This window comes from Meles meles, chromosome 17 (assembly GCF_922984935.1).
Source record: "Meles meles chromosome 17, mMelMel3.1 paternal haplotype, whole genome shotgun sequence".
Taxonomy (NCBI): domain Eukaryota; kingdom Metazoa; phylum Chordata; class Mammalia; order Carnivora; family Mustelidae; genus Meles; species Meles meles.
In genome coordinates this window covers 2,005,593-2,138,485 of record NC_060082.1, presented here as the reverse complement: position 1 = coordinate 2,138,485, position 132,893 = coordinate 2,005,593, and the positions used below count along the sequence as shown (strand labels likewise).

Sequence of the window (132,893 nt, the reverse complement as noted above, 5' to 3'; positions counted from 1 at the left end):
TTTTGTCTAGGAGCTCAGGTCTGGAGGAGGGCCAGGGGGTCCCGCTTGCCCCCTTCATCCCCACCCATGGCTGGCCTGAAGGTCTCTGCTCCAGTTCAGGGGGGACGGAGGTCACTGGGCAGGTGAAGTGGGGTGATGGTGCTTAGGCCTGGCCCCGGCCAGGAAGACCTGCCTGCGAGCCTGTCTTCCTGCTCTCCTGGCTTCCCCACCCTTCCTCGTGACTGGGGACCGAAGAGGAGAGGCCCAGTTTGGGGAAGAACATGGGGCAGGCGCAGGGGCTCCGAATCCACAGGGGCTGAACAAGAAGACCTAACCGCCTGAGGCCAAGGTGATCCTAGAGTAGGGAACACATTGGGCGGGGGGAGCAGGGTCCCCGTCTATCCCTTGTGGGGAGAAGGGCACGACAGCCCCCCAGGAGGTCCAGCAAGGAAGGGTCTGACACAGGGAACTTTGTTGGAGCCTCAGATCTGGCTTTTTCTTGGGTTTCCTTTTCCAGTGAAAATAAATGCAGGATTAGGAAGAGTTGTCCCAGAGCTGTGTTTCTGGGTCCCACGCGTGCCCAGGGTCACCTGGCCCGCAGGGGAGACTGAGCCCAGGGGGACATCAGGGTCCAGTGGAGCCTCTGGCTTCCCTGGGCTGGGGCCACTCTGTAGAGGGACACAGCGACCCCAGCTGGTCACTGCCGTGGGGGACAGGGATGGGGCAAAGGACGGTCCAGCTGGCCCCCAGACCGGGGGGGTGGGGAAGGTGGGGGGGGCGAGCGGCAGGAAGGAAAGTGGGCCCTGCTTCCAGGACGAAAGTAGTGAGGCCCAGCCAGGGCGGGTCTGCCCTACACTTGGCCCTGGGTGAGGACACAGTGACTCTGATGGGTCCACCCCCGCAGAGGGTCCCAAGCAGGGTGGACGGAGGGCCCCACGTGAAGTGAATCGGGCCAGGAGGCCTGCCGGAGCAGGCAACGGGGAGAGGCTGCCGCCCGGAGCGCGGGGGTCCAGGCCTGCCGCTCAGTGAGGCGCAGCCTGCCGGAGCTGAGCAGCGGGTGGGGAGGGGGGAAGCAGGGGCCCAAGCGACCCTGAAGGCCCGCCTCCCCCCTCTCCCTTCAGGGGTGAATGTGATGCTGAGGAAGATCGCGGTGGCCGCGGCGTCCAAGCCGGCCGTGGAGATCAAACAGGAGGGAGATACTTTCTACATCAAAACCTCCACCACGGTGCGCACCACGGAGATCAACTTCAAGATCGGAGAAGAGTTTGAGGAGCAGACCGTGGACGGGAGGCCCTGTAAGGTGGGTCCCCGGGGCGCTCGGCCCGGCCATTTTCCAGTCTTGTCCAGGATTCTCGGCTCCGCTCACCGTGGTGAAGGCCCCTCTCTCACGCTGCCGTGGGCCCCGCTCACGTGGCCTGTCTCTTGCAGAGCCTGGTGAAGTGGGAGAGCGAGAACAAAATGGTCTGCGAGCAGAGGCTTCTGAAGGGAGAGGGCCCCAAGACCTCCTGGACCAGGGAGCTGACCAATGACGGGGAGCTGGTCCTGGTGAGTCCTGTCCCCTGCCGGCCCAGAGCCACGTTCGGGGGTTTTCTGGAACAGTCCAGGGCACAGGGGGTTCAAGACCAACTGCACTGGTCTCCCGAGGGAGCCGTCCCCGTCCCACACAGTGCCACTCTGTGACCAGGACATGGGTCTTCCACGTGGAGCAAAGGACACGCACTGGGAGGTCCAGCAGTCCTCTGGGCGACAACCCCCTTGGCCTGGGGAGGAGGGTGGAGGACAGACCCCTGAGGCTCTATGGTCATCCTCCCTCCTGTGACATCAGGGCATGTGGGGACCAGCTCCGGCCTGTTGGTCCTGAATCTAGAAGGAGGTTTGGTCTCCGAAGCCACAGGACCACAGGCCTTGAGGCCTGTGAGTTAACAGTGACTTGTGACTTGTGTCCTTCTAGACCATGACGGCAGATGATGTCGTGTGCACCAGGGTGTACGTCCGAGAGTGAGCGGCCGTGGGTCCGAGAGCTGCCGGAGCCCCCAGCCCATGCGCCTGCCCCTCCCCCTTCCTTCTAGACTAGCTCTCCCTCACCCCCCCACCCCCTCACCCTCTCACTCCCCCTCACCCCCTCACCCCCGCTCACTTTTGGGGATGCTGCAATGCCTCCAGCCAGGCTCTGCCTTGGGGGAACCCCCTCCATCTCCCCTCCCCCAACAAAGAGGGATGGATAGCAAGAGCCCAGATCCCCCCTTCCAGAATCACTCCCCTCCCCAGCCGACAGCCCCGAACCAGCCCAGAGCACAGCCTCTGTTTCTGTGAGGGGACCTGAGGGCCCCAGTGGGAAAGACGGCCCTCTGGCTTCCGCTCTTTGTCCCTGTAGCCTACACAGTGTAGAATATTTATTGGTTAATTTTATTAAAATGTTTTCAAAAATACAAGTCGTCTCTGGCTCCTTGGGAAGAGGATGGAGAGGACGCCTGAGTTCCACTTTGCCTCTGAAGTGCCGTGTGGGAAGCCAGGGTGTCCGCAGCAGGGGGCATGGGCTCCAGGGAGGGGGGGGCCTTCCCCTCACCCCGCTGCCCCCCCCACCCCCCCGCAGCCTCCTGCACGGTGGCGCTGGCTTCCAAGGCTCGTCCTGGACCTCTGAGTGGGCACGCCGGGCCCTGAAGAGGTACTCCCACCTTCTCCCACACTTTTCCTCCCATTGTTCCTTCTCTCCTCCAACTCCAGTCCGTGGGCTACTCTGGGCCTGGCCTTGGCCTCCCACACGGTTCCAGATGAGCTCACCAACACCCACGGACCGGGTGTCCTGATGAGACTCTGGGCCTGTCCGCCCCGCCCAGAGCCCCCTGGTCCTGCGAGGCGACTCTCTCGGCCTTGAGCCCCACACGCCCCTGTGCCAGCTCTCCACCACCCCGCGCCTCCACGCTCGGGTCAAGGCTCTACTGTGTCTTCGCAAGCTCCATGGCCATCTCTCCTGTGCCTGCCCCCCTTCCGCAAGCCGAGGCCCCCGACCGGGACTTCTCCCCGCCCCCACCCCGGTCTCCTACTGCAGCACTTTCTAACGGGCCTGCCTGGCCCACTCCCCGTCTTCACGGCTTCGTGGGGCCAAGCGAGCACAAGGGTCGGGAGAGGTCCTGTCCCGGTTCTATCCCTGGCTCGCTCTGTGACGCCGGACAAGCTACTGAGGTTGCCAAGCCTCCATTCTGTAGTCTCATGGCTTGTGTGCCGGGGAGTGTCGGTGGGGGCTGGCGGGACCCAGCCAGGGTGGACGGTGGCTTCCCCTGCCCCCTGTCCCGCTCATGTCCACTTCCCTTGTGCGCTGGCCACCTTTGGCCCTGCCTAACAGAATTCTCCCCCACATCAGTGACTTCAGTGCTCCAAGCCCACAGCGGACGCCTATCCCACGGCAGCACACAGAGCACCCCCCTTAGCCAAGGCATGGAAGCAGCGAAATCAGGCCCATGAGGTCCACAGCACTGAGCAATAGCGAAGGTCCTACCTCTGTGAGCCTCCTTCCAAAATGCTGCCAGGGGCAGGAGGGGGGTCCTCAGACCAGAAACTGTATTATGTCAGAGCCCTGTTCAAAAACAGTAGAACATTGGGGCGCCTGGGTGGCTCCGTGGGTTAAGCCTCTGCCTTCGGCTCAGGTCATGATCCCAGGGTCCTGGGATCGAGCCCCACATCGGGCTCTCTGCCCAGCAGAGAGCCTGCTTCCTTTCCTCTCTCTCTGTCTGCCTCTCTGCCTACTTGTGATCTCTCTGTCAAATAAATAAAATCTTTAAAACAAAAACAAAACAGTAGAACAGGGGCGCCTGGGTGGCTCCGTGGGTGAAGCCTCTGCCTTCAGCTCAGGTCATGATCTCAGGGTCCTGGGATCGAGCCCCGCATCGGGCTCTCTGCTCAGTGGGGAGTCTGCTTCCTGCCGCCCTGCCCCGTCTCTGCCTGCCTCTCGGCCAACTGGTGATCTCTCTGTCAAATAAACAAAATCTTAAAAGAAAAAAAGAAAATTGTAAGAAAAAAAATAGAACAGAACAAGCTCACCTTCGCGGTGGCCCCTCTGTGCAGACCACAGTGTAGACCGGTGTCGGCGGCCGTTCCAGACGCGGCCCCTCGCCCTCCCTGCATGGGCCGCTGCCCTGCACGTGCCCCCCTCACCCAGGGGTGCCCAGTGCTTCTCGCCTAGCCCGAAGCGGCCTCTCCCACCGGCGGCGTGGACAGCCCCCGTGTGGCCGTGAGCCTCCCCTCCCTGCGAGAGCCGGGGGTGCCCGGGGGGCCAGGGCGACCGGCTCCTGCCCCAGGAGAGGCCACGCGCTGCGGCTGAGGACGCAGGGTCAGGGCCAAGGAGTGGGGGGGACGCTGTCCAGAGTCCCGGGGCGAGCCGGTCCCCTCTCTGAGTGTGAGGCGGGGGAGACGGTGGGCCCTCTCTGGCGCGTGGCCGCCTCGGGCCTCCTGACAGTCTCCCGGGAGCGGGCACCGTGCTGGATGGGGGGCGGCAGAAACGCTCCCCAGGGACAAGATCCCTGCCCTCCCGGGGCCTGCGGGAGGCCACAGCTTGTTGGTGGGAAGGGATGGTGACGCCATCAATGCCGCCATCGATTCCTGAGGGCGCCCCGTGCAGTGGCTTGAGGGGAAGGGGGCAGAGGGCGGGAGAAAGCACCGCGGAGGCCTGGGGCAGCGGGGGCGGCGGCCACGTCGGGAGAGCAGGTGTTTGGGAGAACAAAGAACGCAGGGGGCCTGACAGTGGGGTGAAGCCAAGGGGAAGGTATTCTAGGTGGAGGCCCCGAGGACAGTTCGGGGCTGCCCGGGGCCTGGGGACTGAGCGTAAGACAGTGGGTCCCTCAGGGGCTGGGGTTTGCTGGACGGAAACGGCCTGAGGGCCACAGTCCCCATTTGCTTATTGGCTTCCAAGAGCAGGGACAAGCCATGGAAGGACTGAAAGGGGACAGCAGCATCTCACCGGTGTGTCCCCTCTGGCTGCCAGGTGACTACGAGGGACAGAAGCAGGGGGAGGGCAGGGGAGGGAGAGCAAGCAGGTGGCCAGGGAGAGGCTGGGGCGAGGGTGGAGTCAGGACTGGTGGAGACCCGAGAGGCGTGAGGCGGGAAGGAGGGGTGAGGGAAAAGGGGGGTGTCCTGGGTGGGTCTCTGCTTTCGGCTCTGGGGGGGCTGTTTTCAGAAACGGAGAAGCAGATCTGGGCTTTCTGGAGGCCAGTTATGTTTGACTCCAGAGGCGTCCGACTCCTCAGCCTGAGGCCTGGCTCCCCCCCACCACGTCCCTGACCTCCGTCCCTGACCTCCATCCCTGACCTCCGCTCTCCCCGACGCCCCTCCAGGCTGCGGACTCCCCAGCCCACCTTCCCCACCTCAGCTTGACTCCGGCCCACCCTGAAGGATCAACACTCTCCCGGCCCCTTCTCGGCCTCCTTGACTCTTGTTTTTCTGACCCGTTTGTCTCTAGAGTCAAGTTGCTGAGGAGAGACGAGACCCATGTGTCTGTTTCCCAAGAAGTCCCGGAGGGGGGGCAGGGTCTCCCCCATCAGACTGGGGGCTCCCGGAGGGGGGGCAGGGTCTCCCCATCAGACGGGGGCTCCCTGAAGGCCACGGCTGTGTGTCTCTCCTGAGACTGGGGCTCCCTGAGGGCCCGGCCCTTCCTGGCTTGGCTTCTCCTGGGCTTCCCCGCCCTCCAGCCTGCGATGACAGGATGACAGGGAAGTTACCGACCTGGATCAGGGATGGGGAGGGGCCACCTCACCCTTCTGGCCCAGCCAGGCCCCACCCGTGAGAAAGTCCCTCCAGCTTTTCCCCTCCCGACCTGAAGGCCCTCTTCCTCCTCTTCCGTTACCTGGGCCTTCATTACTCAGCTTTTAGGAGAAAAGGCACAGGCGCCCCTATTCCCTGCTTGCACCCCCAGATTCTGTGGGTACAGCCTTCTCTCCCGCAGGCTTCTCGGATTTCTACCGTGGAGGGGGCAGCCGAGGGCCCGGCCACGGAGCCTCCTCTGTCTGGGAACCAGGGAGGGCAGGAGAGTGAGAGTCAGAGCAGGTAGGAGGGCAGGGGCAAGGGAGGGAGCCCGTGGGAAGCTCCCCTGGGGCAGGGTGACTGTCATGCCCAGCGGGGGCCTGACCCGCCTGGCACCGCCGGCGCGGACATCTGGGGAAACTGAGGTCCCCACAGACACTCTGTAAGACGCAGGGGCGTAGGGCTGACACGGACCTAGTCACGTCCAAACCCGGAGATTCGGGGCCCAGCCAGACAGAAGAGGACAAAGCCTGCGGGAGCCAGGGCCCTGGGTGGAACAGAGGCCCCCAGATCCCAAAGGCAGCTCCCACCTGTGTGCGGCAAGAAGAGCCAAGCCTCCGGAACCCCCAGGGTGCTGAGGAGAGGGAGAGGCAGGGAGGAGCCTGGCGGAGGGGACACAGGGGTCAGGGAGGAGGGGGAATCCAGCAGGGGAGGGCACGGAGGGCCCCAGGGGCGGGAGTCGGAGGAGGGGGGCATGCTGGTCGGGCCCTCTGACCCAGGGTCCCGACAAAGGGCCGCCACAGGCACAAGATGGATGGGACTGGGGCGGCCCTTTGTGGCGGGGGATGAAAGGGAGCAGGCCCTGAGGAGAGCCCCCCGGGTCCCCCTCACGCCTGTTGGCTCCCCTGCCCCTCCCCCCGTGACCTCAGGAGCCTTGGATGTTGGGGGGTAGGAGAGGCAGGGAGGAGCGGGTCCAACCAGGCATTTCCCCCGGCTGGAAAGATGGGGGGCAGGCAGGACAGTGGGGCCCTGGGGGCCCTTTGGTGTGTGCAGCTGTGGATCCGTGTAACATGCGGGGGCTGCGCCACGCCGGCGAGGCCCCGCCAGAGCTGGCTGAGACTGTGGGGCCAGCGGGTGCCAGGGGCCGCCCTCCCCCCCCACCCCCCCGTCCCGGGCCCTCCCTGCTCCTGCAGGCCCGCTGCCCTCCTGACCTCTTGGCTTCTTCCTGTCCCTGTCCCCCTTGGCACTACCAGTCGAGAAACCAGTTCTGTGCCTGGGCTGGATAAGGATCTCTGGGCTGGGTGCTTCCCAGGCTGCGGCGGGAACCTGGCAGGCCCACAGCACCCTCCCCCCGGGGTCTCCCTGCTCCTGGCGGCTGCCCGCCCCTGCTCAGCATCTCCGTAGCCGCCTCACCCTTCCCAGCCTCCTTCCCCTCCCAGCAGCCTCGGGCGGGGCAGGGGGCCTGGATTGCCTTCTCCCTTGGGTGTCCCGGAGGCTGGGTCCCCGTCCTCCTGCCCTCCCGCCGACCCTTTTTCCTCAGGCCCCCCGCAGGGCCCTGACAGTCGCTCCCCACAGCAAGGTCCGCCCCCGAGGCCCAGTCATAGGCATGTAAGGGGGCAGAGTGAGACGGGCTGGACCCCACTTAACCCCAGGCCACGGACTCCTCCTGAACCATCACGCAAGTCCCAGGACATTCCGGTCCCCTTCTCATCCCCCCAACTCGGCCAACTGGAAGGGACTTTGAAAGGCCATCTCCATCCTCCCGCCACCTCTCCAAACGTCTGCCTTTCCTCTGCCCCTGCCCAGTGCCCCAGACAGCTTAGACCCCGCCCAGCACCTCTGCCTCCCCCTCCACGGGCTTGGCCAACCTCTCCCGGCTGCCCCCAGGGAGCTGGCGGCTTGCAGGGGGCAGGGAGGAAGGCAATTCGGAGACCTGGGGACCTCCGGAGGAGATGGGACTCCGGCCTGAGCCCCCCAGCCCCAACCCCGGAGAGGAGCAGGTGTGCAGAGCCGGGCTGGGACTCAAGCCAGTGACGCAGGCCCCAGCAGACAGCTGCTCTGTCCTCAGCAACCAGCCCTCCCTTCCGCAGCCCGAGGTGCAATCTTAGAAGCTGGGAATTCTAGAAGCTGAGCACCGAGTCCCAGAAGGAAGCGCCCTCAGCGATCCTGCCTCTCCTTTGTCAGAGGAAACTGAGGACCCGAAAGGGGTGTGGCCTGCTTGGGGGGTTGCTCAGGCCGCAGGGAAATCCCTGGTCCCACAAAATGGGCCGCTTGGGTCCAGTACCAACCAGCTGGGTCCCCGGACGTGTGAGCTGGGCCCCTCCGCACCCTCCTGCTCTCCAGCGAGGGGAGCGGGTTCTCTGGGGTTGAGAGAACGATCCAGGATCCAGTCTCCACAGTCTGTTTTCCGTCTCTCCCCCCGCAGTGCGGCAAGCAGGTGCCCCTCGCTGGGCCCCTGTCCTCTCTTTCTGGGCCCCAGATTATGAGGGCCCGACAGGTGCCGGCCCCTCAGTCTCAGGTGGGGGATTATAAGCTAAGGTTTCAGCAGGAGCCTAAAGGCAAGGGTATCCCGGACTTGGCCCAGAGCGGCCTGGGGAGGGACAGCCATCGTCCCCTGGCCTGGCACGGCACAGGGCTGGCCACCCAGCCCCCATCCATGTCGGCCCTCCCAGGATGTGTCCGAGCATCAGGAGGCCTGGGGGGCCTCCCCCTACCTGGGTGACTCACGGGGAAGGTCGTATCACGGTTCCCAGGGGCCAGGCCAGGCCCCTTGTGGACGGACAGCGTTTATCCCCCTGGCAAACATTTTCAGAGCTCTTCTCTGTGCAGACCCTGCGGTGGGGATAAACCCGGCCACTGAGGAAGTAGTCTCTGACCCCCTGCTAGGTGCCCAGCCTGCCCTTCCACAGGCCCCCTGGGCTCCGGAGCCAGGGGGCGCCTCGGAGCTCGCTGTGCAGGATAGGGTACGAGGAGGACGGCCGCCCCGGCCCTTGTGGCCTCTCCTCCTGGCCCTGCAGAGGCTCAACTTTTCACACAAGCTTTCCTGGGATTGTCCCTTCTGTCATCACAGCTCTGACGCAGGAACCAGCCGGGGACTGTGGAAATGCACGGGCAGGAAGGTGAGGTCATCCCTCCAGCCACCTGTCTCAGGACTAGAGCGCAGGCCACAGCCCAGCACCGGGGGACTCCCTGGGGGACGCCCAGAAGGAGAGAGTCACCCTCCCCAGCCCTCTCTGGCTCCCGCCTGCCCTTTGCCCCCTCTGTCCCCAGGGAAGTCCTTCCTCAGGGCTGACTTAAGTGCCTCGTGCTGCGGTGCTGCCCCGTCAGCTCCTCCGGGACGGACGGGAGGACACGCTCCGGTCACAGGTGGCTTCGGGGACCCGGCAGGCACGTGTGTGGGCGCATGGGTGGGGACGCTGCCCCTGCCCCGGGGTGGGACGCTGCCGCCACTTCCCTCACCTTCCTCCCTTGTTCTCCACCCTCTCTCCTGGCCCGCCCCTCGCCTCAGCCCCCACTGGAGCTCCTGGCTGGGAGCCAGCATTGTTCTGCCCGGCTCCCCGCTCCCCTGCCCTCTGGTGGCTGGGCGCCTCCTGGGCACCCGCCTGCCGGCCCCACTGCGTGCCGGGCTGGGGACGGGGTGGGGTGGGGGGGGGGTGGGGGGGGTGGGGGGGGGTGGGGGGTGGGGGGGTGGGGGGGGGTGGGGGGGGGTGGGGGGGGTGGGGGGGTGGGGGGAGCAGGACGGCAGGTCTCAGGCTCTGCTTCCACGGAGCGGGCCTGGAAGTTTGGGTTACTCGGGCCCCCTGGTTATTTTTAATGCCACCAGCTCGCAAGATAAATATACCTCCCCCTCCCCGCTAGCTGCCCCAATGAGGAGTCCCTGCTTCTCTGCCACTCACCCGGGCTCCTCAGACCGGGCTCTCCTCTAAGGCCTTCCCTTCATATGCCCTCCTAGTAGGTCTCCCGGGGCCCCGGACTCCCAGCAGGGAAACAGTGCGGCCCCAAACCCCACAGATAAGGGGGGAGGTGTCCCGACTCCTCCTAAGGCCATTTGGAGACTGGCTCAAACAGTAACAGAACAGGGGATTTTGAGACTGGCTCAAAATGGCCTTAGGAGGAGTCGGGACACCTCCCCCCTTATCTGTGGGGCTTGGGCTGGGGCAGGCTTCCCAGAGCCCTGGGGAGGAGGTGCTGGACCGGAGCTGCTCTTGCAGGTTGGGCCTCCTCGGGGCCCCTCTCCTGCTTGGCCAGGGGCAGGGGGTGGGATGGGGGCTGCTGGAGGCCCCCCACCCCTCCCTCACCCCACCCCTCCCTCACCCCACTCCGCTCCTGTCTGGTCCCACAGCGCAAGCAAGTTCTGCCCGCAACTAACTTCTAGGCCTCTTGCTTTGGTCCATAGAACATTCTGGGCAGGAACCGCAGCCTCTCCAGGGAGGACAGAAGTTGGAGCCTGGGATCAGGACAGTGGCTGTTCATTCCTAGACTGCTGGAGTCTCCCGCCTGAGGAAGCCCCCAGCGTCCTTAGGACAGACCCCCAGCGAATGAGCCAGCAGGTGGCGGGTCAGACACCAGCAAGAGGGTGCTCTCGCCCTTGGTCATAGCCGCTGCAGTCCCGAAGCAGGTGATGGCCGCCCCGTCCGGGCTGACCTCTGGCCCCACAGCTTCTGCCTCACAGGCCTTTCCTGGACCCACAGAAGAAAAGTCTGGGCCCTTGTACCCAAGAGCTCCCGGATGCCCAGGATGACCCCGTCCTCTGTATTTACTTTGAAATGCTCCATGCACTCTGTCCATCAAGAATTTTGTTACAGGGGCGCCAGGGGCTCAGGGGGTTAAGCCTCTGCCTTCGGCTCAGGTCATGATCCCAGGGTCCTGGGATGGAGCCCCGCATCGGGCTCTCTGCTCAGCGGGGAGCCTGCTTCCTCTCTCTCTGCCTGCCTCTCTGCCTACTTGTGATTTCTGTCAAATAATAAATAAAATCTTAAAAAAAAAAAAGGCTTCTGTTACGCACACGGCCTGCCCCTCCACGCCCTGCATCTCTGTCCTTCTCCCCAGAGGGGCCCACGGTCCTCTCCTTCAGTTCCAGCTTCCGTTTGCTTTCTGGACGCTGCGCGTGCGCCCGTGTCCGCGGGATGCACTGTTCTGCCGGGATGCGGCCGGTAAGGTTCTGCCCCGGCTCTTCCTTCTCCACGGCAGGCTTGTGCGTGGGCTTCAGCCACGCGGCGGTGACCCCCACGGTCGGATCCGATGAGCACAGCACACAGCCCGGAGAAGCCAAGCACCAGCGCCTGAAGGGCGTGGAGCCACGGGACCTGCTTGAGCCCCGCTGGTGGGGACGGGACGCACAGGCCCGCTTCGGAAAGCCATGTTTGGTCCCGTGAAGGCATGCGATCCCCTCCCAGTCGGCCTCGCAGGCCAGGAGGCCTGGGTGAGGATGGTCGGGTGGCGTTGGGCGCCAGGACCCTCGTCCCCACCCCCTCACTCATGGCGGGCTCCTCCGTGAGCTCCTGGGAAGGACTGGGGTGCAGGGCACTTGCCCAGGGCTGGCCAGAGCGAACCGTCTGGGTTCAGGCCGGGGGGTATCACCGTCCCACCTCAGATGAGGAGCTGGGACTCGGAGAGTTTAGGGGTCTCTGGAGGACTCCCACGCGGGTGCACCTCGAGAGCCGTTGGTCTGCACAGCCTCCCCTGCAGCCTCGCCCCACTGCTCCAGGCATGCGGTGAGAGGGGGTGTCTGTGCCCTCCGTCAGGGGGTGCCCCAGCCACACTCAGCCCCGGCTGTGGTCCGTGAGGCAGCAAACACCCGTCAGGGGCTCCGTGTGAGGCCCTGGTGGCCCAGCCCGTGTCCCCGATCCCAGCTCCAGCGCCCCCCAGCAGCTCCCCTGTCCTTCTCCCAAAGCTGGGCGGGCCGGTGCGGGAGGGAGAGGGAGACTCAACTCTAACCAGGGCAGAGGGGCTTGTGTCCCAAGTCGGTCACCTCCTGGTTCCATGCGGCCTACGGTGGCCCCGAGGGAGACGACAGGAGAAGCATGAGGGCGGGCAGAGACTAGACTTCTCTGCACGTCCCCCTCTCTGGCTCGTGTTGTGACCCCATGGGCTTCATCCCCAGAGAGAGGGACGCGTAGTCCTGATTCTGACCGTGTGGTCTTTCTTTTTTTTTTTTTTTTTTAATTTTATTTATTTATTTGGCACAGAGAGAGATAAGCAGGCAGAGAGGCAGGCAGAGAGAGAGGGGAAGCAGGCTCCCCGCTGAGCAGAGAGACTGATGTGGGGCTCGATCCCAGGACGCTGAGATCATGACCTGAGCTGAAGGCAGAGGCTTTAAGCCACCGAGCCACCCAGATGCCCCGGTCTTTTTTTTTTTTTTTTTTAAATTTCATTTAACCAACTTTTTTTTTTTACTTTTTTTTTTTTAAGATTATTTATTTATTTATTTGACAAACAGAGATCACAACTAGGCAGAGAGGCAGGCAGAGAGAGGAGGACGCAGGCTCCCCGCTGAGCAGAGAGCCCGATGCGGGGCTCAATCCCAGGACCCCGAGATCAAGACCTGAGCCGAAGGCAGAGGCTTAACCCACGGAGCCACCCAGGCGCCCCTGACCCTGTGGTCTTGGATGGGTTACTCACCCCCTCTGAGCCGTCTCCTCCGGTAGAAACGAGGCACGATCACAACACTATTACCTGCCTCACTCCCTAAATCTTAGTTTTTAGACACTGAGTTCTGGGGATGGAGGCTTCTTGAGCAACAGCGGCCTCTGGCGCCACACCCCGCTCCAGGCAGCTCCAGGGGGCTCCAGGCGGCAGACGGGGAGCCGGAAGGCTGCCTCTCTGTGGGGTACTCACCGGACCCTGAGCCACAGTGCCCACAGACAGAAGGGCATAGCACGGCTCGTCTCTGTACCTTCTCTCCGGGAGCGGCCCGTCCACGCTCATAGTCCCCCCACCTGTCCCCCCCGTGGGCCCCAGCTTGGTCCTCCAGAGTGACTTTCCTAAGACACAAGTCTGAGCAGGTTACCCCGTGACTGAGGTTAAAACCCTTCCATGGCTCCTCGCTGCCTTGAGGGCAGAGGCCCCACTTTAACCCCACGGCACCCTGCTCTGCCCGTGTGTCTATGGGTCCCACGGTGTGGCCCCCTGTGTCTAATACGCCCAGAAGCTCCGGGATGGGTGCCCTCAGGGGTCCTCCGTGATTCCTTCACAATATTTATTCAGAGCACGTGCTGCCCCCGGCATCCGAGAGGGGGGCTCGGGAGTCCAATAAATACATTCATGAGAAAACCAAGACCCAGAGCGGTACACTGACGCCTCCAAGTGGCCTAGAGGGATAGGGCTCTTTGTGCAGTGCTCTTTCCACCCTACCTGCTGTCTGTGCATCAGCTGCCTGGCCAGAATGGAGGCTGGGAAGGCCCCCTAACCTGCTGCGGAGGAGAGAACCCCACGCCAGGCCCAGCCGGCTGGCTGGAAGGAGGGGGACAGGGAGGCAAAAGGAGGGGCCGGTATCTCCCTCTGCGGTCCCTTTAGGATCTCTGGCAGCCCCCCTCCGAGCTTCTTTGTAGGAAACGGGCCGAGTGCTGCTTAGCGGGTGTTGTAGTCAGCGCCCCTCAGGCGTGGACCTCCCCCCTCCCCGGGAGGGCTTATGGCCCCATGGGGGGTCCTTTCACGGCACCCTCTTGGCACACCACACCTCACCTGTCCCTCCCTGGGGCGCTCTCTGTCCCCGCCATCCCCATCCAGTCTGTTTCCCTAACTCGGCCAGGCCCAGAGGGAGATGAGCACGCTCCCGGCCCAGGAGTGGGACCCCAGTGTGCCCTTCAGGCTTCTCCCCCCCGAAGACTGGTCCCCTCAGGAGCCCGCACCCTCTCGCCTTGGGGGGCATCACACCTCTCTGAGCCGAGGAAGGAGAAGCCGCAGCCTGCCTTCTGGAGCGGCACCCCAGCCCGTGTGGATGGGGTGCAGAGACCTTCCCGGTGGCTCTGGGACGCTCCTCCGGGGGGTGTGGGCCTCAGAGGCTCCCGCTTCTAGCTTTGGAGCTTTGCTGGGACAGGAGCAGACTGAAAAAGCCTCCATCGAACATTATTCCAGGTTCTCTTGCTGCCCGGTCTTCTTCCTCTGGGATCAATTCCAACCTCTCAAAGTCCCTCTGAAAACACAGTGTCCAGAACTATCCTCCACGTACTGAGGGCAACGGGGCTGTCACCTCTGGTCTGGACACCCTGCGTCCATTAACCGCTCACTGGGTTGGGCAGCCATTTCCCAGCATTGGTTCACAACAAGCTGTGGTCCACTAAGACCCTCGGGCTGTCTTCAGCGGAGATGCTCTCCTCTTCGCTGTTCCCTTCTTAATGCCTGCTGACTTTGAAACCAAAAGCAAATTTTTACATTTATCCCTATTAAATGTCATCGGGTTCATTTTTTCTATTTGGTCAAACTCTAACTCTTGGCTTCTGCATGAGCCGTAGATGGGACAAATGCAGTCTACGCTTTCCTCCTGCTCTTCAGCAAATGTCTACGGCCCTCAAGCTCTGGGGACGGCCACTGAACTCTGTATCTGCCCACAGGAGTGTCATGTGGCCCATGTGGCCTGGGCCCAGGGACAAAAGTACAGCCGAAAGCCTCACAAAAGTACCGGGAATCCAGTACAACCCCAGGGCAGGGGAGAGGAGGCCATTTGGCCCTCCAGGCACCCCCTGAGTGCCCGCTGGCCCCCACGGAGGGCCTTCTTCTCCTGAACATGTCATCGCTTCAAGTATCACCCGTTGGCAGTCGGCTGAGCATTTCTGCAGCTCCGCCAGGCGGTGGCTGCTGGAAGCCACCGTCTCCTGCCTTCGGGAACTCGGTGCCACACTCCTCCCCAGCATGTTGAGCATTTCCGCTCCCCGCGATCCCCAAATGCAGCCCCAGCGTCCATGAGAGAGTTGGCTCCAGGGTGACGGCTTTTGCGGGGATGTCTGCGAAGACGTCCCCACACGTGGTCTGCTTTGATCTCCGCAACAAGCTTATGGGAATGGGTATTAACCTCCTTTACCAAGCGGTACCTGGAGGGTCACGTAGAGAAGTGATGCGATCTGCCCAAGGTCCTTTAGCCAGAAAGTGCAGAAGTCAGACGGGGTGCTCTCTCCGGGACATGGGCCTTGGGAGCCCCCAGCCCAGGCCAGACAGCAGACTTTGTGGGCTGATGTGCGGGTGGAGAAGCCTCAGCCTTGGGTCTGCACTGACCCTCAGTCAGTCCCCTATCTGCTCCCACCAGCCCCTCCCGGGCCTCTAGTCCACGATTTGAGTGAATTCCAAAGCCCAGCTGACCCGGGGACAGGGGTTGGGGTATTGGTGAGACGACCTTCCGGTCACCGACCCTGTTCTACCCCCGCCCTCCAACCCAGAAACCCTGCCCATGTTCCGTGCTCCCCCAGCTCTCCGCCAACACTTTGGCTAAGTCCTGTCATAATGTCACCGTCCTGGGCTGGGGCGAGCGCTGACACAGCAGGGGCGCGGGCAACACTTCCTAGCTCAATCTGGATTTACGTGAGCAGAAATTGCCTCTCCGGGTTCCCCTCCGTCCCCTTTGGACGCTGCTGCCCTTTCCTCTGTGTTCTCCACAGCTTACCCGCCCCTCACCACCGGGCTGGAGGACGCCCTCTCTCAGAAGGCCCTCCCCACGCTCCCACCCCAGTGATCTCTCGGCTTCCAGAATGCAGAATCCTCAAAGGTGTGTTTTGTGGATTCGGTCGGAGAGCAGCAGTAAGACGTGGGAACACGACCAGGCCCCTTACAAGGACCAGGAAAGGGACTGGCTGTGACCAGGAGGGCCCCTTCTTTCGGCTCCCTTCCTCCTCGCGGCCCCGCCGCTCACCACCGGGGGGCACCCTCTGCCCACTAAACGCCTTGTGACGCGGAGGGCGGGAGGGGGCCCCCTTCCCTGGGAACTGGGGGAGCCTTGCCCTCCCCGAACAGTGGGTTTGTGAGTCTCAGGTCACCGGGAAGAGCGGCGGGAAGCGCGGAGCGGAGCGGTGGGTGCGCACCGCCCCCCGCATCTCCCCGCGTCCTGGCGTCTGTGCACACGCCGCGCCTCCGGACAGAACGTCCTTGCTCTCGCTCTCCGCGTGGGGTCCCCCCCACGCCCGTCCTCTCTGCGATGCCGCCTTCTCCCGGGCGAGACCAACCGACGTCCGGTGAGAGGCCCATCATTGCTCCCATTTTGTGGATGAAGAAACCGAGTCCGAGGACTTCCTAAGCGGTACCTCTGCTGCGGGTGCTGAGAAACAGGGACCCGCCCCGCGGCCGACCCCCACCCCCCGCCATGCCCGCCCGCCCCCCTAGGCGTCGGTCCCCGGCCCCCTCCACAGGCCCAGCTCTGGGCACGGCCTCCCCCGCAGGCAGCCTCTCCTGGGATCGGGTTCCCCAGGGGCGCCGCGCTCGCTCCAGCTCCCGCACAGCGCGGCGCACGGACGCGGGCGGGACCCGCTTCCCGAACTCCAGGGGTTAAGGCCCGGGTCCCGCCCCTTTTCCCGCCAGGCTGGCGGGAGTATGAATAGCCTCGTTCCCACTCCCGACGCTCAGTCGCTCGGCTGCTCCTCGCCCCGCCCCGTCATTGTCCCCGGAGGTCTCCTTTCCCCTCCCCGTGCGTCCTAAGAGCTCTGAGAGTTGCTGGCTTCTCCCGCTGCCCGGCGTCTCTCCGCCTTCGGTGGGCCAGGCTCGCGGGCAAGATGGAGGGCTGCCTGGGGGAGGAATCTTTTCAGATGTGGGAGCTCAACCGGCGCCTGGAGGCCTACCTGGCGCGGGTGAAGGCCCTAGAGGAGCAGAATGAGCTGCTCGGCGCGGAGCTCGGAGGCCTCCGGGCACAGACCGGGGACGCCTCCTGGCGCGCCCGAGCCGACGACGAGCTGGCGGCCCTGCGGGCCCTCGTCGACCAGCGCTGGCGGGAGAAGCACGCGGCCGAGGTGGCGCGCGACAACCTGGCGGAAGAGGTGGCGGGCGTGGCAGGCCAGTGCCAGCAGCAGCGGCTGGCGCGGGAGCGGGCGGCGGCCGAGGCGGCCCGCATCCGGCGTGCGGCAGAGGCCGAGAAGTGCGCCCAGACTCGGCTGAGCGTCCGGGCGGCGGAGCTGGAGCGCGAGCTGGAGGCGGTGTGCGCGGCGCACGAGGAGGAGCGCGCGGTCCTGAGCGCCCGGCCCCGCGCCCCCAGCCGCCCCGCCGCGCCCCGCGGGCCCCCCGCGCCGGCCCCGGAGCTGGAGGAGCTGGCGCGGCAGCTGGGCGACGCGTGGCGCGGGGCGGTGCGCGGCTACCAGGAGCGCGTGGCGCGCATGGAGACGTCGCTGGGCCAGGCCCGCGAGCGCTTGGGCCGCGCGGTGCAGGGCGCCCGCGAGGGTCGCCTGGAGCTGCAGCGGCTGCAGGCGGAGCGTGGCGGCCTCCGGGAGCGCAGGGCCGCGCTGGAGCAGAGGCTGGAGGGCCGCTGGCAGGAGCGGCTGCGTGCCACCGAGAAGTTCCAGGTGACAGGGGCGGGTTGGGGGGCTGTGCGGTCCCCGTGGGGCTCGGGGAGCAGGAGTGGCGGTGGCTGCCCAGTCAGGAGCCACTTCTTAGAAAGCCCATCCTGGTGCCAGAAGCCCCTGACTTACTCCACTTTGTCTAGAGTAGGGTGGGGGGTTCAGAGCCGCGTCAAAGAGCACACCCCTGGCCTGCCAGGAGGGACAGGGGAGGGACAGGCACGGGAGGGATAGTCACAGCGGGAGGGATAGTCACAGCGGCCTCCTCACTGTCTGGCCATGACACCCCCCCCACCCCCCCACCCCCCGCGCGGCGCTTCTCCTGGGCTCTGGTGTTGCTCAGAAGATGCGGGGTCACCACTCTCAGCCCCCATCGCCGCCAGCGCTGAGTCTGCCCAGTGCCTAACTGCCCCCTCCCCCTGACAAGAGGGGGTCAGTGGCCCCCATGTGCGGCCCCGTCCCACTCCCCTGTAACGTCTGCTCAGCTCCCCCCCCCCCCCCAGCACATTCCAGAGCCCGGAACAGCTGCTCCCCATGACACGGCGCGGATGGGACCAGCAGCTGAGAAAATAGCCTCCCGCCTGGGCCAGACAGAGGTCTGGACACCGCCACCTCCCACCCCTCCTCTCAGAGGAGAAAGATTCCAGAACATGTGGGAAGTGGAGGGGGCGGAAGCCTGGTGTGAGGACTGGGAGACAGTGATTGGGACCGGACTGCGGGCTCCAGGCCTCTTGATTAATCGTTTTTCCTTCTGCATCCACTCTTGTTCCCCTCTCCTCCCTGGAACCCATCCCCTCTCCTCCCTCACCTCCTCCTTCCTGTGGGAGCTGCCGTCCCACTCACTCCCATGGGAGAGGGCCGGGAGGGGTCGCAGACCTCGGAAACCCCAGAGGGGGTGCCCTGGGCAGGACGTAGGGGCGGAGAGGGGGGGATCCGCCAGGGAGCAGAGGCAGCTGCGGCCCGGGGGGCCCGCGGGTGGGTTAGCAGGGGAAGCCTGCGCCTTCACGGGCGGTCCCCCCCTTGTTCTGCAGTCGGCCGTGGAGGCTCTGGAGCGGGAGAAGCTCGGCCTGCAGGGCCAGATCGCCCAGGTGCTGGAAGGGCGGCAGCAGCTGGCACAGCTCAAGATGTCCCTCGGCCTGGAGGTGGCTACCTACAGGTACGGTGTCCGGGCTGGCCGGGCGCACACACCACTTCCGAGGCCGCGTCTCCACCAGGGGCCCAGAGCCGTGGGTGGTGGAACTGGGCTGCCACTGGGTGCTGTGACCGAGTCCTACCCCACTAGGACGTGTCCCACCGGAGCCCGCCTGCTCCGGTGTGTGCTCAGGAACGAAAAAGTCTCCTGGGCCTGGGAGATCCCCCGGGGGTGGGGGGGTGATGCTGCTGAGTGGGATGGCTTCGGCAGAGACCGCTGGACACATAGGCGTTGGGGAGGGTGGGTAGCTGTCCATCCAGACCCCGCCTAGGGGCTGAAAAGCCCAGTCTGTGTGTGTGTGTGTGTCATGCACGTGTGTGTGTGTGTGCTCACGCCAAGGGGATGATGTCCCCGGGCAGCCCCACAAAGGATGAACTGCAGGTTGGGGGTGGGGGCACCCGACCTGGGCCTTGGTCTCCTTGTCTGGAGGTGGGAGAGGGGCTGGGTGACATCCTGAATGTCACGGGCCTGACTCCCCTCAAGCCCCAGCCCCCTGGCCCTGCCCAGCCCTGCTGCTGATCACATTTCCTGTTGGCTCCAGAAAGGCTGAGACCGAGGAAGCACCGCCTCTCTCAAAGCCACAGTCTCTTCTGGGAAATTGGCCTGGGGGGCAGGAGGGGGAGGGACCCCAGGATGGAGCTTGAAGATGGGGTTTTGCCTTCGGGTGGGGCCAGGGCTAGACATGCAAGGACAGTACCCTGAGAATTCACAGGCCAACCAAGACAGGGACCCCGAGACAGCATCAGGAGGGCAGGGAAGGCAGGGCCCCGAGAGGGAAGGTCAGTGCGGGTCCTGGGATGAAGAAGAGGGCACCAAGCTCAGAGAGTCGGAGCCCCGTGGGCAAGGACAGAGGTGAGATCACGGCAGACACTAAGCAGACTCAGAGTCCTTGAAAGGAGCAGGGAATGGATGCTCGGCACCCCCCCCCACCCCTGTCCCCGGACCCTCCTCATTCCCCGTGGGGCACGGAGGCAGGGTCATGGACACAAAGACTGCCACTGCCCCCAAAGGCTTGGGATCCAGAGTACTTAGAGATCCCAGGATGAGGGCTTCGACCCGCAGTCAAACCACCCAGGGGAAGGGTCAGGGCCGGCTTAACCACTGGTTTTTGAGGCATGAAAAGGATTTGGAGAGAGCGGAATTCATTTGCTTTTGTCTGTGACCAGCTTTGGGGGCCCTGGGGGAGAAGGAGGGGGCCTATCCCATGGGAACGGCCTGAGAATTCCCACTTCCCCTGGGAAGCCCCCACTCAGACCCTCCAGACTGCACTGTGGACAAAGGCGGCGATTAGCATGAGAATCGGCGCCGCAGGGAGGATGAGATCACTGGCCTGGGGTTGGGGGTGGGGGGGGGGCTGTGTGGGTGTGTGCACGCTGTGTGGACTGTGTGGGAATCTGCTGTGTGTGAGTCTGGCCGTGTGTCCCAAGCATGTGTGCGATGCTGTGGTTTGTGTCCATGGGACTCCCCAGGCTCAGCCAAGTGTGACCCCACGCGTGGCTTTTGTGCGGCGGTGGAAATGAGGAAGCCGGCCGGTCCAGGGACACAGGCTCAGCCGAGTCCTCCCAGGCCAGCTTGCCAGAGGCCTGCGGACAGACGGCTGACCCAGCATTTCCTCCCTCATCCCCAGGACCCTCCTAGAGGCTGAGAATTCCAGGCTGCAGACCCCTGGTGGTGTTTCCAAGGCTTCTCTCAGCTTCCAGGGTAAGCAGAGGGGCCAGGACCCCCCCCCCCCCACTCTCTCCTTCTTTACTCTTTAAGCCCCAGAGTAATTCCTATCCTGGGAGACCCAGTCTAGGTCTTGAGTCCTTGGCCTCCGGTACCAGTGAGTGGACTCTCAGCCCAGCCAGTGGAAGGTGGGGCAGGGCTCACGGGGCACTCTCGCCAGAAGTGGGAGCTGCTTCGAAACTCCCCGCCAGTCCCTACTGACACCATCTCTTCCCCTCTGCCTTTCCAGACCCTAAGCTGGAGCTGCATTTCCCTGCGACCCCGACCCCAGAGGGCCAGCATCTGGGACCTTTGCTCTCTGCCCTGAGCCCTACTTCCCTCTCCTTGCCCTTGCCCGATACCCTTGAGACACCTGTACCAGGCTTTCTGAAGAGCCGAGAATTCCTCCAGGCCCGTACCCCAACCCTGGCCAGCACCCCCATCCCACCCACACTTCCAGCTCCCTGCGCTGTTACAGATGCAGAAATCGGAGCCCACGATGCCCCCGTCTCCCTACTCCAGCCACAGATTGGGAGGGAGCAGGCCCCAGAGGCTATGCGGGCCCTGGCCATCCCTTCCAGCATTCTGCCAGGACCAGAGGAGCCTGGGGGCAAGCAACAAGAGGCCGGTACTGGCCAGTCTCCTGAGGATCACACCTCCTTGGCCCCACCCCTCAGCCCAGACCCCTGTAGTTTAGAGGCCAAAGGGAGAGAACCCAGTGGGTCTAGAATGGCTAGCAGATTCCAGGACGAGGGTGAAGGGCAAATCTGGGGGCTGGCAGAGAAAGAAACTGCCATAGAGGTCAAAATGGTGAACAGTTTGCTACAGGAAACACGGCAAGAAGATGGGGGTCTGAACATGAAGGAAATCCAGGACTCCCAGGGTCCTTTGGAAGAAGAAACTCTGAAGTCTGTGGAAGAGGAAATTCAAGAGCCACTGATGTCTCTGGAAAAACAGAGCCACGAGACACTGAGATCTCTAGAGGAGAATCCAGAATCTCTGAGGTCTTTAGAAGAAAAGAGGTTAGACACATCAAAAGGTCTAGAAAAGGAGAGTCAAGAGCTATTGATGTCTTTAGAAGAGAAGGATGCAGAAGTAGTGAGACCTCTAGAAAAAGAGACTCAAGGGCTACTTAAACCTGTAGGAAAAGAGGACCCACAGACATTGCAATCTCTAGAAAAGGAGAATCGAGAACTAATGGGGTCTCTTGAAGGTAATGTAGAGACATTTTTATATCCAGAAAAGGAAAATCAAGTGTTAGTAAGATCTCTAGAAGAGAACTTTGAGTCAATGAGAGATTCAGAAAAGGAGAATCAAGAACCACTGAGATCTCTAGAAGATGAGAATCTAGAGAACTTGAGACTACCAGAAAAAGAAAACCAAGAGTCTCTCAACTCTCCAGAAGGTGAGAAGCATAAGACCTTGAGACCTCTAGAAAAAGAGAACCAGGAACCACTGAGGTGTCTAGAAAGAGACGACCAAGGGACATTGAGGCCTCTAGAAAAAGAGAACCAGGAGTCCTTGAGGTCTCCAGAAGAAGAGGACCAGGAATCAGTGAGACCTCTAGAGGAAGAATACCAGGAACCAGTGAGGTCTGTAAGAGATGAGAACCAGGAGACATTGGGATCTCTAGAAAAAGAGAACCAGAGGTCCTTGGGGTCTCTAGAAGAAGAGGACCAGAAGATAGTGATACCTGTAGAGGAAGAGAACCAGGAGCCAGTGAAGTCTCTAGAAGAAGAAGACCAGGAGACACTGAGGCCCCTAGAAAAAGAAAACGAGGAGCCAGTGAAGTCTCTAGAAGATGAGAACCAGGAGACATTGGGATCCCTAGAAAAAGAGATCCAGAGGTCCTTGCGGTCTCCCGAAGAGGACCGAGAGACAGTGAGACCTCTAGAAAACGAACACCACGAGCCAGTGGTGTCTCTAGTAGAAGAAAACCAGGCAACACTGAGACTTTTAGAAAAAGAGAACCACGGACCAGTGAAGTCTCTAGAAGATGAGAACCAGGAGACATTGGAATCCCTAGAAAAAGAGAATCAGAGGTCCTTGGGGTCTCTAGAAGAAGATGACCGGGAGACAGTGAGTCCTCTAGAAAAAGAGAACCAGGATCCAGTGGGGTGTCTAGAAGAAGGCCAGGAACCATTGAGGCTTCTAGAAAAAGAGAACCAGGAGCCAGTGAAGTCCCTAGCAGGTGAAAACCAGGAGCCATTGAGATCTCTAGAAAAGGAGAACCAGGATCCAGTGGGGTGTCTAGTAGAAGAAGACCAGGCAACAGTAAGACCTCTAGAAAAGGTGAAACTGGAGCCACAGATGTCTCTCGGAACAGACCAGGAGATATTGAGATCTCTTGAAAATGAGAATCAACAGTTATTACGGTTCCTGAAAGAAGAGAGCGGCAAGGCAATGGGATCTTCAGAGTCAGAGAATCTAGAACCACCAAAGTCTGCAGGAGGTGATTTGGGAATATTGAAATCTCTAGAAACTCAAGAGCCACTGTGGTCTCCAGAAGAAAGGAATCAGGAGACAACAAAACCTCTGGACAAGGAAATTCAAGAGCCACTGGAGTCTGTGGAAGACGGCCGAGAGACACGGAGGCCTCTCAAAACAGAGGCTCAGGAATCACTGGGCTGTGTGGGTGAGTGGAGCCTAGAGAATCGGGGGCCTCCAGAAGAGCTGGGTCAGGAAAGGCAAAGGTCCATGACCGAGGAAGAGACCCCCGCACAGACGGAGGACCCAGAGTCGCTGAGGTCTCTGAAAGAGGCAGGACAGGAGTCGCCACGCGCCAACCAGCAGGGGTGGGAAGACACGCTGGGGGATGGAGAACGGGATCAGGATTCGCCCCCTGGCAGGGCGTTGGCGGGCCAGGAAGCTGAGGCAAAGGCGGACGTGAGGGAGTCGGGTGGCTTCGCCGGGAAGAAGGAGGCTGAGGGGCGCGGGCAGCTGTGGCTGGCGGCTGCAGGGGAGGCCCGGAGCTCCGGCGAGGGGCACCTGGGGAGCCCGGAGCCCCAAGAGCAGAGAGCGCCAGTTGAGGGAGCCGGCGGGGAGGGAGGCACTGAGGGCTTCCGGGACCCTGAAGGGCGACCAGAGCTAGTCTGGGCTCCAGGCATCCAGCCTGCCCGGGGAGTGTCTGAGGCGAGAGAGCTGGTGTTGGAAGGTGGACATGAGTCCCCGGGGGGCGGCCAGGCCGCCCCAGAGGTCACTTTGGGGTTAGGGACAGCTGCGGGCGAGTCCGCCCCGGGAAGCCAGCCGGGACCAGAGCGGGAGGTGGGGGCGCTGGAGGACCCAGGCTGCCCGGCCAGGGAGGGGGGGACGGCGCCCCCCACGGGCCAGGAAGGTTTGCAGGGAGAGCGGATGCAGGGCTCGGAGGGGTCCACAGAGGACCCAGCGGAGGCAGCTGCTCCGGACCCAGAGCTTTCCACCCCGTCCAGGAGGAGCATGGACCCCCTGGAACCTTCCAGGGGCTGGGAGGAGGCAGAGCTGGGGGCCCCCTGGGGAGCAGAGTCCGGGCTCCCCGCCGAGACCGAGGGCCCCTCTCACAGGGGAAGCAGTGGGGCGGCCCCTCGGCCCGGGCCTCTGGCGTTGGAGGAAGCAGGAGCCGCAGAGCTAGTGCTGGGACCCACTGAGCCCCGGTCGCCCACCCCGACCCCTGGAGATGCCCCTGGGCTCCCGCTCCCGGCTGAGGGGAGCCCGGAGGCTGGCTGGGGGCCGGAGGGCAGAGCGGAGGCTCTGGGAGGGGCGGAGGGGGAGCAGGAGGGCTCGGGGTCTGGGGGCAGCGAGGGCAGCGCTGAGGACCTCCAGGAGGGGGAGGAGAACAGAGAAGACAGCGAGGCTGACGAACTTGGGGAAACCCTTCCGGACTCCACTCCCCTGGGCCTCTATCTGCAGTCCCAGACCTCCCCCAGGTGGGATCCGGTCGGAGAGCCGAGGGCCTCCCCGCAAGGGGAGGCCAGAAAGGAAGGCTGGGGTCCTTCTGTCCTGGCCTCGGAGGGCTGTGGGGCCCAGCGAGGGGGCGAGGAGGAGGACGAGGAGGAGGAGGAGGACGAGGAGGAGGACCAGGAAGACAAGGAGGAGAACAAGGAGGAGGAGGTGGACCGTGGTCAGGACTCTGACTTGTCGGAGGAGTTTGAGGACCTGGAGACCGAGGCTTCTCGCCTTCCTGGGGCCCCCGGGGTCCCCAGGGAGGCTGTGGAACCTCTGGGCAGAGCTCCTGAGCCCGCAGCCTGGGCCGGGGAGGGCGAGTCTGACGGGTTTGCAGATGAGGAGGAGAGTGGGGAGGAGGGAGAGGAAGACAAAGAGGAAGAGGATGGGAGGGAGCCAGGGGCTGGCCGATGGGGCCCAGGGTCCTCTGTCGGCCCCCTCCCGGCCCTGAGTGGCCCTCAAAGAGGGAACTTCCTGGGGTTTGAGACCAGAGATGGCACCGTCCCCTGGGACGATGGCGTGAGGGACGCGGCAGCTGATGTCCGGAGAACCGCCCTGGAGACCGAGTCCCAGGACAGCTCGGAGCCCTCGGGCTCGGACGGGGAGTCTGGCCCTGTTTCCTTGCAGAGGGAGGACCAGGTCCCCGACCCTCTGGGAACACTGGGCGGAGTGGGGCACAGCCTGGGTGTCCATGGCCAGGGCCCCAGCCTGAAGGAGGAGTTAGAGCGCGTGAGTGGGGGGGTGGTGAATGGGCTGCAGCAGTCTGAGGGAGGAGGGCAGGGGGAACTGGGGGGCCCCGAGGGGGACCCAGGCAGCCTCTTGGAGGAGGAGGACAATGAGGGGGGTGCCCTGAAGTCCCCTTGGGCAGGATCTCCTCTTCACCTGGGCGCGGGCCAGTTCCTGAAGTTCAGGCCGAGGGAAGATGTCGACTCCTGGTCCTCAGGGGAGGACTAGAGAGAGCTCCTCGCTCGCTGAGGACTCGGGGTGCGTGTGCGTGTTGGGGGGGTCCCTAAGTCCCCTCCCTGCTCAGAGGCAGCACTCCTTAAGTTATGATCCCTCGACCCGTGGCCTCTGTCCCAGAGGCCTGGCCGGCCAGGGTGAAGCAGGGGTGAGTCCCGAGAACAGAGGCTCCGGAATGCACCCCGGCCCGTGGACCTGCCGCCCCAGGAGGCTCCAGCTGGCTGAACCACCGTAGGACTAGGCCCCTTTCCTCCCACACCCCTTCTCCCCTCCTGTCCTCTGGGAAGGGCTCCCCCCAGGGGAGGGGGCTGTGGTGGTCCTCACCGCAGGGCTCCCCTGCCCTGTCCCTCCTCACTGCACCCTTGCAGGGGGTCTGGCCACCGGAGGAGGGGGTGCTCCCAAGCCCTGACCCCCCCACCCCGTGTTCCTGCCGTGCTGTGTCTGGCTCACCCCTGCCTGAATAAAGCAATCTTTGGTCTCTAACATCTGGACTCTTCCTTCCCTGGGATGGGGGGTCCTCGGGGGGGGGGGGGTGACTAGGACAAGGCTAGTGCGGGGGAGGGGCTGCCTCTGCAGAGAGAAGGGACGGGAAGGCCACCCGGGGCCCAGGGTGGAGGGCGGGTAGCAGTCCAGGTGACCTCTGCGCCGTCAGAAGCCAGGGCCATCATCATCTCTGCCCACAGCGCTGATGACAGGGATTAGGCTGGGGGCCACCCCGCCATGGGCTTCCTCCCCCCACCCCGGCCCCTCAGTGCCGCCAGGATAATGAACCCCTTTGCCTCCAAACCCTAACAGTCGTCTGGCCTGCGATGTCGACTCCGCAGGACTGGGTCAGAGCGGGAGGAGGGAGGCTGTGTGGCCCCTGCTCAGGGTTTGACCTCTCTGGACCTCAGACTCAGCCGCAGTGAGGGGCGCAGGGCTGGGTGACAGGGAAGGGGTGTGGGGAGTGCCTCGGGGGCAGGAAGAATCAGAGGAGGCGAGGTTTGGCCTGGGGAACCCCCCTCCCTGCCACTGCTCCTCCCCTCCCGGGAGGGCTCTGGGTCCCTGTGAGGGCAGCGAGAGGCCAAGGGTTCCCGGGTTAGATGGGGCCCTCCGCCTTGAAGTCAGGATACCCAGAGAGAAACCGCTGGGGCTCTGGCTCACCGCCCCTCTGAGTGTCTGGCTGGGGGCGGGGTTAGGGGCCCGAGAAAGAAACTTTGCGTGCTTGGAGGCTGGCCCACGTCCGGGAGCTCTTCCTCTCCCCAGGCCCAAGGCTGAGGGCGGGGGGCGGGGGGGGGGGGACAATGAGAGGATGGCATCCCAGCCCCGCGGGCTCCCACTCAGGTCCTCTGGCCAAAGAGGAGTGGGCGGATGGACAGGAGAAGCCCTGACGGACTCCTGCTGTCCCCCTCTCCACTCGGGAGTCTCCATCTTGGGCACCCAGGCCCTCATGTCACACACACCCCTGCCCTTGGGTGCAGGAGCCTGTCTGTCCCCACCCTTCCGGCAGCCCAAGGTCCTGAGCGCCTTCCTGTACCCAGTGCTGACAAGGCCGGTCTGACCCTGCCAGCCCGCGGGGCCTGGGGGCCAGCACTCAGCGTCCGGGCAAGTAGGGCCCTCCCGCTGCCCCTCTCCTGGGACAGAGGAGCCCTGTGCATGATCTCCCCAGGCCCTCGAGCACTGCCGCCTGGGCCAGGGGCCAAGGACAAGAGGCCATGCCAAGCCATCCTTCCCTGTCCCCGGGTGTCCCTCCTTCCCCCGATACTGGGATCCCTGATCCCCTAAGGCTCACCCCCACAATCCTGAACAGGGGAAGGATGCGAGTGAGACAGAAGTCAGGCTTCCGGAAAGGGGGTGTGCAGTGGGGGGCGTGTTCTCTTTGGAAATGGCCGTCTGTCGTTGCAATAAGAGAAACGAAGGTTGGACAGTAACGGGGTCACTCCGGGCGGTCGTAAGAGTGTCGCTTTTCCGGATACTGCTGAGCGCTGAGCACCCGCAACGCGCTGTCACTGTGCAGACTCCAAGAATCTGGGCTTCCTCGCTCCCTTCTTCTTTTTTTTCTTTTAGAGACTTTATTTATTTATTTGACAGACAGAGATCACAAGTAGGCAGAGAGGCAGGCAGAGAGAGAGGAGGAAGCAGGCTCCCTGCAGAGCAGAGAGCCTGATGCGGGGCTCGATCCCAGGACCCCGGGATCATGACCTGAGCCGAAAGCAGAGGCTTTAACCCACCAAGCCACCCAGGCGCCCCTGAACAAGGGCTTCTGAGTGGAAGTCACATTTGAAGACCGAGCCGAGGAGGTTATTAAGAGCACAAAACGGGGGACCTTGCCTGATCTGGGATGTTGGGAGGGGAAGGGGGAGGGAAAGGAGCCCAGTCGGGGGGAACAGCATGTGCAAACTCCTGGGACAAAACCAGAGAGCCTGGGGTTGTGCAGCAGAAGGAGGCGTGTATGACCAGAGATGGAGGATGCCGCGGGAGAAGGTTCACAGGGAGACTAAGGAGAGTCTGAGTCTCTGGGCTGAGGCCTTGTCCTGCGGCCAGGAAGTGCGCACGTCTTCTTGGGGGAATGAGGAGCCGATGCTGGGCTTGAAGGATGGTGGCATGACCAGGTTTGCATTTTCAATATGGCCTCTGTCGCCTGGGCCAGGATAGGCTTCGGGGAGGCCACTGCAATGGTCCGGGCGGGGCGCTGGTGGCAGGGGGCATGAAGAGGACAGAAGGAAGAGAAGCAGGATCTCAGCTCTTGGTGGCCTGCCATGGGGGACGAAGGAGTGTGTGGCCGCAGAGGCTCCCAGGTTTTCACCAGGGCAGCAGGAAGGGGGTTCCCATCTTCCGAGCTGGAGAATCTGGAGGGGCTGACTTGGGGTTTGGGACAGAGGGCCAGGGTGGGGACAAGAGCAGGAGGGTGGGCGTCCTGGGTCACCCAGAGAGCCCAGGAGAGAGCCCCAGGGACCTACCCGCAGAGAGGCCCGGGAATGGGAGGACCCGGAGCCTCGCCCCTCAGCGGACCCTGTCCTCTTGGAAAGTTCCAGGAGAGCGCGGACTTTGTCCAGCCCAGGGTCTCTGCGGCCCCCAGGGTGCTCAGCAAACAGGTACAGAATGAATGAAGGGAAGAATGAAGGAAGGAAGGAAGGGACCGTGATGAGGTCAGACAACAGGAAGCATTTCGGAGGGCGGAGTCCCCAGAGAAGGGAGAGAGCAGGCAGCACCCATCCCTCCAGCACCCCCCCCCCCCACCAGGAGGACAAGCGGGAGGTTATTCTGAGGCCTTGGCTGGTAAATATAGCCTCCGAGGGGCGGGGGCGGGGTGGGGGGCCGGAGATGGCTGCTCCGCTTGTTTGGGGCACTTCCTTATAAGGCCGTCCAGCCTGAGGCCCCAGAGGGTGAGGTCAGGGGCTGAGCTGTCCACTCAGCCAGCCCGATGCTGTCCTTGCTGCTGCCACCACAGGCCACCACCGTGCCACCGGCCACCCGCCGGGTCTCCGAGGGAGTCAAAGGCCTGGGCTTTGGGCTCTGGCCAAGGGAGCTCCCAGTGGGGCCTCTTAAAGGGGCCGTCGTCTGCCTTCCTGCCTGCTGTGCGTGCCCAGTGCACACTGGCGAGGGTGTCCGTCCAGGGTCCTCTGGGAAGGTGGGGCTGGGGCCCCGCTGCTCCCCTCAGAGCCCCTCGGCTGGAGGCTCCACATGGCTGGGGGTCCCTGTGGTCTAAGCTTACACCTCCTCGCCTGGCCTCTTCTGATCACTCAGATTTCCTTCATCGCTTCCGAAGGCGCTGGCCCCTCAGCTCCCCACGGCCCTCCCCCAGCCCCTCCCGGGGGACCAGCTGCTGCCACTTGACCCTGTGGTGTCCCAGCTGCCGTGTCTGTAATGCCATCCTCGAAGGGAAGGAGGAATGTGGTTTAATTTCAGCAGGAATGCGCCCTCTGGGCTGCCCACCGCGAGGGGAGGGGACAGAGACCAAGCCTGCCCGAGCCCAGGAAACTCAACTGGACTCTGGGCTTGGGGATAGGCCTCCAGGTCCCCGGAGCCCTGCCCCCACCCTGCAGTGGAGACCCTGCTCCAGGACCGGTCCCACAGAGGGACGGGCTTCCCAGGGAGCCGGGGAAAGGGAGGCTTCTTGGGTAGAGAAAGGACCAGGTGCTTGTTTTCGAGTCCGCAGGCCCCGCTTAGACAGAAGAGAGTCCCAACGGGCTGAGCTGAGTGGGGAAGGGACTGAATGACGGAGGGAGGGGCGGGGTGGGGACAGAAGAGCCTAAGGTGAGCCGCCCACCGCCCTCGCCCGAGTCTGCCACGGGAAGACAGGGAGCGGTTTCCCCTCTCACATCCACTTCTCTGCCTCTGTCCCCACTGGGCCCCTCCCTACCCCGTTCCAACCTAGCACCCCACCCCCGATCCCACTCGTCTCTTCTCCAATTCAGGAGCGCTTGGCTCTGGTCCCTTTATTCCCGGGCCCCCAGGGTGGACGGCCCGCCTGTAACCTGACCACAGGAGGGGACCCAGACCCCAGAGGCCCCCTCCAGTCTTCTCGGGCGGCCACCAGCGTTCCTCCTCCAGCCCGGTCACCCTGCCCTCCGCCGTGACTCAGCTGCAGCTCCAGAAATAAACCCAGGCAGCTGCCAGGGGGCCACCGTCGAGGAACCAGCTCCCGGCAGCTGTGGGCTCAGCTGCTGACGAGCCAGGGCTCCAGGGCCCCAGGGAAGGGTGGCTGGAGGCTTCGGGGCTGGGGGGACACTTCACCAGCTCTGCCCCTCCCAGGCCCTTGGTCAGTCTCGCTCACCACTCACGAGCCCACTCTCCCTCCCCATCTCCTCGGTTTGGCCTCTCCTTGGTCTGCTACCTGCTTTTCTCCCTGTCCCCGGTTCCTTGAGGGCTCCCAAATCCGTGGGTCTCTCCTGGGCTCCTTCCTTTTCTATTCAGCTCACGTGTCACAGAGAACTGCAGCTCACCTTGATGGGGAAACTGAGGCACAGAGAGACATCCCCTGCCAATGCTCCTAAGAGACACCTCTTGGGGTCCCCAGAACACAAGTTAGGGGGCTGTGGGAGGCTCCCCTTCCATGCCCCAGTCCCCAGGGGTCAGCAGCCCTGCCTGGCTAACAAGCTCTGGAGGACTAAGGGGAAACAGCAGGGAGGCCGCAGGCCCCCACTCAGACGATTAATTAGATGGCAAAGTCCTTCCCTGGCGTCCTCACGTGCTTCCTCCTTCTCCCTCTTTTCTCATCTCTCCGCCTTCCCCGCCCTTCCTCAGACTCTGCCCCTGAGACCCTCAGTTCATCCTTCCCGGGAGGAAGCCTCTGCTGTGCAGCCAGCGGGGCGGACGGAGCAGACGGAGCAGACGGAGCAGACGGAGCGGACGGAGCGGACGGAGCGGACGGGACATCTCAGGAAGGCCCGAGCCGTCTGGGGGAGGCAGAAGGGAGCGAGGAGACCTGGGTCCTCACTTGGGCTGGGGATCTGACTGCAGCCCCCAGGGTGAGCCCGCCCGCCCCCAGGGGGCTGACAGGCTGAGCATTTTTGGAAGTCTTCGGGCCGCCTGGACAATGGGGCCTTTCTCTCCCAGCGCAGGAGACCGTCCCACAGACAGGGCTGAGGCCCGGACAAAGGCCCCAGTGAGGTCAGGGCAGTGTGTGGGAGTTGGGGGGGCGCGGGGGAGGGACAGGGAGGCGGGGTGGCGGTTAGAGCTGTCTGGGGGGATGCTGGGGACCATGGGAGTCGGAGGGCATCTGGAGCGCTCCTCCGCCCAGCCCCCAAGGCCAGGCCCCCCTTCTCTCCTCATATTCACTCACTCTGACCTCATCCCAAGAGAGGGAGCCCTGAGGCAGGGAAAGAGGCCTAGAATGTAAGCCTGCCTGGTGGGGGGCTCGGCAGGGGTGACCTGGTCAGACCCAGATGTGCTCCTGCTCCAGGCTCTTCCGGGAGGGACAGGGTGGGGTCCCCCATGAGCATGAGGTGCTGATCCCCCTGCCCCGCCATCTCGCACACATGTGCGCACACACACGTGAGCACACACACACACACCCCTGCACACACATAAGCGCGGGTCAGGGCTGGACTCAGTTCACAGTGCTGAGTCACCCCTGGACCAGCTCCCCCCTCCTCCAGGAAGCCCAACAAAGCCAGGGGAAGGCTTAGGCTTCCGTTTCCGGCGGACTTGCTCCAGGGGCGGCAGGTGCTGGGGCAGGGAGAGGATTCCAGTGGCAGCCCTGTGTGACCCCCTGCAGACCTCCTCACGCACACGGCACGCGGTGGACCCTGCCATAGCCGTGGGGGTCACTCAGGGAGGAAGTGTTGGTGGCCCGCCCGGAAACCGAAGCCCCCTCCAGCTCCCATCCAGGAGCCCTCCGGGGAGGCCACCCTGCTGGCTCAAGTTCTGTGGGGATCTGCTTTGCAGAGAACATCCCTTAGGAGCCCAGGGATGGACACGGCCCGGTGCTCTGCCTTCTCCTCTTCAGGTCCAGCCTTCCAAGGCCCACCTTGGTCCTGACCCACTCACCAGTCCAGCTAAATGCCTGACATCCCTAACGAAGCCCTGAGGAGGCACCCCGGGGTAGTACAGAATAAAGAGGGGGTCTACTCTGGCCCCAGGATCATCTTCCTCCTTGTGGCTCCGCAGAAACAGCCCCAACCAGCAGCCATGGTCGGCTGGGTCGTGGGGGGGGGGGGTGAGCCCTGGTGGGGAGAAGGCTGGGGTAGGTGGGCCCGGGAGGTCATGCTGGACCCAGCCCCAGCCGGTGTGGGGTCTCCGTAAAGGGTGGAGAGGGCCAGGAGCTGGTGGCCCCTGTCCGGTGCCTCGCCGTGTCGTCTTTCGCGATGGCTCTCGGCGTCTGGCTCCTCCGAGTCTCGCCAGGTTTTCCCGGCTTGCAGGAGGAGGAATCAGAATTGCGCAGGGGGCACGACGGAGGGCAGCCCCAGCGCGTGTGCAAGCGTGTGACCGCGTGTGCAAGCGTGTGACCGCGTGTGACCGCGTGCGGGGAGCGCCCGCCGCCGCAGGGGTCCGCCCCGGCCAAGGCGCGGAGGTACGCACGCGCTCACCGCCGTCCTCTCCCCACTGCCGACGGTGACCTCACCACCGCAGCCTCCGCCGACTCAGCCCGCGCCGTCCGCGCGCCCTGGCCGGAAGTCACCCTCCGCCCCGCCGCCCCGTCCCCACCCGCGCGGCTCGCAACGAGGGGTCGCGGCGCCCCCTGGCGGCCTCCCGGGACTCCTGCGGCTCCTCCCGCCCGGCCGCACTCACGCAGGCGCACGCGGCGCTCTCAGCCCGCCGTGCCTGCGTCCGCAGCGCCCTCTGTCGGTCACAGCCGGGAGCCCTGCCAGGTCTTTCGCGGAGCCGAGCGCACAGCAGGGCTGGGGGCGTCTCCCCGGCCCTGGTCTTGCTGCCCCAATCCCTGTTTCCTGCAGTCCGGCCCCCAGACCTGCATTCCCTTCACTCTCACCCTCGTCCCTGAGAGGAACCGCCCCTTTTGGGAACCTCAGAACCGGGCCACCAAGGCACCGGTCTCCCCGCCTTCCTCTGGGCTCTCCATCCCTCTCCCTCCCCAGACTGTGCAGGTCCGCTTGACCGGGCACTCTGGCATTCCAGCTCCTTCCAAACACGCTAATCCCGTCGGCCAGGCCCTGCGAGCTCCTTCGTTCCGTACACGCGTACCGGGCCACTCTGTGCCAGCACTGTTCTCTCCACTGACCTCTTGGGAACCTCTCTGACCTTCAGAAGCTGATCAATAACCCGGGAGGCCCAGCCCAACCCCTCTCATCTCCTTCCCTCTCACACAGAAGCATCGAACTTGCCTGTGCTCCAAGCGGCTTTATTTCCTGCTGGTTACACAGGTCATCTGTCCTGCAAACCCATTCCCTGGGACACATGAGCGTGAGCGGATCAGGTGCCACCCAGGGGAAAGGATGGGACATGATGGCTGGCAAGGAGAGGGCTGTTGAGGCACTTAGGGACTTCCTTGAGGCCCTGGGGGGGGACCTGATGCCCATGGTAGGGGTGAGAGGGAACTGCCCAGGTACTGCCCACAAACCCCTCAACCACCGTCACCCAGACTCCAGCCCCACTCCTCTCCTATTGTCACTTCCCGTGATGGGGAGAGGGTAGGGGGAGAGGGCAGTGCTGGGAGCAGCCGGGTTGAAGGCCTTGCTCTCTAGGGACGCGGAGCAGGACTGGAAGGAGGGGTCAGCAGTGCCTTCCAGCGTCCCAGTAGCCCGCCTTGATGTCCTTCTGGGGCCTTCAGCAGGTGCAGAGCTCGAGCCTGGGAAAGACACCCACACTCACTCTGCATGCTGGGCTCCTGCCTGTGTCTCTTCTGAGAGCCTGCCCTCCGGGGTTATGATCTCATCGAAACACTTGCCCTGGCTCAGCCAGTAAGAGCCCAGAGTGTGGCCAGTGCTCTCAGACCTCAGCACTGAAAGGGACCCCAGAGCACCCGCCTCTTTCCCGCTGCCTCCAAAGGCAGCCACGATGGCTGCGAGGTCACGCAGCCAGCAGCTGGCTGAGCTGGGACTAGAGCCCAGGGCTACTGCTGGCTACTCCCCACCTGCGTCCTCCTGGCACTCACAGGCCTCCTGGGCACACAGGAGATCTGGGGGGGCTCCCAGTGGCCATTCTCCTGGCAGCGGATCAGTGGCAGGTTGCGCTGGGTCAGCCCCTCCCGGCACCGGTAGCGAAGCACCGTGTCTACTTCGTAGCGCAGCCGTGGGCGACCAAACACTTGGGCCAGGGGCAGCTCTGGTGGAGGCCCACAGGACACTGCAGGGGCAGGGGGGACACAGTCAAGAACTGGGAGCCTGGCTCTGTGGGTGACAGTTCCCAGAATCGGGATGAGGAGGGCAGTGGGCCACAATGTGATGCAGAAAAGAGCAGAGGTTCCTAGTGGACCCACCTCGTTTGTTATCTCCCCCTTGCGCATGGCCGGGGACACATTTCTGATTCTTCCGTAGCTCTGACCCCTCCTTCTACACACACCTCGGCAGCGGGCCCCTGGCGCTTCCTCCTCCCCCCTGCCCGGCCTCACCCAGCCCCATCTTGCAGGTGTAGGACAGGTGGTAATTGCAGGGTACATCACTCCATTGTCCCTGATCATGCCACACCATGACCACGCAGTTCTCTCCGGACAGGAAGTAGCTGTCAGGCTGCCCAGGGTTCCAGTTCTCATAGAGCTGGGGGGACGGCATGGGGGGGGTGAGGGGGAGGGAGGGACCTAGAGGGCCTGAGGAGGGTGGGAGGGGCACTAAGAGGCAGGGCGTGGGGGATGGGGAGTGGGGGCCCAGGAGGTGAAGGAACAGCTCGCGGGCTTTGGTGGGGGGAATAATGGGAAGAAAGGAAGGCAAGGAAGGGAGGCCGCCCCAGGGAGAAGAGGGACAGAGAAGGGGCCCGGAGAGGAGGGCGAGGGATGAGGTCACTGGGGGTGGAGGGCAGGAGGGCTTGGAAGAAGCGACCCAGGCCGCTGAGGGACAGCCGGGGCCTCTCACCAGGGGGACGCCGTCTGACCACAGGAAGTCGCCTTCGATGGTGCGGTCGTTGAGCCCGATCCACTGGTACTCGCGGTATCGACCTGGGGAGGAGGGGCGGGCGGGCGCAGGTGTGCGGTGAGCCCGGCTGCCAGCAGGTGGCGCCGCTCCCCGCTCCCCGCGGCCCGGGGCTGGGGAGGCTCGTTCCCGCCGGACCCCGAGGCGCTTCCGCGCTTTCCCAGCGGCCGGTCCGGCCTCTGCCCGCGCACCGAAGAAGCAGGGCCCGGGCGGGCGGCAGCGGTGCGGGGGGGAAAACATCAGCGGGGCCAGAGGGGGGAAGCCGGGGAACGCGTCGGGGGCCGGCGGAGGGGGCAGAGGCGGGGAGGGGGGCGCGGCCGCGGGGGGCGTCGGGCCGCTGCAGGTGCACCGCGGCCGCCGGCCCCGTCGGCCGAAGCCCGCTCCCCCGCGGGGAGCTATTCCCGGACGGGAATGAATGAGGGAAGGAAACCGGGGCGCGGGCCCGGGTTAATGAGGGCGATAGTTGATCCGCACTCACGGACGGCTAGTGAAGGGTTAAGGAGTGAGTGAGGAAGGGCGGGCGCCGGGTCCCCTCCCGCCCCGCCCCAGCCCACTGTTGATGAAGTCCTGCTCCTCGGGCGTGCTGATGCTGGCCAGGTGCGCGCCGAGCCGCCGGCACTGGGTCTCCGCCTCCTCCCAGCTCCTCCGCGTGGAGAAGTGCTTGTAGCAGGCGCCCTGGAAGGCGTCCCAGCCAGGGCTGCAGAAGCGGAGGCCTGGGGCACAGAGGGGCGGCTCGCTGAGGCCGGCGGGGCACGTCCTCTCTAAGGGACTGGGCCTCTCCCGCCGCGGCCGCAGGGGCGGGGCTAAGGGGCCAGCGGTCCCTGCCCGAGGGCCAGCCCCGAAAGGGGGCAAGGAGGAGCCCTGAGGATCCCCGGGGCAGGGGGCCTTGATTGGCTTCGTCCTCTGAGCTCCAGGGACCAACGAGGGTGAGGGCGGGTGTCCTGGCCTGGGTCCCCGCAACCCTCCATCCTAGGGGGCTGTGACCTCCCACCTTCCCAGGAGAGAAGTGACAAGTAGGGACCCCCTGCCAGGCGCACGGGTAGGCAACACACTCCTCGCTCCAGACCACTTGAGAAAGGCATGTGTGCCTTTAAGGGGTTCCACTTAACAGATGAGGAAATCCAGGCTAGGGCTCAGAGAGGTTATGTGATTTGCTTAAAATGGAGATTCATGAATGACAAGCCCCAAACCAGTGCCCTCCGTCCTGGATGCAGAGCAAGCTCACTGCCACGGAGCCAGGCTTCAGATCTACCCCCAACTCCCCCCCCACACCCCACCCTTCAACACACTCACCAACATCACACAGGTCCCCCCCATAGCCAGGCAAACACAGGCAGCGGACCCCCTCCTCCTCCTCCAAGCACGTCCCACCATTGTGGCAGGGGCTGGGGACACAGTCACCTGAAGGGGGAGAGAAGTGAGGTAGGGGGAGCAGGGGGGCACAACGCTGCAGCCCGAACCCCCGGGGAAGGGTTCAGAGTTCACAGCCCCAGCCTCCTTGTCTTGGGAGCTATCACAGCACCTTAAAAGTCATCCCAGACCTAAGTTCTGGGTTTCTCTCCCACACTGACCACCGCCCCCCAGCATCGACTCAGCCCTGTGCTGGCCATTCTCGTGGCCACCAGTGTGGGCTCAGTGTAACAGGCTGGGGAAGGTGGTCAGGAAGGCCCTCAGGACCCAACCCCATGAAAGGGTAAGACACTGGGCCATGGATGAGATCTGGACTCTCCTGTGGCTCCTGGCCCTGCTGAGGGACATTGCGCAGGTCACTTCACCTCTCTGGGCCTGGAGGCTAGTCCCCCACTCGCCTGTCTTGGGGCCAGGTGCCTGCACAGCTCGGTACAGTTTAGGTGGGCTGGGAGACACCAGAGGAGAGGACTGTCACCGCAGCAGCAGAAGCTGGGGTCTGTACTTCACTGCTTCTGGGACCTGATACTGGGGTGGGGGAGGGCTAGCTATTCCTTCGGCAGTTGGGGCGGGGCGCACAGAGGCAGCCCCAGAAGCACCAATGGGAAGCACTATCGTAGTGAAGAACTGACGTATTTCCCCTGGGTCTATGCCCTAATCGTCCTCTCCCCCTACCCCCCCGCCCCCAATCCGAAGCGGCAGGGCCCCCACTGTCCTACAGCAGCTCCTCACATCTCTCAGCACCGTGCAGTCTCTTGCCTCCCCTTCGTATCAATTCCCCAGCCCAGAAAGCCCTCTGATCCCCCTCTCTCCCTTCTTCTGGCACTCTCTCCTCCAGGCTTCTTAGACTGACACAGGACCCTGAAGGCCTGCTGTCTGTGGTCTGGCTGGGTCACCTGCCTTCCCCTCTGGGCTCTCTCCCTCTGGATCCCGGGACAGTTGGTGGCTGCCTTTACACCAGGCCGGGGCGCTGGATGGGCAGATGTCACTCCTCCTGGTCCGGGACGGGGAAGACTGCCCCACAGGCTGACAGGGCAGGGCTGGGCTCACAGCTGGGAGGGGGTCAGCCCTGCCTGGGGCCCTTCAGACTGTGCCTTGTGCCGAGCATCCGAGGGCAAGGCCCCCTGTGCCTCCCTCTGCGGGGGAGGAGGAGGGGAAGCTGGAGCTGAGTCCAAGAATGCTGCTGGGATGACCAAGCTGTTTGGGGTGCAATGAATCAGCTGCTCCAGCACCCCACTCTCTCACCTCCCCTCCAAGCTGCCTGCACTAGCTCCGGGGCAAAGGGGGAGGAGAGGTGTTTCACTTAACCCGCTAAGCACCAGGCCCCACAGAGGGTAGGCGTCCTGAAGCCCCCGTTCCTTCCCTCACACTTTCCTGGGGGACAGAGATTCCAGACCTGGTTCCCCACCCAGGCCATGAGGTCCCTCCCCTGGCTGGGGGAGGCAGAACCTGAGCCAGGACAGACAGAGCGGAGGTGAAGGAGCCCCTCTTGAGATGTTCCACTCTCCTTCCTTCCCATGTTCGGGCCAATGCTACACACACCCAGAAAGTTCTTCCCTCCTGCTGCAGGAGCATGCCAGAGGATATCCCTGGGCCTCCAGGTGGGCTAAGACACTGCAGAGACTCCCACTGCTGCTTCTCTTCTCACCAAACTGCCTCCCAACCCACACGGCACTGAGCTCCAAGCTCCGAGGCCAGCTGGGCAGGGAGCCAATGGTTGAAATGCGCGAGCCCGATGCGCGGGCCGGGTGTGATGCAGGGGCCCTATCCATCCTGGACCACCTAGGGAGGGCAATGCAGGGACTGAGAAGAACCCAGCCTTCGCCAGGGGTCTCCGCTGGTAAGCTCAACCTTCCCTGAGTCCGTGGGACTTCTCTCGGACCCCGGAATCTGACTCCTACTCCTTCCCCTCTGCAGTTCCTCTCTGTCCTGGCATCCTGCATTGTGTCTTCTCCAGCGTCAGGGACTTTGAGAACTTTTGGGTTCAGGGAGAGTGAGAGTCTTCCAAGGGGTGGCGAGGTGCTCATTACGGCAGGGTCCGTGGGGGGGGGGGGCAGTGGGATGGAAGTCAGATCCCATCCCCCTGCTAAGTTGCGGTGGGGGAGGCCGGGGCCAGGGATGGGCTTCTATGCTAAGATGGACTTTCTCCATCACTAGTCTGTATGTCTGGCTCTAGACAGAAGCCTTCAAGATGGCTCAGAAATGAACACACATGTGCACACACACACACACTCACTCTCTCTCTCTCTCTCTCCCTCTCAGGCTGGTGGAAGTTTCTCCCCATCAGGAGTCAGGAACTATGACTCCCAGCAGCCCCAATCAGAGCTGGGCTCTTGGCGTCAGGAAGGAAGGCAGAGGAGGAGCCTGAGAGGCAGGATGGAGGACCAGCGAGTGTGTTAGAAGGGGAGGACGGGAAGGGGCACTGGCTGAGAAGGAAGAGAGGCGCAGAGAGCAGGGAGGGGGCGGGGAGAGACAGGGCAGGAGGGGGAGCATCGGACAGCTGCCCAGACTTGCGACACAAATGCGAGGGATGAAAAGGGCAGACAGCTGGGGGTGGAGACAGAGGGTGCCAGAGTTTTGGTTATAAAGTGGTTTAATAGAGATTTATTTCCAAGGCTTGTTTTCCATGAAACAGTCAAAAAAAATACTTCACAGAAGTAGACGCTTAAGGCTCTGTGGGGATACGGGCTCTCCTAGACCCCAGAGGCTGAGGGCAGGGACGGAATCCCAGGCCTCCCTGTTGTCCAAGGGGTGGCTAAAGGGGGTGGTATGCAGGAGGGGGAGGGGCAGCAGGAGAGGAGCCTGGGCCCCAAGAATACAATAGGCCCCAGGGCATCTACGGTGCTTGAGGATGGGGGTGGTCTGTGAGGCTGGTGAGTCACAGGTGGAGAGACAAGGGCAAGAAAGGGTCGCAAGTGGTCAGTTGGGAGGCTGGAGTCACAGGGTGGGACGGTGGGGTTGGGGGTCATGAGGCGAGAAATCAGAGAGCGGGGTTGGAAGTCACAGATGCGGCACCCAAGACTGGACACCCACAGGTAGGAGACGAAGGCAAAGGACAGGAGACGCTGGGGTAATGGGGGTCAGAGGACCATAGGTCATGTGACCCAGAACTTCAGGGGGAGAAAGGGAAGAAGGAGAAAGAGGGAGTTTGAGCCTTGGGCAAAGTTACCTGATGAGGGGGCCACGGCCACTCCACCTCGGCTGGCGCTGTCAGTGGGCAGCACCGGCTGCGCCCGCACTGAGGTCCCTGCTGGGACAGTTCTTCCAGAATTCTCTTCAGAGGGGGCCTCCGGTTCCCTGGCACCCTCGGGGGCCCGTGTGGCTGGAAGCAGGGCAGGGGTATCCTCAGAGCTCCCTGCCTCCTCACTCTCTCCTCGAGGGACCCCAGACAGCTCAGGACCACCAGCCTCCTCCCCCACCTCTCTCTCCCCGGCCGGAGTGGAAGGCGGCAGGGGCGTCAGTTTCCCGTTCCTGGGAGCGGGGAGAGTCTCAGTGGGTGGTCCAAGGACCCTTGGAGGCCTGGGAGCCTCTGGCTCTCCATCGGGGTGTGGCGACGCAGCAGGCTGTAGGACTGCACTGGCTGGTGGGGGGGAGGCACGGGAGAGCGATTCCTCTACGGCTGGTTCCGTGGGGAGGGGAGTCTCCGGATCTGGGCTGCTGAGCTCACTGTGCCAGGCCCACAGGCCCTCATCTTCCACCTCCTCCTCGTCCTCGTCTTCTTCCTCTTCATCCGTGTATTTCTCTTCTTCCTCCAAAGCCTTGCCTTCCTCTTCAGAGGACCCCAGGGGAGGTACAATGGATGGCGACTCGAATTCTAGACAAAGCACAGGTGGTTCAGCACCAGGGACAGCGCCAGGCCCCACCCCCACAACAGCCGGGGCGGGGAGGGAAGCAGGGGCTGGGGGGCCGGGGTGAGGCCTGGGGCGGCCAGGGGAAAGGCTGTCCCTGGGAGAGGCTGCCTCCGTTCCCCACCAGAAGACCTTCAACCTGAGCAGCAATATCGAGACTACCCGGAGGAGGCTCGGTGAGCTGTCATCAGCCCAGGGAAAAAACACGGTTGTTCTCTCTCTCTCTCCCAGGCTTGAAATCTCTAGTCTATTTTGGGTGGGTGGGGGGAGGAGGGAACAAAGGAAGGAGCACCCTCCTTCCCAGACCCGGAGAGTCGGGAGTGGAATGTGCTGGAAAGGCAAAGGTTGGGAGAGCCCTGGAGACACGCCCTGCGTCACGGAGCGGCTGAGAAAGGACAGACAAGTCGTGCAGCACCCGGGGCTCTCACCCGCACCCCTGACTTCTCTTACTAGGGGATTCGGTTACCAAGGAGGGTCCTCGGGGCCTCTGCTGGGTCTTCTGGAGTGGAGCTCCCGCCCCCTCCATCCTCCACGATGGGGATAGAGTAGATGGCTCCCCGGGACTCGCTCTCCACGGCCTCCTGAGGCAGCTGGAGTTCCTCCAGGGTCTCTGTCACCGTGACAATGGCCTCCAGCCCGTCAGAGGCTGGGTCCAACGCTGGGTCCGACGCCTCAGGCATGGCGGACGGCTGGGCGGAGTCTGTCAGGAGGGAATTGCCAATGGGAAGCTGACCAGGCGGCTTGGTCCTGCAGCCACAGGGGTGGGAGAGACCCACCGTCTCTGGGCTAGACTCAAAGACCATGAGAGTCCCGATTCTCACTCAGCCTTTTTGTGGAGGACCTGGGGGACCCAGGGAGCACTGTGGGAGGGAGTTCACCACCTATTCCTCAAGCATCAATCAAGGGCCCACCATGTGGCAGGCCAAGCATTCTTCTGGGCACTGAGGATACAGTGGAGAAAAGCCAGCAAGCCTCCTGCCTAGCTACACATAATAAACAAATAAGCATGTATCATAAAGTTATCATACAAAGAACAATTAGGGGCGCCCGGGTGGCTCAGTCATTAACCGTCTGCCTTCACTTCAGGTCATGATCCCAGGGTCCTGGGATCAGGCCCCGCATCGGGCTCCCTGCTTAGCGGGAAGCCTGCTTCTCTATCTCCCACTCCCCCTGCTTGTGTTCCCTCTCTTGCTGTGTCTTGGTCAAATAAAGAAATGAAATCTAAAAAAAAAATTTTTTTTAAAAGAACAATTAGGCAGGGTAAGGAGATAGAATGGTGAGAAGTACTACTTTAGACAGAGCTGTCAGGAAAGGCCCAAGAGAGACAGTTTCCTGATTAAGGGGTGGAGGAAGAAGGCTGGACCGGTGGTCTCTGCGCTGTGGGACCCTGCTCGTGGAGCAAGGCACAAGGACCCCCAGGTTTTCTAAATGGAAGGGGACAGAGGGCCGTTACGCGGGAGAGCTGAAGGGTGGAGTCCAGGAAGGACATCCAACAGTCACCACCTGAGGGTCTCAGCATTGGGGCAGGAAGGGAAAGGGAGGTACTGCCACGTCCTTCCGGGAACTGCTGCCTTCAGACCACTGGGGCTTTGCAAAGGATAACCTGGTCTTTGGAGAAGAGAAGGAAGATCAGAAAATCAATGAAGCGGCGGTGGAACTGGGCTAAGAAAAGCCCTGAGGGCTGTCTGCGCTCAGCCAGATGTGACTGCACAGCCTGTCCCGCCCCCATCACCTGCTCCAGGGAGCCTGTCTCCTGCCAGGCAAACGAAGCCGTACCTTTGCCCACCTCTGTCCTCCACCTGTTCCCAGCTGCTCACTGTAATTATGATCGTCACCGTGAACCTTCTTCCAGTCCGCCTTCCCAGACGGACCTGCCTTGCTACGGACTTCATTTCCCCACCGCTCCCTTGCCCCGGGCTCAATATGTCTGTGGATCGAGCCCAGCGGAAGTAATGCTTTTCTCTCAGTCTCCCCTCATACTGGGAGCAAGGCATCTTATCTCCCCTTCAGACTAGAAGCTCCCTGAAGGTCGGGGCTGTGCATTCTCCTTCCACTTCCGCCTCCAGCCCCACCAGCACCGCGGGCTCACGAGTGCGGCGAGGACTGAGAACGCCCCGTGACTATCCGCCACCCTCGGTCGGGGCCCTGTGCCTTTGGGGGTCCCAGGCACTGCCTTCCTGCCAGGCCCCAATGTTAAGATGTGGTCAGAAAGCCATCTCTACGCCCAGCGGTCCTTGAGAACCTGCTCCCTATGGGGAGGACTTGTGTCTGTCCATCAACCCTTAGTGGCTAAAGATCTGAGACCATCAAGCTGAAGGTTCCGGACTCCCCCCCCCCCCCGCCCCCTCGTCATGAGAGCTCTGGAGAGCATGACAGTAACTGGATCAGACCATTCATTGGATTCAGAGATTGTCCCTAATCTCTGCTCTAGGGGCGCCTGGGTGGCTCAGTGGGTTAAAGCCTCTGCCTTTGGCTCGGGTCATGATCCCAGGGTCCTGGGATCAAGCCCCGCATCGGGCTCTCTGCTCAGTGGGGAGCCTGCATCCTCTTCTCTCTCTCTGCCTGCCTCTCTGCCTACTTATGATCTCTGTCTGTCAAATAAATAAAATCTTAAAAAAAAAAATCTCTGCTCTACTAATGAGCTGCCCAGAAATGGAAACCTCTCCAACCTCCCAATACGGAAGAGGCGGCTTTGGCACTGGGGAGGCAAAGCCATGGGTGGCCGAAGGGAAGGCAGGTGAGGGGCACAAGGGGGCAAGCCCTCCCTGAGGCCACACAGCTCAAGCCAGAGGGCATCAGCGGAAAGAGAGCCCGAGGTGCCAAGCCGAGCGTCACCCAGCGCTCCTTCAGGCAAGCGGCAAAGACCCGAGAGACACCAGCCCAAGCAGCAGTGGGACTTCCAGGCTCAGCTCTGGGTCGCCGACAGAGACAGGCTGGCCTCAGCCCCTGCAGGGAGGCCGCTCACCTCGGAAGCAGTAGACGTTGAAGCGGCTGTGCTTGTTGGGAAAGCCGGTCTGGTTGGGGAAGAGGAAGAGCGTCTTGACACCAGGCAGGCCGCCCCCGCAGCGCTGGCTGGGCGTGACGATGGGGTAGCGGACGCTGCCATCGGCCAGCCAGCCTGGGCTGCAGCGGTCCAGGCCGCCGTCCCAGGCGGCGTACAGCTGGCCGGTGGTGGCGATCTGCGCACCCCGCTCCCGGCAGTACGCCCGTGCCTCCTCCAGCGTCAGCTTGCCTGCAGGGGCGCCCAGGAACAGCTCTCCTGGCAGGAAAGAGGAGGCTGTGTCACCGGGAAAGCCGGCAGCCCCGTCCACCCTGGCTGGCTTCTCCAGGCCTCCGTCTCCGCATCGGGGACACGGAGTCAACTCCCCTCTTTCGGGGTCAAAGCCTGAGTGGAACCTTGGGATGAAATCACGCAGAGGGGCTGGCTCCACTTCCTCACTCTGCGAAGAAGGAAAGTGAGGCCCGGGGAGGCTGAGAGGTAGAGAGAGGCACGGCAGGTGTCAGACTCAGTCTCCGACCTGTCTGAGGCTTTGGCCATGAACTTGCTTCCATGACAGTGTTTGGAGGGCAGGACCAGCTTCTTTCTTTGGAAGCCCCCCCGGATGCCCGCTTGAACACGAGGGATGATAGGTCCAGCGGAGGCCCCAGGAGGAGCTCCGGCCAGCCCCGGAGAAGGGGCTCTAACCCGAGAACCCCTCACCCCCAATCACCATTTAGGTCTTCGGCATAGCAGTAGACATCATAGAGGTCGTCCGGGTCCACCACTCCGTAGTTCCGGACCCCGGGGAAGCCATCCATGTCTCCATAACAGGCTTCTCGTGGGGTCTGGATGGGATACCTGAGAGCGAGTACAGACGCCTTCATCAGGGAGTCCTCCAGGGATACCCCTTCTGAACCCCACTCCCTTCAAGGCAGCCAGCTGTCTGCCCGGTTCTGCAGGGACACCCCCTACCCCAGGGCAGGCCGCCCTCATTGCCTGGAGGCAGTGGGAGCCGGATGGCTAGGCTGAGACATCAGGCAGTCCCTGCTGAACCAGGGCCCACCGAGAGCTCAGCTACAACTAGAAGCCCCTGGTCCCCAGCCGCCCACCCACCTCACGGTCTGGTCGGACAGCCAGCCCGCGTCACACTGCTCATAGCCCCCGAGGTAGGCGGCGTAGAGCTGCTCCGGGGTGGCGATGCGGGCTCCGATGCGGGCACAGGCCTCCTGGGCCCCCGTGAAGGAGAAAGCATAGCGGGCAGAGCCTTCCCGGTAGAGAAAGACGACCCCTGGGGGGCAGAGAGGAGCCCTGAGGCAGGATCACCCCCACACCGGCCTCCCCTCGCCCTCCTTGTCACTCCCTATACACGAGGAGTCAAGTCCAAACGGTGCTCACCGGACAGCAGGAGGGGCTTAGGTTAGACTGTGAGCAGGATTCCCTGCACCCCGCAGAGAGAAACGAGGTGACCAAGGCCTGTATCTACTCACTCCTTTTCCAGCTCTGTGGGTGCCTTCCACCTGGGTGGGCTTCCCCCTCCCTGCCCGAACCTCCCTCCTCCGGCCCTCACCTTTGACCTTGACCTCCACGGCGTCGCTGCTGTCGTCTATGCCGTGCTGGACCTCGCAGCGGTAGATGCCCGAGTCGTTGGGCCGCAGCTCGCTCAGCGCCAGGGACACGTCGGTGAGCGACGCCGGGTAGGCCGGCAGCGCCACGCGGAACCGGTAGGCCTCGCTCACCTTGACGCGCAGCCCCCGCGCCACCAGCACCTCGGCCTCGCGGCCGCCGGACAGAAAGGTCCACTTGACCCGCGGGGAGCCCAGCACGGCCCGGCGGCGCAGCGGCGGCCGCAGGTAGTGGACGTGGCACGGGATGGTGAGGGCGCCGCCCAGCACACCCTGCAGTGGCGCGTCGCCCGCGATGCGCACGCGGAAGGCCCGGTCCTCTGCGGGTGGGGGAGTGGGCGGGGCCAGCTGGAACTGGTGGGCGCGAGGGTCCGCACCGTCCCACCCTATCTCCCAGCCCCGGGATCCCTGCCACCCACCCCAAGGGCCGCGCGTGCCGGCCTCTAGGGCCCCAGGACCACCCCGGACACTCTGCAGAGCTGCCCCCAGGTGTCCCAGTCAGTTCTCCCAGAGAGCAGCCCAGTACCGCTCCAGAACCGCTCCAGAGTCCCCGGGGGCCCAGCCCAGGTCTACTCTGCTCCCCAGGTCCTCCAGCCCTGGCCTCAGTCTCCCCTGTTTCCTTCAGACTCACTTTAGGATTTCTCCCCCCTCTACCCCTTTCTGCCTCCCCAGCCCATCTACAGGCCCCAGACCCGAGAGACGGGCGGCCTTGCACCTGCTGCCCCTCCCGGCCCTTGCCCCAAGTTTTCCCTCCTCACCCAGAGCCCACGGTTCTTCCATTGTTTCCAAGTGTCCCAGACCAGGCTTTCCCCTCAGTGCCCCTAATCCTCTCTCCCTGGGTCCTCCAAGACCACCCCCTTCCACAGGGGCGATTCGGGGGACAGAGACAGTGACCCTGAGTGCGGTTGCTTACCTGAGCTGTCCCCCTCCAGGGCATCAGCTAAGGCCACAGGGCCCTGGGCCAGGGCCAGAGCTGCCAGCAGGGGCAGGAACCGCGGGGCCATGCTCAGGCTGGTGGAGGGACTTGAGGAGGAAAGACGAGGTTAGACCTCAAGATGGACTTCCCCGGGCTCCCAACCACATCCAGCTGGACTCACGCATGTCATGGCCCAGAAGCCCGCTGTTCCCGCCTCATGTTAACTCCCTTGTTTCCGATCCTATCTCCCCACTAGGAGGTTCTTCCTTGGAACCAAGACCAGGTTCTAGTCGTGAACTTGCTGCATGACTTGAGGCCGGGTCCTTAACCTCTCTGGGCCTTGGTTGGCCGACTTGTACAGGAATGGCCACCACCTCTGGGGGCATGATGAGGCTATGGACTTTAGAGCCCTGTCTATCCTAAAACCCCTGCACAGACGCACAGCTCCAGGTACACTGTAGGAGCTCAATAAATGCTGGTAGTATGCGTGGTGGGTGCGATTGTACTTAACAACCCCTGTGCTCAGGGCGCCTGCGGGGCTCAGATGGTGAAGCGTCTGGCTTTGGCTCGGTCATGATCCGGGGGTCCTGGGATCGAGCCCTGCGTCGGGCTCCCTGCTCAGCGGGGAGCCTGCTTCTCCCTCTACCTGCTGCTGCCCCTGCCTGTGCTCTCTCAGTCTCTGAAAAATAAATAAATAAAATCTTAAAAACAAAAACAAAACCAACCCCCTGTGCTCCTCCCATGCCAGACTCCCTCTTTGAACCCAGAACCTCCTCCTCCCCCAGTATCCCTCCAGGATTCCCTTCCTGGCCCTTCCACCCTGAGTACTGTAACCACCTAGCCTCCTCCAGGAAGGCCTCCTAGACTGAACCTGGGCAATGTGCAACTTCTCTCTAGCCCTGCCCCTCCTTGGCCTCCCCCTACCCCATGGTTACTTATAAGGAAACTCTTCTCTTTACTGGTAGCATCCTCCGCCCCCTCCTTGGCTGCCTTCTCCCTTCTTCCCAGCCTTCCTTTCTGCCTGGCACGGGCTTTCCCACCGGATCTCCTGGCTCAGAAACCGGCTGGGACAAAGCCCCTGTCTCTGCCAGTCTGGCCTCCATCCAGCCTCTCCCTTCCCCCACCCCAGGCCTAGGCTCGGGGGGGGGCGCCTAAAGGAGGGTGAGACCAAATGGGAGGGGCCATGTCCCTCCTGCCCTTGGCTATCGGACACTCTGAGAATCCACACTAGCCCTCTGAAGATCTCAAGGCACCTGCACACTCATAATGGAGGGATGCAGGGGTGACACGGAGAAAGGGGACCCAGAGAGGGCTAGGGCTGACCCTGGTCCCCAGCAAAGCCAAGTCAGATACCGGGCCAAGGTGTCCGCAGGAGGGAAGGCTGGGGAACTAGTGTCCAGCATCCGTACGGGTCGGGCTCGTCGAAATGCATGCAGACCCGGGTCTGCCATGGAAAAGGTGAGTGTCCCAGCAGGAGGGATGCAAGTCAGACTACAAGCAAGACTTCCTAGTGCTCAGGTTCATTCCCACTCCAGGCCACTGTTCGACCCCCATCTTCTTAGGCCTCTTAGGCTCTGCCTTCCCGCACATCTCCCTGTCTGGAGCCTGAGCGGCTGGGACATTCCTCTCTCCTCCCCAACTCTCCGAGGGATCTCAGATCCTCCTCCAAAAGCCTCCCCACCGACAACACCGCCCTTCCCCCATTAAGGCTGGGCTTCATCTCTTCAGGGTCACACTTGGGGAAGGAGTGACGGAAGCTAAATGTCTAGGGTCTTTCTCTATGGGGCCAGACCAGAGGCTGCTGAGCCCAGCTCTGCGCATGGGGGCACCTGGGAGGACCGCTTTCTGGGGTAGGTGGGGGACCATTCGGCATGGGTGGCCAGTCCGTGCTGGGCGCTGGGCAGACTATTCACCTTGCCTGTGAGCTGGGAGAGAGAGGTCCTGGCCAGGCCCGTTTCTGGAGCCTTCCCTCCCCTCTCTTTGGGCTTGAGCTGGAGCAGCTCACAGACCTGGGTCCCAGCTCTCCGACAGGCGGCCCAGAAACCCATATATTTGGAGCCACTCTGGGACCCACAGCCTGGACCCCCCTTTCACCTCTGTTTTGAAGGTGAAGGAGTAAAGGGAGAGGGTCTGAGGCTGGTGAAGGCCTGGTGCCACAGGAATAAGGGGGTCATCCCACCCAGTGGGAGTCACTGACCAGAGGGGTCAAGAGGGGGCCTGGATTGTCTGGTTCTCATGATCAGAGGCATCTGCACTGCCCCCCACCCCACTGCCAACCCCGCCCAGCTTGGGCCTCAGCTCCCTCCTGGGAAAATTATGGCATCCCCTCAGCGGGCACCAGCCGCAGACCTGGGCTTGGGGCAGGGAGCGGGCCCGGGCCTTCTCCAGCCCCTCTGCTGTCCTCCAGAGCACACGCCCTCTCCATCTCTAACTTGGAGAGCTCGGCATTTAAGGGGGCTTCCTGTCCCTGATGCCACACCGACCCTCTGTCCAGCTCCAGGATTTCTGCCCTTGCCTTGCATTTTGTTCAGGCAGCTTCCCTCTTGTTACGTTGTCATGCCCGTCTGACTGCTGAGTCCAGCTCCCTCCCAGGCTTGAAGACCCAATCCACAGAGGATTAAGATCAAGAGTAGGCCATGTGTGTGTGTGTGTGTGTGTGTGTGTGTCCAACACCCCCATCTCTGCACTGACTGCCCTCCCCAACTCCAGGCTGGCCATCTGAGGTCTGCCCTAGAGGAACCAGGCTCCGGTACGCAGCAAGGGCAGCAGGAGGGAAGTTCTCACTGTCGCCTTAGTGTGAGTAGCAACACGAGCCACGCGACACCAACCACAGCCGCCAATCCCTTAGCCGGGCCTGCAGGACCCACTATAGAAATTGCATAAACAGTCCTAGTGATCAGAAGCACAACTAGTAATACAATCAGCAACATCACAAGCCAGCGACTGCAGTTCCTCGGCTCTGTAAGGCGGATGCTGCCAAGTTAGCATCAGGCGCTGGTGATGCTGTGGGAGGGCGTGGGTCAGAGTGGGTGGGTCGTGGGTTAACAGCCTCCCTTGATCTTACGCATTTTTCTGGAATAGAAGTCGTGCAGGTATTAACGGTGCTAACAAAACTGATGGCAAAATCTCTTGATCCCGTTGGAAGCAGGAGAGCAGGGGACAGGAAAGGACCTGGGGCAGGGGTGTCCCCGCCCACCCGCCACGCTAGGAAGGAGAGCAGCAGTGGTAACCAGAATTGCGGCTCCTGGTTACCGACCCTCTTCCCAGCCAGGCCACTTAAAAACGCTTCCCACGGGCAACCTTAACTTTGAGAAAAATACTATCTGTAGGTTACACCGATGCGGAGCCCGAGGTTCAGAGAGGTCAGCTAATTTGCCCAAGGTCACAGAGCAATTAACTGAGAGTTGGGACTCCCGGCGCCAGTGGGCGCCCGGACCACCGGCCGAGGTCGTCCCGCGGGCCCCCAGAAGGGCTGCTTCCCGCTCCTCCCGCCGCCCGCCTGCCCCGCACAAGGTCGGAGTCGGGGCGGGGGGCTGGCACCCGAGCGCACAGCAGGGAGGCCGCGGGGGCCGGGGGCGTTCCCATCAGCCCGCCGACTGGGGCACGCAGGTCCGGCCGCACACGGCGGAGGGGTGCGGACCGCAGGGCCGGAGGCTGCGGCGGCGCTCGGGGGCTGGCAGGGTCGGGGGCTGGGTGCGCCGCGGGAGGCCAGGGCTGCGCGGTCGGGGGGCGCGGACCGCGGGCGGCCGGCGGGTGCCCCCAGCTCTCGGGCGGCCCGGCTGCGCTCTCGCTCACCTACCTGCAGGCTGCGGGGGCCCGGGGCGAGGGGGCGGCACCGCCGGGTTTGCCGCCTCCTCCGGGCTCTCCTCCGGGCTCTCCTCCGGGTCCACGCTCGGTCCTGCGGCTGCAGGCGACTGCGGCGGGAACTGCGCGGGCGCACGAGAGGCCGGGCCCGCAGGATGTTCGGAAGAGGGCGCCGGGCCGCCGGGCGCCGCACAAAACCCCCTTTCTTCCCCCCGCCCCCGCCCCGCCCCTCCCCGGGGCCGCCCCCGCCCCCTGGCCGGGGACGCGGGGGGCTCGGGAAGGTCACGCGACCCGCTGCCTCCTCTGCGTCCGCTCCCGGCGGCGGCCGCGAGAGCAAGGACGTGCGAAGTAGGACATCGTTCTGGGGAGGAGAAGCCGGGCACGGGGAGCAGGGAGGGAGGGCGGGCAGCAGGGGCGGGGAGAGAGCGCTCGCGGAGCTGGAGGGGAGGCTGCAGCAGGAGGGATGGAAGTTAGACAGCCGGAGGGACTTCCCGCGGCGCAAGGGGAGAGGCGGAGGGCCTCAGACTTGGGCAGTAAGGGAAAGGATGACGGGAGCATAAAGATGCTGGAGGGAAGCTGGTTTGGGGAGGCCGGATGAAGTGCAGAGGACCGTAGTCCTCTCCCCGTGGGCAGCTCTGATTGGGTTTTGTCTCTGGGGGGGCGCCCACTGCCTGCACAGAGGAGGAGCTGAGTTTGCAGCTGGTCGGACGGAGGTTAGACCGCAGATTCGCGGCTTCAGCAAAGCAAGTCAGGGACGCTCCGGTCGTGGGGCTGGGGGCGCACCGGGAACGGGCACACCCGTCCTGCGAACCGAAGTGCGAAACCCAGGCGTTGCTGGGAGCCCCGAGGGCCGGCTGGCCAGGGCTGGTGCCATGGATGTGCTGCCTGGTGCCAGGGGGTGGACTTTGAGTGCCGCCGGCTGTGGGGGAGTCCCCAGAATACCAATGACGCCCCAGAGACTCCCCTTCGCTCGGCTTTCCCAGGCTCTCTCTGCCCCTCCCCCTGCTGTCTCCCCCTCCCTCCTGGGACTTGAAGCAGAACCCCTGGCACGGACTGTGGGATCGACAGCCAGATGCCTGGAGTGTCTCCCCTGGATACTGGTGCTGGCACGGAGGATAGCTTGTTGGGGGATTTGAGCCCCATCATCTCCAGCACCACCCCCAAAATATCCCGAGTAAAGCGGGGTGCCTGCAGGGCAAGTCATCGTCGGGACAGGTCCCTGAGCTTCCATTTAGGCTGCACCCCAGTCCCTCCCGCCTGTACGGGACTCTGCACTGCCTCTCTCCATGCCCCAGCCGCCCCGGTCTCCTGCTCCCAGGGCTGTGGACTGGCTTCCAGAGGGCTTCGCAGAAGCTCACAATAAGCTCCTCCCCAGAGCTTTGAGGATCTGCAGGGAGAAGTCGGGCCCCTCCCAGGACAGCCGTCTACTGGACAGGCAGGAGAGGGGGACCCGGTGTGGTAGGTGGTAGGTCTTCTGGTAAATGAAATGACCCCGGCAGGGATGGAGCCTGAAAGGACAGAACAAGGGGCCTGGCAGGGTCTGGGGAAGGAGGGACCTCCATCTGCCATTGATTCCTTTCATTACCTAAATGTTAACTGAATGTCCACTATGGACCAGGCAGTACTTTAGGACCAAGTCCTCCGGTGGAGAGGGGGGCACCCAGCCTTGGGGCAGATCTGAGCAGCACCTGATAGGCCCAGGACCTCCCTTTGCTCCCCTCAGACCTCACAACCCCTGCTGAAAGAGAGCCTGCCTCCCCCAGGACGGTCTCAGAGCAGGTGCCTGCCTCCAGCCTGCCCCAGCCGGGGCTGGGATCGGCTCCGCCCCGGGGCCTGAGCCCACACAACCAAGTGGCTGAAATTCAATTCAATCCTAGTGGTGACCGGCATGTAGCCACAGTTCTTGCCGCGGGGAAACCTGGCTGTGATGGGGAAAGACGGAGAAAGTGACCTTCTTTGCCACCTCCCCTCAGGACTAGAAGCATGGGCACACGTTTTGGTGCCCTGGGGGAGTCCGACCTTGACCGAGGCCAGCAGCAGCAGCTGGGGTTGGACCAGGCTGGTACCAGACAATCTGTTCCAAGAGGCAGCCCCCTGGTGGGAACCCAGATGCCCTGTGGGAACAGGGAGCAGCCACTTGAAGACTGCTGAGAGCCTGGACTCCGGAGGCGCGGGCCCTGAGGTCAACCCCCCCCCCCCCCCCCCGCCCCGCTTGCCAGCTACAGGGGCCAAACCTTGCGAAGGGCTTCCTTTCTCGATCGTTTCCTCTTCTGAGCAACGAGCTGCAGGGAATCTGTCGCTCCGGGTAATGTCTACTGTACCTGGCCAGCGGGCAAGCTCAGCAAAATCTCGTTCTTTCCCTTTGCCAGTCACACACACGTGTGCACGTGCCCACGCGCGCGTGCGCACACATGCCCCAATCTGCACGAATCTCCCGGCCAGGAGGTCGGTGGGCGGCTCCCGGGGATGAGACGGAGGGCTCATTATCCTAGAGAGGAGTCTTTCCCTGAGGGCTTCCCAGGGGAGGCAACGAGTGCCTCCCCCAGACCCTTGCACGTTTCCAGTGCACGCTAACACGCACCTGCTGGTCAGGGACTGTCTTTCCTGTCTTTCCTTGCACCTGCCCCTGGCCCTGTGACCGCCACCACCACCCGTTTCCATCCCTTCCTAAGAAGAGGTGAGAACCAGGGCCTCACCAAGGTCTCAAACAGGGACCTTCAGGGACTGACTGACACCATCAGGATCGCCAGAAGCAGGAAGCATTAAAGTCAGATTTCAAGCAGAACTTCCTGCCCCAGTAACGAAAGGAGAACGTCTCAGGGAGCCATAGAATCTTCTGGACAAGGAGAGAGACCCAGAGGCGAAGTGACTGTCTGGGGTCACACAGCAGTAGGGTTGTGTCTAGGGTTGACCATGACCATGACTAGTGTCCTGAGGGATGGACGTCCAGGCCAGGTTTCCTGCCAGGGCCCCAGCTGTCTCTTGGGGGACAGAAATGGAGACAGAGAGAAGGAGGGAGAGGGGGGCAGCCCAGCTGGCTGGCCTCCCAACCTCCTGGGCCCTGGGGAGTTTTCCAGTCTCTCTGGAGGAGAACAATTAGTCTCCTGCCTCTCCCTCTCCCCCTCCCCCACCAATGTCCCCACCCAGGCCAATGCTGAGGCCATGACCCAAGTTAAGGAAAGAGAACCCCCCTCAGTCATAGCCTCCCTGGCTCCAGGGCCTTCCTCACTTCCTCCCCAGCCACAGTGGCCCCTGGGAGAGCCTGTCCTTATGGCCCCTCGAGCACCTGTCTCCACTGTCCCAGACTTGGAGGTGGGGCCCCGGCAGCTCAGTTCCTTTCTCATAGCACCTGGGTCCTCGGCCACGGGGACGGGGGAGTGGGGCTGTACACACAGGGCTCCAGACGCTGGCACAGCTGTGCTGGGAGAATGGTGGCTTTGATAGCTTCTGAAAGGGGCCAGGAAGCGCGGGACCCCGGCCCAGACGAGGGAGGGGCCAGCCATGTTCTGAGGGCTCCTGCAGCTGAAGGCCAGCGGTGGGGGGGGGGGGGCAGTGGCAGGGGAGGTGGGGTGGCGAGGAGACAGAGGTGGGACCTACAGGCTGAACAGCATTTTGGGGAGCCCCTGAGCAGGAGTGGATGGACCCTTGCTGCCAGGGGACCTAAGTCCTATGTTCGGAGGGGACCACGAGACTGTTCTCCAAAGAACAGCTGAGGGAACTGGACGGCTCGACCATGAGGACATCCAGCTCTCCTCCTGGAGAAAGCCGGCCCGTCTGCAGGCCTCTTGCAGCCCGGGTCCCTGCGGCCGGACAGCGGGCTCTGGGGCAGGCGCTCACATCTGCCCCCTCCTCACCTGCAAAATGGCAACAGCATCTTGTTTTCTGTATTGTTTTGTTTTTTTAAGATTTTTTTTTGACTTATTCGAGAGAGGGAGAGACAGATAGAGACGGGGAGCGTGGGCGGGGAGGAGAGGGAGAAGCAGGCTCCCCACTGAGCAGGGAGCCGGATGCAGGGGCCTGATCCCTAGACCCTGGTATCCTGACCCCCGGGGGAAGTCAGGTGCTGCACCGACGGAGCCTCCCGGGCGCCCCCTTGTGTTCTGGCTTTGACATTGGAACCACGTAAACATGTTATATAATTGAATCATAAAATTAAATTTAGAATAATTAAATTAATTTAAAAGCAGAACAGGGATGCAATTCCTAAACACCTGAAACAAGGTGAAGCAAGGGCCCGTGATTGTACGTGAAGCTGGAGGCAAAGCCACGGGGAAGAATTTTCTTTCAAGTGATGATGGGGCTCAGCGCGCTGACTCTCCATCCCTACGAGCTAAGAGAACCACGGAGAAACCATAACGTTGGCGCTGGGATTGCAAAATACACCACTTACTGTGACGAGCAAGTAAGTAATGACAGGAACGGTGCTCGGAGAGGAGTTTCAGCGGGAGAACAGGAGAGGAAAGGCGACTGCTAATCCCGCCCGCGAACTGGAGATAACAGTGCGAACTCACGGTGTGGACGCCGCGGAAAGGGCTTAGAATCAGTGACTCCCCAGTAACACTGAGTGCTCCCGGGGTCCAGACCGTGGTCTCCAAATGGTACTTTCTGGGAGCCTGGGGGGCTCAGTCCATGACGCACCTGCCTTCACTCAGGTCATGATCCTGGGGTCCTGGGATGGAGCCCCGCATCAGGCTCCCTGCTCAGCGGGAAGCCTGCTCCTCCCTGCCTTTCCCGCTGGCTTGGGCTCTCTTTCACTCTCTCTGTCTCAAATAAATAAACAAAAAAATCTTAAAAAAAAAATAAGTGGTACTTTCTGCTCCCAGGAACCAGGCCTCTTTGGAGACGCCCCAGTGAGGGGTTGTCACGCTTGTGAATAAAGGAGGTTTTGAGACTCAGGTCAGGCTCATGTCCAAAGGACCCAGTAGCCACCTTGCGAAGTCTCCCACTGGCCAGGATGACGTATCAGCGTTAAAATGAATAATGAGGGGCGCCGGGGTGGCTCCGTGGGTTAAGCCTCTGCCTTCGGCTTGGGTCATGATCTCAGGGTCCTGGGGTCGAGCCCCGCATCGGGCTCTCTGCTCAGCGGGGAGCCTGCTTCCTCCTCTCTCTGCCTTCCTCTCTGCCTACTTGTGATCTCTCTCTCTGTCTAATAAATAAATAAAATCTTTAAAATAAAATAAAATGAATAATGACAGGACACCTCAGTGGCTCAGTCAGTTAAGCATCTGCCTTCCACTCAGGCCTGAGTCCTGGGATTGAGCCCCTGCATCGGGCTCCCTGCTCAGCAGAAAACCTGCTTCTCCCTCTGCCTGCTGCTCCCCCTGCTTGCGCGCACTTTCTAACAAATAAACAAGATCTTTAAACAATAAATAAATAAAGCACACACATAAGTGTGCACGTACTCAGTGAATTTTCCAAAAAAACAAGAATGGGGGCGCCTGGGGGGCTCAGTGGGTTAAGCCTCTGCCTTTGGCTCAGGTCATGATCTCAGGGTCCTGGGATCGAGCCCCACATCGGGTTCTCTGCTCAGTGGGGAGCCTGCTTCCTCCCTCTCTCTGCCTGCCTCTCTGCCTACCTGTGATTTCTGTCAAATAAATAAATAAAATCTTAAAAAAAAAAGGAATAATGACCATAACAGAATGAAGCCTATCAAATCTGTAAAGTCCAAGAGTTCATCATGATACTAAAAAAGAAAATCCCTGGTCACCTTTGGACACTGACGGGCGCCGACTCACAACGGTAAAGAGTAAGAAGGTGTATGGGGCCGTGGAGGTGCCCACCCGTGTCCCCTTAGCAGCCACCTCAACAGACCAAAGGCTGCTGACTGCCTGGGGACTTTTTCTGCTGAACAGGTGGACAGCAAGTCAGACGTGAGCAGGAGCTGACGGCATGGAAACAGCCTCAGCTCGTGACAGTGGGGAGGCTGGTAGACCAGAGCCCCAGCCCCCCTCAAGTGGGAGCAGAGTGAGGCCAGCCCCCCCGCCCCCGGGTCTCTCCGTACTCCCCGCAGCTTTGCGCTCCAGCTGGGCCCTGTTGGCCCTGTCCCAGGTGCTAGGACTCTTTACTCAATGATCTCTTGGATTCCTTCCCTTCCCCATCCCACTGTCCTTTAAGATCTGGGGATTCAGAGCCACCAAGTCAGAGCACACGTGGCGGGCACAGCAGCCGTCCCAATGGGACATTTGTGATCGGGTGTGAGTGTGTTCAGAGGGCTCGGTAAGCTACGAGAGCAGGAAGCCAGGCTCCCACGGGCCCCATCTCGGCCCCCCCCCGCCCCCGCCTCGCTCTCAGCTCACCCGTAGCCTCTGTGATCAGGCTTCAGGGGAGGAGGAACCCCAGGCCTGCTTCGTGGACGGGTCACTCTGGTCACCGACGTGAGCTGACCGGGGGAGGTTTCGGGCAGGATGCTGGCCACCCGAGTTTGCAGCAGGGAGCAGGGGCACACGGCTGGGTTGGCTGGTCAGGCCAAGAAAGGGCCCAATGGGAAGGTAGGAGATGAGGAAGCCGAGGGCGAGCCGTGGATGGCCCGCAGGAGGGGTACTGTTTCTGCGCAAGTCCCACTCACATGTCAGGGGCACGAACGCCAGCCTTTGTCCCCCCCCCACCCCGCCAGCACCACACGAGGCCGGTGAATGGCGTGGTTGTGGCGGTGGATAGAGGTCGGCACGGCTGGCTCCCTCTCTCCAGGCCCGATCTAGCAGCGGCCGTGGCTGGACGCTCGGCCGGTCGGCAGCACAGACAGGAGCCGAGCCCTCACACGTGCCGTCCCTCGGGGAGGTCGGTCGGCCACGGGGAAGCAGGCTGACTGCGGCGCACCTCTTTCAGTCTGGAGCGGAGCAGTGTCTGCTTCCGGGGGTCATGCACATTCTGGATGTGGATTTGCCTTCGCCGCCCAAGGGCCTGGGCCAGGACCAATAGCCAAGGAGACGAAGGAAATGGTCTATCCCTACAAGATCCCACACGATATCACCTCTAACCAAGGGGAGCACTCGGCCGCAAAGGAAACGTGGTGATGAGCCCAGGACCAGGCGTCCGTCGGCCCTGCCATCCAGCACAGCCCCGCGGAGCTGCGAGCCCGGCAGGACAGAGGACGGCCTCTGTCCAGCACATGTTCACTCCAGCTTGGAGGGCACATGCTCTGCGACCGGGGCAGTGGACTTCAAAACACGATCTACATTTTGAACCAACGCCATTATCCGGCGCTGGGCCTGGATGGCCGGAAATCGTGCGTGTGGGAACCAAGGCATGGAAAGAACAGTGAGGTCGCCCCCAGTCCCAGTGACCAGCTTGGGAGATTCGTGCTTCCCATCCCTGGAGGCGCTGCAGGATCAGAAGCCCTGGTTCCTGGGGTGGGAGATGGGGTCTGCCAGGGGTCACAGTAGGGCACGGCCGGAGCTAAGGTGCTCGCAGCCTCTGGCTCCTTTGGGGCACCTCATGCCAATACACCGACAGGCACAGAAAGGAACTACAGTGGCGAAGGTTTGCTCTTATGTAGCCCATGTCAGCCCTTCCAGGGCTGCTGGACAGACGTCAGGACAGGGCCAGCCCCACCCCCACACTCTGCCTCACACCCTCTGTTGGCTGCCTTCCCCCCTGCTGCCTTCTCCAGCCCCCCACCAGGGCCTCTTAGCATGACCCCCCAATACACTGCTCAATCCCGAAAGCCTTGACCCAGCCTCCGGTTTGAGGGGCCGCCACCACCTTCACTCAGGCTGCTGTACCAGGTTATCGCGGGCCGGACAGCTCAAACACAAACGCGTCTTTCTCTCTCGGCTCCGAGGCCAGCAGATCTGGTGTCTGGTGAGGGCTCGCTTCCTGCCTTCTCATCGGAGAAGCAAGTTTCTCCCTAGTCTCTTCTTATAAGGACGCGGATGTCATCGCGGGATTACCTCCCAATGGCCCCGTGTCCAAAACCATCACACTAGGGATTAGGGCTTTAACATATGGATTTGTGGGAGGATGCAAACGTTCATTCCCTAGGCACCTCACTAAGACAAATAGGAGAGAATCAAGCGTTAATCCGACCTTTCCTTTTTTTTTTTTTTAATTTGACCTTTCCTGAGTGGGTTCTAGGGTGACTATCATCGACGAGGGACATTTTTCTTTATGGAAGAGTTCACAGTTAATAATCAAGGAAAAACAACAAAATCAGAGTGTTTTCATTTTGTGCTTCTGATGGAATGATGCATGTAGAGGTGATCACCAGTGGCCCTTAGATTAAAAGGGGATGGGTGACGGGTCAGGTGCTGGGCACAGAAAGATACGTCCGCATCTTAATCCCTGAACCCGTGACTGTTCACTCGTTTGGAAAAGGGTCTTTGGAGATGTAACTCATTACATGAATGTATTCCCAAAATTCAGTCACTGGTTTTGAGACAAGATCATCCTGGATTAGCCAGAGTGGGGAGCAAATTCAATGATAAGTGTCCTCAGGAAAGACAGAAGACGTGAAGAGGAGGAAGCAATGTGACCACAGACACAGAGAGAGGAGCTATGTCCCCAGAGACACCAAAGAGTGCTGGCTGCCACCAGAAGATGAAAGCAAGGAGGAGTCCTCCTCAGAGTCTGCACAGGGAGGGCTACGCCGCCAACACCAAGAGTTTGGACTTCCGGCCTCCAGTAGAAGAATACATTTCCGTTGCCATAAACCACCATGTCTGTGGCAATTTGTTGCAACAGCCAAAGACAACTGGCACAACGGGGACATTTGCAAGGAATGCGTCAGGCCGATGCGACAGAGTGTACCGGTCAACCGTAGGGGCAACACCAGATACCACGTGCGTCCTGACGTGACGCACGATCCTACTCACGAAAGACTCCTGGGAAACAGTGAATGTGTGTTTAATCAAACGTCTAAATATGGTGGTGGGGGACAGAGGAACGTGTGAAATGACGCTACAAGGATACACTCAGGCAGATCTAGAATGTGGGAGACTCGGCAGGAGAACGACGCGATTTCCTAAACAAACAAAATGGCATAGAAAACGGGAAGGTGGAAGAAATATTACTCTAAGAAATTAACCGGGGCGGCCTGGGGGGTCAGTTAGTTGAGCGTCCAACTCTTGATTCAGGCTCGGGTCGTGATCTCAGGATCCCGAGATCGAGCCCTGCCTGGGGCCTGCGAGGCTCTGCGGTCATCAAGGAGTTGGGCCGAGCTTCTCTCTGCCCCTCCCCCCGCCTGCATGTGCTCACTCTCTTGTTCTCTCTAAATGAACAAACAAAATCTTTTAGAAAAATAAATAAAAATTAGAGGGTGTGAGGTTGAGGAACCAGGTGGTGAGGGAGGGCACGTACTGCATGGAGCACTGGGTGTGATGCCAAAACAACGAACGCTGTTATGCTGTAAATAAACAAATAAAAATAAATAAATAAATAAATAAAAATTAACCAAGAAAAAGCCATCAAACAGAATGTATAGCCCTTACTTAGATCCTAGTTTGGGAAAATCAGCTATAAAATTATATTTTTAGACATGCCATGAAAACTGATCATGGAGTATGTATTAGATAATGTCCACTGGGAGAGACGTGATAAGGAATTATGAATATTATTTAAAGTCACTATATGTTAGAAATAGTGAGGATTAAGAGGGAAAATAATGGTCTGTCTGCGATTTGCTTCAAAATACTCCAGCACAGGGGCGCCTGGGGGGCTCAGGTAGTTAAGTGTCTGTATTTGGCTCAGGTCGTGATCCCAGGGTTCTGGGATCCAGTCCCACATCGGGTTCCTTGTTCAGTGGGAAGCCTGCTTCTCCCTCTGCCTGCCTCCCCCCTGCTTGTACACGAGTACTCTCTCTGGCTCGCTCGCTCTCTCTCTCGGACAAATAAATAAATAAAATCTTAAAAAAAAAATACTCCAGCACAAACAAACACAAGCGAGGGAATTCACAGACCCCAAAGGCTCCGTTTCAAAACGGTCAGGCTGGAGGATACAGCGGTCCGCCGGCCGAGTCTCTCTCTGCGTAGGTTTAAAGTTCTCCATAATAAACAAAAAATTGTAATAGGAATGTGGAGAGTAGTTGCAAAAATTAGCAAGCATGTGTATTCATGGGCGAAAAAACCAAGCTTTGCAGCAGATGGAAAGGTCCTGGGGCCGGTTCCCACCTGGTCTCTTGACAACGTCAGGGCACCGTGCAGAAGGAAAGCCATCTCCCTTCAGGGGAGCTGTTGAGCCCGGCATCATGGCTTTCGGGGCTCTCACTGCATAGCACGCCAGGACTGGGAGAAGGAGGCGGCGGCCGCCCCTGGGGTCTGGACGCGGGCGGGCTGCGGCGTCCCTCCCAGGCCGGAGTCGGCTTGCTCTCTCCTGCCCCCTTGCGGCTGCGCGAGGCCATGCAGTCGGTTCTAGAGAAACCGGGGCCCGCGGAACAGGCAGCGGTCCCCGGCCGCGGCACCCACGGCGGCTGCAAGACCTGCCGCAGCGCTTCTTACCGCTTCCTTCCGCGGCGGTGACTGGCGGCGCTCGAGGTGGCTGTCCACGGGCCCGGGCCCCTGAATGTCTGGGATAAGGAGAACCCGTTGCTGACCGCGAGGCCCAGCCGCCCCAGGGAGGAGTGCTGTGCAAGGCGCGGCGGTCCGGAGGCCAGTCCCCGGCCAGTCCCGCCGGCTGCGGACACCCGGGCCGCAGTTACTGTGGGTGTTGTTACCGCTACTGTCCCCACAGTCACCGCCGACGGCTACAGTACCGGTGTGTGCGGCACGTGGCCCTGTCCCCGTTGCCCCCAGGGCCGACCCGGGGGCAGACGGACACGCCATCCGGGCCGAGGGTCGCTGAAGAGCCCTTCGTCCCGTTACGCGAAGCCCCACGGGGTGGATTCTCTTTGGCGACCGCAAGAGCCCGCCTGGACCTGCAGCCAGCGGCTTCGGGGGGTCCGTGCCCGGTGCGCCGGGAGCCCTTCGCGAGCGCGAGCTGGCCGCGGTGGACTCGCACCGCCGGACCCGGAACGCGGACAAACGCGCGGATTCATGCAAACGCGCGTCCTGAAGAAGACACGTCGCGGCGTCCGCGCTCGTCTCCGCAGCGCCCGGCCTGATGCTGGCGCTCCCGGTCCCGTTCCGCGCCGCCCGCGGGGCCGCCCGTGCCGTCGGGTGCCCGCGCCGCGCCGCTCCGGGTGGCCCGGCTGCCCCCGCCCCCACCCCGCGCAGCGCCCGCTTCCCAGCAGCTGAGCGGTGGTTTGCGTTTCCTGCTGGGGCGGGAGACCGGCGGGGCGTGGCGGGCCGTCTCGGCTGGTCCGGCCGCACGGTCTCGGCGGGAGCGGGGCGCCCCGCGTGGGGCTCCGCGCAATGGCACCCGCGTTCTCCAGCGGCCGCGCCTGCAGTCCCGCCTCCGTCGGTGGGGCCCCCGCCCCCGCAGGCAGGAGCCCCACCTCCGCCCGTGTCCCTGGGCGCTAGGTCAGCCGGCCGGGCCCCAGGCCGCCCCCGCCCCACGCCTCGACGCGAGAAGTCCTCGGGCTGCTGGGCTGGGGGACGCAGCCGTCGCTTAACGCCCCGGGCGCCCGCCCGCCCCCAGCAGCGGCCGCGGGATCCGCGCGTCCGAGGTCCCGCCCGGCGCCCCCACCTCCTCCCCCACGCCCGGCCCGGCGGGACCCCGGGACCCCCGGCCGTGGCGGGCTGCGGGACGGGGGCGGCGGGAGGTCCCGCGCCGGGGCCGCGGCGGCCCTACTCCGAGTAGCAGTAGGTCCCGAAGGCCGCCTGCTGGGCTCGCGGGAAGCCGAAGCTGCGCACGCCGGGGTCGGGGAGGCCCCCGCAGCGCGGCCGCGGCGACGTGATGGGGAAGCGCACGCTGCCGTCCGCCAGCCAGCCGCCGTCGCACTGGTCCAGCCCCGAGAACTTCCAGGCGGCGTAGAGGTGCCCGACCTTGGCCACCGTGGCCCCGCGCCGCCGGCACGCCGCGTGCGCTTCGGACAGCGTCAGCCGCCCGGGCACGAAGAACACGTGGCCTGCGGAGCGGGGCGCGTCACCACCCGCGGCAGGCGTGCGGGGGGGCGCGGGGAGGCTGGCGGGCGCGGGGACGGGGGGCACCACGCGCGGTCTCGACGGCGAGTCCGGGTCCCCTCCGGCCGCGCGCATCTCGCTCCGCGCCGGCTTCTCCAGACCCGCCCCACGACCCCTTCCGAGCCGCGGGCGCCGGCTCTCAGCCCCGCCCCGCCGCCCGCCTGCCTCCCTGCGCCCTCACCTGCCGTCATCGAAGTGAAGCAGAAGGCGTCGTAGCGGTCGCGCTTCCGGTCGCGGGGCCCGTAGCTGCGGATCCCCGGCCGCCCCCGGCCGCCGCACGGGGCGCGCGCATTGAGCACCGGGTAGCGCACCGAGCCCTCGAGCAGCCAGCCCGCGTTGCACCAGTCCAGGCCCTCGGTCCACGCTGGCGGGCAGGGGGAGACGGGGTCGGGGTTAGAGGGCTCCCAGCAGAAGCCGGACCGGAGCTCGCCCCCGCGGGGCCGGAACATCCCGGAGAGGCCTGGGCGGTGCCCGGCTCGGCCGCTCACCCTGGTACAGCTGGGCGTAGGTGGCCAGACGCCCGTCCTGCTCCTCGCACGCTTGTTTCGCCTCGTAGTAATTGAACTGGTACCGGCCCCGGCTGGGCTGGTACGGAAACACCACTCCTGGGGGGAGAGGCGGACAGCCTGGAGGGGGCCGGCGGACGGGAGAGAGGGCCGGGGGAGTCCTGGGAGACCCGAGCTGGGGCGGCTACGGCCCCGCAGAAGAGAAGGGGGCGGGGCACCCAAGGGCCTCACCCTCCAGGCGCAGCGTCAGAGCCACGCTCTCGTCCTCGATGCCGTTGATGAGTTCACAGCGGTACCTGCCCTCGTCCTCCAGGCGCACGCCCTCGATGACTAGGGAGGCGTCCAGCCGGTGCCCCCTGCGCATCCTGGCACGCCCCCCAAGGGGCCCGTAGCCCCGGGCGTGCAGGCCGTTGGTGATGAGGATCAGCGTCTCCCGGAGCTCCCCAGGCTCTACTTTGCTCCAGCGGACCTTGTAGCTGGGAGGCGGGGTGCCCAGGACACAGGGCAGCGTGGCCGTGGCCCCACGATGAGAGTGAATGACCTCGTGGATGGGGGGCAGGAGGTAGTGGGGGCCAGGGTGGGGTGCTGAGCAGAGGGGGCCACAGTGACAGGAACCCCTTGACCCCCACCGCAAGTGCCCATCCAGACTCTAGACCCCAGACACTCCAACCCTCTCCTCCATTCCACACTTAGCAATGGCCCTCCCTGGGCACCTCCCACAGCTGCCCCGTCCACTTTCCCTACACCTGGAGCCTCTCCCCCACCCGTCCCCAAATTCTGGGCGGGGCTGAGGTCTTACCTGCATCCCCCAGGGCTTTGTGGAGAATGGCGAAGGCCCAAGGGAGAAGGAAGTGGCAGAGTGTTGGGAGACTGAGCGGACCTGGCATGATGGCAAGTCAGCCCAGCGCTGTCTGCAGGGCACAAAGAACACAAAGAACCGGCATTTCTTGGGACTAGGAATCGGGGGAGGGAGCAGGGCTGGAGATGGATGATCCCATCCATCAGGGATCCCTCAGAGGGGACTGTCCAGCTGGAAAGCATGGGGCCAGAACAGGGGGCTGAAGGGGGCAAAAGGAAGGTGATGGGGGAAGGGACAGTGGCAAAGTCCCTTCCCCCAGGCCTCCTGGGCCATCCCTCTTCTGCCCCTCCACGGCCTCCCTGCCCTTCCCCTTCCCAGGTGCTACTTCCTGAGTCTGGCCACCCAGATGGCCGCTGCAGTCTCTCTCCTCTCCCACACCGTCCTCCAGCAGAGCCAGCCCAAACGTGATCTTGTCACTCTCCTGCTTAACACACTGGCTCTTTTGGCCCTAGGGACAAGGTCTGGGCTCCTAACCACGGCTACCAGGGCCCTCTGGGATCCCGCCTCTCCCTGTGCCTTCCACATTGCCTCCTGCCTGCCGTGCCCTCAGCACTGTGTTCCAGACATATTGGACTTCTGGTTCCAAGAGAGTCCGGATTCGCTCTCACTTCCTTCTCCTGGGCGTCGCTGTGGGCCTCACCTCCTCTGGGAAACCCTTCCTCTTCCCTGGCTGGCCACACTGTAGTGTGCTGTGACCTGCTCTCCTGGGCCCCCCGCTTCACTGATCTGGCCCTCGTTCTTGGAAGTGCTTTTATTAGCAGCTGAACCAGCGGTGTGGGTTTGAAAGTTACACCCGCGCACGCGAGGGCTGTATCAGGGAGGTCTCCAGGGGTTAGAAAGCTACAGTTCTAATTCCCAATACAGCTGTCTATTTCAGTAGCAGATTTCCCCCCTTCTTTTTCTTTATTTTATTTTACTTTTTAAAAAGATTTTATTTATTTATTTGACAGAGACCACAAGTAGGCAGAGAGGCAGGCAGAGAGAGAAGGGGAAGCAGCTCCCTGCTGAGCAGAGAGCCCGATGCGGGACTCCATCCCAGGATCCTGAGATCACGACCTGAGCCAAAGGCAGAGGCTTAACCTACTGAGCCACCCAGGTGCCCCTCTTTTCTTTATTTTATTAAGTAGCCTCTGTGCCCAGTGTGGGGCTCGAACTCATGACCCTGAAATCAAGAGTTGCAGGCTCTACGGACGGCCAGCTTGGTGTCCTGATTTTTTCCCCCTTGTTATATGTTCTTTATGAACTTGGCTTTTTTTAAATAATTGGACTGAGGACCCCCTTAGCCTGGCTTTACTCATTTTCTAACCCCCATTCCTCCAAGTGCTAATTGCATGACTTCGAATGAGTTATTTACTTCTCTCTGCCTCGGTGTCCTCAACAGTAAACATGCCAAGAGCAGTTCCCATCTATCTCACCAAAGGAACATGCTAAAATGCTTAAAATCGTGTCCAGTATGTAGTAAGTTCCATGTTTGCGTTAGCCATGATCTGTAGCACCAGGACAGTTTCTGGCACACAGGAGGTGCTAAATAAATGTGTGTGCTTGTTAATGAATGAGTCCCCGCTAAGGATTCTGGGAAGGAGAGCTGGGACGTGGGAAGAGCCGGAAGCCAGGGCTGAGCCCCTCCTCCTTCAAATGAAGGCCAGGCCCCAGCTGCGCTTGCTGAGGGAGAATTGGGGGCTGCGTGCAGAGGGCTTCCCAGGGCCTGGAGGGGAAGTACCTGGGCTGGGAACCCGCCAGGAGACCTGCTGAGATGCCCCAGCACTTGCCCCGTGTATCCTGTTTTTAGGTGGGAATGATTACAGGTCCCCTCTTACACCTGGTCAAAGGTGCACACATTGTAGGGAGCAGTGAGGTCACACAGCCAGGAAGAGGACGGCGGGCTGGGGTTCGAAGCTGGTTTTGACGCAGGCTCAAGCTCCTCCTTAACCGCTGGTCTGTATTTGTGTGTTTCTAAGCAGGCGCACACATACCCTCTTGGTAGCCCTTGCAGAGAATTCGAGAGCCGACAGCCCCCAGCGCCTACCTGTTAGAAGCCGGTCTCTTCACAGAGATGGGAGAGGCAGGGACTGGCTGCTTTTTGTCCTGCTCCAGGAAGATGTTCCAGTGAAGGGGTTGCGGGACCCCTGGCAGGTCCAGGCACCTTCGAGCCCCGGACTTGGGCACCTGATCAGCAGGGCTGCTCCTCGTGCTTCTGCCCTGAGCTCCCAGAAGCAGCTAAGGTGCCGAGAACTTGTCCACCTGCCAGTCCACTAAGCTAGGCTAGGTGACCAGTGTCCAGCCTGTGACCTGGCACTTTATCTGCACGGCTCACTGTCCTGGGCCTGGGGAGGATGTGGGGCTTGGGATCAGGGCTGGGGGCCCCCAGAGGGGTTGGAATGAAGGAGGCACCCAGGAAGGATTACCTGGAAGAATGTGGGGGGTGGGGTGCCTCGTTTCTTCTAGATGCTCTCGGCCCGGAGAAGGAGCGGATGGACTGGGGGGTATGAAGACGTCAGGCCGCTGCGTGTGAGGGCGAACTGTGGGTGAGCTCACAGACCATGGTCAAGATCCCGCGTCTCTGCGTTTCCACGTGGGCCTCATGAAAGCAGCAGCCCCGCCCCTCATCCCACAGAGCCCTCACCTCTGTCTTCCAGAACCTGGGTGCGCATCGCCTGCGGGGAGAGGCTCTCAAGGTGGGAACCAGACTTCCAGCGGACCTCCTGTGGCTTCCAGAAATCCCAGCCCCTTCTGTCCAGCCCCCTGTCTGTCCGTCCTTTCCTTCTCTGGCCCCACCCCATCGGAAGCACAATTTCCCATTGTCTCTGTCTTTCCCCCTATTGTTGGATAACAGGGGCCCTTTCTTCATCCTGCAGGCAATGGCAACAAAATGCCAGCAGCTGGGGATGTGGGATGCAGGACCGGCTGGCACCCACCACCGGAAAAGGGGCCCGGGTCGGAGCGGGGTCTGAGCAGGATGGACATCCCCAGGGAAAAGAGACGGGGTGGGGCCCTGTTGGTGAGGAGGTTGAAACGGGGCCCCTTCCGTCCCCACGCTTCAAGCCTTGGGAGGGATTTGGTGTGAGGCCGGGGATGGTGGGGCTCCTTGGAGGGCAGAGCACGTGGTTGGAGCTGCAGTGGGAGAGAGGGCAGGTTGACAACAAGGAGAGGTTTCAGTGCCTGGGAGGAAAAATAGGAATTTCTGAGAAGGACTTTGAAAAGCTCTCCAGAAGAGAGGTCAGCTTATTTGTCCCGCCTCCTCTTAGTGTAAATTCTTAAGAGAAGGGAGGTCCTTAACCTCCCTGAGTGGGAACACAGTCTCCAGTCTGCCCTGGAGTCTAAGCTCCCACGGAGTTCACACTCAGTGTTCAGACCTCTCTGTCGAGGCACAATTTACATACGGGCGCACAGATCTTACGCGGACAGCTCAGTAATGGTTACACGCGTACGCACCATGGAACTAACCCCCGAGATCAACATATGGAATATTTCTAAAGATTTTTGTTATTGGGCACCCCGGGTGGCTCAGTCGGTGAACCATCTGCCTTCGGCTCAGGCCATGGTGCCAGGAGTCCTGGGATCGAGTCCTGTTGAGCACAGAGCCCCGCACGAGATCAGGACCAGGCTGAAACCAACAGTCAGAGGCTAACTGGCTGAGCCTCCTAGGAGCCCCTTATACAGAACATTTCAACACCCAGAATAAGCGTGTTTCTTTTTTGTTTGCCGTCCGTGCAGAGGGCTGGGAATAACCTTGTGGAAAAAGTTCTGGCTTCCAATCTCCTCTTGTCTTCTCTCTCCACCCAGCAATCCCGGATCAGTATCTTCGCGTCATTAAGATCGTGTGCTTTTGGAACCGGAGGGGACCTGAGGACACCCGGCTTCTTCAGGCACCTGACAAAGAGGAGGAGCAGGTAGGAGGGGGACAAGCCCACATGGAAGGCAGCCGTGGAACTTGCTGCCATTCCCACTCATCCCTCTCGGGTGCCTCTCCCGGATTCTCCCAGTCCCGCAGCTGCAGGGTTTCCCGCAGGGGCCGCATCTCCTAACGGGGGCCCGCCCCACCTGCTCGTGCTCCTCTGGGGATTGATGGACTCTCTTCCCCACTGTTCCCGGGCCCTCCCCGCCCCCTCCAGACGAGAGAAGACAAACAGCCCGTGTCTCGTGTCTCGGGGCCAGGACGCCCTGATCCCGCGCATCTGACTGGCTTCCACCCAACTCAGACAAACAGCCTCCCGCAGAGAGGGGGCCCGAGGCCAGCCTCCACTCTGGGCTTACCCCCCCCCCCCCCGCCCCCCGTCCCCCGTTCTCCCCGCATAGCTTCTGGACTAGGGTTTGGAAGTCTTGGGTATGTGAGCCCATGAGAGCTGAGTGCAGACGGGAGGAGGGCCTGGCACTACCCCACAGAGGCAGAAAGAACCCTTTGCGGGTGGGGTGGGGAAGGACGGGGACCAGGAACAGCCGGATACATTCCCAGTAGCCCCAAGACTCAGCTCAGCAGGAGGGTAGCTGCTGGGCTTGCTCTTCTGAGTGGAGGCCTTGCCACTGCGGCTCCCAGCTGGGCTGGGGGGTGCGGGTACAAGTGCGGAGTCCTGCTTCTCTTCCTCTAACGCCCAGACTCAGCCTCCAGCCACCAGGCAGGGTCAGCTGGTCAACCTTCTTGATCCCCGCTGGTGGCAAGCTGCTCCCAGTTTACTCTTGAGACTGCTGCATGGGGGGTGGGGAATGTTGGCAAGATGGCACTTTAGGGGGGTCGAGGGAGAGGATGGGGTTGACTGGAAGGGCCCTCTCTCCTTCTTGTGAAGTTCACACAGGGCCACCTCCCTGCCTCCCTCAGGGAGAGGTCCCTTGCCTTCCCCTCCTCCCTGCAAGCCCCAGGCCATGCTTCTTTCTGGCCCAGGCTGGGGTGCCCTGTGGGGTGGGATTCCAGCAACACTGCAGAACGATGAGGGGGTGAGGAGGGGGACGTCAGCCTTTAGGAAAAGCGTGCCCCCCCACCCCTCCCTCTCACTCCCTCTAGTTCCGTCTCTGTGCCGAGCCTGAGGACTCATCCCTGTGCCTCAGATGCCCCACGGAGCCTTGGCAGGAGACTGTGCCTCATTTCGGGGGGCCCCACCCTGCCTGGAGGTCCTGGACAGAGCTCCCTCTCCTGGCCTTCCCTCCAGCCCCTTTACTTGAGGCTCCTGAGCAGTGGGCGTCAGGATACCCACCTCGGGACTGAGCAGCACCTTGAAACCCGAGCGGCACAGGTCCGGAGGGAGGCATTGGCTGGCTGTGCAGGCAGCTTCCTCCCACTCTGCAAAGTCTCAGAGGACTGGAATGGGAGGGGGTCACCTTGTCCTCACCCAAGCGGGCCAACGTTCAGCTTTATCAACCATTTCTATTCTGAGGGTAAGATGGGGGGCAGGGGGCCCTTAGGGCACCCTAAGATCATGACCTGAGCTGAAATGAAGAATCTTTGCTGGACTGAGCCAGCCAGGTGCCCCTTGTTCTTTTTCAGCCCAGTTGAGATGGTATCCTACAAGCTGTTCCCTACTTTGCTCTTTCCGCCTGATAATACGCGCGGAGCCTCTGTTCCGGGAGCACCTGCCGCGCCGCTCGCTCGTTCCCTTCTGCGCCTGCGCGGCAGGCCCGGGTCTGGAGGGCGGCAGGTGGACGGCCGCGGTGCCGGAGGTTTGGGGCAACTTGCTGGACATCCTGGGAGGGGGACCCAAAAAACAAAAGCAAAAAATGATCCGCTACCTTTCCCCTACACCAAGTAAATTCCAGGAATCTGGAGATGGAAATGTAAAAATGAAGCCAAAATGAATTTTCTTCAACTCGAAGTCAACTTGTATTGTTTCTTTTAAGCCTGATTACAGGAAAATGTATGTAATAGTATACATTTATTTAATATATGTAATTTTATGTATCATAATTTATTTAATATACTTAATTGTAGACAATATAACAAACATAAAAAACACTAGAAAGTGGAAATCTCCCTCAGTCCCACCACACAGCGTAAACGTCAACATTTTGCTGTTTGTCCTTCCAAACACTCCAGAACCGGACGCGCGCGACGTTGGGCGCCTTGACGGCCGCGGGGACGTGCACTGCGCCCGAGGGCCGGCAGGGGGCGCGGGGAGCCGGCGGCGCGCTCGGAGGGGCGGGGCCGAGACCGGGGGCGTGGCGTGGCGGGGCGTGGCGTGGCGGGGCCGGGGTGCTGCTTCCTCCCGCGCCCGGCTGCTCGGGTCACGCTTGTCCTCTGCTCCACGCCAGTGCCTCAGCACTAACTCTGCGTTGTGCCCATTGCTGTTTTACCCTTTTCCCGGATAAAACGGTGTCCGCTAATTGCAGGAGAATGAGGGCGTCCGGGGGCTCCTCCGCTAAGCATCTGACTCGGGTTCAGCGCAGGGGCCTGGGACGGAGCCCGCACAGCGCCCCCCGCTCAGTGCGGAGTCGGCTGGAGACCCTCTCCCTCTGCCCCTCCAGCTCGTGCTCTCTCTCTCAAATCAATAAGTAGACCTACAAGTTTTTTGAAACTCAGGGAAAAGAGGAGGAAACGCTTCCCTGCAGTCCCCTCACTGGGAATCACCGCGCCGAACAGGTTAGAGCTCGTCCCTCGCAGTGCGCCTACGCGTCTTTTAAAGATGTAATTCACATGTCATAAAACTCACCCTTTTAAGGCACAACCCAGTCACTTTTAGGATATTCATGAATTTAACCCCCACCACTAATTCCAGAACATCAATCCAACAAGAGGCCCTGCGCCCGGTTCACTCTCCACCTCCCCCTCCCTCACTGCCCTGTGCCTGTGGATTGGCCTCTCCTGGCACGTATGTGACCTTGGTCTCTGGTTTCTTAAACTGGACATGTTTCCAAGTTTTCTCCATGTTGTGGCGTGTCCCAGGGCGCCACTCCTTTTGATGGGCAAGTAACATTCCATTATGTACGTCTGCTGCGTTTCCTTCATCTGTCCCAGCTGATACACATAGGGGTTGTTTCCACTTTTTGAGTATTTTAAACAATGCTTCTATTAACATTGATGTACAAGTTTGTTCAGACATGTGTTTTCAGTTCTCTTTGGGTGCACACCCCGGAGTGGGATCATGCGTCCTATGGTAATTCTATGTTTAATTTTTTCAGGAACTCTCAACCCCTTTTCCCAGACAGCTGCTCCATTTCACATTCCCACCAGCAAGACATGATTTTTCCACATTTTTTCCACATCTTCTCCAACCTGTGTCATTACCCTTTAAAAAAATTACACTTATTCTAGCAGGTGTGAAATGCTAGCCCATTGTGGTTTTCATTTGCATTTCCCTGGTGACTAATAAGGTTGGGCTTCTCATGAGCTAATTTGGCATTTGTAGATCTTCTCTGGAGAAATGTATTTTCAAATCCTCTGTCCATTTTTATTTATTATTTTTAAAATATTTTATTTATTTATTTGACAGAGAGAGAGGTCAAAAGTAGGCAGAGAGGCAGGCAGAGAGGGGGTAGCAGGCTCCCCGCTGAGCAGAGAGCCCGATGCGGGGCTCAATCCCAGGACCCTGAGACCATGACCTGAGCCGAAGGCAGAGGCTCAAACCACTGAGCCACCCAGGTGCCCCTCCTCTGTCCATTTTTAAATTGTGCTGTCTTTTTATTGTGGAGTTTTAAAGAGTTCTTTATATATTCTGGATATTAGAACCTTATCAGACAGGATTTGCAAATATCTTCTCCCATTCTGTTATTGTCTTTTAATTTCCTATTTTTATTTTTTTTAAAGATTTTATTTATTTATTTGACAGAGAGAGATCACAAGTAGGCAGAGAGGCAGGCAGAGAGAGAGGAGGAAGCAGGCTCCCCACGGAGCAGAGAGCCTGATGCGGGGCTCGATCCCAGGACCCTGAGATCATGACCTGAGCCGAAGGCAGAAGCTTTAACACACTGAGCCACCCAGGCGCCCCTATGTATGGATTTTTAACACAGATGAGCCCTCACCATACTGGTACCATTCTGTATCTGCTTTTTTCCCTTTATTTATATCACAGATATGTCCCCCGAGTTATCAAAAGTCCTTCTTCAACATCCTTTTATATGGCTAAGTATTAGTCCATTGTACGGTTACATCGTGTTATCTGCGTATCAGACCACGTACATAGCCGTGTGTGCTTTTTCCGTCCTATTGGCCTTTATTCCCACCTTGTGAGGAGGCGTGAGACCCATGCAACTTGCCACTCCTTGAGGCCCATTTCTCTTGCAATCCCACACAATCCCCAGGGCCCGGCCTGCACCCTCAAGGGAGGCTCCTTCAGAAAGCTCCTCCCCTGGGCCCTGCACTGAGGCCCCAGGACTGTGTCCCAACCTGGCCAGAGCTCTTAGTGACATCAAGTCTTGGTAACTTGCTACATCCCCACAAGGTGGTGAGGCCCAGCAGGACAAGGGCTGGACACCTTTATACCACCAACCCTTGGTCTACAGAAGATGCTTAATAAACGCTTCTGGAATGAGTGAGTCAGGCAGAACAAGTTGCTCACGACCCTAGGCCAGACTAGGAACCCTGAGTCACAACCGTGGCCACGAGGTTTGGGGCGTGGCCTGCAAAGTGGGCCACACACAAACTGTGAGCTGGAAAGGGCCTTGAGATGGCCTCATTCCAGAGCTTTCACACCTCTGCCATGACCACAGTATGATACAGGACATTGTAGGTGGAGGGGACAGAGAGATGGAGGGAGACACGTGGAAACTGAAGTCAGGTTGTGGAACTCCCTCAGCAGCCCGCAACACCACAAGGCCGAGTTTGTAAAAATGACTGAACTAGTCCAGTCTTCTAATTTTACAGACCAGAGAAAGGGTGCTCTTAAGTGACTTGTTCAAGGTCTCAAGACCAGTGGTGGAAAGGACTCAGACGTGTCTCCCATTCACAGCACCTTCCCCAACTCCAGCAGCCTCTGAGTACCTCCCAAGCGTCCCGCATCCCTGATGCCGTAGGAACTCCACTAAGCAAGACCCACCACCGTTTAAGGTCCCTGTGTCCCCAGGGAGCAAACTTGCAACACGCAGGGCTGAGCGCCCGGCGGCTCAGTTGGTTGAGCCTCAGACTCTCGATGTGGGCTCAGGTCACGATCTCAGGGTCCTGAGAGGGAGCCCCAGGCTGCAGGCGCTGGGCGTGGAGCCTGCTTGGGGTTCTCTCTCCCTCTGCCCCTCCCCCCCAATACATAAATTAATAAAAGTAAAGTTCTTTACGGGGAAAATTCGATGAACTGCGATAAACTGAGCCACGTGACACAGCTCTGCCGGGAGACGCTGGTGTTTCTCTCTGCGGTTCCTGGGGGAGGTGCGCGCCTGTCGCCGTCAACACCGCGACCGGGAGCGGGGGGTCCGCCCGGGGCGGCTGGGGAGGCCCGGCAGTTCGTGTGGACGGCGCCTGTGCAGCGGCTCCGGCTGAGCCGTCCGCCGTCGGTGACGTTTGCTCCGAGGGGCCCCCACCTACAGACAAGCGCCAGGCCGCCAGCCCCGCGCGCGATCGGGGTCCGCCTCTAGCTCCGCGCCCCCCCGCCCCGCTCCGGGCCCGCGTCTCTCCGGAGCGGGCAGAGCAGGTGCCCCGCCCGGGCGCGCGTCTCCCGCATCTCGCATCGACGGTTCCAACCCGGCAGGTGCCCGCAAGAGGCTGGTGAGCCTACTGACACCCCGGACGACTGCCCCGGAGGCTGAGCATTCACCCCCGCAAGCCGCCCCACGCCCCGCTCGCCGCCCCTGCGCGCCCCGTGCTTCCTTCCCCGTCTCTGGGCGCGGGACTGGCGCGGCGTCGCTGCCAAAGCTGTTCTCGGCGTCCCGCGCGCCCGTCAGGACAAGTCCCTCCGCCTCCCCCGGGCTGCAGGCTGGCCGGAAGCGGAACACGCCGAACCCCGGAGACCCGCGCGCGCGGGCCGTTTCCGCGGCAACCGCGCAGGCAAGAGACGCCCCGCAGTCGGCCTCGCCGGCTGCGGCGCCTCTATGGTGTGGGAGAGCGCCTCTATGGTGTGGGCGGGCGCCTCTATGGTGTGGGCGGGCGCCTCTATGGTGTGGGCGGGCGCCTCTATGGTGTGGGCGGCCTAGAGGGGCCGGCCCGCAGCTTCCGGGAAGATGGCGGCGCGCAGGCTGGAGGTCGCACGTGTTCGCGCGGAAGGAGCCCCGCGCTGACGGTAAGTGGCGGCCGCCCCTCGGCCGGTGGCGGTCGGAGGCCGGGCTCGGGAGTGAAGGCGGGGGCAGGACAGTAGCCGCACCGGGTGGGGCTGCAGCAGGAGAGACGAGAGACCGGGGAGGGGGGCCTGTGGAACCGCGGTCCGAAGAGTGGCCCCCGCCGCTTTAACGTGAGAAAACTCGGGTTGACCCGAGAGCAGGGGGTTCCCGACGCGCCCTCGCAGCCGTCGCGACCCGGCGGCGCACAGCCTGGGGTCTCGTAGCTTCTGTCCGCAGTGACCGCTGCCCGTCGGTCAAGCTCCCGGGTGGTACCGGCTGAGCGCGTTCACGCCCGCCTTGAGCGCGCGGGGTCGGAGAACGAAGCCCGACGCCGATTCAGGGCGTGCGGTTTCCAGGAGCGCGGCGGTCCGCCGAAGGTCAGGGAGCGCAGACCGCTCCAAGACGCTGAGGGTAATTCACAGCAGTTCTGGGATCCTGGATCCTCTACTTGTCAGCTGGCGGCAAGGAATAAGCTTCTCTGCGATGTCTGTGTTTGCAAATGTGGGTGATAACACGTCCTAGTAGGGTCGGTGGGAGGATGGAAGAAGACGGTCCGTGTAAAGCGGCCAGCAGACTGGCGTCGAGTAAATGACAGTGTTAGATGTTACTGTTGTTTTTATCAAAATCTGGGAACTGATAGATCAGAGATGACTTCCTGGAGGAGGCCGGGTTTGGAGGCCGACTTAAAGGCCCCAGTGTTTGAATTTTACTTTACATATAAATTCAAGAGCCATTTCTTCATTCCCTGCTTTTCTGTCGGGACTCTCAAGTATCAGGTTTTGGGGTAATCGCCCCCTCACAGTAGAAACGTGAACAGAAATGTAAGTCATCCTGAATTTGCCACTCTTCAACTCCAGAGCCGGTATCCTGACCTGAGCCGAAGGCAGCCGCTTAGCGGACTGAGCCACGCAGGCGCCTTGTAATAAATTATCTTTATACAAGTTAACTTTTAGTGAGTCAGCAGTGGTGGTCCTAAGTTTTGTGTGTCTTGTGTGATAAGCCAGCCTGACCATTTCAGAGGCAGATTTAGTGTATAAGCTGGATAGTGCCATTATGCAGCTCCAAAAGGAGGAGCACCTGTGTGACTATACAGAAATGCTACTCATAACTGGTGTGATAGGAAGAGGCCACGTTGGAGGCAGGTAGGCAGCCTGGGCTTGTTTTCCAGCTCCCCTCTCCTAACTAGCTCTGTGACCCGGGCTTTGTTTTCTTTGTTTGTAAATTAAAGCTAATAGCCACCCACAGGACGATCAGCATTAAATAAGACAGAACAACAATGTATGGAGTCAACCTGGTATGCATGAAATGCTCATTAAGGGCACCCTTCTTCTTCTTTTTTTTTTTTTTTTAAAGAATTTATTTACTTGACAGAGAGAGAGAGAGAGAGATCACAAGTAGGCAGAGAGGCAGGCAGAGAGAGAGGGGGAGGCAGCCTTCCTGCTGAGCAGAGAGCCTGATGCGTGGCTCGATCCCAGGACCCCGAGACCACGACCCCAGCCGAAGGCAGAGGCTTAACCCACTGAGCCACCCAGGGGCCTCAAGGTTACCCTTCCTAAGCTAGACAGTTTCAAAAAGGGTGTTCCAGCAAGATTGAAGACCAGCAGCAAGGAAGAGGCGCGGAGCCCCCACACTGGAGAGTACAGTGAGTGCTGGAGCGTGGTTGTGAGATACGGCTCCGTTCAGTATTCTCGTGACTCAGGTTAAAGATCCCTTACTGCTTTGTTCTTGTGTGGCAGAGTGACGGTGAAGAGCGGGACTCCGCGGACGAGCCGCCTGGCCGAGTTCCTACACATACTAGCTGTGTGACCCAGAGCAAGTCACGCTTTCTTTTCGTAAAGGAGGAATGATATTTTCCCGAATGGAACGTTCCAGAACGCCTCCTGAGCTGGGAGAATTAAATGGAATAATCATGTGATGAGCACTCTGTAAACTTAGGTGTTACTAATTACACCAGTCCTGCTTGACTCGTGGACATGCTGATGATCTCTCTGTGGTCAGACGGGGAGCACCCCCCCCCCCCCCGCGCAAAAACCAGGCCTCCTTCCTCTGTCTCTGCCCCAGGTTCAGAAAAGAATTTTTTTTTTTTTTTAAAGATTTTATTTATTTATTTGACACACAGAGAGAGATCACAAGTAGGCAGAGAGGCAGGCAGAGAGAGAGAGGAGGAAGCAGGCTTCCCGCTGAGCAGAGAGCCCGATGCGGGGCTCGATCCCAGGACCCTGAGATCATGACCCGAGCCGAAGGCAGCGGCTTAACCCACTGAGCCACCCAGGCGCCCCTCAGAAAAGAATTTTTATGAGGTCAGGCTGGAGCTGATGGACGATTTGGGCACTTTCTCCTTTTCTCTTGCAGGGGTGATGACAGCGTCTTCTCTGGTGAGGGACTGAGAGTCGGGACTCTTGTCTCACCATGAGCGTCACCCCAGAGGTCAAGAGTCATGGGATGAAGTTTGCTGAGAAGCAGCTGCTGAAGCATGGATGGACACAAGGTCATCCCTGGGGGACCCCTCCCACGTCCCCGCCAACTCCCTGTTCGAGCCCAGGGGACCAGCTGCCCCCTGGGCCATCCATAAGTAGTCCATTCAGCTGGAGGCGGGAAAGCCAGTTTAAAGGGAAATTGCAGAAGAAAATTTCTGACTTTTCCAGAAAAGGGATGAGTGGAAGAAATGTGACAGCGGGTCATGAGAAAGAAGTGTTTGGGAGGACTGTGGGGGAGTAAGGGTCATGGCCTCCGTCCTGAAACAGCCACGAAGGAGAGACGGCTCGGGCTCAGACTAAGGCAGGGAGACTGCATGGAGAGGCACCAGAAAGAGGGGGACTGGAGGGCATCCCCAGTGCTCAGTGTGTGTTGTGACAAGGAGTGGCATGTGTTGATGCCTGTGAGGGCTTGGGGCAGGCGGCACAATAAACCGGGTCACTCACTGTCCTGCAGGCAAAGGCCTGGGCCGGAAGGAGAATGGCATCACCCAGGCCCTCAAGGTGACCCTGAAGCAGGACACTCATGGGGTAAGACCGGGCAGGCTGAGGGAGGTCTGTGTGGCTGGAGCAGGGGACCCCAGGGACAGAACAGGGACAGGTCCTCGGAGTTCATACTTCTCCCTCCGGCAGGTGGGACATGACCCTGCCAAGGAGTTCACAGACCACTGGTGGAATGAGCTCTTCAACAAGACTGCGGCCGGCTTGGTTGTGGAAACTGGGCAGGTGCGGGGTGCTGATCGATGGGCGAGTGGACCGTGAAGGTCTGGGACGTGTGGGGCGTGGGGCACACCCACGTCCCCCACTCACTGATACCTCCCCACAGGATGGAGTACGGCTAAGGCACCTTTCTAAGGAGACCACCCGTTGTAGTCGTCCCAAGCCCAACATGCTGTACCAGAAGTTTGTGAAGGTGCGAGGGGCTGGGGTTAAGCAAGTCCATCCTTTCTCCTTCCCTGGTCTCCCCCAGGGCCCGAACAGTTGCTTCACATGCCTAGCCTTCCTTTGCTCTTCTAGAACTGTCCTAACATTGTCAGCCGTCATTTGCTTAGAGAGCAGACCCGCGGCCAGAATTAGACTTTCAGGTCCCATGGACCTGGCTGGGGATGGGGCCTGGGTGGGGGGGCACGGGCAGCCGCCAGAGCAGGGTAGGAGGGGCGGTCCAGTGCAGAGGACTTAGAAGCCAGAGGAGACCCGGCAGGTTATCTGACCGCCCCCCCACTCACATTCCGCGGCCACCTGTTCCGAGCTGGGGCTCTCGTGTTCTGCAGCGAGCCTTTCCCGTTTCTCCCCATCCCTGTGGCCGTCCTCTCCTGCCGGATTGCCGTCACAGCCTCCTCCCCAGACCCCCACCTGGTCTCACTGCCCGGCCCAGTCAGTCGACCGCCACAGCGGCCAGAGTACTCTCTTAACGCCTCGCACTGCGGCTCTGGCTCATCCCTGACCGAGGGTGACTGTCCCGATGTGTCGGACCGGCTCACCGGGCCCTGCGGTCTTGTCCTGCTCTCACCGTTCTCGGGCCTCTACCCTTGGGACGGGATCGGATTCTTTTGAAGGTACCGCCTTCTTCCACTTGCCCACTTGTGGTGGTCTTCGAGAGCTCGTGGAGTTCCCGAAACCCTGAAGTCGGATCAGTATCCCTCTTCCGGCACAGGCAACGCTTGTGTTCTGTCCACCCTCTGCCCCACGTGTCGGCTCCTCTGGGCCGATGGTCTCGTGCCTGTCCGGCCTGTCCTAGCCCGTTGGCCTGGAGTAGTTTCTCAGTCTCAGTTACAACCATTGCGGGTGGGTGTTGGGGAGGGCGCTGAGAAGCACCATGGGATGACATCAGGGGACACCAGGAGGACCCGGTGACCCAGAGCACGTCCCCTCCCTTCTTGTTCTGCCCACTGGTGGCTCCACCGCCCCCCCGCCCCGGCGGCCCACCTCCTGCCAGGGTGGGGGTACACTGTGGCCCCCCTCTCTCTGGGTCTCCAGGGAGCTGTGTTGGGGGCTGGTGGATCGGCACCTGTGGCTGTCTATTCTGGCGGGGGCGGGGGCTTCTGGGAGGGAAGCGGGGTTGGCAGTGGTGTTGAGTGGGCTTCGTCCGCCCCCATGATCGCTCCTTCTAGACGGCCACTCTGACATCAAGTGGGGAGAAGCCAGACAAGGACTGGGAGAGCCACAGTGATGATGACAACCAGGGACCCAAGCCTCCAAAGATGTGAGACCTCATTTTAGTGCCGGGGGCGTGTGGGAGGAGAGAAAGGACCAAGTCTCGGGCCTGACTGGGCTTCTTCAGGTGGAACGGTGTCGTACTAATCTTTGCTTCCTCGGCGCCCAGAAAGTGCCAGGTCCTGAACAGGGACTCTGTTGAAGGGAGGCTTCGGAGGGCAGGAGAGGTCAGGCCTTTGCACGAGCTGTTTGTGATTCCTGATCTCCCCCCAACAGTCTGACCGAGGAGATGCTGCTCCAGGCCTGTGAAGGGCGCACGGCACACAAGTAAGTAGTTGTCAGCTCCTTGGGGGCCCTTCTTTCCTCCCCATCACGAGCCCTGGGGGGCGGTCTGTGCCTCTTCTGTGCGCTTCTCACCCAGGGGAGGGATCCCCCGCCTGCACCCGCCAGCGTTGCCCGCACCCGCAAGGACCAGGCCTGTTCGCCCCGGACCTCGCTTTGAGCGGGGCCCTGTCTGTTTCAGGGCCGCTCGTCTCGGGATCACAATGAAAGCTAAGCTTGCCCGGTTGGAGGCCCAGGAGCAGGCGTTCCTGGCTCGTCTCAAAGGCCAGGACCCTGAGACCCCTCAACTGCAGTCTGAGAGCAAGCCCCCCAAAAAAAAGAAAAAGAAAAAGCAGCAGAAAGAGAGAGATGCCATAGCAACAGCCAGGAGTGCGGAAGAGGCGTGTGGGGGAGACGCAGGCCAGGCGGGCTGGAGAAGCAGGAAGAAGACAAGACAGAAGCCAGAAGCAGTGGTGGCCGAGGAGCAGGAGGGAGCCGCGGTGGGGAGTGCGGACAGGGAGGCCGCAGGAGCGAGTGGACCCGGAGAGCAGGAGAGCAGGGAGCGAGCCGATGAGCGCCGCAGGAAGAGGAAGAGGAGGCAGCACGGCACAGAGGAGACAGGGGTCCCAGATGGGGGGGCCCGAGGTCAGGAGGCTGAGGCCAGTGCCGGGACAGAGCAGGCCGAGAGCAGCACGTGCGCCAAGCTGCATCGCAGACAGAAGAGACGGCGGCGGCCGGAGGATGGGGCCGGGAACACAGAGGATGCGGTGTGGGGGGCTGCTGTGGACGGTGGGGCCCGGGAAGCAGCAAGCAGAGCGCACGGTGAGGGGAAGAGCAGGAGAAGCAAGAAGACAAGACCGTGGCCCCAGGAGCAGGAGGAGGAGGAGGATGTAAGGGATGAAGGGGATGACGGCAGTGGGGCTTGCACCGGCCCAAGCAGCCGAGGCGAGAGGAAGCAGCAGGGACGAGCTGCAGTCAGCGCTGACCAGAGAGTGAGAAAGAAGAAACGGAAGAGAGTGTGAAGGTCAGGTCAGTGCGGGGCTCCACGAACTCCCTTCTGGAGAGCTGTGGACTTGGACCTGAGTTGACAGGGTCCTCTGCGCCCTCCCACGGAGGAAGCGGACCATTGAACTCCAGCTGCTCAGAGCCAGGTGTGGGCAGCATCACCTGAAGCTTCTAACCCGGAGAGCGAGAGCCTGGGCTGTGGGAAGGGGCCTGCGGACGCCCCGTGGAGAGACATGGCAGCCGCGGCCCCCCGCACTAGAGTAAACGACTCAGCGACAGCCTGGGTGTGCTTCCTGCTTCTCCACTCCCAGCCTGGGAACCTCTGAATACAGCGCAGGGTTTCCTTGGACACCTCCAAAGAAATTCCTTCTGTTCACCCTCCATAGACTCGCCGCCCTGTTGAGTGGAAGGGGAAGCTCAGAGAACCTCACTTGGGAGCTTTTCTCAGCTTCTGAAAGTCCACGTTTGTTGCACCCAAACGCCCCAGCCGCCTCTGGCCGGTTCTGACCCCCTAGACAGGTGACCCGAGTCTGCCAGGTCGCTCTCTGACTCCTGCCGCCCGTTATACATTACTGCCAGGAAGGCTCCCCGGATTTCACGGCTCTGGAGAGGGCCACGAAGTCTTTATTGGGAGGAACGGCCGCCCAGCTCCCCTCACTGCAGACGGTAGACACACTCGGTGTCGGGGTAGGGCGGCAGATTCAGCTGGTACTTCTTTTCCAGAGCAGGTGGCACAAAGCGACCCCCCAGGTAGTGGTAGCGCCCAGTGAACTGAGTGGCCGACTTTTTGGGTGCTGTCAGGGAGATGAGCAAGTCTGGCTGGATCCCTCCAGAGTTCCCCTTCTCCACGTCCCATCCTGGAAAGAGCATGGTATTCAGGAAAAGAGGATGAGATCTGTTCCTCTTCGTGCCCTGCTCTACCCGTCCTGAAGGAGCGGGAGGCCCCTGTGTCCTAGAAGCTCCGTGGACTCCTGGGCTTTGGTCTCTTGGATCCAACACATAGGGCAGTAGTCCTCAATTCTGCTCCCTGGCCCGTTTGTGGAACCTACACAATTGTGTTCTGCCCCTCCAGATGCAGCTTTAAGCTTGGTCTGAGCCTTGGGTCAAGAACGAGGACACCTAGGTGCCTGTCTCAGGACAAGGCAGGGTCCCAGCCCCAACCCCCAGCCCCCAGCTTCCTTGGACCCAGCACCTGAAGGGATGTCGATGCTCGCGATGGGCACCGTGAGCCCATTCAGGATGCTCAGGATACTGCGGAATGGCTCCCGGACATCACCCTTGAAGCTGAAGCCAAAGATGGCGTCCACGACCAGCTCGTACAGTTCGTCGATCAGCCTGGGCTGGGGGGGTGGGGGGGGCAGGAAGGGGAGCACGTCACAGTCCGCAGCCGCACAGAGGGCCCTTGGTGGGAGACGGCTGTCCCTTGCACACACCACTTGCAGAGGCACAAATATGTCACCGATTTAGGAGGCACTACAGTGCAAGCTGGTCATTGATTAGGCCAAGCTGAGCCCAGACAGGTCTGTTCCAAGGGCCTGCTGGACCCTGAGGGAGGTACAGGGTGGGACGGCTTGAGGCCAGGAGTCAGGACAAGCCACTTGCCTTTTCTGCATCATCCCAGTCTCTTCTGCTGTTGAATGTGTTAAACTCAAAGTTCTCACTTCCACCCCTAGTCTGTAGACTAAGGAAAGGGTTTAGGATGAGGCAGGTTACTGCTTACAGGTCCTGACCTCAGCGGGAAAGCGCTGACGGTGGAAGTGAAGGGAGAGGGGCTTCGGGGAAGGCAGCAGGAGGGCGCTGATGGAGCACGTCTCCGGCAGGGGCTCCCCCTCCTCAAACAGCCCGATCGGCACCCCCGCCCCGCCTGCGCGGAGTCCACCCTCCGGAGAGATCAGCGAGCGAGCTCGGCGCGGGAGCGGGAGGCCGGCGGTGCTGGGGAAGGGGAGGACCCCACTGGAGCCACCTACCTCCCGGGGCATTTCACCAAGGAAAGGGATTTCCATTTTCTGACACTGGGTCACCAGCGCTATGAAGAGCGGCTTGTTCGGCCTTTTGGGGTAATAAATGGTTGGCTGGTAGCCCTAGAGGAAAAGAGAAGGGTCGTCCAGCCCAGGTCCCGGAAGCCCCGCCGCCCGGCCCTCGCCCGCACACTCACGAAGAGCTTGAGGTGCCGCGCGCAGACCAGCCCGTCTCCTCCGTTATTCCCGGGCCCGCAGATGACCAGGACGGCGGGGGGGCTCCGGGACATGGACTTGGGGGGATAGGCCTGGAGGCGGGGGTCAGAGGGCAGTCAGGGGCGCCCGCCCGGCCCGCGGTCCCCCCACCCGCCACGCGGAGGTGCCCAGGCCGCTGACCTTGGCGATGGCCGTGGCGCAGCTCAGCCCGGCCAGCTCCATTAGCTGGTCCACGCTGAACTGGTACTCGTTGAACAGCTCCTCGTCCACTGCCTGGGCCTCCTCCTGGCTGCGGACACCCCCAGCCTCAGTGTCGGCGCCCCGCGCGCGGCCCGTCCCCGCTCCCGCCCCGCAGCGAGCCGCCCGGGCCTCGCCTACCTCAGGTACTTCACCGCCGGGCTCGCCATGCCCGCCGGCTCCCCGGGGCCGCCCGAGCGCGGCCGCCGCGTCCCCCACCACGCGGGCCCCGCACGGCAGGTGCCGGCCTGACCCGGGACGCGCCGCAGATGGGAGCCCGCGGCCAGCAGCCCGAGCCCCAGCAGCGTCCGCAGGGCGGACATGGAGCTCGCCCGGCGCATGTGCGGCCCCCGGCTCCGCCCCCGGAGGCGGAGCCGCTGTTTCGCCCCGCCCCCACGGGCGCGGGGCCTCGCATTCCGGGGGGCGGGGCCGCGCCGCGGGCAAAGTGTGTAGTAATAGGCGGCCGGGCGCCGGTGATGGGGCGGTTAACCCGGGGTCCTGCCCTGGCACTGCCGGGCTGAGTGGACGGGGCCCTCCTGGTGTCCGCGGCCCGTGAGCTCCCACTTCGAAGGTGCGGGCGCTCACAAGGCCGGCCCGGAGCTCGGGTCCTCGCCGTCGCGGCTGGCGGTTCCCCGCTCCGCTGGGCCGCGCGCGCTGCACGGCCCCTGCTAGAGGGACAAGCGCGGTGGGAAGGGAGCGGGGCTTTATTCCGGGAGCGGGCGACCTGGGCGCAAGGTGGACCGGTACCCCAGGGCCAGCCTTCAACCCGAGCGCGCCAGGAGCGTTTTGAAGGGGAGAGCGCCAGAAATGGGGGCGGGGGCTCGGGCGGCGAGTCGTTGGTGCCCACGACCCTGAGCAGGCCTAGTGTTCGAGTCCCTTCGCGCCTCAAGGAAAGGGGGTGTCCTGCTACAGACCAAGGGACTTAGGTCGGCAAGCAAGGAGCGCAGAGACTTGAAAGTTAACCGCAAGGCCGTGTGGATTGCTGTTTGCGGTGTAGTTTGGGACCCCTGTCCCAACCACATTAGCTGCCCCTGCCCGCCTTTGCTTACCAGGATGGCTCGCGCCGTTTCCCTGATGCTCAGCGTTTACCCACTTTATCAAGATGGATAATACCTATGGTGGGGCATCTGGCCGCCTCTGCGGGAGGAACATGCGGCGGTGATCTCCAGGTCATGAGGGTGTAAAGATTACTTTTATTTATTTTTGTTAAAGATTTTAAGTAATCTCTACACCCAGCATGGGGCTTGAACTCATCACCCTGACATCAAGAGTCATAGGGTCTTCTGACTGAGCCATCCAAGTGCCCCCTGAAGACTCATCTCTAAAACACAGTGTGAGGCGTGTTTTTTGAGCATGTGCCCCGCACTAACGTGAATTAGCTCATTTTATCCTTGCAGCAGCCCTGTTACTATCCCCATTTTACAGACGCAGAAAACTAAGCTCCGAGATGTTGACTGACGTGCCCAATGATACAGTGACAGCTGTCCAGGGAGCTAGGGTCCAAGCAGCTTGAGCTCATCTGTACTCTGAAGCATTATCCTATAGGGCGCGGCCCTTCCACGCGTGCGGAAATAGGTAGAGCGCTGTCACTGCTGACTTCATTCCGTCGCGATGTAGGAATAAGACAGTGACACGCACGTGCCCAGAATTTATAAGACAGCCACCGGAGGGCCGTCCCGAGGAAGGTGGAGCTGAAGACCTACTCCATCTTACTGCTGCCTTTCAGACTTCCAGAGTATTCTTTGGGAAATGCCTTTAAAACAAGTTAGGAAGGACACAGGGATCACACCCCTGCTGAGTTCCAGATGCTTCCCTATTTCATCCCGTCAATCCTATGACCTAGCTTTATCCTCACATTATAGCACAGAGAAGTCAAGTAATTTTCCAAAGACCACACAGCTAGGGGTTTCTGGGTGACTCAGTCGTTGGGCGTCTGCCTTCGGCTCAGGTCATGGCCCCAGGATCCTGGGATTGAGCCCCGCATCAGTCGCCGGCTGGAAGCCTGCTTCTCCCTCTGCCTCTTCCCCGTGCTTGTGTTCCCTCTCTTGCTGTCTCTCTCTCTCTCTGTCAAGTAAATAAATAAAATCTTTAAAAAAAAAAAAAGAACATACAGCTATTAAATGGTAGAGCTTGTGACGGTTGATACAGAACTGGCCTGACCCAGTGTCAATATTCCCGTGTGGCAGGTGCTAACCTGTCCCCCAAAATCCATTCTCTTCTCTTCCTTTGGCAGCAGAACCCCTGAGCTGAGTCTGGTTGCCAGGCTGCCCAGCTGAACACTACATTTCCCACTCTCCCTTGCAGCAGCGAGGCATGTACATGTGACTACATGCTGACCAATGAGCAGAGGGGACGTGTGTTGCCCAGGTCCTCCCTTTGGGGGAAAAAAAAAAAAACCAGCTTATTTTCCCGCACTTCGTCTTTCCCTCCTGGCGGCTGGGAAGAAGGGCTGTGCCGCTGCGGAGCAGCCATTTTAGACCAGGGCAGGGGAAACCTGTGTTGAGGGACAGCGGGGCGTCCTGTGGACTCCCCGAGCTCCGCGAGCCGGGGCTGCTTTCATGGGAGAGGAACAAATTGGTCTCTCTTTAAAGGCAGGGTACGTCAGGCTTTGTTAACAGGAGGTGGACCTGCATCCCACACAAGACATCTCGAATGCCTGACAAGGTGCCAAGGAAGGTGAGCTGCCGTGTCCCCAGCCGCCTGTTCCACGCGTGGCACAGGCGAGGTCCTCTGCAGGCGTTTTAACGGCTCCTCAAACTCTCAGCGTGAAGTACTTCACGGTGTAGTAGAAGCCCCTTCCCCGACGCGCGAGAACGGGTTATCTTATTTCCATGTAAACGCCTCCGTTTGCCATCTGCCAGAGTGCGGCCGGCGTCCCGTCCTGGAGCCCAGGACTGCAGCTCTGCGTCCTCCCTGCCTGCACCTCATTCCCGGCCACCTGCAGTTTCCAGGCTGCTTCCTGGAGGTGGAACAGTTGATGGCGTGTTTGAAGCGATCTGACTGCAAAATTCATCTAGATTTTTACTGTTTTTGCCCCCAAATGTGATCATCGTCTTGCTCACATCTAATTCAACAGTAGTTTTTGAATTGACTCACCTTAATCAAGACTTCCAAGGATTCAGCTTCGTTTTCATACAAACAGTGCTTGTTTTCACACTTGGTTCATCAGTCTGTGTAATATTTAATTGAATCGTGAGTTACAAGAACACAGGCAGTCGGCGCGAGCACATTCGGTAGCAACACAATCAGCCCCCGGCAAGCCTTCGCGTGAACGGGGTAGCCAGCGGCACGGCCTTCTACGGCACCGGCCGGGTTTGAATCCTGGCTTCCCCGCTTCTCAGTTGTGTGGCCGGGAGGACACACCTGTTCACCGTGTCTGTGAAAGGGGGTCGTCTGCTGTGAGGACTGCGGGACAAAACCCTTGGGAAGCACTCAGAGCAGGGTGTGGTGGGCACTGAGTGACCCACACACCCTTCAAATGTGGTGGCCGCCAACAGCAGCGTCCGGCACGCGTGAGGGGCTGTGTGTCCCCAGCCCGTGACTTTTTGGAGGCGGAACAGTCCATCTGTGGGCTAAGATGTGTCCTCTGTAGCATCTGATCCCCTTTTCCCCTTCGAGAAGGTGGAGGTCTGAGCCCGTCTGTGACCGCAAAGCCTCCTGACCAAGATGTCACAGCTTCTAGAGCGGCAAGGCCTCAGCAGTCATGACGTCTGGATCCAGCCGGAAAAGGGGGAAATTCACTGTCTGCTTTCCCCTTTTGTTTTGCCCGTTGAGTCCCAAACTCCCAACAAGGAACAAACGGAACACCTCAGTGCGCGGACTGCAAAGGCCCTGTTCAGCCGACAGAGGTGCCCTCTTGCCGGTGGTGTTCCCTTATGTGTCCGTAGGGCGCTGGACAGCGGGAAAGAGCCTTGGTCCCAGAAACCACAGAGGCCACACTCAGGGCCCGCAGAGTGGGGTCAAATGATCACACAGAAGCCAGACTCCGTGGGTCTCCTCTGGCGTCTTCTGCTGGGGGCGTCCCTGGGCCAGCCTGACGACCTGCGGGAGGCAGGGCGGGGCTTGCCAGTGGGGTGCTGGAGAGAGAGCAAAGGGCTGCCTTCTCCTCCCTCCGCTGCTGGGCTCCGGGGCAGGAGCGCACACCCCCACCCCTGACCCTGTTCAGCTCAGCAGGATTGTCCCTTTCTGGGGGGACTCCAGTCCGCTGGTGCAGGAGACAGCGAACACCCCAGGCTCTAGAGCTGGGTGAGGTTCCCATGGTTCAAGGCCAAAGACAAAGAGGCTCCCCCAATCACTGGACCACATCTTCCCCCAGCGATCATGTTCTGTTAAAACCATCCGAAGTCACATCCTTTCCTACTCCTTTTGTCCATTCTTCAGGCCTCCTCCCCACCCCCCAGGGACCCACCTATTGGCTTGGGGGCCACTGGGTACCAGAATGCCAGGGTGCTCCTTTTGGAGGGGGCCTTGGCCTCCGAGCAGGAGATGGGCCCCGGTTCCCGGACCTGGATGGAGAGGGACAGCCACATTCGTCACTTGCCTCTCTGGACCAAGAATCACACGGTGGGAAGAGAAAGCTTTGGGAGCAGAGCTAGGGCGGTGGGGGCCGGGATGCCCCGGTCACTGACACGGAGGGTGCAGCAAAGCCTGCGTTCTGTACAGGACAGGTACAACGACAGCTCGCTGCCGCCTGGAGGACACGCTGCAAGCAGAACAGGGAATTCCCCTCGGAATGGCATGTAGCCAGGGACTCTGCCCGCCAACGTTGGTAAACAGGGAGCTAGGACAAGATCAGCACCCGGTACCTGGCACGTAGCAGGCTTTCAGCAAAACCTGGTGCTCTTAAGATCCACAGTTCCAGAGGCTAGGAAAGCCGCGGAAGCCAGGGGGAGCGGTGACTGCGGAAGGGGAAACTGGACAGGGTCCTGAGACGTGAACAGGACAGGAGCGGGATGGGGAGGGCTGGACGGTCTCAATGGCAGACCAGGACCAGGGGGCCTCTCGGGGAAACCGGAGGGGTCGGGACAGCGCTCCCATTTCGGGAGGAGATGCACAGCTGGGCGGGCCTGCTCCTACTCACACTCCAGTCTCCGCGCCCAAGACACCACGGGGACATCATCAGGAAGCGGCTGGTCCTCTGTGTCCTCCTGGCTCTCCATGCACTCTTCTTCCCACCCCCTCGAAGACCTGGAGGGGCGGAGAGCAGGGAGGAGGGCGGCACCAGGCCACCCCTCCTCCCTGGGGTGCCTACAGACGCCAACCCCCCTCCCCAGCGGCCACATGCCTCCAGCGCACCACCCCTCTCCCCCACCAACGCTGGAGCCCCAGCCTTGCCCCGCTCACCTGTGTGGCACGTCTGCCCCACCCCTTCCCGCCCTGGCTGGGGGCCCTGCTGCTGCCCCTGGAGCCTGGGTCCTCCCTGGCGCGGAAGTCTGGGAATGGTGGGGAGCAAAGGGAACTGGCTAGGGAGGGGTGTATCTGCGAGTGTGTGTTCTCTGCACACGCTATGGCCCCCCAGAGACACAGACGTGCTACAGACAGCCTGGGGCGTGCCACCCACCGGAGAGTGGGAATCCGTGTGGGGTCTCGGCTAGTGACTCTGGAGGTAGAATCAGGCTCCCCACGATCAGGCCTGGCCAGAGCCTCGCCTCCACCCCACCCTGCCTGGAGCCTCCCGGGGCCAAGTCCCAGAAGGCTGGTGGCCGCCAGTCCTCTGCCTCTGCCAGACTAATTTCATTTTGCTCAAGAATTATAAATACAGTGTCCTGGTCTTTAAGAGAAGACATAAAACTCCATTAAATACACAGAATAAATACTGAAGTATAATTTTAATTCCTGGAGGGGAGTTGGTTGCCTGAGAGCATCTCAGCAGAGACAGGGCTGGGGGGAGCCGGAGAGGGAGGTGGCGGTGAGACCTGCGGGGATGCGCGCGCAGCCCCGCCGCCGGGGACAGGCCCCTCCCTGGAGCACTGCCCCACCCTGTGGCCTTTTGGAGAACTGCAGCCAGGGACTTGCTTTCCACCCGCTCTGGGCAGGGCCTGGCATCCTTGACCGCACCTGAGGCTCAGCTGCTGGGTCAGTTACCACTCAGCCAGAGACCCCGCACAGCCTAGTGCTCGGAGATATGCCAGAATCCTCCGCCCACCTCCCCACCCCCGGTGTCCTCGGAAAAATGACCCCTGTCCCCGCTCCAGGCTCCCCTCCCCCACCCCTGGGCGGATGAACATCCAGGGTCCCTGATGGGGTCAGCTCTGCCTGCCACCACCTCCTTCTCAGGGTGGCCTCTCCCCACCCCCAGGTCCCTGTCCAGGGTCACCTCACCAGCGTGTACGGTGGGACAAGCCCAGCCTGCACCAGCTGCGTCCTCATGACATCGGCCAGCTTGGCCACCAGCCGGTCCCGCACAGAGTCTGGCTCCTTCTGGAGAGAGAGTGGATAATGGGCGAATGGGGAGGGTCTGGGCTATGCAGTCCTCTGCGGATTGGGGAGGCAAGAAACTGGAGAGGGCTGTTGGGGGGGGCTCTGTCTTCCTTTCTCTTGTACCCCATCCCCACGTCCTTGCCCGGATCCTGCTACCGCCCGCCTGGAACTGCGAAGGGACAGGTTCTTCCTCACAGCAGAGTCCCGGGACCTAGCGCACAGTGCGCCCGATGTGCGTTTGGTGAGTGGATGGACAGACGGCAAGGAGAGGACAGAAGGCGGGACGGGCAGCAGACGAGGCTTGCTGGAGGCGTAGAGGGAGCGGCGGGTTCTGGGAGGGGTGGTCTCACCTCACTCCGGGCCAGCGCTTCCTTGTAGTAGCGCAAGGCCTGTTCGTGCCGGCCCAGCCTGGCTGCCGCGGCCCCCAGCCCCTCGCAGGCCTGCCATTGCCCCTTCGTGTCCCCTGGGGAAGACAGGCCGGAGGTCCTCTCTCGGGTCCCCGCAGCACTGACCCTCCCTTCCAGAAGGACTCGCCACCAGCCCCCGGGACCCCTGGCCTGGTCCCCTGGCCGAGCCACCCGCTAAGCCCTCACCGGTGTCCCGGGCGGCCTGGAGGGCGTGCAGGTAGCTGTCTCGCGCGGCTCCGTGGTCCCCCAGCTGGCTCAGGGCGAATGCCAGGCCGCCAAAGCTTCGTCCCTGCTCCCGCCGCTGCCCCACCGAGCCTGAGGACAGAGCCAGCCCCGTCCTGAGAGGGGACCTTGGCTGCTGAGACGTCGGCCAGCAACCCCGGCGGGCTCCCAGGAGTCGAGGCGCCCAGCTCCCGTACCCCTCCCCAGGGCACCACAGGGATCACAGCTCTCCATAGCCAGCCTCTCCTCAGCCTGAGTTTTGGCCAGAAGGCATCCCCACCTGCCCACCCCGCCAGGAGACCTCCTCTCCCAGCCGGGGCTATGCCCTCCGCGCACTGCTGCCTTCCCAACCCCAGGCCTCGGCCTCTAGGCCCTCATCCCCCATCCTGTCCGCCTGCCCCATCTCCTGCACCCCCAGGCCTCCCCTGGCTCTGGACATTCCGGCCCCACACCCCGCCCCAAAGGTCTGTCCACCTTGAGCCCTAGCTGGAGCCCCGCTGAGTCCCTACCCCCTTCCCCAGGCCTGGGTACCCACCATGCAGGTCAGCGGCCTTCTGGTGAAAGTCCCGAGCTTCCTGATGGTTGCCGAGGGCACTTTGGGCCACCCCGAGGTTTCTCAGCACCGTGGCCTGCTCTCCTGGCCCCCGACACAGGGGCAGGGCCCGCAGGAAGGCCTCTGCTGCTAGCGGGAACAGTTGGAGCTGGGAGTAGCTCAGGCCGAGGTCAACATAGAGCTGCCCTGGAGGGCATGGTCAGGGTCACGGGTAGCCGGGCCAGTTGCTGCTGATGCTGCCTCGGTACGGCCCCTGTGCCCCTCTCCCGGGGTCCTCTGCCCTTCCCCCGGCCCACAGAGAAGCCTCTGCCGGCCCCCCACCTCTCAGAGCATCGCTTGGGCTGAATGTCCCCAGACCCACACCTCCTCTGCCCGAAGGCCTCACCCAGCAGGCCGCTCTCAGGGCTCCTCTCTGCAAACCTCCGGCTCTCCTCCAGCACCGGCACCACCTCGGCCGCCGCGTGCCGGCCGCTGTCCAGCATGCAAGCCGCCGCTGCCCCCGCGGCCAGGGCTGCAGCCTGGGGCTGCCCAGCTTGGGCATAGGCCTGGCTAGCCTCCTGCAGACACCAGGCTGCGATCTCGGGCTGTCCCAGGGCCCGGTAGCAGGCTCCCATTTTTGCCTGGGCTTGTCCCCGGTCGCCGAGTGGCCGGTAGTGGCCCAGGGCCCTGCGGTACCAGGCCAAAGCTTGAGGCAGCTTGCCCAGGGCCTCGTAGGCCAAAGCCACGTTGAAACACTGGTCCCCGTGACATCGGCCCTGTGGCTTCTCTGCGGGCTGGGCTCGCAGCAGCAGCTCCAGGCCTCGGGCTGGGTCCCCAGTCTCCACGTAGGCGGCCCCCAGGTTGAGGGCACAGGCCCGGAAAACAGGGGTGTCCCGGGCTTGTGGGGGCTCAGAGGCCAGGACGAAGGCCCTCTGGAAGCAAGTCAAGGCTTCGTGGCTCCGGCCAGCCAGTAGGGCTCCGTGGCCAGCCCTGGTGAGGGCTTGGATGCTGGCCTCGTGCTGTGGCCGCTTTCTCTTCTTCTTCTTCTTGGAGCTCGAGGGCTCAGGCTCAGGCCCTCGGGGCGCGGCCTCAGGGTTGGAGAAAGGCATATGGTGCTGACAGTGGGGAGCAGAAGGGTCAGCCTGTTACCCTTGGCTTCCTCCAAAGCAGGACCCTCCAGGGTAACTCAGCCCCACTCCCGCCCTCCGGCCACCTCGGGGTTCCAGGCCTTCTCTCCGTCATCTTACTTTGCCTCAGTGATGCCCCCGGGGCCCTGTCAAGCCTTCCTCCAATGTCGCAACTCATTCTTGGTCCTTCGGGACTAAGTAACAGTGCCCTCCAGAAGCCTCCCCCCTCAGCCGTCTGGGTCCTTCTGGACTCCCAGGGCACCTAGGCCTGTGTCCTTCACGGCGTCGATCACGCCGGGTCAAAGTTGCTGACTGTCCTGTCTGTCTCCCGGGCTAGATCGGGGAGATCTGAAGGGCTGGCACAGACCACGTTCTCCGTAAATGTTCGCGGACTGAGATGCACACAGCGATGCGAGTGTACCTCACACCACTGAGCTGTGCGCTGGGAACCGGCTTCACAAGGGAAACGCCGTGTAATATACGTGTCACATACACGTTCCCAGCCCACACCGTCCTCACTGAAGGAGCGAAGGAGTACACAGAGGACATGCAGGGCCTCTGCCCATCGCCCCCTCCATGCTCCATGCTGTTCCTCCCCGGCCACCCGGCCACTCACAAGGACGGGGGCTCCTGCTGCCTGATCCCAAGGTGTAGATCAAGCCAGCCGTCCGTAAGCGCCTGCTGCATACAAGCAGCCACCGGGCACCAGGGACGCGGAGCTGAACGGGCCAGTGAGTTGGCAAGGAGGCAGCTTGGCGGGGAGAACGCCGTCTCTCCCTTCACTGCCCACGCCCTCTCGGGGGACCTCTTCTCCGTGGCCGGCTAGTCCCATCCCCCAGACCCTGCGGTGGCTTCGAATATGCTTTTCCCCACCAGGATCTCACTTCTCCCCTGGAAAGGCAAAGAAAAGCCTTTTCCTGAGCTCTCCTCCCAGGAGCCGGGGGAGTGGGGGTGGGGGAAGGCGTGGCAAAGACTCAGGCTTGGGCTCTCAGTCCCTCCCCCTTCCTTTGTCCTTCCCCCTCTTTTTTAAGAGAGGCAGGCAGAGGTGATCCTCCTTTTAAAGAAACTCCCCCTGTGACCAAGAACACCTAGGAATCTTGCCTTCAAGACCCTCATCCGTGGGGCGTCCCTAGCTACCCCCCAGCAGGCCTTGGGGCCTGAGCCACGGGATGCCTTACCTCCCTCGATTGCCCTGTGGCTGGCCTTCTGGAATGGTCCCTCTGGCTTGGGTTACCTCGCCAAGCTCTGAGCTCAGAGCCCTGGGGTTACCAGACAACCAGGTACCGCCCTCCACCCCAGGAATGTTTTGATGGGCAGTTCAGGCGCCCTATCTTAGTGCTGCGCCACTGACGGCGGTCAGGCCCGGTTACCTGCGTTCCATTGCCCTTCCTGCCCCCCTCGCCCCTGCACACACCCCTCAAGTCCCTCCCGGCAAGCAAGGACTCAAAGCGTGCTGGCTTGTTACCAGTTAGGACCTCAGGGATGCTCTGTCCTGTACTGTCACTCTCTGGGGGAGGGGACCAGGCTCTGGAAGCAGGTGGGACCGCCCCGAGGTCACAGAGCAGTGGTGGAGCTGGGACCAGGCCCGGGGGGGTCTCTGATTCTGGGCTAATCAGCCTCTGGTTCTTTCCAGCGCACCGCGATTGCAAGCTGTAATGAGGCCTGGACTGCTCTAGAAGTGAACCCTTCCACACGCACACAGACACGCGCGCGGGTACATTTCACATTTGCGAGTGGGGTTAAAGTTGATGGCCAGGAAGGGGCTGGAAATCAGAAGAGTCTCTCTGCTTTCCCAACCCTTTTCCCGGCTCCGCTGACCCGCAGCCTCCACGTCCTGCATGAGAGGACAGCAGGCCCCAGGACGACAGGAGCCTGCGGCGCCAACCCAGGCAGGGTGGCCTGCAGCAGAAAGAAAACACCCTCGTTTCCAGGCAGAGAGGTCTCTTTTAAGTAAAGAGGGCTTTGCCAGAAACAAAATTACCAGGAAGCCACGGGGCCACCCTGCACTGGGCAGCCTTTGCTGAGGGCCTGTGTGGTGCTGGGTGCCTCATATGGGGCCCACGGCCAAAGCAGGCTTTCTCGGCTGCCACCGCTCCTGCCTACAGGCTGGCCTCCAGGATGCCACCAGAGCCTGCCCAGGGCCAGACAGGCAGCTCAGGCCGTGGCCACTCAGCAGGCTTCCCTTAAGGAGAAAAGCTTGGGGACTGAAACTATGCTTGCCAAGTTCCGCTGACCTCTCCATGTCCTAGGGACCCTTTCTCAATCACCTGCTTGTTCGATTTCCATTTTAGGTGACGTATCCTTGCAACTATCTCCTCACTTGGCCTCCAGGCTCCACTGTGTCCTGGATCCTTCTCTTCCCTGTTCTCCTTTGCTGCCCCTGTCCACCCTTGAATGCAGACAGACCCACCCCTCTGTCCTTTGTGTAGACGCTTCCATGAACGCTCCATTCAGTCCTCTGACTTTCCTACTAATGATAAGCCCATCATTTCTAAAATTCGATTCTAGACTTGGCTTGCCCATGTGAAATTCCTGTTTCCCTCCATTTACCCATCCCCTGTTCCCGGCGTCAGCTGGAACCATGGGAGGCATCCTTGACCCCCTCAGGAGGTATCCTTGACCCCACACTTGGTCCTACTGGTTCGACCTCTGAACCCTCTCCCCATACAATAAATGCGTGTCATTGCTGCCTGTGGTCCCTAACGCCGGTATGTAAGAAATACTCTCCTTAGGCCCTGTTTCTGGTCCCTGTTGCACTGGGATGGTGGAGACAGTGTGAGTCAGCGGGTTGGCCCCCTCCTTTCTCCCACGGTGGAGGCCAAGTTGGAGGGAGTATGAGATGCTAAGACTTGAGAGGGAAGGCCCGTTGGGTCCTTAGCCGTCTCCTTACAATCCACTGGGCCTCTCAGGCCCAGAGGCCCTCAACCCAAGTGGAAGAGGGGGTAACTCATCCGGGCACTTCCTTTCTGGCTGGGTTGGGGGTTTCTGTACATAAGGGCCTCATTACACCACTGTTCCCTGTGAGGGTCCGCCTGCCCAGGTCCTTCCCGGAAAGCAGGGAGTGGGACCTCTACAGCAGGAGTCTAGGTACCACTCCCCTGCGTGGAGAGCAAAGGAGACCCGTTCTGGTCTCAGGGAACATCCACTTTCCCCACATCTCCCACCATTTTGTCTCAACTCGGAGTCTCCTCTGCTCCTCTGAAGGCTTGGATATTTTCTGTTTTCTGCCCCTTCAGATCTCTCGCCTGGGGCTAGGAGCCTAGGCTGCCTTGCCTGCAGACTGGGCATTAGTTGGGGGGGGGGGGGGGGGGACGAAAACTGCCAGACGGGGGACGCCGACCAGCCGATATGGCAGAAAGCTGTCATGATTACGTTTACTAGTTCAGACCTCACGACTCTCACCTGCACTGCGGCCGTCCGCTCTCAGGCGCTCTCTGCCCCAGCTTCACCCTGCTCTGAGCTCCTGGTGCAGAAAGAATCTTTAAAACATGCAAACCTGGGGGCGCCTGGGTGGCTCAGTGGGTTAAGCCTCTGCCTTCGGCTCAGGTCATGATCTCAGGGTCCTGGGATCGAGTCCCACATCGGGCTCTCTGCTCGGCAGGGAGCCTGCTTCCCTCTCTCTCTCTCTCTCTGCCTGCCTCTCTGTCTACTTGTGATGTCTCTCTCTCGCTGTCAAATAAATAAATAAATAAAATCTTTAAAAAAAACAAACAAACATGCAAACCTGACCTTGACCTGTGTGTAATGTGTTCTTTGGCTCCTGGCTGTTCCCCTGGCTGTTCCCCGGGTGCGGCCGGGGCTCTGCCCCTCCAGGCTCTCTTCGTCCCTCTCCCTCTGCACAACCACACTCGTTTGTCATTTCCCGAGCTCCCTCCGTACTCCTGCAGGTGCTGTTCTGCTGACTGAAATGCCTCTCTCCTGCAGGCTGATGAATTCTTGCTCCCTTTCCCACCCAGATCAACCGCCACCTCCCCTAGGAAGTCTTCCTGTCCTTCACTGCCCTTAACCTCTTTATCGTGGTGACCTCATCCCTCTGAATATCGCCGACCTCTAATGTGGTTGACTCTATGTCCGTCACTCAGTCCAGAAAGATTGTGCTGTTTTTTTAAAGTACCCTCTGCACCCGCCGAGGGACTCAAACCTACGACCCCAGGTCAGGAGCGGCGCGCTCTACCGACTGACCCAGCCACGTGCCCCCAGTTCGGCTCCTTTCTCTCTGCATCCACACTTTCCAGTTCCGTGCAAGGTAGCCTGCAAGTTAGCAGGAGCCGAGAAGGCTAGAGGAGGCGGAGCGGGGTCCACGGGAGCATGACGGGGAAACGATGGAGACAAGAGCAGCGGAGGAGCCCTAGAGGAACCGCAGCAGCCCGCCGCTGGGCCGAGCCCAGCGCCAACCCGATTGCCCCCGAAGCCACCTCCTCCGCACCCGGCGGCGCTTCTGCGCCTGCGCGTCCCGGAACTACAAATCCCGGCGGCCCCCGCGGCTCGGACCGGAAGTGATGTCCAGCTGCTGCGACAGGGAGGGCGGCGGCCCGGCGGCGGGAGATTCAAACCTGGAAGGAGGAGGAATATGGAGCGGCGGAGAGCGGGCGCGGGCCCCGCGCTGTGTGAGTGCAGAGCGGGCCGAGGAGGGCGGCGGGCCTGCGCCCAGTCGGGTCTCGGGCGGGCTCGGGTGGAGGCGGGAGCGGCGAGACCCTCCGACGCCGCCGCGCTTCAGGGCTTCCAGGGTTTTCCCGGCGCCCCCGAGTTCTGGGTCTGGGCGACGGGGGTGGCCTGGAAGGTCCCAGCAGAAGGCAGCAGTGACGGGCGGCAGGCGTGCTGGCCGAGCGCCACCGGCGGGACGCCCGGAGAGCTCGGCTTCGCGGGTGCCGAGACCGCGGGGGTCGGCCGGGGAGCTCTTAAGGGCTCGCTCCTCGGCCGTGGCCCGCAGCTTCAGCTCCAGGGGCCGGGCCGGGGTCCCTGACTCGCGTTGGCTTCTCCGCTGCCCCCGGGGATCAGGCGGTGGCCCTCGGGCCGCATTTGCAAAAGCGCCGCTGTCCAGAGGGACTGGGGTCAGGGGTCGGCGCCGAGAGGCTGCTGCTGTCTGACCTCCGCGCCAAGGGCAACGTCTCCTTTTTTTTAAGATTTTTTATTTATTTATGTGACAGACAGAGATCACAAGTAGGCAGAGAGGCAGGCAGAGAGAGGAGGAAGCAGGCTCCCCGCTGAGCAGAGAGCCCGATGCGGGACTCGATCCCAGGACCCCGGGATCATGACCTGAGCCGAAGGCAGAGGCTTTTACCCACTGAGCCACCCAGGCGCCCCAACATCTCCTTTTTCCAGCCCTCGCCCTCTCCGGCCAGCGGGGTCCAGAAAACCAAGTCCGTGTTCTGGATCTGTTGAAGCAGAGCTAGTTCCGGACCCCAGAAGCCGGAGGACTGATGTTTTTCACGACTCTGCGTGTGTGCGCGTGTGTATATGTGTGTGCGTGTGTGTGCGTGTGCAAAGCTCTGCCCATCTCACACAGCCCTCGGCTCATGACTTGGGGTGACGGCATCTGCTCACGCGTTTATTTTCCGCGCTTAGCAACCAGCCCGGTTCCTTGTATACCCTGAGGGAACTGATGGGTTTCCTACAGTGGGCGGGTGCTGTCGGGTCTGACCTAGATGGGTGTGATCTAGATGGGTGCGTGTGTGTTAACGTGCTTAACTGCCGGTTCCAGTAGCCCTGCCCCTCGTCCAGGTCACGGTGCACGGTCTGCAGTGTAAGGTGAAGAGCGGGACTGACTTGAGTGTTGGGTCCAAGACACAGTTGTCTCTCGTCAAGTCTTGTTTGTGCTTGTTTCGTGTGTGTGTGTGTGTGTGTGTGTACAAAGTTCTCTCGCCCTGCCTGATTTTTTAAAAAAAGATTTTATTTATTTATTAGAGAGAGAGCACGAGTGGAGGGGGGGGCAGAGGCAGAGGGAGAAGCAGGCTCCCCGCTGAGCAGGGATGTGGGGCTGGATGGGGATCATGACCTGAACGAAAGCAGCCGCTTAAGGACCATGTCCAGGCGCCCCACGTTTTTCTTTTCTAATGCTAATCTGTGTTTCCTGAGAATAAAAATCCACTGGCCTGGGGCCTGACTGGGGCCTGACCCAGAGCAGATATAGCACCGGAATGACTGGTTGTTGAGGGATGAGTCCCAGTTGGTCCTCCTAGCCCAGCCTCGGGGAGGGGCCTGAGAAGGAGGACACAGGTCCAGGTCTGGGAGAACTCAGAGGCTGTTAGGCATAAAGTAAGCGGCTGCGTTGCCGGGTAGAGGAGTCTGGACATCCGTGCAGGGAGCCCCGAGGGAAGGGCTTGGAATAGGTGGGAAGGAGGAGTCAGGAGATGGCTGGAGGGAAGGAGCAGGGAGCACCTCTGTCACAGGGGTGCCGACCAGGGCAGCTTTACGGGACGGGGGCCGAAGGTCGGAGCCAGGGGTGTCCGGAAGAGGGGGACGCACGTATGAGAGGTGCTTCGGGCCTCGGGGCAGGTCGCCCAAGAGAGTCTGTTGAGAAGCAGCTTCAGTACCATGGCCCTTTGTCTGGCTGTCCTCTCCTGCACCCACCTTGTCCCCTTCCTCCTCAGACGAACGCCTCACAGCCGAGGAGATGGACGAGCAGAGGCGACAGCATGTTGCCTACCAGTACCTGTGCCGGCTGGAGGAAGCCAAGCGGTGAGCCAAGGGACTGCCCTCTTCGGGTCCCCCGTTTCCCACCCCGCCCACTCCAGGCACCTGCCCTCTAGCAGATGCAAAAGGCCTGGGGTCCAGTCTTCTCTTTTAAGACTTTATTTTGTTAGCGCAGTTTCGGGTTCAAAATTAAGAAGAAGATCGAGATTCCCCAGGGACCCCCGGCCCCCACACGTACCCAGCCGCCCCCCCACCCCCGGCCCGTCAACATCTGCAAGCACGGCGCCCTTGTTACAACTGATGAGCTCACCCGGACACGTCGCCTCCCAAAGTCCGTGGTTGACCTTAGGGATCATCCTGCCCTCAGAATCCTCCGTGCTCTGCCTCGTTGTCCCCCCATCCCGCCCCCTGGCAAGGACTCCTCTCTTCTCCTGTCTCTATAGTTTCTCCGTGGTTGGAACCCTACGGTACGCGCCTTTTCAGACTGACTTCTTTCACTTAGTCGTACGCATTCAGGGTTCCCGCGTGTCTCTCAGGGCTTGACGGCTCATTCTGTTTTAGCGCTGACCGGTCTTCCGTTGTCGGATGGACCGCGGTTTTCTAGTCCATCACCTGCGGAAGGGCGTCTTGGTTGCTTCCAAGTTGGGCGGTTGTGAACGTAGCCTCCGTACACGTCGGCGTGCAGGTGTTTGTGGGCCGCGTGTTCCAAGTCCTGTGGGTAAATACCAAGCAGCACGATTGCTGGACCTCGGGGCGGGAGTGTCTCGTTTTGTGAGAAATCACGAAACAGCTTCTAGAGTGGCTGCAGCATCTCAGCGGTCCCAGCAGCCGGGACCGAGAGCTCCTGGTCCCGCTCATCCTCGTCAGCATCCCACATGGTCAGGGCCCCAGATTTCGGCCATTCTGATAGGTGCGCGGTGGAGTCTCATTACTTTCGTTTCCATTTCCCCAATGGCACACGGTGGGGAGATCTTTCCAGACGCTCAGTTCCCATCCCCGCATCTTTTTTTTTTTAAGATTTTATTTATTTATTTGACAGAGAGAGATCACAAGGAGGCAGAGAGAGAGGGAGAAGCAGGCTCCTCGCTGAGCAGAGAGCCCAATGCGGGACTCAATCCCAGGACCCTGAGATCATGACCTGAGCTGAAGGCAGAGGCTTAACCCACTGAGCCACCCAGGAGCCCCTCCATCCCTGCATCTTCTTCGGCACTGTGTCTCTTGGTGGGCGTCTGTGGCCCGTATTCTGATCAGTTGTTTATTCTTGTTGTGTGAGTGTGAGTTTCAGTGAGCTCTGAGCCTGACGTGGGGCTCGAACTCATGACCCCAAGATCAAGAGTCACGTGCTTCACCTACTGAGTCAGCCAGGCACCCTGTTCTCTGTGTATTTCTTTTTTTTTTTTTCTTTAAGATTTTATTTATTTACTTGACAGACAGAGATCACAAGTAGGCAAAGAGGCAGGCAGAGAGAGTGGGGGAGGCAGGCTCCCCGCTGAGCAGAGAGCCCGATGTGGGGCTCGATCCCAGGTCCCTGAGACCATGACCTGAGCCGAAGGCAGAGGCTTTAACCCACTGAGCCACCCAGGCGCTCCACCCAGGTGCTCCTCTTTGTATATTTCAGATACTAGTGTTTTTAAATTTTTTTTTTTTTTTAAGATTTCATGTATTTATTTGACAGAGAGAGAGACAGTGAGAGAGGGAACACAAGCAGGGGGAGTGGGAGAGGGAGAAGCCCGCTTCTTGCTGAGCAGGGAGCCGATGCAGGTCTTGATCCCAGGACCCTGGGATCACTACCTGATCGGAAGGCAGACACTTAACGACTGAGCCACCCAGGCGCCCAGATATTGGTCTTTTATTAGATAATGTATTTTGCAAATATTTTCTCCCAGAGTGTGATTTGTCTCCCCATTCTCTTTTCTAGAGCAGAAGTTTTTCATTTCATCTATTTATTTATTTTAAAGATTTTATTTACTTGAGAGAGAGCAAGAAAGCACACAAGCAGGGTAGCGGAGGGGCAGAGGGAGAAGAAGCAGCCTCCCCGCTGAGCAGGGAGCCCGAGGATGTGGGGCTCGATCCCCAAGACCACAACCTGAGCTGAAGGCAGACGTGTAACTGACTGAGCTAGTCGGGCGCCCCCGTTTCTCATTTTAATTCAGTCCAGCTTATCAGTTATCAATTATCAATTATTTCTTTCAAAGATTGTGTCTTTGCCATTGTGTCTAAAAAGTCATTGCCTGGGGTGGAGGTGGGCGGGGCGTCATCGCGGGGTGCCCGGCTGGCTCTGTCTGTAGAGCACGCAGCTCTTGATCTTGGGATCACGAGTTCAAGCCCCACATTGGGGAGAGTCATTACTAAAATAAAAATTTTTTTAAAAGTCATGGCCACACTGAAGGTCACCTAGGTTTTCCCTTGCGTTCTCTTCTAGGAGTTTTACAGTTTGGTATTTGATATTTAAGCTGATAATCCATTTTGAGTTGATTTTGGTGACGGGTGTAAAGTCTCTGTCTCGATTTCTTTCTTTTGGGTGTGGACGTCGGGTTGCCCCAGTGCTGTTTGTTGGAGAGACACTCCCTGCTGCGGGAGGATCCCCTCTGCTCCTCGGTCAGCGGTCAGCTGGCTGTTCTGTGGCTCTGTTTCTCCCTTGTGTTCCACGAGTGTGCCCGTCTTTCCCTGAGACCACTCTGTCTTGATGACTGTGGCTCAGATGGGCAGTGGCGTCCTCCAACTTTGTTCTCAGCCTGCAATCTGGTGTGGGCTCTTCTGGACCTTCGGGCTCGGCTCTTCTGGATCTTGGGCTCTCCATACAAACTTTAGAGGCATCATCTCGATAGCCACAAAATACGTTGCCAGGAACCTGTTTGGGATGGCGCTGAACCCGCAGACCCAGCCGGGACGAACTAACACCTGGGCGGGTGTGGATTCTTCCTGCCCATGAGTGTGGGGTACCTTTCCCCTGAGTTTGTTTTTCCTTCGATCTTACTCATCAGGGTTTCATAGTTTTCCTCTGAGATCTTGTATATATTTTGCTGGATTTATACCTAAGTATTTCATTTCTGGGGTGCTGACGGACACCGTATTGTGCTCTTAGTGTCAAATTCCACTTGCTCGCTGCAGGACCTAGGGCAGCGACCACGTGTGTTAGCCTCGTGTCCCACAGCCTTGCATGAGGTTTTGTGTCGCCTTCTTTCACATTTCCCCCAGACAGTCGCGCCGTCGTGAGCAAAGACAACACTGCCTCCTTCTTTCTCCGTGCGCTCTTCTGGGCCTGTCTCTAAATGTAGGGCTGTCTGCCCGCATAGTCCCCGTAGCACCGTCCTAATACCCACAGAAGTTACCATTAATCCTTGGGAGTTCAACACCCGGCCATTCTTAAATTTTCCCGATGGTCTGGAAAAGTAACCTATTTTTCTATTTTTCGGTTGCCTTCGTCAAAGAAGGTTCTGACAAAGCTCACAGGTTACATTTGGTTGTTGAGTCTCTTGAATCTTCTTTAATCCAGAATAGCTCCCCTTCCCTTCGCACTTCTTCGTGTCACCGACTTGGAGAAGGCACCGGCCTGCCGGCCGTGTAGACGCACCACATTCTGGGTTTGTCTGTTTACCTCCTTGTGTCCAGCGGCTTGCTCCTCTGTACCCCGTGTTTCCTGCACATGGACGCGGCCTCCACGTCTCTCTTTCTAATCCGCAGAGGATTTCTAGCATTCTCCAGGAGAGCAGGTGGCATGGGGAGGCCGGGAGGCAGGTGGCTGTGGCTGGGAAGGCACAGAGCGAGGCGTGACTGGCTCTCTTTGAGGATGGAGGCTTTCCTGGAGGCGTCCGTGCACGGACGTTTGGAGGTCCCATGCCCCCCCTCATGCCACCATCAGTGACAATATGCTTCCCGAGTCTTCTCCCAGCGGGCTCACACTCGTTAGCTCGTGACCCCCTTGCGCACCCCCGACAGCCTCCCCCCCCCACCCCGCCAGGCAGCGAGAGCAGCTGCGCCCTCTTCAGTCTGCAGGTCACACGGTGCGGCTCCGAGATGTGCGTGTGCGCGCAGGGGGATGATGGACAGAGCAGGTCTTCCGATTCCAAGGGCTCTGGCCTTTCTGTCCCTTTGTGCGGCTCCCATCAACCTTGGGGGGTTCCCCACGACTCCCGTCATCATCAAAGTTGGGTTCTAAGCTGTGTAGACATAACCCTTCAGGCCTGGGTTCTCAGAAAACTCGCAGAGAGAGAAGCGAGCAGACACGGTGTGGTGGGACAGGCGTGCGAGCCAGTCCGAGAGACAGGGTCTCGCGTGCAGCCGGTAAGGGCCTCCCCGCAGACACAAGTTCAGGATCCGTCAGGGAAGATTCCTGGGGGTGAGCAGGAGCCCAGGACTGGCCATTCCGGCGCCTGCGACAGCTTGGACTCCCTTAACAGCAGCTAGAGCATGGGCAGAAGCAGGAGCTCGGAGCAGGACAGGAACCAAGAGTCAGAGACCCCTCTGTGCTGGGGGGATGGGGTGGCGACGGGCCCTGTTCCGCTCCCGCACTTTCAGCTGGATGGAGGCCTGCCTGAAGGAGGAGCTCCCTTCGCCGTTGGAGCTGGAGGAGAGCCTCCGGAACGGAGTGCTGCTGGCCAAGCTGGGCCACTGTTTTGCGCCCACCGTGGTCCCCTTGAAGAAGATCTATGATGCGGAGCAGCTGCGCTACCAGGTGGGGAAGGGAGGTCTCTACCTTCCAGCAGCTTCCTCTCAAGCTTGCCCTTCTCAAGGCTGTGACAGCAGGCGACCATATAATTCATTGTCCAAACCCCGACATGGTTGCGAATGAAAGGGGCTGCTCTTAGTCACTGCACAGGGTCACCACGAGTGGTTCAGGTCCCCCTGGCTGGACACTGTGTGCAGGCTTTAACAGCAGGGGACTCTTGCTATTGAGGCGCTGAGATGCCCCTGGTGGGACGCTTCTAAGCCAGTCGACACTCAGAGGCTTATGGTCTTTGCCGCCGCGACAATATTCCTGGGCCTGCTGCCCCTTCCGTGCGCCCTGGCCAGCCCAGCCCTGTCTCCTTCCCACCTCACCTCCGGACTCCCCTTTGCTGGGAAGCCTTCCTGGGTGGTTAATCCCACATCTGCGCCTTCCTTCCCAAATGTCCTGCCGGGTCAACCTTTCCTGGTGGTTTCCGTCTGTCTGTGTCTCTCTGTCCTGGGGGTTGGGGGATGAAATATGGGAAACCCATAGGCCAGGGTCCTCTGGCTCCTCCTGCCCTTCAGGCTTCCGAGCTGTGGTCTGGGCTCTGGCCACGGGGAACCCTGAGAACCGTGGAAACAGATTCTCATCTCTTCCCTTCCCTTTCAGGCAACCGGCTTGCACTTCCGGCACACAGACAACATCAACTTCTGGCTGTCCGCAGTGGCCCACATCGGCCTGCCTTCGGTAACGCCGGGCCTCGAGATGGGGTTCACCTTTGCTCCCCGCCGACCCCCACCCCCTGTGTGCACGCTCTGTCCCCCGGGACCCTTCAGCCCCCACCTCCTTCCTCTCCTGAGTGAACTCGATCGGAGGGTTTCGATGGCGGCTGTCTGTCTCTCAGCCGCGCCGCCTGGCGCTGCCTCTGCTTCCCGCGGGTGAGGCAGGTGGAGGGCGACGGAGGCTCCCGTACCCCAGCTGCAGGTTCCCCACTAGTGAGCGAGGCCGCCGTGTGCTGCTGGAGATGGCTCACGGGAGCCAGCCGTCTTCCCAGGTCAGGAAGTGAGGCCATACCACAGACCACGTCCCTTAGGGGTGGACTCGGAAGCCTAGGCCCTAGACCCCCGCCAGACACGTGCTGTGTGTCCTCCGGCTCGTCAGACCTTACGTGTTTCTTTCTTTTTTTTTTTTTTTTTTTTTTTTTTATATTTTATTTATTTATTTGACAGAGAGAGAGGTCACAAGTAGGCAGAGAGGCAGGCAGAGAGAGAGGGAGAAACAGGCTCCCCACTGAGGGTCTCAGGACCCTGAGATCATGACCTGAGCCGAAGGCAGAGGCTTAAACCACTGAGCCACCCAGGCGCCCCTCTTTTTTTTTTTTTTTAAAGATTTTATTTATTTATTTGACAGAGAGAGATCATAAGTAGGCAGAGAGGCAGACAGAGAGAGTGAGAGGGAAGCAGGCTCCCCGCTGAGCAGAGAGCCAGACGTGGGACTCGATCCCAAGACCCTGAGATCATGACCTGAGCCGAAGGCAGCAGCTTAAACCACTGAGCCACCCAGGCGCCCCAACGTGTTTCTTGACTGTAAGAAGTCAAGAAGCCACTGCTCAGAGGCCTCTGGCTTAGAGACGGGGTGAGTTCCCTGCCCCGTCATCGTCCTTGACGGCGTGTGCCTCCTTGGGCCTCTGCGGGAGCATGGCCGCCTGTCTGGCAAGAGTCCAAGGCCAGGAGCACGGTCTCGCTGTGTCTCTAGGACGGATAGGGGGCCTCATTCTCCTGGAGGATGTGGCCCGCGTCCTGCAACCTTGAGAGACCTGCCTGTGTCTAGTGAGCTCAAGGCTGTGTCTGTGGCTGGGCCTTGGTTCAGCATGTAGCCCCAGGGCCTTTCTCTCACACTGAGTGTGTAGGTACAGCGCGGGCTGTAAATGGCCGGGGAGATGGGCCTCGAAGTCACAGGCCACAGAGGAGCACACAGCCGGGTGGGAGAGGACACCGTTCCCCGGCCCCTCTCTCTGTGGCTGATGTCGTGGTGTTTCTGATGGCTATAACCAGCTGGCTTCTCCCCCAGACCTTCTTCCCGGAGACCACAGACATCTACGACAAGAAGAACATGCCCCGAGCGATCTACTGCATCCACGCGCTCAGGTGAGGGACCCTGAGCTCCGGCCTCTGCTTCCTCTCGGTTGGTGCAGCCGACAGTTGGCAGCAGACGTGGGAGCAGGACGGAGGCGGGCCGGCTACAGGAGCCCTTCTCAGGAGAGGGAGACTGTAGATGTTTGCGGTTGTGTCTAGGTTTATGAGCATGTCTTTTTAAAGATTTTACTGGAGAGAGAGAGCATGCGCACAAGCAGGGGGAGGCGCAGAGGGAGAAGCGGACTCCCCGTGGAGCAGGGAGCCGGACGCGGGACTCGATCCCAGGACCCTGAGATCATGACCTGAGCCGAGGGCAGACACTTCACCCCCCGAGCCACCCAGATGCTGTTCGTGTGCATCCAGCAAACGTGGACACGTTCGTGTGTGTGACTCGTGGGGTGAAGGAAAAGGGCAACAGGGCAGGGTCTTCCACTGGTGACCAGGGCCCAGAGGAATCAAAACAGGCCCCATCAAGAGCGTCGCATGCGAGTCACTTAGCGTGAGTGGTGGCCGCTGGCCGGTCCTACCCACGGCCAGCTATTAGCAACCAGTGGCTAAATCCTAAATCCTTAAGTGACCGACCCATCCCCGCGTCTGCCTTGTCGGCTCTTCCTGACTTCATTTCCCACATCCGCTTGCCCGGGCCTGCGGGTCTTGGCTTACGCTGTCCCGTCTCCAAACACTGACCGCTACAGCCGTGCACCCTTCTCTGGGAAGTCCTGATCCCCTTGACCTCTCCACCACCCCGTTTCTCTTCTGTGGCACTTGTCTCGGGTTTGCTTCCAGTGACCTCACTCCCGTGGACCGGGGGGCTTGGTCCCCACGTCGGGGTCCCTTTGGTATCTCACACAGACCCACGCGTCCGGCACGCCACCATAAATAGGGCCCAACGCCTTTCCTTCTCTTCCAGTCTCTTCCTCTTCAGGCTGGGACTGGCCCCGCAGATCCATGATCTGTACGGGAAAGTGAAGTTCTCAGGTGAGCCCAGCTCCTTCCCCAGCCGCCTGCGTGGGACGGTCTCGGGGGGCTCTGGCCCTGAGGAAAGGCTTCCGTGGTGTCTTTGCAGCCGAGGAGCTCAGCAACATGGCCGCTGAGCTGGCCAAGTACGGCCTCCAGCTGCCTGCCTTTAGCAAGATCGGGGGCATCCTGGCTAGTGAGCTGTCGGTAGACCAGGCTGCAGGTAGGGGCCGGGCTCCGGCCTGCGAGGGGCGGGCTCCATGGGCATGGGGAGTCCCCGGGCTGCACATGGATTCTGGGTGCCTCTCATCGGTAGGGAGGCTGCCCGGCCTGCTGGGTGGGGAAGGGGAGAGATGCCAGGGCAGCCGCGGCTGGCCTCCTGACCTTGTTCCCTCGCGCCTCCCAGTCCACGCGGCCGTCCTCGCCATCAACGAGGCAGTAGAGCGGGGGGTGGTCGAGGACACCCTGGCGGCCTTGCAGAATCCCAGCGCCCTGCTGGGGAATCTCCGAGAGCCTCTGGCGGCCATCTACCAGGAGCTGCTGGCCCAGGCCAAGGCGGAGAAGGCCGCCAGTGCTCAGACCCACGTAAGGAGCAGCCTCGGGCGCTGAGAGCCGGGTGGCCCAGGAGCCCCGCAGTGGACAGGACTCCTGGGGGTCCCGTCCCACGCCCCAGAGTAGCTGAGACAAAGTGTTGCTTGTGGGTTATTGTCGAGAAACAGGAGAGACACCAGGGAGAATGATGAGGACTCAGAGAAGAAGGCAGGAGGGTGTCTGGGTTTGGGGTGGGCTGACACGGGGACGTAGAACTGGATGAGACCGAAAGGAGGTGGCAAAGGCGGGCCTGGAGCCCTGGGTTCCCCCGACTTCTGACCAGACTGGCCTTTGGGAAGGCCCTTGCGGGAGGAAAGAGGTACAGACGGGAGGAGGAGGAGGAGACGAGGCCGGGTCCCAGGCCTCACTCTTGGTGCAGGAGGGCGGAGAGAGCGGGGACGTGTATGACTGCTTCCTGACTCAGGCTGAGATCCAAGGCAACATCAACCACGTCAATGGTGAGAGAAGTGGGCCCAGAGGCCTTGGGGTGCTCTCGGGCTGAGCCCTTGCATCGGGCGGTTTGGGGGTGGCTTTTGCTTGGGCCGGCCCTCTTGTCTCAGGGAAAGAGGGAAAGATCTGTGTCAAGAAGCAGCGTGTGTCCTGTTGTGAGGCCTCCGTGCCCAGAGACACGCCCCTCTGGGGGTGCTTGTGTTTGGATGGAGATCCATGGGGAGGGCGGAGGCAAGGGCAGGCCTTCCAGCTCTTGGGGTCAGGCTCCCTCCCGAGAAGGAGAGGTGAGGAATGGATTGGGGGGCAGAAGGGGCTGCTGGAAGCCTGGGGATGGAGGGGCCTCCGCCTGTTTGGGGCAGGATGTCCTCAGGGTCTGGGGTGGTGCGGTGGGAAGGCTGCGAAGATCCTGTTGAGGGTTTGGGGCTGGGGCGGGGTTGGGGGGCTCCGGGGCGGCGGGAAGAACAGGGCTGGGCTTTCACATGTTATCTGCCATGTGGTCTTGGTCTTTTGCAGTCCATGGGGCTCTAGAAGCTGTTGATGATGCCCTAGAGAGACAGAGCCCCGAGGCCTTGCTGGAGGCCCTTCTGGACCCGGCACTGGCCCTGCGAGGGCTCAGGAGAGACTTTGCTGGCTGGTACTTGGAACAGCTGAGCTCAGACAGAGAACAGAAAGCACAGGTCAGGCCCACCGCCTGCTCCCTGCTGGTGGCTGCAGGGGAGGGGGGCACGGGGGCGGGTCTCTTCCTTAGGCCCCTCCTCTGTCACCTGCTGGTGCTCAGGCAGGGCCAACTATGTGTGCAACTGATTACATCGCCCCAAAGCCCAAGGGCCTAAACTGACGGAGGGGCCCAGAGGCAGCTGATGGCCAGTGATGGGCTCCCCTGTTGCTGAGGGGACCTCAGCTTGACGAGGACGTCTCCCCAGCTGCCGGCGTCTCCCCGGCGTCTGGCGTCTCCCCGGCATCTGGGCGGCTCTGGCAGTCCCTGCTGGGTACGAGGAGGCAGAGGCTCGAGGCGGGGCAGTCGGGCGCTGCTGGGGGCCGGGGCTGGCAGCATCCGCAGGTGGTCACGGCCCAGGGCTCCCCTCTGCTTCACCCCTTCCCCTCCCCAGGAGCTGGGCCTACTGGAGCTTCTGGAAGAGGAGGAGGTCCAGGCTGGTGTGGCTGCAGCCAATATGAAGGGGGTTCAGGAACAAGCCAGTAAGTCGCCTCCGGCCAGGGCCTTCCTGCCTTCTGTGTCGGGCCACACAGACTGTGCTGGTGGGGTGTCTCCCCGTCCCCGCCCGTCGGGGCTGCCCGGGGCATACGACAGCTCGGCTCCCGAAGGCCTTGGGGGTGCTGATGGTCCATGCTATGGGGCTGGGGCCGGGCCGGGCAGCCCTCTGCAGGGCACTTCCCCGGCGTGGGGCCACTTTCAACCTGCTTGAGGCCTTTGGCTTCTGTGTGGTGATTTCACAGGTTAGAGAAACTCATGATCACACTCAGTTCCCCTTAAAAACGCTGCGTACAAATACAGTTCTTTATCAGAGGAGCGTGTTGGTGACCATATCTCTCCCGGGGGTGGGCCCGCCCGCCACAGGAGCGAGAGGAGGCAGGACACAGGCCTGAGCTGCAGCCCCAGGCCACCAGGCCTGTCACAGCTGCGGGCGCCACCCGCTGGCCGAGCCGCTCACGGTGGCTCGCCCGTTGGCTGCCGACACGTGGGCCAGCTGCTCACGGCTTCAGTGGACGCCGCAGGCCTCCCTGGGCTCCACCACGTGCGCGTCGGCCTAGATCTCAGTCCCACGCGCTCGGCCGGGAGATGAGACCTGCGGCTCTCCCCTCCCTTCTCATCCGCCCAGTCCAGCTACCCAGACCGGCTGCTCTTCCCTGGGAGCCCAGCCTGCCCCACCGCTGGGCGTCTGGTTGTCCGGGTTTCGTTTCTGCACCGTCACCCACAGAGGGCGGGCGACAGCGTCCAGCGGCCTCTGCTGCTTCGTGCGCCCTGGCGGCCGGCGCCCTGGGGGTGGAAGGCGGTGCTGACACGGGGTGGCTGGTCTTCATATCCTCAGTTCTCCCCACAGACCCGCCTCCTTGATGCCAGGGCCTAGATCTGCTTGGCGTTTTCTAAGTCCTGCTGTTCGAGACCCCACTGACGGCCCCCGACCCCTTCAAGCTTGCTGCTGCCCTTTGCGGCCCAAGCGGGTTCACTCTGGGGCTGGTTGCTCGTCCCTCTGTGCTGTCGGCTTGATTTGGCCCCCAGAGCCCCGTGTCTGGCCTCCTCTGACTCCGCTCCACGGCCTCCCGCCAGTCCCGCCCTTGCCGTCCCTTCCTTACCTGCCACGTCGCTCCGTTTCTGGGCCTAACAAGTGGCTTCTTCTGACTCCTCGCACTTCTTCCTTCGAAACACTTAGACGCTTATTTTGAACAGAGCAGAAGGCAGAAAAATTGTGCTTTTTTTTTTTTAAAGGTTTGTTTATTCGAGCGAGCGCGCGTGCCCTTGTGCGTGGTGGGGGAGGGGCAGCGGGAGAGAATCCCAAGCAGCCGCCCCGCTGAGCGCCGACCCGGGGCTCCATCTCAGGACCCTGAGCTCGTGACCTGAGCCAAACCCGAGTCAGACGCTCCAGTGACCACAGCACCCAGGCGCCCTGAGGCAGAACTTTCAAGAGTAGTTGCCAAGCTGTTCTGCCTCTGAGACCCCAGCAGGAGCCAGTTAGCTGGGAGAGGGGGCCGGGCCCTGGGTGCCCAGTCTGTGCAGCCCTCCCCCTCCTCCCCTGCAGTGCTCCAGGCCGTGTGCAGGATCAACAGAGCCATCCGGAGGGGAGTAGCGGCTGCCACCGTGGAGGAGCTGATGTGCCCGGAAGCCCAGCTGCCTCCCGTGTACCCCGGCACCCCGACTGTGTACCAGCAGGAGCTAAGGGCGCTCCAGCAGCAGCGGGGTGGGGTGAGTCCCAGACCACACCCCCAGTGGAGCACCCTCGGGGGGCTCGGGGAGGGAGGTGGGCCGCCATCCCTGCGTGTTGAGCTGATCCTAGGCACTAGGACCCCTGAGCGGACCCTGCTCTACACACTCAGTAATACGAGAACCCCACCGGGTAAGCTTTCCATTTTAGAGACAAGAACCCCACCGGGTAAGGTTTCCATTTTTTTTTTTTTTTAATTTTATTTATTTACTTGACAGCGAGAGAGAGAGAGAGAGATCACAAGTAGGCAGAGAGGCAGACAGAGAGAGAGAGAGGGAAGCAGGCTCCCTGCCAAGCAGAGAGCCCGATGCGGGACTCGATCCCAGGACCCTGAGATCATGACCTGAGCCGAAGGCAGCGGCTTAACCCACTGAGCCACCCAGGTGCCCCAAGGTTTCCATTTTTGAGATGAGGAGAGTTAGACGCAGAGGCCGACATGGCTCCCGCCTCAGCTGCTGCGGGCCGTGCAGGAGTGAGTGCAAATGCGTGGAAGCCCCCCCCGCTGCGCAGACAGCTCCTCCCACAGCAGGGTGATCTCCTGCAGGGACTCCCCAGTCCCGGGGGAGCTGGAATGCACCCGAGGTCCCGATAGTCTCAGGCAGGGAGAAGGGGATGATGTTGGGGTGGAGGACTTCAGACTAGGAAACGGAGAGCAGCACTGGGAGTAAGTCTGGGAAGGCTTCCTGGAAGAGAAGAGCCCAGTGCAGAGTCAGACCTGCGACACGAAGTTCAGAGCATGACCCTGGTCGTGGCCACTTTGGCGGCTGCGGTAGGAGGAGTGTGGGAGGTAAAGAAAGCACGGGGCCCCGGGTCATGGACACCAGAGTGGGAGGTGACTTCCAACTCTGGGCCTCCTTTTTTTTTTTTTTTTTTTAAGATTTTATTTATTTGAGAGAGAGTGAGTGAGAGAGAGCATGAGAGAGGAGGTCAGCGGGAGAAACAGACTCCCCAAGGAGCTGGGAGCCCGATGCAGGACTTGATCCTGGAAGTCCGGGATCATGACCTGAGCCGAAGGCAGTCACTCAACCAACTGAGCCACCCAGGCGCCCCAACTCTGTGCCTCCTTGCCGTGGGCCCTCGGGCAAGTGAGCTCCTTGTCTGCCCCTAAGTTCATATAACGAAGCGGAAGCAGTACTGTGTTTAGCCCATGTGATTGTCGTGAGGCTTAGAGTCGCCGCACACATCCGCCGTCAGCCTGGCCTGTGACCTCCGCGGCTGGGATTCTCCTTGGCGGGAGTCTGCCCTGGGGGGACCGCACGGTGCCCCAGACATGGGGATCAGCACACACTGGGGTTTGGAAAGGAGGAGAAGCCGGGGTCACTGAGTGGGGCTGGGGCCTCTTTGTCCCCCTCTGTCCCCTGGAGCCTTGCAGGCTTCCTGGTGCGTTCTGGGAACCACCAGGAAGCCTGGGGGCTCATGGCTGAGCATGGGCCCTGGAACCCGGGGCTGGGTTTAACGTCCGTGACTATGGGCTCTTCTGCGAAAGGGGGATGTTAACGGCACCTGCCTCGCCGGCCTGCTAGGAAGGCGCTGACCCACTGAGCCTGCAGAGAGCGCCCTCTGCCGCGCGTTCAGTCAGTGAATGAGTGAGGCCGCTGGGGCTTGGGTCGGAGACTGGGGTGCGGGGATGCCTCGAGGTCGGGCTGGCCGCGGCCCGTGGGACTTGGCGCTGCGCTGTTGCAGGAGCTCGGCCACGAGGAACTCTTCGTGGCGACGGAGATGCTGTCTGCTGTGGTCCTGATCCACCAGGCCCTGGAGACCGGCGATGTGGGTGGCTGCTGGAGCGGTCTGGTGAGCCCCGCCAGCGGCCTAGCCGGGGTGGAAGGAGAGAACGCTCAGCGGTGAGAGAGGTTTAACCCTGCAGCCGGGGGGCAGGGGTGAAGGTCCGCCTTCGGGGCTGCCCTGCTCCCGCCCGGCCCCTCCCTGGGTCTGCCTGCTGTCTTGGGAGTGGGGGTCAGTCCTCCCCGCTTCCGGCATGTTCTGTGCTTCCAAGCCGAGGTGCTGGAAGAGCAGTGACCAAGACCAAATTCCTGCTCGCGTCCACCCAGCATGGCGGAGCGAACGGGAGGAGGAGCCGTGGCCAGACCCAGGCCGGCCGAGGGGGTGAATGGTGGGCACAGGTGGTTACGGGAGGCCCCGCTGGCAAGGGGACTTTGACAGAGACCTCAGGGCCTCTGACCGTGTTTGTCATTGCACAGGCCCAGGGCTGGACGTGTGCTTGGCGCGGCAGGCTAGCGCGAGGAGAGCAGCCGCTGGGGTGGGGATGCAGAGCCCACACTGTGGCCTTCACTTTCCCTCTCAGCGAGAAGGAAGCCATGGAGGGGGGTGGCAGGTGGCCTGGCGGGGGTGGTCTGAGCTACGTTTGCGGGGCTTGCTGCAGCCGCGGGGCTGGGGACGGGCTCCCGGGCTCCCGGGCTGGACGCCACAAGCAGACAGCCTCCGGCGTGGGTGTGGGGACACCTGTTCAAGGGCAGTGGCTGCGGAGGTGGTGAGGGGAGTCTGGCTGGGGATCTGTTCTTGAGGCGGTGTGACGGGATCGGGTTGTGTGTGGATGTGGGCTGTGAGACGGAGCGTGGTGGGATGTGACGCCACGAGCTTTGTCCTCAGAGACTGGCGTGCTTGTCGGCCGTAGTGGGCAGGACTGGGCGGCACCGGCTGAACGGGCTCGGGAGGGGTTTCAGGAGCTCACCAGGCGTTCCCGGGCAGCAGGTGGACTCTGGGGAGTCACTTAGGCTCTGGCCTCTCAAGCCAGGAGCTCAGGAGAGGGGTGTGGAGCCCGAGCGGTGGGAGGCTCAGGCGTGTGGGCTTCCCGGAGGAGGCAGCACAGGGGCTTTGAAAGCACGACCTGCAAGGTGGGAAGGGAGTCAGGAGCCTGTGAGAGAGGCTGAGCAGTGCCCGGAAGTGGCCTCACCCCTGGCTGACACTGCCCCTGCGGCTCTCCCCGCCCGCCCCTGCTGCCAGTTACTTTGATGGTCTGGTGGAGCTGCGCCGAGCGCTGGCCGGGGCCGTCCTGAGCTGGAACGACCTGCAGGCCACCGTGCACCGGGTCAACGCCCAGGTCCAGGAAGAGACTGACCGTGAGTGGAATCCCGGGCAGGGGGAGGCAGCTCGGCGCGGGCAGCTTACCATCCCTTCCCGTGAGTCGGGTGCTCTGCCCACCAGATCTCTCCTTCCTAGAGGTCCTTGCCGTCAGCCTCATCAATGAGGCTCTGGACCAGGGCAGCCCCGAGAAGACCCTGTCTGCCCTCCTGCTTCCCTCGGCTGGCCTGGATGACATCAGTCTTCCCGTCGCCCCTCGGTACCATCTCCTTCTCGTGGCAGCCAAGAGGCAGAAGGCCCAGGTGAGGTCTTCTGCCCAGAGTGGGCTGAGTCCATCCCCAGAGCAGGAAGGGCCTCCGCTGTGGGTAGAGCGGTGCCCGGGCTGCACCTTGGGAGAGCCCCGTGTGAGGAGACAGTCCCTTCTGAGGGGGAGACCAGGAGGAACCTTGCAGGAAGGTGGCCGTCAGGCTGGGCCCCGGCCCAAGCTCTAGCTGGCAGCGCGCAGAGAGTAGTGGGGCCTCCTCGTGCAAGGGCACAGGCCTGGGGCCGGACAGCCGGACAGCTGGGCAGCCGGACAGCCAGACAGCCAGGCTGCACTCCCTTACCCTAAGCTCTTCTTGTTGGTCTGTAAAATACCACGCGCCCTGTGCTCCCTCCGTACCTTCTGGAATGGGGAAAGCACTTGGTCGGAGAGTGGGGCAGGGTTCTGAGCGTGTGGCACCCTGAGCCCACGGCCGTCCGGAGCAATTGCGGGCTGGGCCTGCCCGCTGGACTGCCTGAGTCTGCTTCCAGGCGGCCGGCCCTGTGCGTGCGTCTCACACCGTTCCCGGCCCTGTGAGCGTTTGGTGATAAGGAACTTCTGGCCGGGTCAGGGCTTTCGGTGAGCAGCATGACGGGTGTTGGCTAACCATGACGCTGGCTAACGACGGGTCGGGATCTTCTCTGCCGAACGTTGTCTGTGTGCCTGACAAATATAGGTTCTGAAGAATGTGCTTCACTTTTTTTTTTAATGATTTTGTTTATTTGAGAGAGAGAGAGCACGTGAGCAGGGGTAGAGGGAGAAGCAGGCTTCCCACTGAGCAGAGAGCCTGACTGGGGCTCGATCCCAGGACCTCGGGATCATGACCTGTGCCAAAGGCAGATGCTTGGCTGACTGAGCCACCCAGGCACCCCAAGAAGTGGTTTAGAACACTGCCTGGAACATAGTGCTCGAGCACATGTCTGTTTAGAAAGTTCTCTCTGCTAACGAGGGGTATTGGGAGGGAGCAGAGTCTGGGGTTGGGGTTGGGTGAGGCACGAGGGCTGGGGGGTTCCAGCCTGACCACGTGGCTGAGTGAGTCTGTGGCCACATGGACCCAGGCCACGGCCTGGTGCAGTAGCAGGGTTCAGAGCAGGAATGGACAGGATGGGCTGGAGGTCAGGGCCAGGGTTGGCCTGAGAAGGTGCGCATGGGGGCACAGGAGAATGGGGAGCAGGGGCAGGAAGGGGGCGCCTCCGGTGTGGGCTTTCCCTGGCCGTGGCTGGGCACCAGGGCGGGGGAGGGAGATGTGCGCTGCCCGGAGGGCGGAGGACATTGAGGGCTTCTGAGGGTTCTGGGAGTGCTGCAGCCCGGCTGAAGCTTGGCCAGCCCGAACACAGGCCAGGAAAGAGCCTTCCGAGCCTGGCAGCTGCCCAGGAAGCACCGGGGCACACCTGCTCGCGGTGGGTGGAAGAAGCGGGCACCGCTGTTCCTGGGGCTCCGGCTGCCTTGCCTGGATTTTGGTCCTCACGCAGCTGAGCCTGGGCCCTGGGGCGGCTGGCCTGAGCTCTCAGCTTTCTGGTCTCAACCTCCCAGGCGACGGGGGACCCTGGAGCACTGCTGTGGCTCGAAGAGATCCGCCGGGAGGTGGTGAGAGCCAACCAGGACACAGACGCCGCACAAAGAAGTACGTGGGCCACGGGCCCCGCAAGAGCCCAGGGGAGGGCTGGAGGTGGGATGCGGGCTCCCCACACACCCCCTCTTCCTTTCAACCTCTCTGGGGATGCGGGCCAGAGCTAGAGCAGGGCCTCGGCGCTTGGCCTGGACGATAGGTCTCCTACCTGCAGCTGGGCAGGAAATTATTGGGGGCTGCGAACCCACAGTCCGCACGTGCCTCCGTCCGCGCCTTCCAGGGGTCCTCCCCCCGAAGCGTGAGCACGGAAGTTGGGGGGTGGCCAGAGCTCCATCCTGTCCTGTGCTGGTAACCGGAGTTTGGGGTCTCACTGTCGGCTCTGGTCATGGGGGGAAGGGAGAACTGGCTTTGAGGACAAGCAGGCAGGATCGGGAAGACGCCGGCATCCTGCTGTGGGAGCTGGTAGCGTCTGGTGTCCCTCTGTCCATCTGTCTGCCTGAAAGACCCAAAGGCGGGTGTTGCACTTGGACCTTACTCTCTTCTGAAGAAACTCGACGTTCTCGGCCTGCATTCTGCCTTTGAGCTCCTATGGAGCTGTCCTTTTACCCAGCCCCAGCTGACCCCATGCTGCCTTCTCCAGAAAGCCTTCCTCGATTGTTCCCTTTTCCTTCAGGCACAGCTACATGCTGCTGTGTTCATCTGTGTCTGCCTCCATGCTTGGGTGTTCCCTGTTCCTTTCATCAGATGGGGGTTGTGTCCCCCTTTTCGGAATGGACAGGACAGGGGCCCCATGGGAGGGACTTGGGGAAGGGGTAAGGACGAACCAATCACTCCCGATGTCCCTGTCAGTGGCTCTTGGTGTGGCCGCCATCAATCAGGCCATCAAGGAAGGCAAGGCAGGCCAGACGGAGCGGGTGTTAAGGAACCCTGCCGTGGCCCTCCGAGGGGTGGTTCCCAACTGTGCTGACAGCTACCAGCGGGTCTTGGAAGGCGCCGTGGCAAAGAAGAGGCACCCAGGTAACCGCCCAGCCTCAGCGTCTCTGCCTGCCCCACTGCCCCCCACCCCCAGCCTCCTCTCCTTACTCACTTGGCTTCCGCTCAGGGGGCCCGGCACTCTGGGTCCGACACGACTTGAAGGACGGCTCCGCCTACTATTTCCACCTGCAGACCTTGCAGGGCACCTGGGCGCAGCCCTCTGGCTGCGGCCTGAACACGGACCACCTGACTCGAGAGGAGATCCAGGTTGGCAGAGGCCCTGCGGGAGAGGGGGTCAGGGAGGGGGCTCCCCCCTGCCGGGTGCCACAGGTTCTCTCTCCTGCCTGCAGTCAGCCATCACCGAGGTCACCACGGCGCACGACCGCCAGCAGCTCTGGAAGGCCAACATCGGCTTCGTCATCCAGCTCCAGGCCCGCTTGCGGGGCTTCCTGGTCCGGCAGGAGTTTGCAGAGCGCTCCCGCTTTCTGAGGACCTGGCTGCCCGCCGTCGTCAAGATCCAGGTGGCCGGCTGTGGCCTCTGACGTTGTCGGGGGTGGGCTTATCTGAGCCTCGGGGTCCCTCCTGCTTGCTTTCTGCTGAGTAGAGGGGGTTGATCTTCTGGCCTCAGAGCAGGAGGGGTCACGAGCGAGCCGCCAGGAGCCTGGACCACCTGGTTTGAATCCCAGCCCCACTGCAGGTTGCCGGTGACCCACACGGGCACTCGCTGTCGCCCAGTTTTCCCAGCTGCGGAACGGGCACCCAGACGCCGGCGCGCCTCCGTGTGGGGTTGTCGTGAAGGCATCCGAGTGGCGCCTGGCTGGCACTGTCGTCAGCGTCGCTGTCCCCAGGGCAAGAGCGGCTTTGTTGCCTCTGTGGGGTGGTGGGAGTGAGATTTAGCAAGCCGTCGAGGTCCAAGACACGAGGGCTTCCCGAGGTGGGTAAGCAGGACTGGGCGGGCCAGTCCCGAGGGGAAGAGCTGTCTTTTCTCCCCAGCCGGCCCTGTGGCTGGTCCAGTGCGGCCGCGGGGCAGGAGCTACACATAACGGGAAAGTCGGGCCTCAGGCCCGCCTGCTTTACAAGCCAGGAAAGGTGGGGCTGAGCAGAGACCCCAGGTAGATGGGACCCACAGGTCGCGTGAAGGTGTGCACGGTGCGAAGGTCCTTTGTTGACTACGTCTGCATGCCAGATCTGCAAGGATGCCCCCTGGGCCGGGCCGGGCAGGAGACAGATGGGACAGATGAGTGACCACAGCTCCCCCAGCAGGACCTGGAGCACAGCTGACGTTGGGTGCCGTAACGGTGGGGACACGAGGGCAGCCCTGAGAGCCAGGGGGTGGGGAGCCCTCGAAGATGAACCAGCACGTGTGGGGTAGCGACTGGGGGCTCAGGCTTTAGAGTCAGAGGCTGGACTTGGCCTCCTGGACCTCCCGCTTGTGGGTCATACAACCTTGGGCACCTCTCTTAAGGCCACTCTAACACCATTTCTTATTCACAGCGAGGTCCCCACCTCGCGTGTCGACAGTGCGGGCTCAGCGGGAAAGCACCCGGGGCACTGAGCTCGGGGAGCCCTCGTGGGTGGCAGCCATCGGAGGTGTTGAGTTGCAGGGCACCGGTCCCGGGACTCTGTGCAGAACCTTAGTAGTTGGCATCTAGCGGTCTGATCGCGGGGATTCCTCCCTCCTGAGCCTGGACTGGAATTTCACACGCATACTACAGAGCCAAAAACCCACAGCGACAGCGGGAGAGGGACGGGGTCAGAGGGCATGTGTGCCACCAGCATTGGGGCTGTGCGGTCTCTGGCCTGGGTCCTGGGAGACGGGGAAAGGGAGAGGCGGCCCGGAGCCTCAGGCCACCTGTGCTCCAGCTGTAGGGAAGGAGAAGAGAAGTGGGGCTCCCGGAAGCTCCGAGCCTGGCCAAGCCCCCAGGTCAGGTCCCGACTTCTGACCGGTCCAGACTGGGAGGCCTCTTGTCTAAGGGGGGGAGAGCCGAGAGGGGCCCCCTTAGAAGGGCAGCTGCCCCTGGAGAGGGCGAAGAACCGGCGCTGGGGGGGGCTTCCTGGCCTCCAAGCTGCAGGCAGGACCGCCACCCTCCCGGGCCGCACTGGCCCTTTCGCATCCTGTCCCAGCAGAGCGATGGGGTCCGCCGTGTGGGTGGACCGCGGCCAGCCAAGCTGTGTGTAGGAAGGGAGAGGAGGACAGCTGGGCGGAAGGGGACTCAAACACACCAGCCCACGGCTGTGTCTGTGCGGGAGGATCGTCTGGGGCCCAAGCGCCCGGAGAAGTTCTTCCGTGGGCCCTGACATACAGGAAGGATGTCGGGACGCAGGGGTCAGGGGCCTAAACGGGGGTTCAGGGCAGAGTGTCCCCTGCACGCCCAGAAGAAAGTACAATGTTTGAAGTGGCTGGAGTCACTGAGGAAGGAAGGACCCAGTCGAGAGTCACGTGGGTCTGGTGGTCAAGGGCTTCGGGAGGCTCAGGCGAGCCTCACACAAGCTGCGGGGAAAGGGGAGTGACCCCGAAGCGGGAAGGGAGCCGCCAGGTTTGTGCTTTAGGGACCGGAGAGCGTGCGGTTCCCAGAGGAGCTGGTCATCCCAGCTGCTCCCAGCAGACCCGCCAGGGCCGAGGCGCCACCGGACAGCGAGTCACCGGGCGCCGTGGCGGGCAGGTCGGCGGAGGCGGGGTGGGGTGCCTCACTCTGCGCCTGCGCACATCTTCTGTCCCTGCGCCGTGTGTCCCCCCAGACCGTGTGGGAGTGCCTCTGGGGAACACGGTGCGTGCTCTGGTGAAGGTGCCATAGACTTTGTTCACCTCTTTACAGCTTGTGTCTTCCAGTTGGGTTTCCGTGACGATGCGTGGGGTCGATCGTGTGTGCCTGTTTGTGCACGTGTGTGTGTTTGCATGTGCACACGCGTGTGCTGGAACCGGGGGGGTGGCAGAGCGTGGGCTGGGCTGGCGCAGACGTCTGGTCGTGTCGTCCTCAGAACGGCTGCGTTCCCCTCCGCCTCCTCCAGCCCCTCTCCTGTCCTGATGCAGGCTCACTGGCGGGGATACAGGCAGCGGAAGGCGTACCTGGAGCGGCTGCGGTATTTCAGAGCCCACTCGGACGCTGTCGTCAAGGTAGCTGCTGCTGGGCTGGGCAGGGGGTTCCCAAGTCCCGACGGGCCCTCTGAGAATGATCGGCGGTCGTCTCGCGGCCTCTGGAGATGGCGGGGGCCGGCCCGGGTCTTGGTCTGGGTCGAGGGCCGGCCCTGAGCCTGTGGCTCTGAGGTGGCGTGTGTCCTCAGATCCAGGCCTGGGCCCGGGCATGGGCAGCTCAGAGGCGATACCGGAGGCGTCTGGGATTCTTCCAAAAGAACGTGAGTGTTCCCTGCTGCCCCGTCCCCGTGCCCAGCCTTCAGCCAGGGGACCTGGGCGAGGACAGCCGGCAAGTCTTTCTCCACCTGCGCTCACGGTAGGTTGAGTCCATCGTGAAGATCCAGGCGTTTTTCCGCGCATGGAAGGCCCGCGATGACTACAGGACGTTAGGTACGCGACCTGGTCCCCTCTGTTCGCTGATCTGCCCACACTCCCTCCTCTGCGAGCGCCTGGCTTCCCGTAGTCGGCAGGGCAGAGGTCACGCCTCCCCACGGCTTACACGCTGGGCTTTGGAGAAGTCTGTCCTTCCTCAGCCCCCTCCTCACCGACAGCTGGTGCCCCAACCTTGAGCATGCCTCCGGATCCAGGGTGCGTGTGGAAGTGAGGACGTGTGCTTTGCCTTTGCGGATCCCTCAGTTTGGAGGGAGAGACACAAATTCCCCCAGAGCCGGGCAGGTCTAGATATCCCTCCCGGGGTCACATGGCAGGGAAAGAGAAGTTACGAGATGTCTGTGCAGCTCGAATAGTGCCTGTCGCCAAAGCCCCCGCCCACCCCAGAGACGGCCTGGTCATGGGGAAGTCTCCCCTTGGCAGGTGCTTGCTGTCCCAGGCTTCAGATGGCTTCCCGTGGCCGCCACCAAAGCAAACAAGGAAAAGGTCTCCTGCTCGACTTCCCGCCTCCTTGCACTTTGCCTTCTTGTGTGGCCCAGAAATCCCCCAGCCCCGACCCTCCGTGACCCTGCATGCGTGCAGCCTTGTGCCATGCTGGGACCTTGTCCTGCCCCCTTGGTCCCCCGAGAGGGCTGCGCATGGAAACCCTCTCGAAGATCCTTCTGGGCCACTCTTGGCTCCTGTTCCTGAAGCACAGAAGCCCAGCCATGGAGGTCCTCTTTGTGAGGCGATCCCAGGGTCCACTTCTAACACAGCCTCTGGCCCTTGGGTGCTGGGAGGTGCGGGCCCTTTCCCTTCCGGGCCTGAGGCAACACTTCTGGCTTTCAGGTAGAATGCACGACGCTGGCCACATGTCCTTTACGGCCCGAGCCTGTTGTGCCTGCAGGGTGCTGCCAGTCCCTCCCTGACTGTGGATGCTTGGCCAATCTGAGGAGCAAATGGGACCAGGGGCTCATCCGAGGAGGCTAGGGCTCCAACCTGGGGGCAGGAAGTCCCCATCGTACCTGGCTATCACCCAGGGAGCTTGGGGCAGGACTGGTTTGAGGCAGCCCGCTGCCCCCTGGCCACAAGCAGAACCAGTTAGGAAAGGGCTGGGCATTGGGGGCCTGTTGGCCTCAAGCAGGATGAGGACCAAGGGCTGGTAATAGGGGGCTGGCGAAGACGTCTCTGGGAGGGCACGGCTGGTCCTGATGCCTCTTCCCTTCCTGCCAGTGCACGCAGCCCATCCACCTCTCCGCGTGGTGTGTAGATTTGCCCACCTCCTAAATCAAAGCCAGGAGGACTTCCTGGCGGAGGCCGAGCTGCTGAAGCTCCAGGAGGAAGTGGTTCGGAAGATCCGGTCCAATCAGCAGCTCCAGCAGGACCTCAATCTCATGGACATCAAGATCGGCCTGCTAGTCAAGAACCGGGCCACCCTGCAGGTGAGGGGCCGGCCCACTGCCGCCGGCGTGTCCTGCGTCCCCGGCATTTCTGGGGCAGGTGGGGGCAGGAGACCGGGCAGACAGAGCCCTGGTGTGAAAGGAGAGCAATTTCCGCTCTTCCTGCTGCTTCCTCGTGATGGGTGTGGGCTGCCTGCGTCCTCTCCAAGTCCGCCTCTTCCTTGGGGGGCGGGGAGAGTCCCGTGCACCTTGCCGGGGCAGCACGGAGAGACACACGAGCCTGCAGACATGCGGCGACAGCGCGGAGGAGCACGTGCTCCGACTCGGAAGACAGAGTCACAAAAAACCATAGACGTGACGTCGGGGCCTGGCCACCCCGATCTCTGCAGGGACTCCCGCTGTGAGGCCGGAGGAGCCAGCTGAGGTGTCGGGGTGGCCGAGGCCAGGGGCCCTTGCACCGCAGCACCGTTTCTGTCTCGCTCCTGCCATGAGTGGCTCCAGCGGCAGAAAGGCCCGGCTCTTCCAGGGGCCGCTGCTGACCGTCTGCTCTGCCCTGTGCGGGCCCGCCCTGCCCCGCGCCTGCAGGAGCTGGTCTCCCACTGCAAGAAGCTGACCAAGAAGAACAAGGAGCAGCTGGCGGGCATGATGGTCCTGGACAGGCAGAGGGGGCTCAAGTCGCTGAGCAAAGAGAAGCGGCAGAAGCTGGAAGCTTACCAGCACCTCGTGTACCTGCTCCAGGTGCGCAGCGCTGCGGGCCTGGGGCCTCGAGGCCTTCCTGTGCGCGCCGTCCTCTTCCCAGCCCTAGGGCCATGGCCCCAGAGACGGGCACCGCCGCCTCCCGTTCATCCTCCGGGGGAGCCCCCGGCCGGAGAGCCTTGCCTGATTCGCTCGCTAGTCCTCCGGGGGCCTCAGCAGCCACCCGCCGCCCTCTTGCTTGCAGACTCAGCCCATCTACCTGGCCAGGCTCATCTTCCACGTGCCGCAGAGCAAAGCCACCAAGTTCATGGAGTCCGTGGTCTTCAGCCTCTACAACTATGCGTCCAGCCGCCGCGAGGCCTACCTGCTGCTGCGGCTGTTCCAGACGGCGCTGCAGGATGAGGTCAGGTAGGCCGCACGTGCAGAGGACGGCGAGGGGAAGGGCTGAGACGCCGCTCTGGGCTGCTGGCCCCTCCACCCGGTGAGGACCCGCGGAGGCTGGAGGGTAGAATGGAATCGGGGGACCTCTCTGCTCAGCCTCCGGGGAGCGCCGGGAGGCCATCTCCCAGGACAGTATGGAGGCGGGAGCGCGGCCAGAGGGTTCGCCCGCGGGTGAGCCCCAGCCATGGGGACCTGCCTTCAGGGCACCCCCCCCACAGTAGGCTTCCTCAGGGAGGAAACGCAGCTGTTGGTCCTGCGCGGAGGCAGGGGTCCAGCTTCCGTGAACTCTCGGACCGCAGGTCAAAGGTGGAGCGGCCCCAGGACATGGTGACCGGCAACCCGACGGTGGTGAGGCTGGTGGTGAGGTTCTACCGGAACGGGCGCGGCCAGAGTGCCCTGCGGGAGATCCTGGGCCGGGTCATCCAGGACGTGCTGGGGGACAAGACGCTGAGCGTCCACACAGACCCCGTTCACCTCTACAAGAGCTGGGTCAACCAGAGCGAGGCCCAGACCGGACAGCGCAGGTGAGCCGCAGCCGAGGGGGAGCCCCCTGGGCTGCAGTCCGGTCACGTGAGATGAGCAGCCCCCCGCCCCTGGGAATTCACACGGACCGGGTGCGCGGGACCCAGGATGAGCACAGAGGAGCGCGCCCTTTGCCATGTCCTGCTCGCAGATGACGCGTCCGACGGGCCAGGAGTCGGGCCTGGACTCCTTATTATGGGGGTGGCCGGACAGTCACGTTTCCCGATGAATGGACCCATAAGGCAGCGAGAGTTGGGTTGGGCCTGGACACAAGGGCCGGTGCTCAGGTGCCCGGGTCCCCAGAAAGTGGCGCCGCCCAGGAGCAGCCCGTGCTGATGGCTTCTCCCGCGGTGCGTGGGCTCGTGGGTCATGTTCCCGATTGTCCCAGCCACGGAAGACAAGATGCAGGCCCGCCATGGCCCCCACCTCTCCCGGGGGGGCCTCTACACGCCATGGCGTGTCCTTCTGTCCTGCGCTCGCCCACCCCCCCAGGTCCCCCTTCCTTCTTTACCTTCCTCCCAGGTTGCTCCGTTCTCTCCGAGACCTGTCTCTCCTTCTGGCCTGGGCTGCCCTAGTGTGTGTGTGTGTGCGTGCACGTTTCTGCGTGTGTACATGTGCACGTGTGTGTACACGTGGGGGGTCCTGTTGTTCCGTGAAGAGCTGGAGGGGCTGCGGGAGGAGAGGCTGCGGCAGGGGCTCTGGCTGACACCTCGGCTCTCTGCCCACAGCCACCTCCCCTACGATGTCACCCCAGAGCAGGCCTTGAGCCACCCCGAGGTCCAGCGGCGGCTGGACAGCTCCCTCCGCAGCCTCCTCGCCCTGAGCGACAGGTTCCTGGCAGCCATCACGTCATCCGTGGAGCACATTCCGTACGTGGTCGGCCCCGCCGGGAGCCCCACGCCTGTGTCCTGAGCCCTGGGAGAAGGAAGGGGATTGCGTCTGTAGGTGGCCCGTCCGCGACAGGAGTCGTGACGACCAAGTCTAGCACATCTGGGTGTCGCCGTCCTGTCACACGCTCCTTCCACAGACGTCATCGCACTAGAGTCTCTCAAAAACCCTGAGCGAGAGAGCGGGCAGGAATGCTCGCGTCCGTTTTCCAGAGCAGGGGGTGGGAGGGCAGAGCTGCAGGGAAGGGAGTGGTACGAGCTGCTGGTTCCCGGCGTCTGGTTCACCGCGGAGGCAGGACCGGAGCCATCCTCTGGCCCCTGCTTCCCCTCGGGTCCTGCTTCCAGCCTCTGCTCGGCCCCTCCCGGGGGCTCTGCCACCTCCGAACCACCTCCAAGCCTCCCAGGCTGTCCTGGGACTGGGTGCCCAGGAGACATGCTGAAGGGGCCTCTGTAGGGGATGGCAGGCCAAATCCACTGGAGAGAGGCATAGCCAGGGCCCTCGGGCCGGGCCGAAGGCTGCACACCAGCTTAGTGGAGGGCCGGGGGCTGACCCGAAGGGTGGCAGGGAGCTGGCCGTGGAGAGCGGGGGGCCGGTGCACCACGCCTGGGCAAGTAAGGAAGCAGCAACCTGTGCGTCGGGCTTTGGCGGGGATGGTGGGACCACAGTACATCCACACTTCGTCCCCAGGTACGGGATGCGGTATGTGGCCAAGGTCCTGAAGACCACTCTGGCAGAGAGGTTTCCTGCCGCCTCGGAGGACGAGGTCTACAAGGCAAGCACCATCCGCCCCCTCAGGCTCCAGCGCTCTCCTTTGTCCTCCTGGGGCCTGTGAGCCCCAAGACGGAGATGAAAGAATAGAAAACTCTGTGCTCCGAAAGTCCCAGCAGGACGACCTCCTGCGCGCCGCCCCCCCGCAGGCCTTCTGCTGGCTGGTGCACCGGCAGCCGCGCCGTGAGCGAGCAGGGCGGGCGGGAGGTCTGGGTTCCGGTCAGGCTCCTGCTCATGTTTCAACCTTGACCCGGTGTTTTGTGCGACATGATGGGGTTGGCCCGGGAGGTCCCCCCAGCCACAGGAGCTGGGTAACAGGACGGGGACGCCAAGGCAGACTCTGGGGCATCCCTGGGATAGTTTCCTCTGCCCTCAGGTGGTCGGGAACCTCCTGTACTACCGCTTCCTGAACCCGGCTGTCGTGGCCCCCGACGCCTTCGACGTCGTGGCCGTGGCAGCGGGCGGCACCCTGACCCCCTCCCAGCGCCACACGCTCGGGGCCGTGGCTCAGGTCCTGCAGCACGCGGCCGCGGGCAAGGCCTTCTCTGGGGCGAGCCGCCATCTGCAGGTCTTGAATGACTACCTAGAGGAGACCCATGTCAAGTTCAGGTCTGGGTCCTGACACCCCGTCCCTCCTGTCCCTTCTCCTGCCTCCCATCATGCCCCACCTGCCTCTCTGGAGGCTTTGGGGAAGCGCTGCGTGGAGGGGCAGCATGCGGTTAGCAAGCTGGAGGGTGGATTGTTGGGGGGTCAGCCCGGGGGGCTGGAGGGACAGGGTGGGGGGAACAGAGTACGAGGGGGTGCTGCCCGCCCCCCCCCACCGCTCCCACCCCTTCTGCTGGAGATAGGAGGTTCGTGTGCCGAGCCTGCCAGGTCCCGGAGCCGGAGGAGCGCTTTGCGATGGACGAGTACTCAGACATGGTGGCCGTGGCCAAGCCCGTGGTCTACATCACCGTTGGGGAGCTGCTCGACACGCACAGGGTGAGGGCCGCGGCCGGGGGTCGCTGGGCGGGCTGGCCCTGGGAGGAAGGCCCGGCTCAGCCTGCGTCTTCCGGCGCGCCCGACCCGCAGCTGCTGCTGGAGCACCAGGACCGGGTCGCGCCCGAGCACTGCGACCCCTTGCATGAGCTCCTGGAGGACCTCGGAGAGCTGCCCACCGTCTCCGACCTCATCGGTGCGCACCGTGCTGGGCCAGGGAGCGGGGGCCGGCTGGGGGCCTGCAGGGAGGACGCAGGCCAGTGAGCACGCCTGTCTGGAGTTCCGGTCACGTCGGGGACGCATGCTGGGAAGCCAGTCTGCACACGCCCCTCCTCTCCTCCCCCACTCCCTTCCTTAGATGGACGTGGGGACACGGGCTGATAGGAAGAAAGGGGACAGACGGTGGGGGCCCCGTGCCATAGTGTAAATGGCCTATTGAATCGCGTGAGACAGAGGGGGATGGCTGTGTGTGGGTTTGGAGTCTCTGAGGGTTTCTCAGACCACAGGAGATACGGAATGAGAGCGAAGTTCCAGGTCAGGGTGGGGTGGTGGCAGATTGGGGGTGGGGAGCTCAAGGCCCCGGGCTCAGGTGTTGGTCAGAGGCTGAGCTCTGGGCGGCAGCCCTCCCGTGGGTGCTGCTACGGGCGGCGTGGACACGACTCTCCTGGTGCAGGGGTGCCTGGGGGAGGTGGCGGACCTGGCCGTGGGTCTCATCCCTGCCCCCACCGCAGGGGAGGGTGTGGCCGCCGCTGGGAGCGAGGACCCAGCCAAGCTGGAGGTGTCCCTGACACTCACCAACAAGTTTGAAGGGCTGGAGACGGACGCCGGCGACACAGGTGCCCAGAGCCTGCTTCTGAGGTGAGGGAGCGCCGGCCGGTGGCTCGGGCCCTCAGCGGTCTTCCCGGGCTCTGTGCTGCGGCAGCTCTCACTGAGGCCTGCCTGACACTGTCCTCCCCAGGCCTCCGTGTCACCCTTGGCCTTGGCCCTGGGCTTTGGCTGGAGGCCGGGGCACACTTGGGGTGTGGGTAGCACGTGACACGGCGTGTTGTCACTCTTCACGTGTGAGCTTCAGATCCGCGGGGCAGCCGTGAGGTTGGGGATGGTTTCCAGGCTTCACACGCAGGACAGGTGGCCCGCCGGAAGTGAGGGCCAGGAGAGGGGCCTGGAGCTTCCCATCCCCGGTTCTGTGCGTTGGGGGGGCGCCCGGTAGGGCTGGTGGCCGTCCGGGCAGAAGAGGAGCTAAGGGGCCAACTCCATCCTGCGCCAGGTGGGCGGCCCCTCCCCTCCCCCGACTGCCCAGTGAACCAGTGAGGCCGGCGGTGGGCGAAGGCCTAGCAGGGCAGGGCCAGGCGAGAGCAAGGCCAGAGCCACCAGGAGGGAGGCGGCTGCCAGCAGGAGGGACATCGGAGCTGGGGAGGGGCTCCCAGAGGACGAAGCATGTCCTTCAACCTCAGGACTCAGGAAGACCGTCTGTGGGAGGGGGGGCGTCCACAGAGTGCAGGGGTGAGGCAGCACCGTGTGTTCTCACGGAGAGCCCTCAGCCCCCCGTGGCGTCTCCTTCCACGCTCGCCCTCCGGACCTCTAAGTGTCTCTGGCAGCCACAGCACAGGGCCGGGTCCCCTCCCTCTCAGCTCCTGGCCAGCCACATCCAGGCCTGACCCTGTCCCTCCCCTCCTGCAGCACCAAGCAGATGCTGGCGGACATCATGCAGTTCCAGCCTGGGGACTCCCTCGAGGAAATGCTGTCCGTCCCTGCGTCCGCAGAGCAGGTGAGTGGCCCGGCCTCCATCCCCGCCCATTCCTTCCCAGGACCTGCCCCCAGCCCGCCCCAAGCAGACACCAGGGATGGCCAGGAGGGTGGTCCAGTTGGTCCAGCTGCGGGAAGGACTAAGCCAGGGCTTCCCAGGGAAAAGGCGAGGCCTGCCGGCAGGTAGAAGCTTCTTCCAAAACACGGGACAGAGGACAGGAACACCCGCGGACACCGGGAAGCCATCGCAGTATTGGGTGGTGGCCGCCAGCGTGCATCCACAACGCTTCCTGCCGTGGCGTCCATGCGGCTCCCCGCCAATGACCCACAGGCCCGTTTGTGTCTGTGACACCGTCCTTGGCTGTTCAATCCCCAGCCACCCGCTCCGCCTACCCCCACTCCCCGAAGCTGGGGTCGGCCGGGGCGGGGCAGGGGGCCAGAATGGCGGAGCCTCCTAGGTCCTTCCAGCTCCTCTGTCCTCCCAGGAAGCGGCCCACAAGCGGCTGACGGGCCAGCGCCAGGCATGCGAGAGCCAGACCCCGGAGCCCCTGCGCCGGCACCGCTCGCTGAGCGCGCACACCCTCCTGCCGCTGGCGGACAAGCGGCGGCGCGTCCTGCGGAACCTGCGCCGGCTGGAGAGCCTGGGGCTGGTCAGTGCCCGCGACGGCTACCAGGGTCTGGTGGACGGACTGGCCAAGGTAGTGGCCCGGGGCTGGGGTGGGCTGGGGTGGGTGGGGGCAGGGGCAGGTGCGGCTGGGGCGCTGGGCGGGGCATGGAGTGGGCGGGGCCGGGCGGGTGCGCAGGTGCCTGGAAGGCGGGTCTCTCCGCAGCAGGTGCCGCCCCAAACTGTCACCAGCCAGGGGAGGCCAACACATCCCTGCAGGGTCCTTTCTGACGGGAAGGTCTCGGGGAGGGGACCATTCCTGCAGCTCTCTTTCACGACAAAACAGGGAGCCTTGGAACAGTTACTCCTCTGTGCGGGTCCCTTGAGGGTTTGGGCTGGAGTCCTTGAGCGGCCCTCCTCCAGGGAGAAGCCGCTGTAAAATCGGCCTCTCCATGCTTCTCCTGAAGATGCTCCCCGGGAGTGCCCTGGGCTCACTCAGGGCCTGAGCTGTCCTGTTCCCCAACCCCAGGACATCCGCAGCCAGCGCCGGCACCGGCAGCGGCGGAAGGCAGAGCTGGGGAAGCTGCAGGCCACGCTGCAGGGCCTGGACGCCAAGACCGCCTTCTACGAGGAGCAAGGCGACTACTACGGCCAGTACATCCGGGCCTGCCTGGACCAGCTGGCCCCCCGCTGCACGTAGGCACCACCCGCGGGCCCAAGGCTACCTGTGACCTCTCACCCTCGTGTGACCTTTGCCTCATTCCACCAGCTCTGAATCTTTTTTTTCTTTTTTAAGATTTTAAAAGTTATTTATTTATCTGAGAGCGAGCGAGCATTAGGGGGAGGGAGAGGGAGCCCGTGCGGGACTCGATCCCAGGACCCTGGGATTATGACCCGAGCCGAAGGCAGAAGCTTTAACCCACTGAGCCCCCCAGGTGGTCCCTTTTCACCAGCTGTGAAAGAACCACCATCCCAGGACAGCAGCGTCCCTGTCCAGTGTGGCTTTGGGCTGAAGTGCAGGCCGTCGTCCTCCAGCAGGGAGGGTCCTTGGGCTCTGCTGTCCTTCCCGCAGACCCAGAGGACGAGTGTCTCTGGTGCGTACATGAGTTCTCTGCGGCCTTTTTGAATCAGGAGTTCTGGGAGAGGGAAGAGGCGGCCGGCGCTCCGTTACTCCGCCGCCCAGCTGCTGGAGAAGGGTGTCCTGGTGGAAATCGAGGATCTTCCCGCCTCTCAGTATGTGTGAGACCCCAGCTGTGCTCCAGCGCGGGGAGGGAGGAGGGGCTCTGGGGGCAGTGGGGAGACCCGACACCTCCAGGCAGAAAACTAAGGCCAGCGGCTGTGGCCCGGCCCAGTCTGAGACAGCCCATGGCCCGGGATGCTGGGGGCACTTTCCGGAGGAGTAGGCGTCTGATAGGGCCAGGCAGGTGGCAGGTTCGTGGCGTGGTGAGCAGGGAAGACAGAGCGGGAGCACCACCGGGGGGTCTGGGCTAAGGGACACACAGCGCTGTCTGGCCACGCCTCGGTGGGAGGAAGAACAGGGCTGGGGTCCTGGAAAGAGGCACCGAATCCCCATGCCAAATCCTGTCCCTGACAGCTTCCGAAACGTGATCTTTGACATCACCCCTGGAGACGAGGCAGGCAAGTTCAACGTGAACGCCAAGTTCCTGGGCGTGGACATGGAGCGGTTCCAGCTTCACTACCAGGTGAGGGCCGCCGGCTGGGCTTGGGGGTTGGCCCGCAGCCCTTCGCTAGGCCTCAGAGGACACCAGCTCCACTCTGCAGCCGGTCGGTACCCTCTGTTCCTGAGCAAAAGGCTGAGGGGCTCACAGCCCAAGCCCCTCTGCCCCCAGGCTCTGACACAGAGCCCGCTGCCAAGCAGCAGACGGGCCTCGGGCTGGTGAGGTCAGAGCGGGAGCAGGACGGGTACCCAAAGCCCCAGCCCGTGCCCCTGCCCCAGGGCTTTATCCCGATTCTACAGGCTCAGAGGCTGATGTGGAAGAAGCTGTCATAGGCCAGTGCTCAGGGAAGCAGTGGTTTCTTATTTTTTATTTTTTTAAAGATTTTACTTATTTATCTGAGAGAGAGCGCAATCACAAGTAGGCAGAGAGGCAGGCAGAGAGGGGGGGAAGCAGGCTCCCTGCTCAGCAGAGAGCCGGATGTGGGGCTCGATCCCAGGACCCTGAGATCATGACCTGAGCTGAAGGCAGAGGCTTTTACCCACTGAGCCACCCAGGCGCCCCAGCAGTGGGTTTTTTAAAGATATTATTTATTTGAGATAGAGAGAGTGTGGACAAGCAGGGGGAGCAGCAGGCCAAGGGAGAAGCAGATTCCCCGCTGAGCAGAGAGCCCGATGTGGGGCTCAATCCCAGGACCCTGGGATCATGACCTGAGCTAAAGGCAGATGCTTAAGGACTGAACCACCCAGGTGCCCCGCTCTTTGGCCTTTTGAACAAGAAAACAGATTTCAAGCCTTTGTGCTTGAGTTCACATTTGGTTAAGTCACTGTCCTCTCTTGCCCTTGGTGTCCTCCTCTGTGAAGTGGGGTCTCGGTGGCCAGGGCCGCTGCGTGGACGCGGGAGGCTCCAGGCTGAGAGCTTTCCAGAGACTGGGCCACTGCCAGGAGCCCTCACCCCTGCCCCCAATGCCCTCTCCCCAGGACCTCCTGCAGCTCCAGTACGAAGGTGTAGCTGTTATGAAACTCTTCAACAAGGCCAAGGTCAATGTCAACCTCCTCATCTTCCTTCTCAACAAGAAACTCCTGCGGCAGTGACCAAGGCCTCTTACCCTGCTTGGTGCTTGTCTTGACCCTCAACTCACTGCCCACTTCCCTACAGACCCCAGGGCTCGGGATAGACCCCCAGGGCTCAGGATGGGCTGAGCTCCAGGACCCCACCCCTCCCCCCACTGGGAGGAGCTTGCCTACCTGGCCACAGGTAGGGTCTCTGGCTAACAGCTAACGGGAGCCTCGCCCCAGAGTCTGGCTGTGTGGCTGTTAAGTCCCAGACCTCTTGTCTCCCCCCCCCCCCCCCCCGTAGGGCATGAAGTTGGGACCTGCCCTTTGCCCGGGCTGGCCTCTGGTCCCCCATCTGCTGCTGCCCCCCCATGGTCACCCCAGTATGACACACTGCTGTGGGCCCAGTTCTCCCTGCCTCCCTTCTCCCTGCACACCCCTGCCAGGCACCCGCTGCCTCCTGCCCCTCATTCCTAGGACCCCCGTGGTGGCCTGATGGCCCCCCGGCAACCTCCGCTCTCATTCCTCAGTGGATGGTCTGTTCTCTGTGTGCCCCTCGGGTATTTCTTCTACCCCGGCCCGTACCTGCCTCACCACGCGGCTTTAATCATAGTTTTAATTCTGGTACTTTTCTGAGCTCAGAAGAGTTGTTCCTCATATCCGCACCAGCAGTCCCACCGGCGCCTCGTGCCGTGTCCATAGGGGCGCCTTGGGTCAGAGGCAGGAAGGGCGCCCTGCTTGTTGAAGACCCCATCCATCCACTTCCGACGGTACTAGGGGCGTCTCTCCCCCTCGGGGCTCCGGCTTGACAGCTGACTCTGCTGGGCAGTTTCAGTCTGCCTGCATTCTTGCCCCTGTCCGGCCGACTTCCTGTCCCTCTGTTTCCGACGTCACTTGAGTAAAAGCAGCCATCGTCCCACCGCTGCTCTTAGCCCTTGGCTTCGTCTTGTGGGGAGCAGGCCCCCAAGTCCTGGGACAGCTCTCCTGAGCGCGGGGGGCCTCCCGTGTGGGCCGCTCCGCCAGCCTGTGCTCCTGAAAGCTTCCCGAGCTGTGGCCTTTCTGCCTCTGGCCACTCCTCCAGGGGACAGAGGGAGGCAGGAAGGCAGGCTCAGCTTCCGAAGCGCCGTGGCCGCCCTCTGCAGACTAAAGCTGAGAGGAGATGGGGGTCCGAGCTCTACACACACACACACACACACACCCGCTCTGCACACATGTCGTCCAGCAGGTTCTCCTCCCGGTCTCGCCGCAGCAACTTAGCTTCTGGCTTCCGAGCTCTGATCAAATCCCGTCTGTGTGACCAAAGCCCCGCTCCCTGCCTCCTTGCTCTCAGGAGACGGGCAGAGTCTGGGGAGGAGGGGACGGTACAAAGACATCTGCCCCGACCTCTAAACCCCTGAGAAGCCCCTAGCGGACACCCCCAAGTTTGCCTGCTGCAGCCTGCCTGCCTGTCACTCAGATCTGTCTCGCTGTGATGTCCTCTCCTTCTGTGACATGTTGCGGCAAAGACTTCAAGTACCGCTTGAAGTTGGGACAGCGACAGGGACACACCGTGGGTCAGGGTTCCACACGTGAGCAGTCGTCACTGAAAATCTCACCCTCCCCCAACGGCTCCGGCACTGTCCCTCTGAGACTCCCCCAGCGATCACCTGGTCTCTGCCACCCACACCGGGACCTGGACCGTCACAGCAGCTGCTGTCCTTGAGGGCCTGTCGTGCCCGGGGTGTTCATGCGCACTCTCTTCGCAGCTACCCCACGAAGGCAAGCCGTGGCTCCCTTTGGAACTGAGACCCTGAGGTCTGGGTGACCCACCAATGTGGCAACAGGCAGTAAGGGGCAGAGCAGGCCTTTAACCTCGGGCCTGCTCTGTCTGCATTGACACTCCTCCAGAAACTTTCTCTTTTCCGAGAGAAACATCTCCACTTCCTTCAGCCCACTGCTCAACCCTACAGAGGGTCCCTAGTGTCAGGGCCTTCCTAACTGCAGATGCCAGTCCGAGACACGGGCGCTCAGCTCCCCTGGGGAAAAGTCCAAGCTCTCGGGAGGACAGTCTGACATCAGGGACATACGTGCAGGCTTCCAGGAACAAGTGGTCTCTCTGCCGAATGTGAGTTGGGACAGCTGAGTATCCACAGAGGGAAGCCGGACCCCTACCTCGCACCGTATACAAACACCGGACCCCTACCTTGCCCCATATACAGACACTGAAACAGGTCGTAGACAAAATGTAAGAGTCAAAACTCTTAGAAGAAAACCTAAATTTTCATGACTTCGAATGAGTTCTGAGGACACGAGAGGCACAGTCGGCAAAAACTAGATAAAGTGGCGCATGCCCCGAGGATGGCTGAAGTCGGCCGCTATTGGCAAGGGTGCGAGGCCACGGGGAGGGGGACGGATTCTAGCTCCTGTCTGCGTCTGCTCCGGCGCGTGGAAGAGGGTGCGGCCACCTTGGAAAACAACTTGGGATTTTCCGCGAAATGTCAAACCTGTGAGCCAGCCCTTCCCCTCCCAGGTATGACCCAAGAAAATCGGAAGCCCATGTCCACACACGAGTCTGTACACAGATGTCCGTCAGCCAACAGACGGGGCAGCAGGCGGCGGCGGAGCGTCACCGACGGAGCCCTGCCCAGCCACGGGAAGGGACAGCAGCACACGCGCCACAAGGCGGAGGAGACTCGAAAACACGCAAGCGCAGGTCAGACAGCGGCACACGGGAGTGATTCCATCAGACGGACGTCCAGGCTGGGCACATCCGCAGGAACCGAAAGCAGAGCAGCGGTCGCCAGGGTCTGGGGAAAGGGGAGCATCTGGTGACAGCACGTGGGCCTGGGTTTTCGCTGGGGCCGTGGCCGTGATCTGTAGTGGGGGGGCTGCACGACTCTGAGCAGAGTAAAACCACTCCATTTTACACTTGAAAGGGTGAGTTTTATGGATGTGAGTTGTGTTTCAAGAAAGCTGCCACTTCGGGGCGCCTTGGGGGGCACGGTCGGGTAAGCGGCTGCCTTCGACTCGGGTCATGATCTCTGGGTCCTGGGATCGAGCCCCACGGGGAGTCTGCCCCTCCCCCTGTTCACTCGCTCTCTCTCATTTTCTCTAAAATAAGTCAATAAATAAAACCTTTTTCAAAAGAAGAAAGCAAGCTGTTAGGTTTTCAAACCACAGGAGCACACACCCAGCGAGGAGGGCTTCCCAGCAGCACGCATGGCTGGGGACAGGGAGCCTGGTGTCCATCGCGGGACCGTGTGTGTGGTCACAGTGATCTCAGCAGAGCAAACCCACGACGGCCCCTCACGCAGCTGCAGGAATGAGATCCAGGTGTGAGGTGCTGGCGTGAAAAGCTGTCCATGGCCTATGTTTGGAAGGACATGCGAGAACCGTGGCAGGGGTCCCCTTTGGGGAGCAGGGATGAGGGGGCATCTGTTTCCACGCTATGATTCCCGCAAGCTTCTGTCACTCTCGGGGAAGGGGAAGCATGCTCACGTGGCCTCCAGATCTGCGGTGTGAACACCCAGAGGAATGACATGTCCCTTGTCCCAGAGCTGCCGCCCCGCGGCCACCAGCAGACGTGCGCAGTAATGGGGGGCAAGCGTGCCGGCGATTCAACCCCGAAGCTAAAAACTGAAGATCGAGTTTGTATGCTACGGGTCTTTTTCATGTCATTTTTCTAGTAACTCGTTTTTGTGGCATTTCACAAAAAATACCAGCCCAGGAGCGCCTGGCTGGCTCAGTGTGGGGAGCAGGCGACTCTTGATCCTGGGGTCGTGAGTTTGAGCCCCGCACTGGGCGTGGAGCCTACTCAGAAATGTATACCTACCTACAGATCAGTCCATCACAGGGTGGAAGTTTCTGGAAGGTCTTTCACCACAGCGGGTCTGAGGCTGCTCCCAGGGGCGATATGGAGGAAGGAGGGCTGTCGGATCTCGGGGGGCACTGAGCGGCTGCGCAGATCACCTGTCTGCACGATCTTCGTTTCTGCTGTATTCCTTCAGCCATGAGAAACATTTTTCCATGTCTTTAAAATTTCTCCCAAGACATTCACGTCTCTAATGGAGCCCGTATATTTAATGCAGTTAACACCCATGCAACGGTAAGCGGCTGCTTCCCAGTTTCACTATTAAAGCCTAGAACGGTCATCTGTGTCCGAGAGCTTTCTATTTCTAACTTACCGCCTTAGAATAGAAATAACCAGATCAACGAGCAGGAGCTTTTCTTCAAAGATGGTTCGCTTATTTAAGTCATCTCTGCACCCAGTGTGGGGCTCAAGCTCACAACCCTGAGATCAAGAGTCCCATGATCTGATGGAGCCAGCCAGGTGCCCCAAAGAGTATGAACTTTTAGAAAATTATTGTTTTTTTTTTCCCAACTATATATTCATTGTAGAAAGTTCGGGAAATATTTATAAAGCAAAAGAGGAGTAAGAACATTTCATGATGCCGTTGCAAAATGATAACCACTTGTAATATTTTGATGTCTTTTCTTCCAACCATATTTGTAACTAGAATCACGCTATGCATATTATTTTATACCTGTTTATTTCCATCTACATTGTAAACACTTTCCCACCTTAAATGGGCTATTCCAGGGGCACCTGGCCCACGCAGTTGGTAGAACAGGTGACTCTTGATCTCAGGGTCATGAGTTCGAGCCCAAAGTTGGGTGTAGAGCTTACTTAAAACAACAGCACCAACTGGGGTGCCTGGGTGGCTCAGGGGGTTAAGCCTTTGCCTTTGGCTCAGCTTATGATCTCAGGGTC

At 61.7% G+C, this 132,893-nt stretch overlaps 8 protein-coding genes across 12 annotated transcripts in view; 4 read left to right on the top strand and 4 right to left on the bottom strand.

Annotated features, from left to right (window-relative positions):
* CRABP2 (cellular retinoic acid binding protein 2) overlaps nt 1-2,363 on the top strand; it is a 4,436-nt gene extending 2,073 nt beyond the window's left edge. Inside the window, exons 2-4 of the mRNA XM_045983144.1 lie at nt 1,101-1,279; nt 1,408-1,524; nt 1,931-2,363. Of these exons, the coding sequence (XP_045839100.1) occupies nt 1,101-1,279; nt 1,408-1,524; nt 1,931-1,981 (347 nt within the window). The 3' untranslated portion in view covers nt 1,982-2,363. The remainder of the gene's footprint in view (nt 1-1,100; nt 1,280-1,407; nt 1,525-1,930) is intronic.
* A 13,717-nt stretch (nt 2,364-16,080) lies between these two features.
* On the top strand, nt 16,081-25,423 carry NES (nestin). The gene is made up of 4 exons (XM_045983185.1): nt 16,081-17,186; nt 18,212-18,336; nt 20,000-20,073; nt 20,327-25,423. Exons 1-4 carry the CDS (start codon nt 16,407-16,409, stop codon nt 24,946-24,948), a joined length of 5,601 nt encoding a protein of 1,866 aa, XP_045839141.1. The 5' UTR covers nt 16,081-16,406; the 3' UTR covers nt 24,949-25,423.
* Nucleotides 25,424-32,713: 7,290 nt separating this feature from the next.
* BCAN (brevican) lies at nt 32,714-49,227 on the bottom strand. Its single transcript, XM_045983636.1, has 14 exons — nt 49,030-49,227; nt 45,228-45,337; nt 44,260-44,634; nt 43,806-43,980; nt 43,423-43,550; nt 42,678-42,971; nt 40,179-40,412; nt 39,034-39,678; nt 35,751-35,858; nt 35,012-35,170; nt 34,401-34,483; nt 33,944-34,088; nt 33,488-33,678; nt 32,714-33,181 (listed from the first exon to the last, which is right to left on the bottom strand). Exons 2-14 carry the CDS (start codon nt 45,316-45,318, stop codon nt 33,074-33,076), a joined length of 2,736 nt encoding a protein of 911 aa, XP_045839592.1. The 5' UTR covers nt 45,319-45,337; nt 49,030-49,227; the 3' UTR covers nt 32,714-33,073.
* Nucleotides 49,228-60,633: 11,406 nt separating this feature from the next.
* On the bottom strand, nt 60,634-65,133 carry HAPLN2 (hyaluronan and proteoglycan link protein 2). Of its 3 annotated transcripts, XM_045983051.1 has the most exons (8): nt 65,016-65,133; nt 64,798-64,894; nt 64,419-64,477; nt 62,333-62,444; nt 61,765-62,118; nt 61,516-61,632; nt 61,209-61,391; nt 60,634-60,972 (listed from the first exon to the last, which is right to left on the bottom strand). In XM_045983051.1, the coding sequence occupies exons 4-8, from the start codon at nt 62,418-62,420 to the stop codon at nt 60,692-60,694; spliced, it is 1,023 nt and encodes a 340-aa protein (XP_045839007.1). In that variant the 5' UTR covers nt 62,421-62,444; nt 64,419-64,477; nt 64,798-64,894; nt 65,016-65,133; the 3' UTR covers nt 60,634-60,691. The 3 variants fall into 3 exon arrangements, with proteins under 3 accessions (XP_045839007.1, XP_045839008.1, XP_045839009.1); XM_045983052.1 differs by lacking the exon at nt 64,419-64,477; XM_045983053.1 differs by lacking the exons at nt 64,419-64,477; nt 64,798-64,894; nt 65,016-65,133 and having other exon boundaries at nt 61,765-62,074; nt 62,333-62,396.
* A 7,177-nt stretch (nt 65,134-72,310) lies between these two features.
* On the top strand, nt 72,311-78,960 carry GPATCH4 (G-patch domain containing 4). 2 transcript variants are annotated; one of them, XM_045982430.1, is made up of 9 exons: nt 72,311-72,519; nt 73,414-74,368; nt 74,909-75,044; nt 75,488-75,561; nt 75,664-75,756; nt 75,857-75,943; nt 77,142-77,233; nt 77,461-77,511; nt 77,708-78,960. In XM_045982430.1, exons 3-9 carry the CDS (start codon nt 74,966-74,968, stop codon nt 78,525-78,527), a joined length of 1,296 nt encoding a protein of 431 aa, XP_045838386.1. In that variant the 5' UTR covers nt 72,311-72,519; nt 73,414-74,368; nt 74,909-74,965; the 3' UTR covers nt 78,528-78,960. The 2 variants fall into 2 exon arrangements, with proteins under 2 accessions (XP_045838386.1, XP_045838385.1); XM_045982429.1 differs by lacking the exon at nt 73,414-74,368.
* A 135-nt stretch (nt 78,961-79,095) lies between these two features.
* On the bottom strand, nt 79,096-81,277 carry NAXE (NAD(P)HX epimerase). Its single transcript, XM_045982431.1, has 6 exons — nt 81,063-81,277; nt 80,865-80,973; nt 80,666-80,776; nt 80,478-80,591; nt 79,703-79,850; nt 79,096-79,367 (listed from the first exon to the last, which is right to left on the bottom strand). The coding sequence occupies exons 1-6, from the start codon at nt 81,260-81,262 to the stop codon at nt 79,165-79,167; spliced, it is 885 nt and encodes a 294-aa protein (XP_045838387.1). The 5' UTR covers nt 81,263-81,277; the 3' UTR covers nt 79,096-79,164.
* A 2,720-nt stretch (nt 81,278-83,997) lies between these two features.
* Nucleotides 83,998-89,611, bottom strand: TTC24 (tetratricopeptide repeat domain 24). The gene is made up of 9 exons (XM_045982428.1): nt 88,909-89,611; nt 88,506-88,709; nt 87,935-88,063; nt 87,692-87,804; nt 87,243-87,341; nt 86,265-86,353; nt 86,002-86,108; nt 85,330-85,426; nt 83,998-84,962 (listed from the first exon to the last, which is right to left on the bottom strand). Exons 1-9 carry the CDS (start codon nt 89,609-89,611, stop codon nt 84,881-84,883), a joined length of 1,623 nt encoding a protein of 540 aa, XP_045838384.1. The 3' UTR covers nt 83,998-84,880.
* A 4,564-nt stretch (nt 89,612-94,175) lies between these two features.
* Nucleotides 94,176-132,406, top strand: IQGAP3 (IQ motif containing GTPase activating protein 3). 2 transcript variants are annotated; one of them, XM_045982426.1, is made up of 38 exons: nt 94,176-94,236; nt 96,220-96,307; nt 100,781-100,937; nt 101,580-101,657; nt 102,981-103,057; nt 103,956-104,023; nt 104,112-104,225; nt 104,409-104,587; nt 104,973-105,051; nt 105,557-105,720; nt 106,153-106,240; nt 107,800-107,963; nt 109,666-109,823; nt 110,944-111,059; nt 111,160-111,323; nt 112,856-112,946; nt 113,742-113,909; nt 113,995-114,134; nt 114,218-114,388; nt 116,899-116,982; nt 117,150-117,221; nt 117,321-117,390; nt 118,603-118,811; nt 119,355-119,507; nt 119,710-119,873; nt 120,206-120,430; nt 121,157-121,297; nt 122,004-122,088; nt 122,461-122,693; nt 122,933-123,065; nt 123,156-123,258; nt 123,794-123,920; nt 124,743-124,830; nt 125,294-125,506; nt 125,942-126,108; nt 126,544-126,645; nt 127,007-127,115; nt 128,069-132,405. In XM_045982426.1, the coding sequence occupies exons 1-38, from the start codon at nt 94,200-94,202 to the stop codon at nt 128,180-128,182; spliced, it is 4,893 nt and encodes a 1,630-aa protein (XP_045838382.1). In that variant the 5' UTR covers nt 94,176-94,199; the 3' UTR covers nt 128,183-132,405. The 2 variants fall into 2 exon arrangements, with proteins under 2 accessions (XP_045838382.1, XP_045838383.1); XM_045982427.1 differs by lacking the exons at nt 94,176-94,236; nt 96,220-96,307 and adding an exon at nt 101,889-101,964 and having other exon boundaries at nt 100,786-100,937; nt 128,069-132,406.
* Nucleotides 132,407-132,893: the final 487 nt, after the last annotated feature.

Excerpts from the sequence above, each read along its gene's own strand:
- IQGAP3 (XM_045982426.1), top strand. The coding sequence starts at position 94,200 with ATGGAGCGGCGGAGAGCGGGCGCGGGCCCCGCGCTGT. Across the intron at positions 109,824-110,943 it reads GAAGGAGAGAACGCTCAGCG|TTACTTTGATGGTCTGGTGG; the intron begins GTGAGAGAGGTT and ends CCCTGCTGCCAG. Across the intron at positions 122,694-122,932 it reads GAGACCCATGTCAAGTTCAG|GAGGTTCGTGTGCCGAGCCT; the intron begins GTCTGGGTCCTG and ends TGCTGGAGATAG.
- HAPLN2 (XM_045983051.1), bottom strand. The coding sequence starts at position 62,420 with ATGCCAGGTCCGCTCAGTCTCCCAACACTCTGCCACTTCCTTCTCCCT. Across the intron at positions 62,119-62,332 it reads CAAAGCCCTGGGGGATGCAG|CACCCCACCCTGGCCCCCAC; the intron begins GTAAGACCTCAG and ends CCCTCTGCTCAG. Across the intron at positions 60,973-61,208 it reads CTTCACTTCGATGACGGCAG|GCCACGTGTTCTTCGTGCCC; the intron begins GTGAGGGCGCAG and ends CCCGCTCCGCAG.
- NAXE (XM_045982431.1), bottom strand. The coding sequence starts at position 81,262 with ATGCGCCGGGCGAGCTCCATGTCCGCCCTGCGGACGCTGCTGGGGCTC. Across the intron at positions 80,974-81,062 it reads CCGGCGGTGAAGTACCTGAG|CCAGGAGGAGGCCCAGGCAG; the intron begins GTAGGCGAGGCC and ends GGGTGTCCGCAG. Across the intron at positions 79,851-80,477 it reads TTGGTGAAATGCCCCGGGAG|CCCAGGCTGATCGACGAACT; the intron begins GTAGGTGGCTCC and ends CCACCCCCCCAG.
- BCAN (XM_045983636.1), bottom strand. The coding sequence starts at position 45,318 with ATGGCCCCGCGGTTCCTGCCCCTGCTGGCAGCTCTGGCCCTGGCCCAG. Across the intron at positions 42,972-43,422 it reads CTATGCCGAAGACCTAAATG|GAGAGCTGTTCCTGGGCGCC; the intron begins GTGATTGGGGGT and ends CTTTCCTGCCAG. Across the intron at positions 39,679-40,178 it reads GGCCCCGAGGACCCTCCTTG|AATTCGAGTCGCCATCCATT; the intron begins GTAACCGAATCC and ends TGCTTTGTCTAG.
- TTC24 (XM_045982428.1), bottom strand. The coding sequence starts at position 89,611 with ATGCCTTTCTCCAACCCTGAGGCCGCGCCCCGAGGGCCTGAGCCTGAG. Across the intron at positions 88,710-88,908 it reads CCCTGAGAGCGGCCTGCTGG|GGCAGCTCTATGTTGACCTC; the intron begins GTGAGGCCTTCG and ends CATGCCCTCCAG. Across the intron at positions 87,342-87,691 it reads AAGCGCTGGCCCGGAGTGAG|AAGGAGCCAGACTCTGTGCG; the intron begins GTGAGACCACCC and ends CTCTCTCTCCAG.
- GPATCH4 (XM_045982429.1), top strand. The coding sequence starts at position 74,966 with ATGAGCGTCACCCCAGAGGTCAAGAGTCATGGGATGAAGTTTGCTGAG. Across the intron at positions 75,562-75,663 it reads TGAAGCAGGACACTCATGGG|GTGGGACATGACCCTGCCAA; the intron begins GTAAGACCGGGC and ends TCCCTCCGGCAG. Across the intron at positions 75,757-75,856 it reads TGGTTGTGGAAACTGGGCAG|GATGGAGTACGGCTAAGGCA; the intron begins GTGCGGGGTGCT and ends ACCTCCCCACAG.
- NES (XM_045983185.1), top strand. The coding sequence starts at position 16,407 with ATGGAGGGCTGCCTGGGGGAGGAATCTTTTCAGATGTGGGAGCTCAAC. Across the intron at positions 17,187-18,211 it reads GTGCCACCGAGAAGTTCCAG|TCGGCCGTGGAGGCTCTGGA; the intron begins GTGACAGGGGCG and ends CTTGTTCTGCAG. Across the intron at positions 18,337-19,999 it reads CTGGAGGTGGCTACCTACAG|GACCCTCCTAGAGGCTGAGA; the intron begins GTACGGTGTCCG and ends CCTCATCCCCAG.